A 144,179-nucleotide genomic window follows, 5' to 3' on the forward strand; every position below is an offset into this window, starting at 1 on the left:
GGACACAATCATGAAGTGGAACGACATTTATTGGATATTTCAAACTTTTTTAACAAATCAAAAACTGAAAAATTGGGCGTGCAAAATTATTCAGCCCCCTTAAGTTAATACTTTGTAGCGCCACCTTTTGCTGCGATTACAGCTGTAAGTCGCTTGGGGTATGTCTCTATCAGTTTTGCACATCGAGAGACTGACATTTTTTCCCATTCCTCCTTGCAAAACAGCTCGAGCTCAGTGAGGTTGGATGGAGAGCATTTGTGAACAGCAGTTTTCAGTTCTTTCCACAGATTCTCGATTGGATTCAGGTCTGGACTTTGACTTGGCCATTCTAACACCTGGATATGTTTATTTTTGAACCATTCCATTGTAGATTTTGCTTTATGTTTTGGATCATTGTCTTGTTGGAAGACAAATCTCCGTCCCAGTCTCAGGTCTTTTGCAGACTCCATCAGGTTTTCTTCCAGAATGGTCCTGTATTTGGCTCCATCCATCTTCCCATCAATTTTAACCATCTTCCCTGTCCCTGCTGAAGAAAAGCAGGCCCAAACCATGATGCTGCCACCACCATGTTTGACAGTGGGGAGGGTGTGTTCAGCTGTGTTGCTTTTACGCCAAACATAACGTTTTGCATTGTTGCCAAAAAGTTCAATTTTGGTTTCATCTGACCAGAGCACCTTCTTCCACATGTTTGGTGTGTCTCCCAGGTGGCTTGTGGCAAACTTTAAACGACACTTTTTATGGATATCTTTAAGAAATGGCTTTCTTCTTGCCACTCTTCCATAAAGGCCAGATTTGTGCAATATATGACTGATTGTTGTCCTATGGACAGAGTCTCCCACCTCAGCTGTAGATCTCTGCAGTTCATCCAGAGTGATCATGTGCCTCTTGGCTGCATCTCTGATCAGTCTTCTCCTTGTATGAGCTGGAAGTTTAGAGGGACGGCCAGGTCTTGGTAGATTTGCAGTGGTCTGATACTCCTTCCATTTCAATATTATTGCTTGCACAGTGATCCTTGGGATGTTTAAAGCTTGGGAAATCTTTTTGTATCCAAATTCGGCTTTAAACTTCTTCACAACAGTATCTCGGACCTGCCTGGTGTGTTCCTTGTTCTTCATTATGCTCTCTGCGCTTTTAACGGACCTCTAAGACTATCACAGTGCAGGTGCATTTATACGGAGACTTGATTACACACAGGTGGATTGTATTTATCATCATTAGTCATTTAGGTCAACATTGGATCATTCAGAGATCCTCACTGAACTTCTGGAGAGTTTGCTGCACTGAAAGTAAAGGGGCTGAATAATTTTGCACGCCCAATTTTTCAGTTTTTGATTTGTTAAAAAAGTTTGAAATATCCAATAAATGTCGTTCCACTTCATGATTGTGTCCCACTTGTTGTTGATTCTTCACAAAAAAATACAGTTTTATATCTTTATGTTTGAAGCCTGAAATGTGGCAAAAGGTCGCAAAGTTCAAGGGGGCCGAATACTTTCGCAAGGCACTGTAATTCCACAAATACAGAACCAGTCCATTCTAAGGCTGCACACACTTCATCAGTCTCTCGTTCACAATTTTACAATCACTTCCTAATATTTTCACCCATCAGACTATTCTCAATTTAATCTGGTCTTTACATATAACCTACTAATATACAGTACCGTTCAAAAGTTTGGACACACCTACTCATTCAAGTATGTGTCTTCATTTTTTGTTATTTCCTACATGGTAGAATAATAGTGTAGACATCACAACTATGAAATAATAAACACATCTAAATATATTTTATATTTGTGATTCTTGAAAGTAGCCACCCTTTGTCTTGATGACAGCTTTGTACACTCTTGGCATTCTCTCAAACAGCTTCATGAGGTAGTCACCTGGATTTGCATTTCAATTAACAGGTGTGCCTTGTTAAAAGTACATTTGTGGAAATTCTTTCCTTCTTAATGCGTTTGAGGCCAATCAGTTGTGTTGTGACAAGGTAGGGGTGGTATACAGAATATAGCCCTATTTGGTAAAAAAACAAGTACATATTATGGCAAGAACAGCTCAAATAAGCAAAGATAAACGACGATATTATAATGGATTTATTGTGATGTTATAGGCTATATTAAAATGGATTTATTGTGATGTTATAGGCTATATTAAAATGGATTTATTGTGATGTTATAGGCTATATTAAATGGATTTATTGTGATGTTATAGGCTATATTAAAATGGATTTATTGTGATGTTATAGGCTATATTAAATGGATTTATTGTGATGTTATAGGCTATATTAAAATGGATTTATTGTGATGTTATAGGCTATATTAAAATGGATTTATTGTGATGTTATAGGCTATATTAAAATTGATTTATTGTGATGTTATAGGCTATATTAAATGGATTTATTGTGATGTTATAGGCTATATTAAAATGGATTTATTGTGATGTTATAGGCTATATTAAAATGGATTTATATTGATGTTATAGGCTATATTAAAATGGATTTATTGTGATGTTATAGGCTATATTAAAATGGATTTATTGTGATGTTATAGGCTATATTAAAATGGATATATTGTGATCTTATAGGCTATATTAAAATGGATTTATTGTGATGTTATAGGCTATATTAAATGGATGTATTGTGATGTTATAGGCTATATTAAATGGATTTATTGTGATGTTATAGGCTATATTAAATTGATTTATTGTGATGTTATAGGCTATATTAAAGGGATGTATTGTGATGTTATAGGCTATATTAAAATGGATTTATTGTGATGTTATAGGCTATATTAAAAGGATTTATTGTGATGTTATAGGCTATATTAAAATGGATTTATTGTGATGTTATAGGCTATATTAAAATTGATTTATTGTGATGTTATAGGCTATATTATAATGGATTTATTGTGATGTTATAGGCTATATTAAAATGGATTTATTGTGATGTTATAGGCTATATTAAATAATGGTTTTATTGTGATGTTATAGGCTATATTAAAATGGATTTACTGTGATGTTATAGGCTATATTAAAATGGATTTACTGTGATGTTATAGGCTATATTAAATGGATTTACTGTGATGTTATAGGCTATATTAAAATGGATTTATTGTGATGTTATAGGCTATATTAAAATGGATTTATTGTGATGTTATAGGCTATATTAAAATTGATTTATTGTGATGTTATAGGCTATATTTAATGGATTTATTGTGATGTTATAGGCTATATTAAAATGGATTTATTGTGATGTTATAGGCTATATTAAAATGGATTTATATTGATGTTATAGGCTATATTAAAATGGATTTATTGTGATCTTATAGGCTATATTAAAATGGATTTATTGTGATGTTATAGGCTATATTAAATGGATTTATTGTGATGTTATAGGCTATATTAAAATGGATTTATTGTGATGTTATAGGCTATATTAAATGGATTTATTGTTATGTTATAGGCTATATTAAATAATGTATTTATTGTGATGTTATAGGCTATATTAAAATATATTTATTGTGATGTTATAGGCTATATTAAAATGGATTTATTGTGATGTTATAGGCTATATTAAAATATATTTATTGTGATGTTATAGGCTATATTAAAATATATTTATTGTGATGTTATAGGCTATATTAAAATGGATTTATTGTGATGTTATAGGCTATATTAAATAATGGTTTTATTGTGATGTTATAGGCTATATTAAAATGGATTTACTGTGATGTTATAGGCTATATTAAAATGGATTTATTGTGATGTTATAGGCTATATTAAAATGGATTTATTGTGATGTTATAGGCTATATTAAAATGGATATATTGTGATGTTATAGGCTATATTAAATGGATTTATTGTGATGTTATAGGCTATATTAAATAATGGTTTTATTGTGATGTTATAGGCTATATTAAAATGGATTTACTGTGATGTTATAGGCTATATTAAAATGGATTTACTGTGATGTTATAGGCTATATTAAATGGATTTACTGTGATGTTATAGGCTATATTAAAATGGATTTATTGTGATGTTATAGGCTATATTAAAATGGATTTATTGTGATGTTATAGGCTATATTAAAATGGATTTATTGTGATGTTATAGGCTATATTAAAATGGATTTATTCAACTTTTTTTTTTAAATGTAGATGTTCCAAGGCTCCGTTGTAGGTGAAAACCTGAGCTGCTAAACATGTTTATGTTAATTAACAATCGAATACCGTGGGACCGGCGGGTATTTACATGACATTCAAAAGGTTGACGACATTTCACTCATGCAGGCACACTGTCTCTCACACTACCTCTCTAACCTACAGTAACCTCTCATACTTAGGTATTACTCATCTCTGTGAACACATCCCACTTAACACAGGTTAGAACACCTCACCTCCGACACACCCCTTAATCTCTGACACACCCCTTAAATGACTCAACGGGAAAAAGGACAGGACATGGTGACAGGACTAGAAATGTCCTTGTTTTTTTGAAAGAAAAGCACATTTTTTTTTGTACATCAAATAACAAGGACATTTCTAAGTGACCCCAAACTTTTGAAAGACAGTGTATATAAAATACACAGAAAGGATATAGACCTAGTCCAACAGGGCAGATAGGATGTAGGCCTAGTCCAACAGGGCAGATAGGATGTAGACCTAGTCCAACAGGGCAGATAGGATGTAGGCCTAGTCCATATAGCAGATCATACAACAAGGCAGATAGGATGTGGGCCTAGTCCATATAGCAGATCATACAACAAGGCAGATAGGATGTAGGCCTAGTCCATATAGCAGATCATACAAGGCAGATAGGATGTAGGCCTAGTCCATATAGCAGATCATACAACAAGGCAGATAGGATGTAGGCCTAGTCCATATAGCAGATCATACAACAAGGCAGATAGGATGTGGGCCTAGTCCATATAGCAGATCATACAAGGCAGATAGGATGTAGGCCTAGTCCATATAGCAGATCATACAACAAGGCAGATAGGATGTGGGCCTAGTCCATATAGCAGATCATACAAGGCAGATAGGATGTAGGCCTAGTCCATATAGCAGATCATACAACAAGGCAGATAGGATGTAGGCCTAGTCCATATAGCAGATCATACAACAAGGCAGATAGGATGTAGGCCTAGTCCATATAGCAGATCATACAACAAGGCAGATAGGATGTGGGCCTAGTCCATATAGCAGATCATACAACAAGGCAGATAGGATGTGGGCCTAGTCCATATAGCAGATCATACAAGGCAGATAGGATGTAGGCCTAGTCCATATAGCAGATCATACAACAAGGCAGATAGGATGTAGGCCTAGTCCATATAGCAGATCATACAAGGCAGATAGGATGTAGGCCTAGTCCATATAGCAGATCATACAACAAGGCAGATAGGATGTGGGCCTAGTCCATATAGCAGATCATACAAGGCAGATAGGATGTAGGCCTAGTCCATATAGCAGATCATACAACAAGGCAGATAGGATGTAGGCCTAGTCCATATAGCAGATCATACAAGGCAGATAGGATGTAGGCCTAGTCCATATAGCAGATCATACAACAAGGCAGATAGGATGTGTGGCCTAGTCCATATAGCAGATCATACAAGGCAGATAGGATGTGGGCCTAGTCCATATAGCAGATCATACAACAAGGCAGATAGGATGTGGGCCTAGTCCATATAGCAGATCATACAACAAGGCAGATAGGATGTGGGCCTAGTCCATATAGCAGATCATACAAGGCAGATAGGATGTGGGCCTAGTCCATATAGCAGATCATACAACAAGGCAGATAGGATGTGGGCCTAGTCCATATTGCAGATCATACAACAAGGCAGATAGGATGTGGGCCTAGTCCATATTGCAGATCATACAACAAGGCAGATAGGATGTGGGCCTAGTCCATATAGCAGATCATACAAGGCAGATAGGATGTGGGCCTAGTCCATATAGCAGATCATACAACAAGGCAGATAGGATGTGGGCCTAGTCCATATAGCAGATCATACAACAAGGCAGATAGGATGTGGGCCTAGTCCATATAGCAGATCATACAACAAGGCAGATAGGATGTAGGCCTAGTCCATATAGCAGATCATACAACAAGGCAGATAGGATGTGGGCCTAGTCCATATAGCAGATCATACAACAAGGCAGATAGGATGTGGGCCTAGTCCATATAGCAGATCATACAACAAGGCAGATAGGATGTGGGCCTAGTCCATATAGCAGATCATACAACAAGGCAGATAGGATGTGGGCCTAGTCCATATAGCAGATCATACAACAAGGCAGATAGGATGTGGGCCTAGTCCATATAGCAGATCATACAACAAGGCAGATAGGATGTGGGCCTAGTCCATATAGCAGATCATACAACAAGGCAGATAGGATGTGGGCCTAGTCCATATAGCAGATCATACAACAAGGCAGATAGGATGTGGGCCTAGTCCATATAGCAGATCATACAACAAGGCAGATAGGATGTGGGCCTAGTCCATATAGCAGATCATACAACAAGGCAGATAGGATGTAGGCCTAGTCCATATAGCAGATCATACAACAAGGCAGATAGGATGTGGGCCTAGTCCATATAGCAGATCATACAACAAGGCAGATAGGATGTGGGCCTAGTCCATATAGCAGATCATACAACAAGGCAGATAGGATGTGGGCCTAGTCCATATAGCAGATCATACAAGTCAGATAGGATGTGGTCCTAGTCCATATAGCAGATCATACAACAAGGCAGATAGGATGTGGGTCTAGTCCATATAGCAGATCATACAACAAGGCAGATAGGATGTAGGCCTAGTCCATATAGCAGATCATACAACAAGGCAGATAGGATGTGGGCCTAGTCCATATAGCAGATCATACAACAAGGCAGATAGGATGTGGGCCTAGTCCATATAGCAGATCATACAACAAGGCAGATAGGATGTAGGCCTAGTCCATATAGCAGATCATACAACAAGGCAGATAGGATGTGGGCCTAGTCCATATAGCAGATCATACAACAAGGCAGATAGGAGGTTATACAATAGGACAGGACAGATAGGAGGTTACACAACAGGACAGATAGGAGTTTATACAATAGGACAGGACAGATAGGAGGTTATAATAGGACAGGACAGATAGGAGGTTACACAACAGGACAGATAGGAGTTTATACAATAGGACAGGACAGATAGGAGGTTATAATAGGACAGGACAGATAGGAGGTTATAATAGGACAGGACAGATAGGAGGTTATAATAGGACAGGACAGATAGGAGGTTATAATAGGACAGGACAGATAGGAGGTTATAATAGGACAGGACAGATAGGAGGTTATACAATAGGACAGGACAGATAGGAGGTTATAATAGGACAGGACAGATAGGAGGTTACACAACAGGACAGATAGGAGTTTATACAATAGGACAGAGAAGGGAAATCCAAGTGAAAGTTATGATCCCTTATTGATGTCACCTGTTAAATCCACTTCAGTCAGTGTAGATGAAGGGGAGGAGACGGGGTTAAATAAGGATTTTTAAGCCTTGAGACAACTGAGGCATGGAATGTGTATGTGAGCCATTCAGAGGGTCAACGGGCAAGACAAAATATTGAAGTGCCTTTGAACGGGGTATGGTAGTAGGTGCCAGGCCGCACCGGTTTGTGTCAAGAACTGCAACGCTGCTGGGTTTGTCACACTCAACAGTTTCCTGTGTGTATCAAGAATGATCCACCACCCAAAGGACATCCAGTCAACTGGACACAACTGTGGGAAGCATTGGCGTCAACATGGGGCCAGCATCCCTGTGGCCCCGACGAATTGAGGCTGTTCTGGGGGGCACGAAGGGGGTGCAACTCGATGTTAGGAAGGTGTTCTTAATGTTTTGTAAATTCGGTGTATTTAGCTGGCTAGTTAGCCTTGAAGGCTTCGTTTGAATACTAGCAAGCTAGCTTGGTAACTTCAGGCTAAGCTGTTGGCTAGCTATACGGTTACTCAATATTAGGAAGGTTTTCCTAATGGTTTTGCGCACACAGTGTACAACTTCAACTATTCAATCCATTTGATCCCTACTTTAAAAGTCTAGATTTTCATTAGAAAAATTCTGCGTTCTTTAAAGTAAAAAAAAACAAAAACGTTTAAATTAGTCATGTATGGGTTGACTCATAACCAGCAGTCCAGGTGGTTAGGTCTATATCCAGGGTGGAGGGCGGGCGAGTTTAAGGTCATGAAATGTGGATGAAGGGAGGTCCAGAAAAGTGATTTTTGGGAAAGAGGTGATTGTGAAGAGTTATAATAATTCGACAGTCACTAGATGGGGAGGGTTAAATACGTCAAGGGAACTGTAGCCTACTGTTCAGATGGGTTAAATGGACACTGACTGTAGGTCTATAACCTCTCACATAATCTAAATATTAACTTCTTCAGAATTAAGCATTTCTTGAAGTACAGTGATAAACCAAATGTAGGAACAGGAGCTGCGAAATACGATTAATTTATTTCAGCAACTTGAGAGAAAGCGAATCCACAGTTAGGGGCCGTCTGTAAAGGTGGCTTCTTTATCAGCGTCTTAAAAGCTGATAGTACACATACAATATGCATACAAACCTAACTGAAATCTTATCAGAAACATGTTGGGTCGTTTTCACAGGTTTCTGTTTCCTTACAACCGGTCAAAACGATGTCATTTGGACATTTTGCAGAGAAAAATCACCCTTTTTTTTGTTATTACATTTCCTCCCCGGTCCCTAAACGTCTTTGCTCCACGAAATAAGCAGAGATGACAGAGAAAGCTTTACCAACGTCTACTAGATTGAAGCGTTCATTGTATCGATTTATGACATTATTCTGGTGAGCAAGGGTTGATTTCGTCTTCTAGGACAACAAGTAATGACAGAAGAGAAGATGCATGTATCTATTTGTAGCCAAGTTGACAAACAAATAGCCTATCGAATTATCAGAAATTAAGTTTCAAGCAGGATTTCACGATCACATTTAGGTCCGGCAGTTGCGGATGGGTTACGAGCATCCAGGCTGGATGCGGTTGAACAAACAGTCACTAATATCAATGACGCTCCCGATATGCATTCCATCATAACCTTTTAAGCAGTATCATGGTATTATTACAGACTTTATATGGGTGGGAAAAAGACCACGCATCAGTACGCAGAAAATCCTTTCCCCTAAAGAAAGAGAGTTAAGACGGACACTAGTGGTGGTCCTGTATAACAAGACTTTATTTAACTAGGCAAGACAGTTAAGAACAAATTCTCATTTACAATGAAGGCCTGGGAACAGTGGGGTTAACTGCCTTGTTCAGGGGTATAACGACAGATTTTTACCTTGTCAGCTCGGGGGATTTGAACTTGCAACCTTTCAGTTACTAGTCCAACACTCGAACCACTAGGCTACCCTGCTGTGACTTTCCAGCTGCCAAGAATGACTCAGAACTGGAAAAGAGGATGTTGAGGTGAGGCGGGTTGGAAAGTGGTTTGAAAAGTGGTTTGAAAAGTGGTTTGACAATTACTTTAGGACGTTAAATATTCTATCCCAAAAAAGAGCCAATGATACAGAAATGAGGGACGTCAATCCAATTCTAGGCCATTCTAGGGCAGTGTGATTGTCAATTACATACAAGGATCAAAGAGTCTCTACATAGACCAAGATATGCTTCTGAATGGTAGAATCCTGCTATTGGAATGGGGAAGCAGTCAATCATTTGGGGGAAATGGATAAGAGAAGGAGTTCATACTCTGGGTGACCTGCACAAGAATTTGGTATTTTTGTCATTTGAAGAAATGGGGAATAAGTATAAACTGTGTAGTAATGAGGTATAGAGATATACTAATTAAAAGCTGTGTGATAATGAGGTATGGAGATATGCTAATTAAAGCTGTGTAATATTGAGGTATATGCTAATTAAAGCTGTGTAATATTGAGGTATATGCTAATTAAAGCTGTGTAATATTGAGGTATGTGTGTCAACACTAGGTGGTACCTTTATTTCAAAAGGCAACAATGTTGTAAAATATGTTTTTTCCCCGATCAATGTTTGGTATACATTGCCATCAGTATATACATATACATTCCTGCTACCAGTCCTGTTTACATGTATATCCCTAATAACCAGTCAGTTTTCAGCCATGTTTACACTACCAGTCACGTTTTATATATTAAACCCACTTCTGTAATGAACACAAGGGGAGACAGAGAGCTGGTTTCAAGCGCAGGGCACAGCAGGTGTTTATTGCAAAGGACCAGAGGAGGAGGCAGGTAGCTGGGTCCAGGGGCAGGTAGCTGGGTCCAGGGGCAGGCAGAAGGTCATACACAGGAGGAGGCAGATAGTTGGGTCCAGGGGCAGGCAGAAGGTCATACACAGGAGGAGGCAGGTAGCTGGTCATACACAGGAGGAGGCAGATAGTTGGGTCCAGGGGCAGGCAGAAGGTCATACGCAGGAGGAGGCAGGTAGCTGGGTCCAGGGGCAGGCAGAAGGTCATACACAGGAGGAGGCAGGTAGCTATATTCTTATTCTATATTCTTATTATTCTATATTCTATTTTTTGTTATTATTCTATATTATTATTCTATATTCTATATTATTATTCTATATTCTATATTATTATTCTATATTCTATATCATTCTATATTATTATTCTATATTCTATATCATTCTATATTATTATTCTATATTATTATTCTATATTATTATTCTATATTCTATATTATTATTCTATATTCTATATCATTCTATATTATTATTCTATATTCTATATCATTCTATATTATTATTCTATATTATTATTCTATATTCTATATCATTCTATATTATTATTCTATATTCTATATCATTCTATATTATTATTCTATATTATTATTCTATATTCTATATCATTCTATATTATTATTCTATATTCTATATTATTATTCTATATTATTATTCTATATTATTATTCTATATTCTATATTATTATTCTATATTCTATATCATTCTATATTATTATTCTATATTCTATATCATTCTATATTATTATTCTATATTATTATTCTATATTCTATATTCTATATTATTATTCTATATTATTATTCTATATTCTATATTATTATTCTATATTATTATTCTATATTATTATTCTATATTCTATATTCTATATTATTATTCTATATTATTATTCTATATTCTATATTCTATATTATTATTCTATATAATAATTCTACATTATTATTCTATATTCTATATTATTATTCTATATTCTATATTATTATTCTATATTCTATATTCTATATTATTATTCTATATCATTCTATATTATTATTCTATATTATTATTCTATATTCTATATTATTATTCTATATTATTATTCTATATTCTATATTATTATTCTATATTATTATTCTATATTATTATTCTATATTCTATATTCTATATTATTATTCTATATTCTATATTATTATTCTATATTATTATTCTATATTCTATATTATTATTCTATATTCTATATTATTATTCTATATTCTATATTATTATTCTATATTATTATTCTATATTCTATATTATTATTCTATATTATTATTCTATATTCTATATTCTATATTATTATTCTATATTCTATATTATTATTCTATATTATTATTCTATATTATTATTCTATATTATTATTCTATATTATTATTCTATATTCTATATTCTATATTATTATTCTATATTATTATTCTATATTATTATTCTATATTATTATTCTATATTATTATTCTATATTATTATTCTATATTATTATTCTATATTCTATATTATTATTCTATATTCTATATTCTATATTATTATTCTATATTCTATATTATTATTCTATATTATTATTCTATATTCTATATTATTATTCTATATTATTATTCTATATTCTATATTCTATATTATTATTCTATATTCTATATTATTATTCTATATTCTATATTATTATTCTATATTCTATATTATTATTCTATATTATTATTCTATATTATTATTCTATATTATTATTCTATATTCTATATTCTATATTCTATATTATTATTCTATATTCTATATTATTATTCTATATTATTATTCTATATTATTATTCTATATTATTATTCTATATTCTATATTCTATATTATTATTCTATATTCTATATTATTATTCTATATTATTATTCTATATTCTATATTATTATTCTATATTCTATATTCTATATTATTATTCTATATTCTATATTATTATTCTATATTATTATTCTATATTCTATATTATTATTCTATATTATTATTCTATATTCTATATTCTATATTATTATTCTATATTCTATATTATTATTCTATATTATTATTCTATATTATTATTCTATATTATTATTCTATATTCTATATTCTATATTCTATATTATTATTCTATATTCTATATTATTATTCTATATTATTATTCTATATTATTATTCTATATTATTATTCTATATTCTATATTATTATTCTATATTATTATTCTATATTATTATTCTATATTATTATTCTATATTATTATTCTATATTATTATTCTATATTCTATATTATTATTCTATATTCTATATTATTATTCTATATTATTATTCTATATTCTATATTATTATTCTATATTCTATATTATTATTCTATATTCTATATTATTATTCTATATTATTATTCTATATTCTATATTATTATTCTATATTATTATTCTATATTCTATATTATTATTCTATATTCTATATTATTATTCTATATTATTATTCTATATTCTATATTATTATTCTATATTCTATATTATTATTCTATATTCTATATTATTATTCTATATTATTATTCTATATTCTATATTATTATTCTATATTATTATTCTATATTCTATATTCTATATTATTATTCTATATTCTATATTATTATTCTATATTATTATTCTATATTATTATTCTATATTATTATTCTATATTATTATTCTATATTCTATATTCTATATTATTATTCTATATTATTATTCTATATTATTATTCTATATTATTATTCTATATTATTATTCTATATTATTATTCTATATTATTATTCTATATTCTATATTATTATTCTATATTCTATATTCTATATTATTATTCTATATTCTATATTATTATTCTATATTATTATTCTATATTCTATATTATTATTCTATATTATTATTCTATATTCTATATTCTATATTATTATTCTATATTCTATATTATTATTCTATATTCTATATTATTATTCTATATTCTATATTATTATTCTATATTATTATTCTATATTATTATTCTATATTATTATTCTATATTCTATATTCTATATTCTATATTATTATTCTATATTCTATATTATTATTCTATATTATTATTCTATATTATTATTCTATATTATTATTCTATATTCTATATTCTATATTATTATTCTATATTCTATATTATTATTCTATATTATTATTCTATATTCTATATTATTATTCTATATTCTATATTCTATATTATTATTCTATATTCTATATTATTATTCTATATTATTATTCTATATTCTATATTATTATTCTATATTATTATTCTATATTCTATATTCTATATTATTATTCTATATTCTATATTATTATTCTATATTATTATTCTATATTATTATTCTATATTATTATTCTATATTCTATATTCTATATTCTATATTATTATTCTATATTCTATATTATTATTCTATATTATTATTCTATATTATTATTCTATATTATTATTCTATATTCTATATTATTATTCTATATTATTATTCTATATTATTATTCTATATTCTATATTCTATATTCTATATTATTATTCTATATTATTATTCTATATTATTATTCTATATTATTATTCTATATTATTATTCTATATTCTATATTATTATTCTATATTCTATATTCTATATTATTATTCTATATTCTATATTATTATTCTATATTATTATTCTATATTCTATATTATTATTCTATATTATTATTCTATATTCTATATTCTATATTATTATTCTATATTCTATATTATTATTCTATATTATTATTCTATATTATTATTCTATATTATTATTCTATATTCTATATTCTATATTCTATATTATTATTCTATATTCTATATTATTATTCTATATTATTATTCTATATTATTATTCTATATTATTATTCTATATTCTATATTATTATTCTATATTCTATATTATTATTCTAAATTCTATATTATTATTCTATATTATTATTCTATATTCTATATTATTATTCTATATTATTATTCTATATTCTATATTCTATATTATTATTCTATATTCTATATTATTATTCTATATTCTATATTATTATTCTATATTCTATATTATTATTCTATATTCTATATTATTATTCTAAATTCTATATTATTATTCTATATTCTATATTATTATTCTATATTCTATATTATTATTCTATATTCTATATTATTATTCTAAATTCTATATTATTATTCTATATTATTATTCTATATTCTATATTATTATTCTATATTATTATTCTATATTCTATATTATTATTCTATATTCTATATTATTATTCTATATTATTATTGCTGCACTGTGGGAGAGAGGTCTCCAGGGAAGAATTTAACATGTTCTGTTTTACACCTGTTGCACGTGGCAAATAGACGTTGAATCTTGAAACACCTGTGCGCCACGCGCCACTTTATATTTAGCAAATAAAGTCATACTTGACGTAGCACATTCATTATTTACAGCGCCTTCGGAAAAGTATTCAATACCCCCGTGACTTTTTCCACATTTTGTTATGTTACAGCCTTATTCTAAAATGGATTAAAATAAAAATCCTCAGTTTTTTATTTATTTATACTTCTTCTATTATTTGATTTATTTGACTCTTCTTATCGATATGGATTATTGTACTGTAATGTTGAGGGAGTTGAGCGCACACACACACACACACACACACACACACACACACATGGATTTCATTGCATATTCTGCTGCTGCTGGAAACTGTATGTGACTAATAAAATGTGATTTGATTTGAAAATGGACAGATGTACTGAAACCTCTAGCTGAAGATGGGGAAACCCAGTGAAAAACGTCTGACAGCGTGCACTTGTTCCCTCAAAGGGCCTGGGCACGACTTTTCTGCTGCGGCTTCTGAGAAACCACATGGGATTTCCCCACAACCCAAGAGATGGGCGAGCAACCAAAACTCTCTCCCGCCCAGGGATGGAACAGCGCTCCGAGGGGCCAACCATAACATTAACTCCAGGATCCATGTCAGACCCAGCCATGGGGCCAACCATAACACTAACCCTGGGTTGGGTTGGGTTCAGAGTCAGACTCAGCCATGGGGCCAACCATATCACTAACCCTGGGTTGGGTTCAGAGTCAGACCCAGCCATGGGGCCAACCATAACACTAACCCTGGGTTGGGTTGGGTTCAGAGTCAGACCCAGCCATGGGGCCAACCATAACACTAACCCTGGGTTGGGTTGGGTTCAGAGTCAGACTCAGCCATGGGGCCAACCATATCACTAACCCTGGATTGGGTTCAGAGTCAGACCCAGCCATGGGGCCAACCATAACACTAACCCTGGGTTGGGTTCAGAGTCAGACCCAGCCATGGGGCCAACCATAACACTAACCCTGGGTTGGATTGGGTTCAGAGTCAGACCCAGCCAAGGGGCCAACCATAACACTAACCCTGGGTTGGGTTGGGTTCAGAGTCAGACCCAGCCAAGGGGCCAACCATAACACTAACCCTGGGTTGGGTTGGGTTCAGAGTCAGACCCAGCCAAGGGGCCAACCATAACACTAACCCTGGGTTGGGTTGGGTTCAGAGTCAGACCCAGCCATGGGGCCAACCATAACACTAACCCTGGGTTGACAGTAAGACACAGACAGATGCTCCAGCTTTACACATCCTGTCCATCGACTCAGGACCCCTTTTTACCTCCCAGTCCAGGTTTCCAGGGTTTGTTCCTCGAGGGTAGTGCACGACCAGAGGAATCTCTCCTTTAACAGGGAGTTCCCATGAAGCCACGCAGCCCTTTGCTCTGCCAGGAGCTAAAAGGAACAGGTCACCATGATTTTACACATTGACTGAATATCGGGTACCTTGTGCTTTAATCTGAGGTTAATACAACTCCTACAAGCTGCTATGGACCCCTGACAACGTGTTACAGTAAATGAACAGTGGCCGTCCAGTTAAAGTAAGTGGCAATAAATCAGACTGGAGAATCAGACTGGATCAGAGTCAGAGACCAAACAGGGAGATACATAGTACATTCTTCACTCGAAGCATTTGCACCTGAGCAGAGGTTCCAGACTACTTTTTTATTTATTTTTAATGTCAATAAGAGACTTTACCTTAAAATGTTACTTAGCTATTTATCTCCCTGTTTGGTCTCAGTGTATCCAGTCATTCTGCCATATCGATCACAGATCCAGGGACCTGCCAGGACAACAGCAGTTATAACATTACTCTAACTCCCTCTGCCGGCCAAATTCAGCGCGCAAACACAGATGACGACAAACACACACACACCGACACACCGACACACACACACACACACACACACACACACACCGACACACACATGCACACCGACACACACACGCACACACACACACACACACACACACACACCGACACACACATGCACACCGACACACACACACACACACACAGACACACACACACACACACCGACACACACATGCACACCGACACACACACGCACACCGACACACACCCAACAGCCTATTTTGTTGGTATGTAGGGTGACCAGTCCTCTTCTGGCTGTGCCGGGTGGAGATTATAACAGAACATGGCCAAGATGTTCAAATGTTCATAGATGACCAGCAGGGTCAAATAATAAGAATCACAGTGGATCAGAAGTGGATGTCGAGGGTGCAACATGTCAGCACCTCAGGAGTAAATGTCAGTTGGCTTTTCATAGCCGATCATTCAGAGTATCTCTACCGCTCCTGCTGTCTCTAGAGAGTTGAAAACAGCAGGTCTGGGACAGGTAGCACGTCTGGTGAACAGGTCAGGGTTCCATAGCCATAGGCAGAACAGTTGAAACTGGAGCAGCAGCACGGCCAGGTGGACTGGGGACAGCAAGGAGACATCAGGCCAGGTTGTCATAAAGCATGGTCCTAGGGCTCAGGTCCTCCGAGAGAGAAAGAAATAAATAAAAGAGAGAGAATTAGAGAGAGCATACTTAAATTCACACAAGACACTCGATAAAACAGGAGAAATACTCCAGATATAACAGAGCTCCCCGAAACATAAACTATTGCAGCACATTGCCCATATACTACTCTCCAATGTCCAGTCTCTTGACAACAAGGTAGACGAAATTCGAACAAGGGTTGCCTTCCAGAGAGACATCAGAGATTGTAACAGTCTCTGTTTCACAGAAGCATGGCTCTCTCGGGATATGTTGTCGTAATTGGTTCAGCCATCGGGCTTCTCCATGCATCGCGCCGACAGAGACAAACACCACTCTGGGAAGAGGAAGGGCAGAGGTGTATGCTTCATGATTAACAACTCATGGTGTAATCATAACATACAGGAACTCAAGTCCTTCTGCTCACCAGACCTAGAATTTCTTACAATAAAATGCCGGGCCATTTAACCTCCTAAGAGAATTCTCATCAGTTATAGTCACAGCTGTGTACATTCCCAATCAAGCAGACACCAAGACATCCCTCAAGTTACTTCATTGGACTCTATGTAAACTAGAGACCATATAATCCTGAGGCTGCATTTATTGTAGCTGGGGATTCTAACAAAGACAATTTGAGAACAAGGCTTCCTAAATTCTATCAGCATATTGATTGCACTATGTGCATGGGTAATAACTTGTGGGTGAAGGTAGGAAACAACATCTCCACTTCGGTGACCCTCAACACTGGGGCCCCACAAGGGTGCGTGCTCAGCCCCATTCTGTACTCGCTTTTCACCCACGACTGCGTGGCCACGCCTCCAACTCAATCATCAAGTTTGCAGACGACAAAACAGTAGTGGGCTTGACTACCAACAATGACGAGACAGTCTACAGGGAGGAGGTGGGGGAACTCGGAGTGTGGTGTCAGGAAAACAACCTCTCACTCAACGTCAACAAAACAAAGGATATGATCCTGGACTTCAGGAAACAGCAGAGGGAGCACCCCTCCTATCCACATCAATGGGACAGCAGTGGAGAAGGTGGAAAGTTCTTTGGCGTACACATCACGGACAAACTAAAATGGTCCACCCACACAGACAGCGTGGTGAAGAAGGCGCAACAGTGCCTCTTAATCCGCAGGAGGCTGAAGAAATGTGGCTTGTCACCCAAAACCCTGACAAACTTTTACAGATGCACAATCGAGTGTCAGGACCCGGTTACGAACTCGGGTCTCCGGTGTGAGAAACAGTCACTTAACAAACTGAGCCACTAATAGAAGATGAGGCAGACACAGCAGTACTTGAGACAGTGTTTTAATAAAAGTAAAAAGGAAAGTTCTTCAGGCAAAAATATAAATCCACAACGTCAAAAGTAATTCCAAGAGAACAAAGGTAATCCTCCAAGTCAAAAAGGTAAATCCACAAGGTGGTAGGTACAGCAGGAAAAAAGCCTCAAAAAGATCATCAAAAATAAATAAACGAGAACAAAAACAGAATACCACAAGAACGTCCAACTGGCGTAACAAATGCTCACAGCAACATTCAAACACAGAGCAAAGAACTGAGGAACACTAAGGGTTTAAATACATCCAAGGGAAATGAGGCACAGGTGCAAATAATAACTGGAAACAAGGGAAAACAAAAGGGTCAAAAAAGCACAATGGAGGCATCTAGTGGCCAAAACCGGAACAATCCTGGCCAAATCCTGACATGGAGAGCATCCTGTCAGGCTGTGTCACATTTGCCTGGTATGGCAAATGCACCGCCCTCAACCACAAGCCTCTCCAGAATGTGGTGCGGTCAGCACAACGCATCACCGGGGGCAAACTACCTGCCCTCCATGACACCTACACCACCCGAGCCACTGTCTGTTCACACCGCTATCAACCAGAAGGCGAGGTCAGTGCATCAAAGCTGGGACCAAGAGACTGGAAAAACAGCTTCTTTCTCAAGGTCATCAGACTGTTAAACAGCCATTACTAACTCAGAGAGGCTGCTGCCTACATGGAGACCAAATCACTGGCCACTTTAATAAATGGATCATTTTAAACAATGCCACTTTAAATAATGGCACTTTAATAATGTTTACATATCTTACATTACTCATATCACATGTATATACTGTATTTTATACCATCTACTGCATCTTGCCTATGCCGCTCAGCCATCACTCATCCATATATTTATATGTACATTCACCCCTTTACATATGTGTGTGTATTAGGTAGTTGTTGGGGAATTGTTAGATATTACTTGTTAGGTATTACTGCACTGTCGGAACTAGAAGCACAAGCATTTCGCTACACTCGCATTAACGTCTGCTAACCATGTGTATGTGACCAATAAAGTTTGATTTGAGTCGACTTTGCCTTGGGACCAAAACGGGCACCTGGCTCACGCCCGAGAGGCAGCCCGGTTCCAACGCCGACCCAGTTGACCCAGGGGGCGGGCCCATGGGGCATTAATCTAATACCTTCGATCAGGTCATATGTGTGTGGAGAAGTGGAAGGAAAATGTTCCCTCAATCTTTGCAGCTTTTTTTTTGACTGTTGATCATTTTTTGAAAATGTGTAAAAAAGAGACGGAACGAACGATAACAATGAGTTTATTTATTGACTAAAGTAGTATTTGAGCAGTACAAATGAACCTCAGTCAATTCCAGAACACAAAAAGTTACTTTACTGTTAAATTTCTAATATAGAAGTACCCTGTTACAATGTTAGGCTGTTAAGCCACTCATACGTTTTGTTAAAGAAGACAAAATGCCAACAATAAAGTCAATTGTTCAAAAAGTGTCTACAAAAGCTAAATAACGTGTAGAAAAAAACTCAATAATTCAGACAAAAAGCTAAATCATTCAGACAAAAAGCTAAATCATTTTAACAAAAAGCTAAATCATTTGAACAAAAAGCTAAATCTTTCAGACAAAAAGCTAAATCATTTGAACAAAAAGCTAAATCATTCAGACAAAAAGCTAAATCATTTTAACAAAAAGCTAAATCATTTGAACAAAAAGCTAAATCATTCAGACAAAAAGCTAAATCATTCAGACAAAAAGCTAAATCATTCAGACAAAAAGCTAAATCATTCAAACAAAAAGCTAAATCATTTGAACAAAAAGCTAAATCATTCAGACAAAAAGCTACATCATTTGAACAAAAAGCTAAATAATTTGAACAAGAAGCTAAATCATTCAGACAAAAAGCTAAATCATTCAGACAAAAAGCTAAATCATTCAGACAAAAAGCTAAATCATTCAGACAAAAAGCTAAATCATTTTAACAAAAAGCTAAATCATTCAGACAAAAAGCTAAATCATTCATACAACAGTCATTTTCATGGGGTTTTCACCTTTCACTTGTTATTTCCCTTTGTCTGCATCTCAAATTTCACCCTTTTTGCTACGTAGTGCACTATGTAGGGAATAGGGTGCCATTGGGATCTGGTCTAAAGTAGTGCACTATGTAGGGAATAGGGTGCCATAGGGATCTGGTCTAAAGTAGTGCACTATGTAGGGAATAGGGTGTCATTTGTGAACTAAGGCTATATATCTTACATACTTTATGACATACAACTAATGTACATTTCTCCTCTCTATATGCAGGAGGAGGCAACATGTTTCCATAACCGGCATGAAAATCACGACGACTGACAATGTATGAATGGTAAAACATAAAATAAATAAATAAAATCATTTTCTAAACGTCGTACTGAGGTCAAAATAGCTATTTTTCTAACCTGTTTATTAAAGAGGCAGCTTAACTCATTCTCAATGCTTATTAAGTCCTTGTCGATAATAACAAATCTACTTTGCACTATGTAGTGCACTATGTAGGGAATAGGGTGCCATAGGGATCTGGTCTAAAGTAGTGCACTATGTAGGGAATAGGGTGTCATTTGTGAACTAAGGCAAATCTACTTTGCACTTAAGTGCGTATCAGTACTTTCCTAAAAACGTATAGTTAAACAGGTATATCTTGTTAAGATAAAACTATTTTGTTTATAAGTATGTATCAAGACTAATAACGCATACTGTCTGTAGCTTGTATCGATATTCTCCCTTAACTCTTTACACTATCAAGAAAAGCTGGTAGATTTGGCAGGTAGATCTGATCTACAACCAGTTGTAATCAGGTGGCAGCTCAAACAATGCATTCTCCAGGAGTGGGCACCACTGATCTAGAACCAGTTCTAGTCAGACAATGCATTATTCTTCAGGTGGCAGCTCAACAATGCATTCTTCATTAGGGAATTCAACTGATGTAGGACCAGTTTTAATCATGTCTAAAATGTATTCTTCTTCAGTGGGGAGTTCTACTGATTCCAGATCAAGTTCAGGAGCCTGGACAGCATCTAGAGACAAGGACATGGAGATTAAGCATGGCCTGAAACCTCACTAATCAAATTGTTGTATTCTAACTTTTGATTGATTGATTGGTCAATCGGCCAGCTGGCCGGTTCGATCGATCGATATATTGATTTGATAGAGTGATTGATCCATGGTCCAACTCACTTCTCTTCAGGATGAGGTAAAGTAAACAGAGTAAGACAGCCAGATAGATGAACTTGACCACACTCAGTACCATGGCAACCACCTGCTGCCCACCACCGCCCCCTAGTGGAGAGAAGAGATCTGTAACACACATTCATATGACACACAAACAATACTCACAACTAGTATACTTGTGTGTGTGTGTGTGTGTGTGTGTGTGTGTGTGTGTGTCACACTCACCTATTGTTGTGACGGTCACCGTGACTGGGTCACTGTCGGTGGTGACGTTGTCACCGGTGACAGGATCTGGGCGCGTGATCACTATGGCAACGCTGATGGTGTACTGGGTTCCCGGGGTTAGGCCAGAGATCCGGGTGGAGTGGGAGGTGGAGCTGTTGGAGTAGGGGAGGTGGAGGACGCAACATGGGGTGGTGGGATGAGGGGGGTGGGGGAAAGGACAGAGGAAAAGAGGAGGGGTGTGGCAAGGAGGGAGAGAAGGGTGGAGGAGAGAAAGATGAGGGTGAGGCTGGGAGCTACATGTGGTAATTCTGTAGCTATGATCAGCTGTCTGCATCAGAGGGGGCGTGTCCCAATGCACAGTCACATGATCAGTCCCTTCAGACTCCGCCTTTAGCCGCTCAGGGGGTACAGCGCCTGTCAATTCAATAGATATAAATGTCAATTAAATAGATATACACTAGCGTTCAAAAGTTTGTGATCACTTAGAAATGTCCTTGTTTTTGAAAGAAAAGCAAATTTTTTTGTCCATTAAAATAACATAACATTTATCAGAAATACAGTGTAGACATTGTTAATGTTGTAAATTACTATTGTAGCTGGAAACGGCATTTCTACATGGGATTTTGTGGATTATCTACATAGGCGTACAGAGGCCCATTATCAGCAACCATCACTCCTGTGTTCCAATGGCACGTTGTGTTAGATAATCCAAATGTATAATTTTAAAAGGCTAATTGATCATTAGAAAACCATTTTGTAATTATGTAGGCACAGCTGAAAACTGTGGTTCTGATTAAAGAAGCAATAAAACTGGCCTTCTTTAGACTAGTTGAGTATCTGGAGCATCAGCATTTGTGGTTTCGATTACAGGGTCAAAATGGCAAAAAACAAAGACCTTTCTTCTGAAACTCGTCAGTCTATTCTTATTCTGATAAATGAAGGCTATTCCATGCGAGAAATTGCCAAGAAACTGAAGATCTCGTACAACGCTGTGTACTACTCCCTTCACAGAACAGCGCAAACTGGCTCTAACCAGAATAGCAAGAGGAGTGGGAGGCCCCGGTGCACAACTGAGCAAGAGGACAAGTACATTAGAGTGTCTGTCTAGTTTGAGAAACAATCCTCAACTGGCAGCTTCTTTTAATAGTACCCGCAAAACACCAGTCTCAACGTCAACAGGCGACTCCGGGATGCTGGCTTTCTAGGGCCAATGGAAACAGTCATTCAGCCACTAATTTCTCTAGACCCGTTCTCTCTCTACTTCTTGGAGGAGCTTCCAACATATTTCACCTCATTGCATTGTACAGTAATAAGGTACAGGTTACAGTTGGACTTCTATGTACTCTCTTTAGGCCGAAGGCGAAGGAGTAGGGAGTGAATGGTGGACTGATTAAACTGTCAGTCGTCCTCACTCACCTTGGCAGATGAAACCATGTCGTTCCACGGTCTCGCCACAGGATCTGGACAGTAGTTTATTCTCCCCTTTGAGGCTGGTCTCCAGACAACCACAGAGTCCAGGTCCAGGACTCTTTATATACCAGCGATCATAGCTCAGCCCCTGGCCATCCACCCACTTCCACCCCCAGCCACCAGGGGCAGTGTGGGGCTGCAGACCCAGCCAGAAGGTGTCCCTCTCACCAGCAGCCATGGTCTGCAGAAGGAACTGGTACTGGTCCTGGGTGCTTAGGACAGCCAGGTCAACGTAGTGCCTGTGTTACAACAAGTAGAAATCCACAACAAATAATACATAATAATACAAAATAAATACATCCTTTGTTGAGACAAAATTGAGACACTAGAGCCTTTTCTCATATGGGCAAAGGGTCCTTCCTTCTGCTTTCTCTCTCTTCCGTGACCTGGAAACCGATAAGTGGCCGAGGAGAGTGTTGTTAGTAGGCAAACAGAAGACGGTGCTCCCCTCCGCGATAGTCTCCATTAGATAGGTAGATAGATGACTCATCTTTGTATCTCTTGCATTATAGCGTCCGTGACAGTGTATGGACAGCACCGTTGAGGCTATCTCCATTTTTTTAAGTAGTAGTCCATTTTTCTTCTTCACCATTGACTCCAACAGGGTCACCAGGAGGAATCAGGAAATTAAGTTGGTTGTCCCACCCAGTTGACTACATTTAAAATGGTGGAAGCCCTCAATGGCGGTTCCCATGCCAATACAGCCTTTTAGAGACCTCTATCATTCTTGATAATCCAACCTGAGTCCTTCCCACAACCCCACCTTTGAATCAGCTATTGTTTTCTTAAAGTAGAAAAGTATGCAAACATTTAAATGATATGCTACTTTTTAAATCTATAAAATGTTTTGCACAGCTAGCTGAATTAGTTTGTTTTTTGGGGGGTGGGGGGGGGGGATTCCACCCTGCGAACGTCATTTGCCTGATGACACACAATTGGAGAAGGAAAGTCTAATTTCATACAAGCTCATTTTCTATCTACCTTTCCCTTTCCTCGAATACCTTTTTGACTTTTAAAAACCCCCAACAAGGATGCCAGAGAGGACGGAGGAGAGAGAGGATGCCAGAGAGGACAGAGGAGAGAGAGGATGCCAGAGAGGACAGAGGAGAGAGAGGATGCCAGAGAGGACAGAGGAGAGAGAGGATGCCAGAGAGGACAGAGGAGAGAGAGGATGCCAGAGAGGACGGAGGAGAGAGAGGATGCCAGAGAGGACAGAGGAGAGAGAGGATGCCAGAGAGGACAGAGGAGAGAGAGGATGCCAGAGAGGACAGAGGAGAGAGAGGATGCCAGAGAGGACGGAGGAGAGAGAGGATGCCAGAGAGGACGGAGGAGAGAGAGGATGCCAGAGAGGACAGAGGAGAGAGAGGATGCCAGAGAGGACAGAGGAGAGAGAGGATGCAGGTGTTGAGGGAATACAATTGAGAAAAGGCCCTGGTTATGTTTATTTTGGTCCTCTCCTATTGGCTAAATCTGGCATCTGCGTCTGTGGTTTAATTTTACGGTGCAACTTACTGTGTAAAAAAAAAAAAAAAACACTTTCTTTGTCCTTCTACCTGACACTGATTGTGTCTCTGGATAAGAGGATCTGCTAAATAACTTAAATGTAAATGTACCTCTGACAGAACCGCCTGGCCTGGATCCAGGTCTCAGCCTTGTCTCTGTCTCTCCTCTCCACTTGGTACCACAAGGCAGAGCTGGCCAGGCCCTGCCACAACACTATGACACACAGATCAACAGAAAATACAAATAAATAAATAAACAGGATCATCAGAGTAGGAGTTAGATCTGATCAGTTCAACCACTAGGTGGCGATAGTGTTACCTGTGTTACTTCAGGTCTGTCATCCGCTGTGTCTACTTAACCATGGTTGCTCTACTGTCTCTACTTAACCATGGTTACCCTACTGTCTGTCTACTTAGATATGGCAGCAGTGTTGACCATTGTTCCTCCAGGGGTGAGGGTCTGCAGGTTGCCTTGCTACCCCAAATGGAGGCACTTTTTAGTTTTTGTCCGTGATGAGTTGATTAGTGGAATCCGCTTTGTTGTGCCTGAGCAACAAAAAAACGTTTTTTTTTTTTTTTTTGTGAGTATGAGTTAGTTGGAAAAGTTAAAGTGTGTTCTTTACCCAGGAGAGCCAATCGCTGCAGGGGTGAGGGGTCAAAAAGGTCCATGGGTCCGTTGGGTAGGTGGGGTAGATCTATTCATCTCCTCCTGACCCCTCGTGTGATGCACTCTCGGTCCATTTCTCTCTCTCTCTCTCTCTCTGTCTTCTTTTCTCTCTGTCTTTCTTTCTCTGTCTCTCTCTCTCTCTCTCCTTCTCTTTCTCTCTGAGCCTGTTCCTGTCTTCCCAGTATTGATATACTCCCACAGCGGGCGTAATGGAAGTCCGTGGGTGGGGCTGTCAGGCATGGCTTACATCCAGCACGGCGGAAGTAGGAGGGGCCCAGCGAGCAACCGGTTTCCCACGTTGCAGAACGTTTTCTTCCTCCTGTAAATGATCGTTACCTGGGGCCCAGATCTCTCGTGCAGCAGCCATGTGTGTCATCGTAGCTATGTCACAGGTGGTAATCTCACGGTTGACCTTTGAGTCAACCTTTTGGCAGCAGCTACTTATTTGACAAGTCTCTACCAACTTTGCATAAGGTCTGTTAAGAGACCTTCATTTTTACTTCTGGTGTCTTTTTTTTGCACATTTTGTTACGTTAAAGCCTTAATCTGAAATGGATTCAGTAACCTTATTTCCTCGTCGATATACACACAATACCACATAATGACAATGCAAAAACAGGTTTTTAGAAATGAGACCATGAGAAACAAGATTGAACTCTTTGGCTTGAATGCCAAGCGTGACGTCTGGAGGAAACCTGACACCATCCCTACGGTGAAGAATGGCGGTGGCAGCATCATGATGTGGCTACCATGCACAGAGAACAGTGCAGGATTCTACCGTGCACAGAGAACAGTGCAGGGTTCTACCGTGCACAGAGAACAATGTTATACATCCACAGGGTTCCACCATGCACAGAGAACAGTGCAGGGTTCTACCATGCACAGAGAACAGTGTTATACATCCACAGGGTTCTACCGTGCACAGAGAACAGTGTTATACATCCACAGGGTTCTACCGTGCACAGAGAACAATGTTATACATCCACAGGGTTCCACCGTGCACAGAGAACAATTTTATACATCCACAGGGTTCTACCGTGCACAGAGAACAGTGTTATGCATCCACAGGGTTCTACCGTGCACAGAGAACAATGTTATACATCCACAGGGTTCTACCGTGCACAGAGAACAGTGTTATGCATCCACAGGGTTCCACCGTGCACAATCTGCTCTTTTAATTAAGTGCTACCTGTATTTTTGAACAATAGTAATAAAATAATTTAAAAGAGAAAGAAATTTAATGTTCTCCCGCCTCCACCAACAAAATATGAATTCTACTAAATGTCAATAAGCATTTATTTTAGAATGAACAGAAGAAGTTTGGCTATGTAAAAATCAGCCAGAGGTTTGGATGGTTTTAGTGATCCAGTCAGTGTATTTAGATATGAATGTGTAGACGGTAGGTTTGTTGACGCGACCACATCCTCCAGCAAACGACACAACTCCCCTTAGCGCATCTCTACACACCAACGGGCCACCGGAGTCTCCCTGAAAACACACAGACAATGCATGTTGATTACTCACACACACACACACACACACACGCGCGCACACACGCGCACACATACGCACGCACGCACACATATACACACACACACACGCACATACACACACATATACACACACACACATATACACACACACACACACGTGCGCACACACGCGCACACATACGCACGCACGCACACACACACACACACACACACACACACACACACACACACACACACACACTAAGACACACACACACACGCACGCACGCACGCACGCACATGCACACACACACATACACACACACACACCCACACACTAAGACACTCACACGCGCGCACGCATGCACGCACACACACACACACACACACACACACACACACACACACACACACACACACACACACACGCACACACACACGCACACACGCACACACACACACACACACCTGACAAGTGCCAGCTCTATCTTGTCCGTAACCAGCACACAGCATTCCTCCGGTGATGACAGGGGAGAAGTTGTAGTAATCAGGAGAGTTACACTTCACCCTGTCGATCACGGTGACATTGACAGACAGCAGGACATCAGACTGGTCACCATTCTCCTTTGTGTCTCCCCATCCGGCCGCAAAGCACCGTGTCCCAGCCGGGACATCAGATGCAGGCTTGGGTAGATCCATGACTTTCACGGTGTCGGTCAGCTTCACTGGTTTCTTCAGCTGGAGGAAACCGGGGGACATAAACCGGGGGACATAAACCGGGGGACATAAACCGGGGGACATAAACCGGGGGACATAAGCAGGGGGACATAAGCAGGGGGACATAAACCGGGGGACATAAGCAGGGGGACATAAACCGGGGGACATAAGCAGGGGGACATAAACCGGGGGACATAAACCGGGGGACATAAACCGGGGGACATAAGCAGGGGGACATAAACCGGGGGACATAAGCAGGGGGACATAAGCAGGGGGACATAAACCGGGGGACATAAACTGGGGGACATAAGCAGGGGGACATAAACCGGGGGACATAAGCAGGGGGACATAAACCGGGGTACATAAGCAGGGGGACATAATCCGGGGGACATAAGCAGGGGGACAAGGGGATGGATGGTGCAAAATCCTTACCTTCCTGGAATTGTGTTGGAAATACAGTAATTACCCAATAATTACTGTAATACGTTGTATTGTAACACAATAATTACTGCAACAAGTTGCATTGTAACATAATAATTACTGTAACAAGTTGTATTGTAACATAATAATTACTGTAACAAGTTGTATTGTAACATAATAATTACTGTAATACGTTGTATTGTAACATAATAATTACTGTAACAAGTTGTATTGTAACATAATAATTACTGTAATACGTTGTATTGTAACATAATAATTACTGCAGCCTGACCTTCATCAGCATGATGTCATGGCGTAACTCTGCAACATTGTAGTCGGGATGAGGAACAAGCTTCTTCACGGCTACCAGCTGTCTGGAAGACTTCGCTTCGTTCTTCACCGAGTGGACACCCAGATTGACATTCTTGATTCTAAAAGACAAACGTCCAGAATCAGATTATTTGAAACGAATAAGAGATGTGTTGGATGTTTTTTTATTTTACGAGGCAAGTCAGTTAAGAACAAATTCTTATTTTCAATGACGGCCTAGGAACAGTGGCCTTGTTCAGAACAACCTTGTCAGCTCGGGGGTTTGAACTTGCAACCTTCCGGTTACTAGTCCAACGCTCTAACCACTAGGCTACCCTGTCGCCCCTACACTGGCACAGTCAGGTACAATGCAATACAACAACAGTACAAAATAAAACATGACTTATTCAGCACAATGCAATTGACTTGATTGATTTCAGCTGTCATATTTTATTTTTTTAATTAAGTTAAGTTATTTACACAAATATACACAACAACAAAAACATTTGGTATTGTGACAACCTACCTGTGTGAAAACCATCCCGTCCGTACTTTACAGTGGGCTGCAGTCAGGACCCATGACTCGTTGATGAGGATCCCTCCACAGACTAGACTACCTTTACCGTCCTCCAGTCGAGCCATGAAGGGTAAAGAGTGAGGCACCACTTCCTTTCCATGAATGACCTCTGCGCAATCACCTTGGAGGAGATAAATGAAGGGGGACATTGAAGTGGATCAGTGAAGACAGGAGGCATGTTGATGAGGTACATACATACATACATACTGACAGATATAGAACAGTGTTTCCCAAACCCTGGTCTTCCAGTACCCCCAACCCTGGTCATCCAGTACCCCAACCCTCGTCCTCCAGTACCCCCAACCCTGGTCCTCCAGTACCCCCAACCCTGGTCCTCCAGTACCCCCAACCCTGGTCCTCCAGTACACCCAACCCTGGTCCTCCAGTACCCCCAACCCTGGTCCTCCAGTACCCCCAACCCTGGTCCTCCAGTACCCCCAACCCTGGTCCTCCAGTACCCCCAACCCTGGCCCTCCAGTACCTGTGTGGGTTGGGAAACATTGTTCTAAAGCACATACAGACACTGAGTACCAAGAGAATGGAGAACATCCGACATTATCACACACACACACACACACAAACACACACACACACACACACACACACACACACACACACACACACACACACACACACACACACACACACACACACACACACACACACACACACACACACACTCTTACCTGTGTGCAGATACAAATGGAGAACGGTTCCCGACCCAGAGACTGAGGACTCTTAAGTGTGTCATGATCCCGTTGTTCAGAGGGATCTGTTGTAGAGATGCTGTCTAATGTAGATCTGGTGTAGGTATTGGTCTGTAGAAAGCTCTGAGGTGTTCTGGTCTCTCTCTGACCTTGAACCTCAATTCATACTCACCTCAAAGGATGTGGTTGTTGTCTGAGCTCACAACGAACATGCAGACTACCGTAGACACACAAAGACACAAAGACACACACACACAAAGACAGACAGACAGACAGACAGACAGACAGACAGACAGACAGACAGACAGACAGACAGACAAACAGACACACACAGACCAGGCACAACAAGATGGTGGGTCCCCACCTCCCACCATCTTGTTGTGGCCCCCACCTCCCCATCATCTTGTTGTGGCCCCCACCTTCCACCATCTTGTTGTGGCCCCCACCTCCCACCATCTTGTTGTGGTCCCCACCTCCCACCATCCTGTTGTGGCCCCCACCATCTTGTTGTGGCCCCCACCTCCCACCATCTGGTTGTGGCCCCCACCTCCCACCATCTTGTTGTGGTCCCCACCTCCCACCATCTTGTTGTGGCCCCCACCTCCCACCATCTTGTTGTGGCCCCCACCTCCCACCATCTGGTTGTGGTCCCCACCTCCCACCATCTTGTTGTGGCCCCCATCATCTTGTTGTGGTCCCCACCTCCCACCATCTTGTTGTGGCCCCCACCATCTTGTTGTGGCCCCCACCATCTTGTTGTGGCCCCCATCATCTTGTTGTGGTCCCCACCTCCCACCATCTTGTTGTGGCCCCCACCATCTTGTTGTGGTACCCACCTCCCACCATCTTGTTGTGGCCCCTACCCCCCACCATCTTGTTGTGGCCCCCACCTCCCACCATCTTGTTGTGGCCCCCACCATCTTGTTGTGGTCCCCACCTCCCATCATCTTGTTGTGGTCCCGACCTCACATCATCTTGTTGTGGCCCCCACCTCCCATCATCTTGTTGTGGCCCCCACCTCCCATCATCTTGTTGTGGCCCCTACCTCCCATCATCTTATTGTGTCCCCCACCATCTTGTTGTGGTCCCCACCTCCCACCATCTTGTTGTTGTCCCCACCTCCCACCATCTTGTTTAGTCCCCACCTCCCACCATCTTGTTGTGGCCCCCACCTCCCACCATCTTGTTGTGGCCCTCACCTCCCACCATCTTGTTGTGGCCCCCACCTCCCACCATCTTGTTGTGGCCCCCACCTCCCACCATCTTGTTGTGGCTCCCAGCTCCCATCATCTTGTTGTGGCCCCCACCATCTTGTTGTGACCTCCACCCTCCCATCATTTTGTTGTGGCCCCCACCTCCCACCATCTTGTTGTGGCCCCCATCATCTTGTTTTGGCCCCCACCTCCCACCATCTTGTTTTGGCCCCCACCTCCCACCATCTTGTTGTGGCCCCCACCTCCCACCATCTTGTTGTGGCCCCCACCTCCCACCATCTTGTTGTGGCTCCCACCTCCCATCATCTTGTTGTGGCCCCCACCATCTTGTTGTGGCCTCTACCCTCCCATCATTTTGTTGTGGCCCCCATCATCTTGTTGTGGCCCCCACCTCCCACCATCTTGTTGTGGCCCCCACCTCCCACCATCTTGTTGTGGCTCCCACCTCCCACCATCCTGTTGTGGCCCCCACCATCTTGTTGTGGCCCCCACCTCCCACCATCTGGTTGTGGCCCCCACCTCCCACCATCTTGTTGTGGTCCCCACCTCCCACCATCTTGTTGTGGCCCCCACCTCCCACCATCTTGTTGTGGCCCCCACCTCCCACCATCTGGTTGTGGTCCCCACCTCCCACCATCTTGTTGTGGCCCCCATCATCTTGTTGTGGTCCCCACCTCCCACCATCTTGTTGTGGCCCCCACCATCTTGTTGTGGCCCCCACCATCTTGTTGTGGCCCCCATCATCTTGTTGTGGTCCCCACCTCCCACCATCTTGTTGTGGCCCCCACCATCTTGTTGTGGTACCCACCTCCCACCATCTTGTTGTGGCCCCTACCCCCCACCATCTTGTTGTGGCCCCCACCTCCCACCATCTTGTTGTGGCCCCCACCATCTTGTTGTGGTCCCCACCTCCCATCATCTTGTTGTGGTCCCGACCTCACATCATCTTGTTGTGGCCCCCACCTCCCATCATCTTGTTGTGGCCCCCACCTCCCATCATCTTGTTGTGGCCCCTACCTCCCATCATCTTATTGTGTCCCCCACCATCTTGTTGTGGTCCCCACCTCCCACCATCTTGTTGTTGTCCCCACCTCCCACCATCTTGTTTAGTCCCCACCTCCCACCATCTTGTTGTGGCCCCCACCTCCCACCATCTTGTTGTGGCCCTCACCTCCCACCATCTTGTTGTGGCCCCCACCTCCCACCATCTTGTTGTGGCCCCCACCTCCCACCATCTTGTTGTGGCTCCCAGCTCCCATCATCTTGTTGTGGCCCCCACCATCTTGTTGTGACCTCCACCCTCCCATCATTTTGTTGTGGCCCCCACCTCCCACCATCTTGTTGTGGCCCCCATCATCTTGTTTTGGCCCCCACCTCCCACCATCTTGTTTTGGCCCCCACCTCCCACCATCTTGTTGTGGCCCCCACCTCCCACCATCTTGTTGTGGCCCCCACCTCCCACCATCTTGTTGTGGCTCCCACCTCCCATCATCTTGTTGTGGCCCCCACCATCTTGTTGTGGCCTCTACCCTCCCATCATTTTGTTGTGGCCCCCATCATCTTGTTGTGGCCCCCACCTCCCACCATCTTGTTGTGGCCCCCACCTCCCACCATCTTGTTGTGGCTCCCACCTCCCATCATCTTGTTGTGGCCCCCACCATCTTGTTGTGGCCTCTACCTTCCCATCATTTTGTTGTGGCCCCCAACTCCCCACGATCTTATTGTGGTCTGGAGCAATCGACTGAGGACACCATGACATTTCAATGTGTAAATGTGGGTCATATTTGGTTGAGACATTGATCAATGACATTTCAACATTTATTCACACACTGCAAAATACAGCCAAGCAGTGGAGGCTGGTGGTAGGAGCTATAGGAGGACAGGCTCATTGTAATGGCTGGAATGAATGGAATGGAGTCAAATGTGTGGTTTCCATTTGTTTGATGTGTTCGGTGCCGTTCCATTTATTCCATTTCAGCCATTACAATGAGCCCTTCCTCCTATAGCTCCTCCAACCAGCCCCCTCTGCAGCCAACATTATATATACCAACAACAAAAAAAGGTTTTATACTATCGAGTTTGAAAACGATACTCAACAAATAATCAACTACATTTAAATATTGGAGTGAGGACGCTTCACTGTCCCCCTACATCCATCTCCAAGGGATTATCACCCGTCCATAAACTCAACAGGGATTATCACCAGTCCATAAACTCAACAGGGATTATCACCAGTCCATAAACTCAACAGGGATTATCTCCAGTCCATAAACTCAACAGGGATTATCACCAGTCCATAAACTCAACAGGGATTATCACAAATTCATAAACTCAACAGGGATTATCTCCAGTCCATAAACTCAACAGGGATTATCACAAGTTCATAAACTCAACAGGGATTATCTCCAGTCCATAAACTCAACAGGGATTATCACCAGTCCATAAACTCAACAGGGATTATCACCCGTCCATAAACTCAACAGGGATTATCTCCAGTCCATAAACTCAACAGGGTTTATCACCAGTCCATAAACTCAACAGGGATTATCACCCGTCCATAAACTCAACAGGGTTTATCTCCAGTCCATAAACTCAACAGGGATTATCACCAGTCCATAAACTCAACAGGGATTATCACCAGTCCATAAACTCAACAGGGATTATCACCCGTCCATTACTCAACAGGGATTATCACCAGTCCATAAACTCAACAGGGTTTATCTCCAGTCCATAAACTCAACAGGGATTATCACCAGTCCATAAACTCAACAGGGATTATCACCAGTCCATAAACTCAACAGGGTTTATCTCCAGTCCATAAACTCAACAGGGATTATCTCCAGTCCATAAACTCAACAGGGATTATCACCAGTCCATAAACTCAACAGGGATTATCTCCAGTCCATAAACTCAACAGGGATTATCACAAGTTCATAAACTCAACAGGGATTATCTCCAGTCCTTAAACTCAACAGGGATTATCACAAGTTCATAAACTCAACAGGGATTATCTCCAGTCCATAAACTCAACAGGGATTATCACAAGTTCATAAACTCAACAGGGATTATCTCCAGTCCATAAACTCAACAGGGATTATCACCAGTCCATAAACTCAACAGGGATTATCACCAGTCCATAAACTCAACAGGGATTATCTCCAGTTCATAAACTCAACAGGGATTATCTCCAGTCCATAAACTCAACAGGGATTATCACAAGTTCATAAACTCAACAGGGATTATCTCCAGTCCATAAACTCAACAGGGATTATCACCCGTCCATAAACTCAACAGGGATTATCTCCAGTCCATAAACTCAACAGGGATTATCTCCAGTCCATAAATTCAACAGGGATTATCTCCAGTCCATAAACTCAACAGGGATTATCACCAGTCCATAAACTCAACAGGGATTATCTCCAGTCCATAAACTCAACAGGGATTATCACCAGTCCATAAACTCAACAGGGATTATCACCAGTCCATAAACTCAACAGGGATTATCACCAGTCCATAAACTCAACAGGGATTATCACCAGTCCATAAACTCAACAGGGATTATCACCAGTCCATAAACTCAACAAGGATTATCACCAGTCCATAAACTCAACAGGGATTATCACCAGTCCTTAAACTCAACAGGGATTATCACAAGTTCATAAACTCAACAGGGATTATCTCCAGTCCATAAACTCAACAGGGATTATCACCAGTCCATAAACTCAACAGGGATTATCACCAGTCCATAAACTCAACAGGGATTATCACCAGTCCATAAACTCAACAGGGATTATCACCAGTCCATAAACTCAACAGGGATTATCACCAGTCCATAAACTCAACAGGGATTATCACAAATTCATAAACTCAACAGGGATTATCTCCAGTCCATAAACTCAACAGTGATTATCTCCAGTCCATAAACTCAACAGGGATTATCACCAGTCCATAAACTCAACAGGGATTATCACCGATCCATAAACTCAACACGGATTATCTCCAGTCCATAAACTCAACAGGGATTATCACCAGTCCATAAACTCAACAGGGATTATCTCCAGTCCATAAACTCAACAGGGATTATCTCCAGTCCATAAACTCAACAGGGATTATCACCAGTCCATAAACTCAACAGGGATTATCACCAGTCCATAAACTCAACAGGGATTATCACCAGTCCATAAACTCAACAGGGATTATCACCAGTCCATAAACTCAACAGGGATTATCTCCAGTCCATAAACTCAACAGGGATTATCACAAATTCATAAACTCAACAGGGATTATCTCCAGTCCATAAACTCAACAGTGATTATCTCCAGTCCATAAACTCAACAGGGATTATCACCAGTCCATAAACTCAACAGGGATTATCACCGATCCATAAACTCAACACGGATTATCTCCAGTCCATAAACTCAACAGGGATTATCACCAGTCCATAAACCCAACAGGGATTATCTCCTGTCCATAAACTCAACAGGGATTATCACCGATCCATAAACTCAACAGGGATTATCACCAGTCCATAAACTCAACAGGGATTATCACCAGTCCATAAACTCAACAGGGATTATCTCCAGTCCATAAACTCAACAGGGATTATCACCAGTCCATAAACTCAACAGGGATTATCTCCAGTCCATAAACTCAACAGGGATTATCACCAGTCCATAAACTCAACAGGGATTATCACCAGTCCATAAACTCAACAGGGATTATCTCCAGTCCATAAACTCAACAGGGATTATCGCCAGTCCATGAAGTGTGTTGATTAGATGTTTAGAAGTAGTTGCCATTTTGTGATGTAAGCTTCTTTACATTAAATAAGGGTCCAAGCCTGACCTAAGAATAGTAAAACAACCTGAACTCACCACAAACACGTTGACAAACACATACACACACAGACCCCCAGAAGCTAGTTAGTCGTCACACCTCTTGTAGCTAGATAGTCGTCACACCTATTGTAGCTAGATAGTCGTCACACCTCTTGTAGCTAGTTAGTCTACACACCCCCAGTAGCTAGTTAGTCTACACACCTCTTGTAGCTAGTTAGTCTACACACTCCCAATAGCTAGTTAGTGTACACAACCCCAGTAGCTAGTTAGTCTACACACTCCCAATAGCTAGTTAGTGTACACAACCCCAGTAGCTAGTTAGTCTACACACTCCCAATAGCTAGTTAGTGTACACAACCCCAGTAGCTAGTTAGTCTACACACTCCCAATAGCTAGTTAGTGTACACAACCCCAGTAGCTAGTTAGTTTACACACTTCCATTAGCTAGTTAGTCTACACACCCCCAGTAGCTAGTTAGTCTACACACCCCCAGTAGCTAGTTAGTCTACACACTCCCAGTAGCTAGTTAGTCTACACACCCCCAGTAGCTAGTTAGTCTACACACTCCCAGTAGCTAGTTAGTCTACACACTCCCAGTAGCTAGTTAGTCTACACACTCCCAATAGCTAGTTAGTGTACACAACCCCAGTAGCTAGTTAGTCTACACACTCCCAATAGCTAGTTAGTGTACACAACCCCAGTAGCTAGTTAGTTTACACACTTCCATTAGCTAGTTAGTCTACACACCCCAAGTAGCTAGTTAGTCTACACACCCCCAGTAGCTAGTTAGTCTACACACTCCCAGTAGCTAGTTAGTCTACACACCCCCAGTAGCTAGTTAGTCTACACACTCCCAGTAGCTAGTTAGTCTACACACCCCCAGTAGCTAGTTAGTCTACACACTTCCATTAGCTAGTTAGTCTACACACCTCTTGTAGCTAGTTAGTCTACACACTCCCAGTAGCTAGTTAGTCTACACCCCCCCAGTAGCTAGTTAGTCTACACACCTCTTGTAGCTAGTTAGTCTACACACTCCCAGTAGCTAGTTAGTCTACACACCCCCAGTAGCTAGTTAGTCAACACACTCCCAATAGCTAGTTAGTCTACACACTCTCAGTAGCTAGTTAGTCTACACACTCCCAGTAGCTAGTTAGTCTACACACCCCCAGTAGCTAGTTAGTCTACACACCTCTAGTAGCTAGTTAGTCTACACACTCCCAGTAGCTAGTTAGTCTACACACCCCCAGTAGCTAGTTAGTCTACACACCTCTTGTAGCTAGTTAGTTTACACACTCCCAGTAGCTAGTTAGTCTACACACCTCTTGTAGCTAGTTAGTCTACACACCCCCAGTAGCTAGTTAGTCTACACACCTCTTGTAGCTAGTTAGTCTACACACTCCCAGTAGCTAGTTAGTCTACACACTCCCAGTAGCTAGTTAGTCTACACACTCCCAATAGCTAGTTAGTGTACACAACCCCAGTAGCTAGTTAGTCTACACAACCCCAGTAGCTAGTTAGTCTACACACCCCCAGTAGCTAGTTAGTCTACACACCCCAATAGCTAGTTAGTCTACACACTCCCAGTAGCTAGTTAGTCTACACACCCCAATAGCTAGTTAGTCTACACACTCCCAGTAGCTAGTTAGTTTACACACTTCCATTAGCTAGTTAGTCTACACACCCCCAGTAGCTAGTTAGTCTACACACCCCCAGTAGCTAGTTAGTCTACACACTTCCATTAGCTAGTTAGTCTACACACTCCCAGAAGCTAGTTAGTCTACACACTCCCAGTAGCTAGTTAGTCTACACACTCCCAATAGCTAGTTAGTGTACACAACCCCAGTAGCTAGTTAGTCTACACACCCCAATAGCTAGTTAGTCTACACACCCCCAGTAGCTAGTTAGTCTACACACCCCAATAGCTAGTTAGTCTACACACTCCCAGTAGCTAGTTAGTCTACACACCCCCAGTAGCTAGTTAGTCTACACACCCCAATAGCTAGTTAGTCTACACACCCCCAGTAGCTAGTTAGTCTACACACCCCAATAGCTAGTTAGTCTACACACCCCAATAGCTAGTCAGTCTACACACTCCCAGCAGCTAGTTAGTCTACACACCCCAATAGCTAGTTAGTCTACACACTCCCAGCAGCTAGTTAGTCTACACACCCCAATAGCTAGTTAGTCTACACACTCCCAGCAGCTAGTTAGTCTACACACCTCAATAGCTAGTTAGTCTACACACCCCCAGTAGCTAGTTAGTCTACACACCCCAATAGCTAGTTAGTCTACACACTCCCAGCAGCTAGTTAGTCTACACACCCCAATAGCTAGTTAGTCTACACACTCCCAGTAGCTAGTTAGTCTACACACCCCAATAGCTAGTTAGTCTACACACTCCCAGCAGCTAGTTAGTCTACACACCCCCAGTAGCTAGTTAATCTACACAACCCCAGTAGCTAGTTAGTCTACACACTCCCAGTAGCTAGTTAGTCTACACACTCCCAGTAGCTAGTTAGTCTACACACCCTCAGTAGCAAGTTAGTCTACACACTCCCAGTAGCTAGTTAGTCTACACACCCCTTGCACAGCTAACCACACACAACCTACTCCACGTTTTTAAAGTTAAAGAATTTACTTTAGCTTGAGCAATTTTGACAAAAACAATGCATATACAGTATGTTGCCATATTTTATTTATTTATTTAACCTTTATTTAACTAGGCAAGTCAGTATAGTATGTGGCCGTAAGAGTTGATAGAATTTTATTCAAAATTATTTACAGCTGTGATGGCTGCCAAAGGCGCTTCCACCAAGAATTAACTCTGACGAAATACTCAAGACATATCCGGGTTTTATTTTTGAATAATTCAAGCAGTTTTCTATACTTTTTCCTTTATACTTTGGAAATGTGTAATAAGATGTGTACATGGGTAGATTTTTTTTAAATTATTTTATAAAAAAAAATGTAAATGTAATTTTAAGGTAGCAAAATGTGACCACTGTGCAAGGAGTTGGGTGTAGAGTTTCCATAGGCCCTGTATGTACATGTAAGCCCCCTCTCTCCCGCCTACTGTTATCCAGTCACCATTAGAGATCAGAAACCCTCATCACTCATAACTAGAACACGGGGGACATTCTGGCACAAGGCCAGATAAAACTCTTTCTATTTATAGAATCTTTCCGAGTCGGAGTTATTCTGTTTTGGAAGGCAGAGTTTTCAAATGTATTTTTAGTTCCTGGTATTAAAGAATCCTGGTCAGGTTGCAGAGTTCACATTAACACAGGTGGAGCCTGGCATTCCATTGGTGGATGAGGGCTTTCCACCAATTATAATTCCTTTTAAAAAAATATTTATTTAACTAGGCAAGTCAGTTAAGAGCAAATTCTTATTTACAATGACGGCCAAACCCTGGCCAAACCACGGGACGACGCTGGGCCAATTGTGCGCCGCCTTACGGGACTCCTAATCGCAGCCGGATGTGACGCAGCCTGGATTCAAACCGAGGGACTGTAGTGACACCTCTTGTACTGAGATACAGTGTCTTAGACCGCTGCGCCACTCGGGGGCCGTGATGGCTCATCAGCAGACATTGAATATGATCTACATGACCAAAAGTATGTGGACACCTTGCTCGTGGAACATCTCATTCCAAAATCCTGGGCATTAATATGGACTCCAAACTCATTTAAATGTCTGCTGAAGGGCCACGCTCGGTGGATGGGCTTTCCATTGATGGGTAGGTTTCAAAATCGCCTCCAGCTACACTACATGATCAAAAGTATGTGGACACCTTGCTCGTGGAACATCTCATTCAGAAATGATGGGCATTAATGTGGAGTTTGTCAACCCCTTTGCTGCAATAACAGCCTCCACTCTTCTGGGAAGGCTTTTTCCAATAGATGTTGGAACATTGCTGCAGGGGGACTTGATTCCATTCGGCCACAAGAGCATTAGGGAGGTCGGGCACTGATGTTGAGCGATTAGTCCTGGCTCGCAGTTGGCGTTCCAATTCATCCCAAAGGTGTTCAATGGGGTTGAGGTCATGGCTCTGTGCAAGCCAGATCTCGACAAAAAAACATTTCTGTATGGACCTTGTTTTGTGCACGGGGGCATTGTCAGAAACAGGAAAGGGCCTCCCCCAAACGATTGCACAAAGTTGGAAGCACAGAATCATCTAGAATGTCATTGTATGCTGTAGCGTTAAGATTTCCCTTCAATGGAACTAAGGGGCCCGAACCATGAAAAACAGTCCCAGACCATTATTCCTCCTCCACCAAACTTTACAGTTGGCACTGCATTGGGGCAGGTAGCGTTCTCCTGGCATCCACCAAACCCAGATTCGTCCATCGGACTGCCAGATGGTGAAGCATGATTAATCACTCCAGAAAAAGCGTTTCCACTGCTCCAGAGTGCAATGGTGGCGAGCTTTACACCACTCCAGCCGATGCTGGAGCATTGCACAAGGTGATCTTAGGCCTGTGTGTAGCTGCTCAGCCTTGGAAACTAATTTCATGAAGCTCTCAACGAACAGTTCTTGTGCTGACGTTGCTTCCAGAGGCAGTTTGGAACTCGGTAGTGAGCGTTGAAACCGAGGACAAACGATTCTTATGCGCTACGCGCTTCAGCACTCGGAGCTCCTGTTCTGTGAGCTTGTGTGGCCTACCACTTCGCGGCTGAGCCGTTGTTGCTCCTAGTGCTCCTCCACTTCACAATAACAGCACTTACAGTTGCAGCTCTAGCAGGGCAGAAATTTGACGAACTGACTTGTTGGAAAGGTGGCATCCTATGACGGTGCTCTTATCCTATGACTGAGCTCTTCAGTCAGGCCATTATACTGCCAATGTTTGTCTGTGGAGATTGCATGGCTGTGTGCTCGAATTTTATACACCTGTCAGCAACGGGTGTGGCTGAAATAGCCAAATCCACAAATGTATATATATAGTGAATCTACTTTGGTTTAGATACAAGCATCACGAAACCTCTAGCACAATACACTCATGTGACTTGGTGAAAATCTGTTTTGTGGACCGAACTTGCTTATCACTTTTTCCATGTCATTTCTTCCTTCACAACTTAGCTTACTGAATTTGCGCGTGTGTGTGTGTGCGTGTGTGTGCGTGCGTGTGCGCGTGAGTGTGTGCGTGTGCGTGTGTGTGTGTGTGTGTGTGTTAGTGATTCACGGGTCAGCTCTTTGTTCCCCCGCACTCTCCCCCAATTGCTAATAACCCATCTGCAACCGCCCGACTATGTGTAATAAAATTCAAATCTGAGGACCACAAACAACCCTAACTTGCAAATATTATAGAAAATGTGCTGCAGGCCTCGGTGGAGGCTGATGGGAGGAGCTACATGAGGACGGGCTCATTGTAATGGCTGGAATGGACTTCATACCGATCCATAAATTCCATTCCAGCCATTACAATGAGCCCGTCCTCCCATAGCTCCTCCCACCAGCCTTCTCTTGTAGACCAACGGTCAGAGATGGCAGAATGTTTTTGAGACAGGGGGGCGGGGGATTTTTGTTCTTGCTTGTAATTTCCGACATTTTGGTAGGCTATTAGTAAACGTGTCTATAGTTAGATACATGCATCTTCTCTTCTGTCATTGCCGGTTTCCCTAGAAGTAAACCCTTGCTCACCGTAATAATAAATTGATAAAATGAATGCTTTAATCTAGTTGACATCAGTAATGGTGTCTCTTTCATCCCTGCTTCTCTTGCTTCTCTTGCTTCTCTTGCGTACCAAAGATTTTTAGGGACCTGGATCCCAGGATCACTACAAATGGCTGCCTCAGAATGAGAGACCATGTCAGGCCATGGACCACATTAAGTATGATCCCCAATTAGAGGCAACGATCATCATCTGCCTCCAATTGGGAACCATACTCACACACGCTCTTCAGGGCGAGTGCGTGGAGCCGGCACAGGTTTCATCGGACTGATGACACGCTCTTCAGGGCGAGTGCGTGGAGCCGGCACAGGTTTCATCGGACTGATGACACGCTCTTCAGGGCGAGTGCGGGGAGCCGGCACAGGTTTCATCGGACTGATGACACGCTCTTCAGGGCGAGTGCGTGGAGCCGGCACAGGTTTCATCGGACTGATGACACGCTCTTCAGGGCGAGTGCGGGGAGCCGGCACAGGTTTCATCGGACTGATGACACGCTCTTCAGGGCGAGTGCGTGGAGCCGGCACAGGTTTCATCGGACTGATGACACGCTCTTCAGGGCGAGTGCGTGGAGCCGGCACAGGTTTCATCGGACTGATGACACGCTCTTCAGGGCGAGTGCCGTGCAGAATACACATAACCAACATCTCCCTCCTCCAACAGCTCCATCGAATCCCCGATGGTCTCTGGCTCTCTCCTCGGCTCGACCGACAGCCCGTTGTGCTCCCCCCCCAAAAAAAATCTTGGGGTTTCTGTGGCCGTGGACCCCGGCGTCGTCGCTGTCCTCCTATACTCCTTGGTGACTCCCGCCAAGGAAGAGTCTCGCATCCACCCATTATTTCCTCCCATGTCCAGCTCTCCTTTACCTCCTGGGCACGCTGCTTGGTCCTGTAGTGGTGGGATATTCTGTCACATTCGTTATAATGAGTGGACCAAAGCGCAGCGTGAGTAGAGTTCCACATATTTATTGAAGTGAAACTTAAACAACAAATAAATAAACCAACGTTCAGTTCGTAGCGCACATAGGCACTAAACAAAAATAATATCCCACAACGCAGGTGGGAAAAGGACCACATTAAATATGATCCCCAATTAGAGGCAACGATTATCAGCTGCCTCCAATTGGGAACCATACTCACACCAACATAGAAATTCATGAATAGAACACCCCCTAGTCACGCTCAGACCTATTGCACCAGAGATAACCCCAAGGGCTCTCTATGGTCAGGGCGTGACAGAACATTCCCCTTCCCTACCTGATCCAGTCACAAACTGAACCTTCCCATCACTTGCACCGTGTACTCCATCACTTGCACCGTGTACTTCATCACTTGCACCGTGTACTCCATCACTTGCACCGTGTACTCCATCACTTGCACCGTGTACTCCATCACTTGCACCGTGTACTTCATCACTTGCACCGTGTACTCCATCACTTGCACCGTATACTTCATCACTTGCACCGTGTACTCCATCACTTGCACCGTGTACTTCATCACTTGCACCGTGTACTTCATCACTTGCACCGTGTACTCCATTACTTGCACCGTGTACTCCATCACTTGCACTGTGTACTTCATCACGTGCACTGTGTACTTCATCACTTGCACCGTGTACTCCATCACTTGCACCGTGTACTTCATCACTTGCACCGTGTACTCCATCACTTGCACCGTGTACTTCATCACTTGCACTGTGTACTTTTAATGTAATCTCAACTACAATCTACAGTCATTAGGTTCTGCTCTGAGATGAAGACCAGCGATAACACATTAAGTTGTTGTATAAATACTGGAAATAATGGAAAAACTATTTCTGATTTTTGGGTTTAGTTTAGTCACCCAAAATGTCTATCACTGTGCTTTCAACCACTTAAAAGGACAGCAAAGTTCAAATGGGAAGAGGCCTTTCAAGAACATCACTAAGCAAACGAGGAATCGGTCAGGAAACACACCTCCAAGAATGAAATCTAATTTTGTCTAATGAGCAACAGCAAAGCACAGGTGCCAGTCGACATTTGGAGACGGCAACTGCTGTCCCTGACTCTGTATCGGTATGGTATTTTTTTGCCAAGGCAACTAAATGTCCCCTCAGGCCCCGACTCCACCACATATCTACAGCACAAAATGCATGTGTGTATAGTCCGTATGTTATCGTGTGTGGTTACACATGTGTCTACGGACTATGTTTCTGTTGCTTCACAGTCCCTGCTGTTCCATAAGGTGTATTTTTATCTGTTTTTTAAAATCTGATTCTACTGCTTGCATCAGTTACCTGATGTGGAATAGAGTTCCATGTAGTCACGGCTCTATGTAGTACTGTGCACCTCCCGTAGTCTGTTCTGGAGTTGGTGACTGTGAAAAGAGACCTCTTGTGGCATGTCTTGTGGGGTATGCATGGGTGTCCGAGCTATGCGCCAGTAGTTTAGACAGACCTCTTGTGGCATGTCTTGTGGGGTATGCATGGGTGTCCGAGCTATGTGCCAGTAGTTTAGACAGACCTCTTGTGGCATGTCTTGTGGGGTATGCATGGGTGTCCGAGCTATGCGCCAGTAGTTTAGACAGACCTCTTGTGGCATGTCTTGTGGGGTATGCATGGGTGTCCGAGCTATGCGCCAGTAGTTTAGACAGACCTCTTGTGGCATGTCTTGTGGGGGTATGCATGGGTGTCCGAGCTATGCGCCAGTAGTTTAGACAGACCTCTTGTGGCATGTCTTGTGGGGGTATGGATGGGTGTCCGAGCTGTGCGCCAGTAGTTTAGACAGACCTCTTGTGGCATGTCTTGTGGGGGTATGGATGGGTGTCCGAGCTGTGCGCCAGTAGTTTAGACAGACCTCTTGTGGCATGTCTTGTGGGGGTATGGATGGGTGTCCGAGCTGTGCGCCAGTAGTTTAGACAGACCTCTTGTGGCATGTCTTGTGGGGGTATGGATGGGTGTCCGAGCTGTGCGCCAGTAGTTTAGACAGACCTCTTGTGGCATGTCTTGTGGGGGTATGGATGGGTGTCCGAGCTGTGCGCCAGTAATTCAAACAGACAGCTCGGTGCATCCAACATGTCAATACCTCTCACAAATACTAGTGATGAAGTCACTGTCTCGAGATTGACATGCATATTGTTTATATTCGCTCTCTGTGTACATCCAAGGGCCAGACGTGCTTCCCTGTTCTGAGCCAATTTACATTTTCCTACGTCCCTTTTTGTGGCACTTGACGACACAACCTAACAGTAGTCCAGGTGCGACAAAACTATGGCCTGTAGGACCTGCCTTGTTGATAGTGTTGTTAGGAAGGCAGAGCAGCTCTTTATTATGGACAGACTTCTCCCCATCTTAGCTACTGTTGTATCAATATGTTATGTCCATTACAGTGTACTTTCCAGGGTCACTCCGAGCAGTTTAGTCACCTCAACTTGCTCAATTTCCACATTATTCAGTACAATATTTAGTTGAGGTTTAGGTTTTAGTGAATGATTTGTCACAAATACAATGCTTTTAGTTTTAGAAATATTTAGGACTAACTTATTTCTTGCCACCCGCTCTGAAACTAACTGCAGCTCTTTGTTAAGTGTTGCAGTCATTTCAGTCGCTGAAGTAGCTAACTTGAGTCATCCGCATACATAGACACCGCGGCTTTACTCAAAAAGTGAGGGTCCTAGACAGCTGCCCTGGGGAATTCCTGATTCCACCTGGATTATGTTGGAGAGGCTTCCATTAAAGAACACCCTCTGTGTTCTGTTAGACAGGTAATTCTTTATCCACAATATAGCAGGGGATGTAAAGACATAACACATATGTATTTCATTCAGCAGTCTATGATCGATTAAAGTCAAAAGTTGCACTGAAGTCGAACAAAATAACAGTTTTATAATTTTTACTGTAGCCCTGGACAAACATACCTGATTCAACTTGTCAACTAGGGTTGGGGGAATTGGAGGACCAGCGTTGGGGGTACTGGAGGACCAGGGTTGGGGGTACTGGAGGGCCAGGGTTGGGGATACTGGAGGACCAGGGTTGGCGGTACTGGAGGACCAGGGTTGGGGGTACTGGAGGACCAGGGTTGGGGGTACTGGAGGACCAGGGTTGGGGGTACTGGAGGACCAGGGTTGGGGGTACTGGAGGACCAGGGTTGGGAGTACTGGAGGACCAGGGTTGGGGGTACTGGAGAACCAGGGTTGGGGGTACTGGAGGACCAGGGTTGGGGATACTGGAGGACCAGGCTTGGGGATACTGGAGGACCAGGGTTGGGGGTACTGGAGGACCAGGGTTGGGGGTAACCTGAGGACCAGGGTTGGGGGTATTGGAGGGCCAGGGTTGCGGGTACTGGAGGACCAGGGTTGGGGGTACTGGAGGACCAGGGTTGGGGGTACTGGAGGACCAGGGTTGGGGGAACTGGAGGACCAGGGTTGGGGATACTGGAGGATCAGGGTTGGGGATACTGGAGGACCAAGGTTGGGGGTACTGGAGGACCAGGGTTGGGGGCACTGGAGGACCAGAGTTGGGGGTACAGGAGGACCAGGGTTGGGGGTACTGGAGGACCAGGGTTGGGGGTACTGGAGGACCAGGGTTGGGGGTAACCTGAGGACCAGGGTTGGGGGTACTAGAGGACCAGGGTTGGGGGTACTGGAGGACCAGGGTTGGGGGGACTGGAGGACCAGGGTTGGGGGTACTGGAGGACCAGGGTTGGGAGTACTGGAGGACCAGGGTTGGGAGTACTGGAGGACCAGGGTTGGGGGTACTGGAGGACCAGGGTTGTGGGTACTGGAGGACCAGGGTTGGGGGTACTGGAGGACCAGGGTTGGGGGTACTGGAGGACCAGGGTTGGGGGTACTGGAGGACCAGGGTTGGGAGTACTGGAGGACCAGGGTTGAGAGTACTGGAGGACCAGGGTTGGGGGTACAGGAGGACCAGGGTTGTGGGTCCTGGAGGACCAGGGTTGGGGGTACTGGAGGATCAGGGTTGGGGGTACTGGAGGACCAGGGTTGGGGGTACTGGAGGACCAGGGTTGGGAGTACTGGAGGACCAGGGTTGGGAGTACTGGAGGACCAGGGTTGGGGGTACTGGAGGACCAGGGTTGTGGGTCCTGGAGGACCAGGGTTGGGGGTACTGGAGGACCAGGGTTGGGGGTACTGGAGGACCAGGGTTGGGGGTACTGGAGGACCAGGGTTGGGGGTACTGGAGGACCAGGGTTGGGGATACTGGAGGACCAGGTTTGGGGGTAACCTGAGGACCAGGGTTGGGGGTATTGGAGGGCCAGGGTTGGGGGTACTGGAGGACCAGGGTTGGGGGTACTGGAGGACCAGGGTTGGGGGTACTGGAGGACCAGGGTTGGGGGTACTGGAGGACCAGGGTTGGGGATACTGGAGGACCAGGGTTGGGGATACTGGAGGACCAGGGTTGGGGGTACTGGAGGACCAGGGTTGGGGGTAACCTGAGGACCAGGGTTGGGGGTATTGGAGGGCCAGGGTTGGGGGTACTGGAGGACCAGGGTTGGGGGTACTGGAGGACCAGGGTTGGGGGAACTGGAGGACTGAAGGACCAGGGTTGTAGATACCGGAGGACCAAGGTTGGGGGTATTGGAGTGCAAGGGTTGATGGTATTGGAGTGCAAGGGGAGGGGTTATTGGAGGACCAGGGTTGGGGTTATTGGAGGACCAGGGTTGGGGGTATTGGAGGACCAGGGTTGTGGGTATTGGAAGACAAGGGATGGGGTACTGGAGGACCAGGGATGGGGGTACTGGAGGACCAGGGTTGAGTGTATTGGAGGACCAGGGCTGGGAAACGCTGTTCTATATCTGTCAGTATGTATGTACCATGACCTCATCAACATGCCTCCTGTCTTCACTGATCCACTTCAATGTCCCCCTTCATTTATCTCCTCCAAGGTGATTGTGCAGAGTTCCCACATAGACACATTTTAAAAAATCTACTGCAGACACGTTCTTCAGAAAGTGATACTTTTCTAGTAAGGGTTGGATTGGATGGATTGTAGTGTTGCATGTAAGGCGTTGAACTGATTTTCAGAATGAAGGAGCCTCTATGGTGATATATTGATATGGAGGTAGTCTGAACAGCAGAACAGGTCTATTGTATGCTTTAATTGGATCAAAGACCTAAAATGCTTACTCTTGTTTCATCAAAGAAACATATTTATACAGTTATTTTTAATTTATGAAAAAAAAATACACCACAAAACATCAAATGAACATGTTATCACAAACATATCCAATCATTTGACTGATCATACAACTGAACGATGCATTTAGACAAATAACTGGGAAAGTTCAGCTAGAACCAGTCGTTACCAGGTCTGACAATACAAGCATTTTCGCTACACACGCAATAACATCTGCTAAACACGTGTATGTGACCAATACAATTACATTTTATTTGATTCACATACATCTCTCAGAAAAGCTCAGTTGCCATTTCATCTGGCTCGGAGAGGATTTGTTGTGTTGAAAGTCAAACCTCAAAACACCTGAATCATTTCTCATGAGAACAGTCCATGCATACCTTATTGAATGTGTGTGTGTGTGTGTGTGTGTGTGTGTGTGTGTGTGTGTGTGTGTGTGTGTGGGTGGGTGTGTGTGTGTGTGTGTGTGTGTGTGTGCGTGTGTGCGTGTACATGCGTCTGCATGTCTGTGTTGATTCTAGGAGTTCCAGACATGGCTCAGAGAGTCTGCCCCAGCTGAGAGGAAGGGAAAGGAGCTTACTTCTAGGTGTCCTAGGTGTCCTAGGTGTTTTAGATGTCCTAGGTGTCCTAGGTGTTCTAGGTGTTCTAGGTGTTCCAGACATGGCCCAGACAGTCTGCTCCAGCTGAGAGGAGCTTGGTTCCATTGGGACTGAGGGCCAGGTGCAAAACACGACCAATGTGACCTGAAAAAAAAAATCACAATAACAGCATTGTAACAATGAGAAAAATACGTATCTGGTCTTATCAGGCTCCCCTATCTGTGGGTTGAGCAGCTCTTATACAGTACCAGTCCAAAGCTTGGACACACCGACTCATTCAAGCGTTTTTGTTTTTACTATTTTCTACATTATAGAATAGTGAAGACATCAAAACTATGAAATACAGTGCCTTGCGAAAGTATTTGGCCCCCTTGAACTTTGCGACCTTTTGCCACATTTCAGGCTTCAAACATAAAGATATAAAACTGTATTTTTTTGTGAAGAATCAACAACAAGTGGGACACAATCATGAAGTGGAACGACATTTATTGGATATTTCAAACTTTTTTAACAATTCAAAAACTGAAAAATTGGGCGTGCAAAATTAGTAGTAACAGAACATTTATGTTTAGTAGTAGTAGCAGTAGAAGTAGTAGCAGTAGAAGTAGTAACAGAACATTTATGTTTAGTAGTAGTAGTAGTAGTAGTAGTAGTATCAGTAGTAGTAGTAGCAGTAGCAGTAGTAGTAGTAGTAGTAGTATCAGTAGTAGTAGTAGCAGTAGTAGTAGTAGTAATAGCAGTAGTAGTAGTAGTAGTAGTAGTAGTAGTAGTAGCAGTAGTAGTAGTAGCAGTAGTAGTAGTATCAGTAGTATCAGTAGTAGTAGTAGCAGTAGTAATAGTAGCAGTAGCAGATGTCTCACCATGTAGCTGGTAGGTCTCTTCCAGTGAGGGGGAGGGGCTCCAGCAGGTTATGTGGTGATGAGGAAGACCATGGCCAGTGAACAGAGCCTTCCTCTCCTCTGACCAGACCACGGAACACACCTACAATATAATAGAATAGATAGAACAACTTTCAATGATACATTTGATAACAATAACCTAGTAAATTACATTAGATGTCAACAACTTATAAAGCCCAATATTGTGACATTTTCCAAGCATTTGAATTCATATCACAATCACTAATACTATACAGTGTCTTGGGAAAGGAGTCTGACCCCTTCACATTTTGTTACGTTACAGTCTTATTTTAAAATGTATTCAAAATTATTATTTTTCCTCATCAATCTACACACATTACCCCATTATGACAAAGCAAAAAAAATGTTTAGACATTTTTGCAAATGTATTTAAAATTAAAAAAACTGAAAGATCACATGAGAGATCACATTTAAGTATTCAGAGCCTTTACTCAGTACTTTGTTGAAGCATCTTTGGCAGCGATTACAGCCTCGAGTCTTCTTGGGTATGACGCTACAAGCACATCCAACATCTGGGAACTTGTATTTGGGAAGTTTCTCCCATTCTTCTCTGCAGATCCTCTCAAGCTCTGTCAGGTTGGATGGGGAGCATCGCTGCACAGCTATTTTCCGGTCTCTCCAGAGATGTTCGATTGGGTTCAAGTCCAGGTACAAGGCCACTCAAGGACATTCAGAGACTTGTCCCCGGTGTTGTGCCTGGTTTCCTCCAATCTTGGTTTCACCAGACCAGAGAACCTTGTTTTTCATGGTCTGAGAGTCCTTTAGGTGCCTTTTGGCAAACTCCAAGTGGGCTGTCATATGCCTTTTACGGAGTAGTGGCTTCCGTCTGGCCACTCTACCATTAAGGCCTGATTGGTGGAGGGCTGCAGAGATGGTTGTCCTTCTGGAAGGTTCTCCCATCTTCATAGAGGAACTCTGGAGCTCTGTCAGAGTGACCATCAGGTTCTTGTTCACCTCCCTGACCAAGGCTCTAGGAAGAGTCTTGGTGGTTCCAAACTTCTTCCATTTAAGAATGATGGAGGCCACCATGTTCTTGGGGACCTTCAATTCTGCAGACATTTTTTGGTACCCTTCCCCAGATCTGTAACTAGACACAATCCTGTGTGTGTGTGTGTGTGTGTGTGTGTGTGTGTGTGTGTGTCTGTTGAGATCAAATATATGAAATGACTGCGTTGTGTAACACCCACCTGTGAGTTGGTCTGGGCGGAGTCAACGCAGGTACCTGATTGGTTATTCCAGATCCTCAGAACACCGTCGCTCTGCCCCCCTCCCGTGGCGATCAACTCCTTCTGCCAAGGACACCATGCCATAGCCTATACAGACACACACACACACACCTCGGTTAACTAAAGAACTAAAGTCTCGGGTAAATTGGTCAAATGATTGATTAAGTTCTAGTGCTATACATGTTCAGAGAAGAGATAGAACGAGGATCGGAAACCAGAACGAGGATCGGAACCAGAACGAGGATCGGAACCAGAACGAGGATCGGAACCTGAACGAGGATCGAAAACCAGAACGAGGATCGGAACACGAACGAGGATCAGAAACCAGAACGAGGATCGGAACCCGAACGAGGATCGGAAACCAGAACGAGGATCGGAACCAGAACGAGGATCGGAACCAGAATGAGGATCGGAACCTGAACGAGGATCGAAAACCAGAACGAGGATCGGAACACGAACGAGGATCAGAAACCAGAACGAGGATCGGAACCCGAACGAGGATCGGAAACCAGAACAAGGATCGGAACCCGAACGAGGATCGGAACCCGAACGAGGATCGAAACCAGAACGAGGATCGGAAACAGAACGAGGATCGGAACCCAAACGAGGATCGGAACCCGAACGAGGATCGGAACCAGAACGAGGATCGGAAACAGAACGAGGATCGGAACCCGAACGAGGATCGGAACCAGAACCGGAACCAGAACGAGGATCGGAAACAGAACGAGGATCGGAACCAGAATGAGGATCGGAACCAGAACGAGGATCGGAAACCGAACGAGGATCGGAACCGGAACGAGGATCGGAACCCGAACGAGGATCGGAAACCGAACGAGGATCGTAACCAGAACGAGGATCGGAACCAGAACGAGGATAGGAACCCGAACGAGGATCGGAACCAGAACGAGGATCGGAACCAGAACGAGGATCGGAACCCGAACGAGGATCGGAACTAGAACGAGGATCGGAACCAGAACGAGGATCGGAAATAGAACGAGGATCGGAACCCGAACGAGGATCGGAACCAGAACGAGGATCGGAACCAGAACGAGGATCGGAAATAGAACGAGGATCGGAACCAGAATGAGGATCGGAACCAGAACGAGGATCGGAACCAGAACGAGGATCGGAACCCGAACGAGGATCGGAACCAGAACGAGGATCGGAACCAGAACGAGGATCGGAACCCGAACGAGGATCGGAAACAGAACGAGGATCGGAACCAGAACGAGGATCGGAACCAGAACGAGGAGCTCCACCCTCTCTTTTTGTAAGTTATGGGCAAGTATATGGGCCAAATTTCTCCTCCCCTTCCGAACACCCTAGAAATCATGATTTGTCCAAAAGCCACAGAACATGTAGTAGTAGCAGTAGAAGTAGTAACAGAACATTTATGTTTAGTAGTAGTAGTAGTAGAAGTAGTAGTAACAGAACATTTATGTTTAGTAGTAGTAGTAGTAGAAGTAGTAGTAACAGAACATTTATGTTTAGTAGTAGTAGTAGTAGTAACAGAACATTTATGTTTAGTAGTAGTAGTAGTAGAAGTAGTAACAGAACATTTATGTTTAGTAGTAGTAGCAGTAGAAGTAGTAACAGAACATTTATGTTTAGTAGTAGTAGTAGTAGAAGTAGTAACAGAACATTTATGTTTAGTAGTAGTAGTAGTAGAAGTAGTAACAGAACATTTATGTTTAGTAGTAGTAGTAGTAGTAACAGAACATTTATGTTTAGTAGTAGTAGCAGTAGAAGTAGTAACAGAACATTTATGTTTAGTAGTAGTAGCAGTAGAAGTAGTAACAGAACATTTATGTTTAGTAGTAGTAGTAGTAGAAGTAGTAACAGAACATTTATGTTTAGTAGTAGTAGCAGTAGAAGTAGTAACAGAACATTTATGTTTAGTAGTAGTAGTAGTAGAAGTAGTAACAGAACATTTATGTTTAGTAGTAGTAGCAGTAGAAGTAGTAACAGAACATTTATGTTTAGTAGTAGTAGTAGTAGTAGTAGCAGTAGCAGTAGCAGTAGTAGTAGTAGTAGTAGTAGCAGTAGCAGTAGCAGTAGTAGTAGTAGTAGTAGTAGTAGTAGTAGTAGTAGTAGTAGTAGTAACAGAACATTTATGTTTAGTAGCAGTAGTAGCGAACACACACACTGAGGCCACACACCTTGACCGCACTGGGTTGTGTCATTGTCCTAGCAGGTGGGTGTGTCTTCGTCTTAGACCCCAGGTCATTGGTCCAGATGTTGAGGAGGCCGTCTATTGAGCCACTGGCCAGCCAATCTCCTTGCGGCGCCCACTCCAGCCCGCACACGGCCCCTTGTTGTTGGAACACACCCACTGTCGGGGTGTCAAGTCGGTAGTCATGGTGATGGATTAGCCCGAGAACAGAACCGCTGTCAGGGACAAGAACATGGTTGTGTTTCTCAACTCCTCAAGAGCCTTAACAGTACACACACACACACACACACACACACACACACACACACACACACACACACACACACACACACACACACACACCTGCTGAGTACGTGTTGGTTCCAGCTAAGCGCCCCCACTCCAGAGAGGTGTGACGTTATAGTTCTCAGTCTGGTCCTCTTCTCCACATCCCACAGCTGGGGGGGAGACGGAGAAGGAGGGGGAGAAGGAGAGGGAGAAGGAGGGGGAGAAGGAGAAGGAGGGGGAGAAGGAGAAGAAGAGGGAGAGGGAGGGGGAGAAGGAGAAGGAGGGGGAGAAGGAGAAGGAGAGGGAGAGATAGGGGGAGGGGGAGAAGGAGAGAGAGGGGAGGGGGAGAAGGAGAGGGAGGGGGAGAAGGAGAAGGAGAGAGAGGGGGAGGAGGAGAAGGAGAGGGAGGGGGAGAAGGAGAAGGAGAGGGAGGGGGAGAAGGAGAAGGAGGGGGAGAAGGAGAAGGAGGGGGAGGGGGAGAAGGAGAAGGAGGGGGAGAAGGAGAAGGAGGGGGAGAAGGAGAAGGAGGGGGAGAGGCAGATGCGGAGGGAGGGGGAGAGGCAGATGCAGAGGGAGAAGGAGAGGGAAGGGGAGAGGCAGAGGGAGAGGCAGATGCAGAGGGAGAAGGAGATGGAGGGGGGAAGGGAGAAGGAGAGGGAGAGGCAGAGGGGGAGGCAGAGGGGGAGGCAGCGGGGGAGGGGGAGAGGTGTCTTACAAACATCACTAACGTAGAACATGACATGCACATGGCCGTGCTAAGCTAAACCTAACCTCACTGTAAGCAGGAAATCACTCCACTGTGTTTGAAGATGTGATATTGTTCTGTCAACATACTTTCAACATGAAGACCTGCCAACAAAACAATCCAACACCCTCAAAAGGAAACAACACAAATATATCATTATATTAAAGCAGCCAGGTCACGCGTGATACAAGTCAGTATTTGACGTCCGTCCGTGTCTGTAGACGTCGGGAGAGGACGTGGAAACCGTCCACTAGGGGGGCAACAGTGAGCGCGTAGGTTTCAGTTGTGGACAGGGGGTTGGTGGATGGACCTAAGCATTTGCCTCTGATTACAGAGGTCGCAATTTCAAATCCAGCGATAGAAGGTTGTTTTTGAGATTTTTGTTTTTTAAGCCTATCCCAAATCTTTAACCCTTACCTTAAATCATTCGGAGTTAACGCCTAACCTTACGATTTCAACTTTTAAATAACTTTAAAATGTGACGTTTGAGAAACACGGAGCAACGTCTAATTCTGACATGAGACGGTGAGAGCTAGTCGATTGAAGACACACTCTAGAACACGTGTAAATCATTTCAGCCAGTAGTTTTGAAAGTGGTGTTCACGAGTTAAAAGTGGTCCCTGTTTGTTGCGTACAACGTCATCCATTTTGTGTGATATGTTACCAATGAAATTAGTGCAAAATATTACTTTTTTCTTAAACATTTATTTTACAGATAGATTGTAGGTTCTATCAATTTAATTTATTTTGATTTTTTGTGCAATAAGTTTTAGGAATTTGTTGTGCTAAAGGTTCGAGCATGTTTGTCTCCCACCTGCACGTCGCCCTCCTTGGTCCCGATGCCCAGTGTACATCCATCTCTGCTCCAGGACACAGAAGACACAGAGTGAGACAGGCTCAGTGGGAGAGAAGGTGCTGCTCTGGGATGGATGCAGCCCTGCAGAGTGGGTGTGTCTGCCTTCCACAGGAAAACGTCACACCCCAGGGCCATGGCCACGATTCCACTGTTACTCCAGTCCAATGGGTGGCTGTCTGAGGAGAGGAGAAAGATTTTTAAATTAACAAACGTACTATTGACACATAGTATTTGCAGTTACAGTATTCTACTAAATAGACAGCTCTGTTTGTGTGTTTTATCACAACAAGTTCAAGTTTGACCTACGAATTTTGTGAATTTGTGTTCAATGCTCTACAACAAAGCTTTCTTAGTGTCCAATAAACTTTCTCTGCCCTTAACCTTGTTCTGAACACCTCCAAAACAAAGGTCATGTGGTTTGATAAGAAGAACGCCCCTCTTCCCACAGGTGTGATTACTACCTCTGAGGGTTTAGAGCTTGAGGTAGTCACCTCATACAAGTACTTGGGAGTATGGCTAGACGGTACACTGTCCTTCTCTCAGCACATACCAAAGCTGCAGGCTAAAGTTAAATCTAGACTTGGTTTCCTCTATCGTAATCGCTCCTCTTTCACCCCAGCTGCCAAATTAACCCTGATTCAGATGACCATCCTACCCATGCTAGATTACGGAGACATAATTTATAGATCGTCAGGTAAGGGTGCTCTCGAGAGGCTAGATGTTCTTTACCATTCGGCCATCTGATTTGCCACCAATGCTCCTTATAGGACACATCACTGCACTCTATACTCCTCTGTAAACTGGTCATCTCTGTAAACCTGTCGCAAGACTCACTGGTTAATGATTATTTATAAAAACCCTCTTAAGCCTCACCCCCCCCAGCCCCCCCCATCTGAGATATCTACTGCAGCCCTCATCCTCCACATACAACACCCGTTCTGCCAGTCACATTCTGCTAAAGGTCCCCAAAGCACAGTAAGTAAAATATCGTTGTCTCAGCCTTCTTTCCCTTTCCCTTTGTGCTGCTACCATGTTGTGCTGCTACCATGTTGTGATGCTACCATGCTGTGATGCTACCCTGTTTTGTGATGCTACCCTGTTTTGTGCTGCCATGTTGTGCTGCTACCATGTTGTGCTGCTACCATGTTGTACTGCTACCATGTTGTACTGCTACCATGTTGTGATGCTACCATGCTGTGATGCTACCCTGTTTTGTGATGCTACCCTGTTTTGCGATGCTACCATGCTGTGATGCTACCCTGTTTTGTGATGCTACCCTGTTTTGTGCTGCCATGTTGTGCTGCTGCCATGTTGTGCTGCTACCTGTTTTGTGCTGCTGCCATGTTGTGCTGCTACCATGTTGTGCTGCTGCCATGTTGTGCTGCTGCCATGTTGTGCTGCTACCATGTTGTGCTGCTGCCATGTTGTGCTGCTGCCATGTTGTGCTGCTACCATGTTGTACTGCTACCATGTTGTACTGCTACCATGTTGTGATGCTACCATGCTGTGATGCTACCCTGTTTTGTGATGCTACCCTGTTTTGCGATGCTACCATGCTGTGATGCTACCCTGTTTTGTGATGCTACCCTGTTTTGTGCTGCCATGTTGTGCTGCTGCCATGTTGTGCTGCTACCTGTTTTGTGCTGCTGCCATGTTGTGCTGCTACCATGTTGTGCTGCTGCCATGTTGTGCTGCTACCATGTTGTGCTGCTACCATGTTGTGCTGCTGCCATGTTGTGCTGCTGCCATGTTTTGTGCTGCTACCATGCATGTTGTGCTGCTACCATGTTGTGCTGCTACCATGCTGTCATGCTACCATGTTGTGTTGCTACCATGCTGCGTTGTTGTCGTAGGTCTCTCTCTATGTAGTGTTGTCTCTCTTGTCGTGATGTGCGTTTTGTCCTATATTTTTATTTAATTTATTTTTAATCCCAGCCCCCGGTCCTCACAGGAGGCCTTTTGGTAGGCCGTCATTGTAAATAAGAATTTGTTCTTAAAACTGACTTGCCTAGTTAAATAAAAGTTAAATAAAAAAATACATACATACAATCTGATTGTGAAGACAAACACTAACAACTTCATATGATCTTCCAGTGAACTTAACATATCGTCTGATTTTGGAATTTATATTTCACTTCCTGGAGAATCTGTTAAAGAGAGGTTGCGTCAGTCTATATGTTCCATTAACTAGAAGATAAACACACGCATTACCAACACACACACACACACACTCCCAGAAATGCATAATCTGACAAAGATCTGGGTAAAGAATTAAGCTTGAACCCTATCCAAAAGACAAACGTCCATTCTTTCCACAGCTATAGCAAGATCACACCAGATAGACTACAGTATTCAACGTTTGTCCAGGTCCTCAAGACGTCAATACCACTAGTGGCAACATTTTTTTTATTTTTTTTTATTCCACCTTTATTTAACCAGGTAGGCTAACAAGTTCTCAACTGCGACCTGGCCAAGATAAAGCATAGCAGTGTGAACAGACAACAACTCAGAGTTACACATGGAGTAAACAATAAACAAGTCAATAACACAGTAGAAAAATCATATTTACAGTGTGTGCAAATGAGGTAGGATAACGGAGTTAAGGCAATAAATTGTCAATAGTGGCAAAATAATTACAATATAGAAATGTAGAAACACTGGAGTGATAGATGTGCAGAAGATGAGTGTACAAGTAGAGATACTGGGGTGCAAAGGAGCAACATTTACAGATAGGCTATGTACAGGCGCAGTGATCTGTGAGCTGCTTTCACAGCTGGTGCTTAAAGCCAGTGAGGGACATATGAGTCTTCAGCTTCAGTGAGTTTTTTGCAGTTCCCAGATTGTTGCAGCATTACCCCAGTTAACCAGGGGTAATGAACGCCTACATTTCATTTGGTCCATTTTTCTTATGATTAACCATCTGGTGTTTTCTGTTTAAACAATTTGGTAGCTATAACACAACAGATACGCCTGTTAGCTATAACACAACAGATACGCCTGTTAGCTATAACACAATAGATACGCCTGTTAGCTATAACACAACGTAGCCTGTTAGCTATAACACAACAGATACGCCTGTTAGCTATAACACAATAGATACGCCTGTTAGCTATAACACAATAGATACGCCTGTTAGCTATAACACAATAGATACGCCTGTTAGCTATAACACAATAGATACGCCTGTTAGCTATAACACAATGGATACGCCTGTTAGCTATAACACAATAGATACGCCTGTTAGCTATAACACAATAGATACGCCTGTTAGCTATAACACAACATAGCCTGTTAGCTATAACACAACGTAGCCTGTTAGCTATAACACAATAGATACGCCTGTTAGCTATAACACAATAGATACGCCTGTTAGCTATAACACAATAGATGCGCCTGTTAGCTATAACACAACATAGCCTGTTAGCTATAACATAACGTAGCCTGTTAGCTATAACACAACAGATACGCCTGTTAGCTATAACACAATAGATACGCCTGTTAGCTATAACACAATAGATACGCCTGTTAGCTATAACACAATAGATACGCCTGTTAGCTATAACACAATAGATACGCCTGTTAGCTATAACACAATAGATACGCCTGTTAGCTATGACACAATGGATACGCCTGTTAGCTATAAGACAATGGATACGCCTGTTAGCTATAACACAACGTAGCCTGTTAGCTATAACACAACAGATACGCCTGTTAGCTATAACACAATAGATACGCCTGTTAGCTATAACACAATAGATACGCCTGTTAGCTATAACACAATGGATACGCCTGTTAGCTATAACACAACGTAGCCTGTTAGCTATAACACAACAGATACGCCTGTTAGCTATAACACAATAGATACGCCTGTTAGCTATAACACAATAGATACGCCTGTTAGCTATAACACAATGGATACGCCTGTTAGCTATAACACAATGGATACGCCTGCTAGCTATAACACAATAGATACGCCTGTTAGCTATAACACACGTAGCCTGTTAGCTATAACACAATAGATACGCCTGTTAGCTATAACACAATAGATACGCCTGTTAGCTATAACACAATGGATACACCTGTTAGCTATAACACAACGTAGCCTGTTAGCTATAACACAACTGATACGCCTGTTAGCTATAACACAATAGATACGCCTGTTAGCTATAACACAATGGATACGCCTGTTAGCTATAACACAACGTAGCCTGTTAGCTATAACACAATGGATACGCCTGTTAGCTATAACACAATAGATACGCCTGTTAGCCATAACACAACGTAGCCTGTTAGCTATAACACAATAGATACGCCTGTTAGCTATAACACAATAGATACGCCTGTTAGCTATAACACAATAGATACGCCTGTTAGCCATAACACAACGTAGCCTGTTAGCTATAACACAATAGATACGCCTGTTAGCTATAACACAATGGATACGCCTGTTAGCTATAACACAATGGATACGCCTGTTAGCTATAACACAATAGATACGCCTGTTAGCTATAACACAATGGATAGCTGTTAGCTATAACACAATAGATACGCCTGTTAGCTATAACACAACGTAGCCTGTTAGCTATAACACAATAGATACGCCTGTTAGCTATAACACAACAGATACGCCTGTTAGCTATAACACAATGGATACGCCTGTTAGCTATAACACAACGTAGCCTGTTAGCTATAACACAATAGATACACCTGTTAGCTATAACACAATAGATACACCTGTTAGCTATAACACAATAGATACGCCTGTTAGCTATAACACAATAGATACGCCTGTTAGCTATAACACAATAGATACGCCTGTTAGCTATAACACAATAGATACGCCTGTTAGCTATAACACAATAGATACGCCTGTTAGCTATAACACAACGTAGCCTGTTAGCTATAACACAACAGATACGCCTGTTAGCTATAACACAATAGATACGCCTGTTAGCTATAACACAATAGATACGCCTGTTAGCTATAACACAATGGATACGCCTGTTAGCTATAACACAATGGATACGCCTGTTAGCTATAACACAATAGATACGCCTGTTAGCTATAACACAACGTAGCCTGTTAGCTATAACACAACAGATACGCCTGTTAGCTATAACACAATGGATACGCCTGTTAGCTATAACACAATGGATACGCCTGTTAGCTATAACACAATAGATACGCCTGTTAGCTATAACACAATGGATAGCTGTTAGCTATAACACAATAGATACGCCTGTTAGCTATAACACAACGTAGCCTGTTAGCTATAACACAATAGATACGCCTGTTAGCTATAACACAACAGATACGCCTGTTAGCTATAACACAATGGATACGCCTGTTAGCTATAACACAACGTAGCCTGTTAGCTATAACACAATAGATACACCTGTTAGCTATAACACAATAGATACACCTGTTAGCTATAACACAATAGATACGCCTGTTAGCTATAACACAATAGATACGCCTGTTAGCTATAACACAATAGATACGCCTGTTAGCTATAACACAATAGATACGCCTGTTAGCTATAACACAACGTAGCCTGTTAGCTATAACACAACAGATACGCCTGTTAGCTATAACACAATAGATACGCCTGTTAGCTATAACACAATAGATACGCCTGTTAGCTATAACACAATGGATACGCCTGTTAGCTATAACACAATGGATACGCCTGTTAGCTATAACACAATAGATACGCCTGTTAGCTATAACACAACGTAGCCTGTTAGCTATAACACAACAGATACGCCTGTTAGCTATAACACAATAGATACGCCTGTTAGCTATAACACAATAGATATGCCTGTTAGCTATAACACAATGGATACGCCTGTTAGCTATAACACAATGGATACGCCTGTTAGCTATAACACAATAGATACGCCTGTTAGCTATAACACAACGTAGCCTGTTAGCTATAACACAACAGATACGCCTGTTAGCTATAACACAATAGATACGCCTGTTAGCTATAACACAACGTAGCCTGTTAGCTATAACACAATAGATACGCCTGTTAGCTATAACACAATAGATACGCCTGTTAGCTATAACACAATAGATACGCCTGTTAGCTATAACACAATAGATACGCCTGTTAGCTATAACACAACGTAGCCTGTTAGCTATAACACAATAGATACGCCTGTTAGCTATAACACAATAGATACGCCTGTTAGCTATGACACAATGGATACGCCTGTTAGCTATAAGACAATGGATACGCCTGTTAGCTATAACACAACGTAGCCTGTTAGCTATAACACAACAGATACGCCTGTTAGCTATAACACAATAGATACGCCTGTTAGCTATAACACAATAGATACGCCTGTTAGCTATAACACAATGGATACGCCTGTTAGCTATAACACAACGTAGCCTGTTAGCTATAACACAACAGATACGCCTGTTAGCTATAACACAATAGATACGCCTGTTAGCTATAACACAATAGATACGCCTGTTAGCTATAACACAATGGATACGCCTGTTAGCTATAACACAATGGATACGCCTGTTAGCTATAACACAATAGATACGCCTGTTAGCTATAACACACGTAGCCTGTTAGCTATAACACATCATAGCCTGTTAGCTATAACACAATAGATACGCCTGTTAGCTATAACACAATAGATACGCCTGTTAGCTATAACACAATGGATACACCTGTTAGCTATAACACAACGTAGCCTGTTAGCTATAACACAACTGATACGCCTGTTAGCTATAACACAATAGATACGCCTGTTAGCTATAACACAATGGATACGCCTGTTAGCTATAACACAACGTAGCCTGTTAGCTATAACACAATGGATACGCCTGTTAGCTATAACACAATAGATACGCCTGTTAGCCATAACACAACGTAGCCTGTTAGCTATAACACAACGTAGCCTGTTAGCTATAACACAATAGATACGCCTGTTAGCTATAACACAATAGATACGCCTGTTAGCTATAACACAATAGATACGCCTGTTAGCCATAACACAACGTAGCCTGTTAGCTATAACACAATAGATACCGCCTGTTAGCTATAACACAATGGATACGCCTGTTAGCTATAACACAACATAGCCTGTTAGCTATAACACAACAGATACGCCTGTTAGCTATAACACAATGGATACGCCTGTTAGCTATAACACAATAGATACGCTTGTTAGCCATAACACAATGGATACGCCTGTTAGCTATAACACAATAGATACACCTGTTAGCTATAACACAATGGATACGCCTGTTAGCTATAACACAACGTAGCCTGTTAGCTATAACACAACAGATACGCCTGTTAGCTATAACACAACAGATACGCCTGTTAGCTATAACACAATGGATACGCCTGTTAGCTATAACACAATAGATACGCTTGTTAGCTATAACACAATAGATACGCCTGTTAGCTATAACACATTAGATACGCCTGTTAGCTATAACACAACGTAGCCTGTTAGCTATAACACAATAGATACGCCTGTTAGCTATAACACAATAGATACGCCTGTTAGCTATAACACAATAGATACGCCTGTTAGCTATATTTTATTTCCATTCAAAATCGTATTTTACCTACTAACCCCTAACTCCTAACCCCTAACCCCTAACTCCTAACTCCTAACTCCTAACCCCTAACTCCTAACCCCTAACTGCTAACCCCTAACTCCTAACCCCTAACCCCTAACTCTCTGTGTGTGTGTGTGTGTGTGTGTGTGTGTGTGTGTGTGTGTGTGTGTGTGTGTGTGTGTGTGTGTGTGTGTGTGTGTGTGTGTGTGTGTGTGAGAGAGAGAGAGAGTGCCATGCACTCACAGTAGTCATCCTGCAGAGAGGGCAGTGCCAGAGTCAGCTGTGGTTTAGACTGGTCTGGAGTAGAGGGAGCCATATACATGACAGAGAATGGCTGCAGGACAGATTAACACACAGAGACACACACAGTCAGGACACAGAGTGAAATTATACTGTAGCACAGGAGGCCGGAGGCTTGAAAGGAATTCATGGAATGCTATCAAATTTCATTCACTCCATTCCAAACATGATTATGAGTCTGTCCTCCCGTCACCAGCCTCTCGTGTACTGCTGACAGAGCAGTATTAAATATAAATATAGCAGTCCTACTAAATATAGCAGTCCTACTACATATAGCTGTCCTACTAAATATAGCAGTCCTACTACATATAGCAGTCCTACTAAATATAGCAGTCCTACTACATATAGCTGTCCTACTAAATATAGCAGTCCTACTAAATATAGCAGTCCTACTAAATATAGCAGTCCTACTACATATAGCAGTCCTACTACATATAGCAGTCCTACTAAATATAGCAGTCCTACTAAATATAGCAGTCCTACTAAATATAGCAGTCCTACTAAATATAGCAGTCCTACTACATATAGCAGTCCTACTAAATATAGCAGTCCTACTACATATAGCAGTCCTACTACATATAGCAGTCCTACTACATATAGCAGTCCTACTAAATATAGCAGTCCTACTAAATATAGCAGTCCTACTAAATATAGCAGTCCTACTAAATATAGCAGTCATTCTGTACCTGCCTTCTCTGAACATCTGTCCTGTTCTCCAGAAGCAGACCACACCCAATCCTACAACAACAACAACAACAACAACATAGATATTTACAGTACAAACAAGGACAATTCTCCTTCATGGGTACATTTCCCATATCCCCATGTGGACAATGGCTATTTAAGTTACAGTTAGGTTTAGGAGTTAGGAGTTAGGGGTTAGGAATTAGGAGTTAGGAGTTAGGAGTTAGGGGTTAGGAGTTAGGAGTTAAGGAAAATAACATTTTAAAGGGAAATCAAATGAAGGTCCCACAACAATAGTAAAACAAAACGTGTGTGTGTGTGTGTGTGTGTGTGTGTGTGTGTGTGTGTGTGTGTGTGTGTGTGTGTGTGTGTGTGTGTGTGTTTGAATAGACCTGTTTAGGCACATTCCTCCTGTAAGTGGTCGATGCGGTGACAGGTCTGACGACATGCTGTGGTAGGTCTGACACTACAGCCTCCGTCACTGTGTCTGAAAGAGAAAGTTCACACCGTCGGTGACAGACTAGTGGAATCTGTGTGGGTAGCTGGACCGGCAGGATGACGGACAGTGAAGGTGAACAGGGTGGTCACGGGGTCAGCTGACAGAGGAATGGATGAGACTGAGGCAGGAATTCCTTTAACCATAAAGTGGTGTATTTACTGGGTAGTCTGTGTTGCATCACAAAGGAAACAGAATAACAGGTATCCAATCAAATACATAATCACAAAGATCAAATCATAACAGGTATCCAATCAAATCATACCAATCCTTCTAATTATTAACATAATTAGGGAATGAAACAATCCAGTTCATTTAAGAGATCAATAGGAATCATCCTTGAGTCATTTAGGCTCGTAATCATTTAATCATAATCACGAGAAGAATAATACAATCAGTGATCGGTTAATTCAATCTATAATCCCCATTAGTTTGATATCAGAATCGATCAGTTCAGCAAACAATGACGTTTCATATTTCACCCTTTCAAGTTTGTCTTCATAGGTACATGTAATTTCATTACATATTTTTTTTTGCATTTTATTTCACCTTTATTTAACCAGGTAGGCTAGTTGAAAACAAGGTCTCATTTGCAACTGCGACCCTGGCCAAGATAAAACAAAGCAGTTCGACACAAACAACAACACAGAGTTACACATGGAATAAACAAACATACAGTCAATAATACAGTAGGAAAATCTATATACAGCATGTGGAAATGAGGTAGGATAAGAGAGGTCAGGCAATTAATAGGCCATGGTGGCGAAGTAATTACAATATAGCAAATAAACACTGGAATGGTAGGATGTGCAGAGGATGAATGTGCAAGTTGAGATACTGGGGTGCAAAGGAGCAAGATAAATAAATAAATACAGTATGGGGATGCGGTTGATTGGATGGGCTATTTACAGATGAACTATGTACAGGTGCAGTGATCAGTGAGCTGCTCTTAAAGCTAGTGCTGCTATGGTGACCAGTGTACTGAGATAAGGCGGGGCTTTACCTAGCACTTGTAGATGACCTGGAGCCAGTGGGTTTGGCGACGAGTATGAAGCGAGGTCCAGCCAACGAGAGCATACAGGTCGCAGTGGTGGGTAGTATATGGGGCTTTGGTGACAAAACAGATGGCACTGTGATAGACTGCATCCAATTTGTTGAGTAGAGTGTTGGAGGCTATTTTGTAAATTACATCGCCGAAGTCGAGGATCGGCAGGATGGTCAGTTTTACGAGGGTATGTTTGGCAGCATGAGTGAAGGATGCTTTGTTGCGAAATAGGAAGCCGATTCTAGACTTAATTTTGGAATGGAGATGTTTAATGTGAGTCTGGAAGGAGAGTTTAGTCTAACCAGACACCTAGGTATTTGTAGTTGTCCACGTATTCTAAGTCAAAGCCGTCCAGAGTAGTGATGCTGGACGGGCGGGCAGGTGCGGGCAGCGATCGATTGAAAAGCATGCATTTAGCTTTACTTGCATTTAAGAGCAGTTAGATGCCACGGAAGGAGAGATGTATGGCATTGAAGCTCGTCTAGAGGTTAGTTAAACACAGTGTCCAACGAAGGGCCAGAAGTATACAGAATGGTGTCGTCTGCGTAGAGGTGGATCAAAGAATCACCAGCAGCAAGAGTGACATCAATGATGTATACAGAGAAGAGAGTCGGCCTGAGAATTGAACCCTGTGGCACCCCCATAGAGACTGCCAGAGGCCTGGACAACAGGCCCTCCGATTTGACATACTTAACTCTATCGGAGAAGTAGTTGGTGAACCACGCGAGGCAATCATTTGAGAAACCAAGGCTGTTGAGTCTGCCAATAAGAATGTTGTGATTGACAGAGTCGAAAGCCTTAGCCAGGTCGATGAATACGGCTGCACAGCAATGTCTCTTATCGATGGCGGTTATGATATCGTTTAGGACCTTGAGCGTGGCTGAGGTGCACCCATGACCAGCTCTGAAACCAGATTGCATAGTGGAGAAGGTACGATGAGATTCGAAATGGTCAGTAATCTGTTTGTTAACTTGGCTTTCGAAGACCTTAGAAAGGCAGGGTAGGATAGATATAGGTCTGTAGCAGTTTGGGTCTAGAGTGTCTCCCGCTTTGATGACCGCGGCAGCGGCAGCCTTCCAATCTAATCTCAGACGATACGAAAGAGAGGTTGGACAGGCTAGTAATAGGGGTTGCTATAATTTTAGAAAAGAGAGGGTCCAGATTGTCTAGCCCGGCTGATTTGTAAGTGTCCAGATTTTGCAGCTCTTTCAGAACATCAGCTATCTGGATTTGTGTGAAGGAGAAGTGGGGTACGTTTGGGCGAGTTGCTGTGTGGAGCGCAATTCTGTTGACCGGGGTAGGAGTAGCCAGGTGGAAAGCATGGCCAGCCGTAGAAAAATGCTTCTTGAAATTCTCAATTATTGTGGATTTATCAGTAGTGACCGTGTTTCCTAGCCTCAGTGCAGTGGGCAGAGGTGCTCTTATTCTCCATGGACTTTACAGTGTCCCAGAACTTTGAGTTTGTGCTACAGGATGCACATTTCTGTTTGAAAAAGCTAGCCTTAGCTTTCCTAACTGCCTGTGTATATTGGTTCCTAACTTCCCTGAAAAGTTGCATATCACGGGGGCGATTCGATGCTAATACAGAACACCACAGGATGTTTATGTGCTGGTCAAGGGCAGACAGGTCTGGAGTGAACCATGGGCTATATCTGTTCCTGGTTCAAAAATGTTTGAATGGAGCATTCGTATTTAAGATGGTGAGGAAGGCACTTAACACTTATCTTTTATAGAATAACCAGGCATCCTCTACTGACGGGATGAGGTCAATATCTTTCCAGGATATCCCGACCAGGTCGATTAGAAAGGCCTGTTCGCAGAAGTGTTTTAGGGAGCGTTTGACAGTGATGAGTGGAGGTCGTTCGACCGCTGACCCATTACGGATGCAGGCAATGAGGCAGTGATTGCTGAGATCTTGGTTGGAAACAGCAGAGGTGTATTTGGAGAGCGAGTTAGTTAGGATGATATCTATGAGGGTGCGGATTTACGGATTTGGGGTTGTACCTGGTAGGTTCATAGATCATTTGTGTGAGATTGAGGGCATCAAACTAAGATTGTAGGATGGCCGGGGTGTTAAGCATATCCCAGTTTAGGTCACCTAGCACCACGGGCTCAGAAGATAGATGGGGCAATCAATTCACATATGGTGTCCAGGGCAATGCTGGGGGCAGAGGGTGGTGTATAGCAAGTGGCAACGGTGAGAAACTTGTTTCTGGAAAGGTGCATTTTTAGAAGTAGAAGCTCAAATTGTTTTTGGTACAGACCTGGATAGTAAGATAGAACTCTACAGGCTATCTCTGCAGTAGATTGCAACACCGCCCCCTTTGGCAGTTCTATCTTGGCGGGAAATGTTGTAGTTAGGAATGGACATTTCAGGGTTTTTGGTGGTATTCCTAAGCCAGGATTCAGACTCGGCTAACACATCCGGGTTGGCAGAATGTGCTGAAGCAGTGAGTAAAACAAACTTAGGGAGGAGGCTTCTAATGTTAACATGCATGAAACCAAGGCTTTTACGGTTACAGAAGTCAACAAATGAGAGCACCTGGGGAATAGGAGTGGAGTTAGGCACTGCAGGGCCTGGATTAACCTCCACGTCACCAGAGGAACAGAGGAGAAGTAGGATAAGGGTGCGGCTAAAAGCCTATAAGAACTGGCCGTCTAGCACGTTCAGAACAGACCTAATTAAAGCGCCCCTGGCCCAGCTGAGTAAATGGCAATGAATGAAAGGATTATTCCACCAACTCCATGGGCCTTTTCTACAGTCAGCTTGCATCATGTATAAACGCAACGAATTGCAAAAAATCGCTGAAGTTGGAGACTTTTATCTCCCTCACCAACTTCAAACATCAGCTATCTGAGCAGCTAACCGATCGCTGCAGCTGTACATAGTCTTATCGGTAAATAGCCCACCCATTTTTACCTACCTCATCCCCATACTGTTTTTATTTATTTACTTTTCTGCTCTTTTGCACACCAATATCTCTACCTGTACATGACCATCTGATCATTTATCACTCCAGTGTTAATCTGCAAAATTGTAATTATTCTCCTACCTTCTCATGCCTTTTGCACACAATGTATATAGACTCTCTTTTTTTCTACTGTGTTATTGACTTGTTAATTGTTTACTCCATGTGTAACTCTGTGTTGTCTGTGTCACACTGCTATGCTTCATCTTGGCCAGGTCGCAGTTGCAAATGAGAACTTGTTCTCAACTAGACGACCTGGTTAAATAAAGGTGAAATAAAACATTAAAAAACATGAAACAACTTCAAAGATTTTACTAAGTTACAGTTCATAAGGAAATCAGTTAATTTAAATAAATAAATTAGGCCATAATCTATGGGATGCAGCCATGGGTGGTCCCTGGGAGTGCATAGGCCCACCCACTGGGGAGCCAGGCCCAGCCAATCAGAATTAGTTTTTCCCCACAAAAAGGCTTTACAGACAGAAATACTCCTCAGCACCCCCCCAGCACAAGGTGCACCTGTGTAATGATCATGCTGTTTAATCAGTTTCTTTGTATGCCACACCTGTCAGGTGGATGGATTATCTTGGTAAAGGAGAAATGCTCACTAACAGGGGGATAAACACATTTTGTGCACAAAAATTAAGATATATATTTTTTGTGCGTATGGAACATTTCTCATGAAACATAGGACCAACACTTTACATGTTACATGTATATTTTTGTTCAGTGTATGTCTGTGTACCTTTACAGTCATTGGTGCTTACAATAACAGGAAATAAGAGGGGGCCCTTTTCACATAAACAACATTGTGTATATTTGTGGCTGTTTGAAAATATAGAAGTAGACCTCGTAGAGTTAACTGTTAAACCTTACCTGTAGTAGGCTACTTATATTATAAAAAGAAAAAAAACATTAATTCCTTCATGCATTCATTCATTAATTCAAACCTTGAAGGCTTGTCTCTGTGCTCTGCTCTTGTGTCAGTTTTGTTCTCGCTGCGCCCCCTGACGGTGAATCCAGAGACAGTCTCTGACAGACCGTGTCGACCTCTCGGCAGGGAGAATGGCGCCCCCTGGCGACCATGGGGCTACTGGCTAAAGGCTGCTCTGCGCTCAGCCGCCTGGTCACCATCCGACTCTTGAAGCGTTTGTACGATGATGAGAGATGAGGCGCCTCGGTGCTTGTCTAAAAAAAATAGGAAAATAGACCTGACATTAGAATAATGGCTGATAAAAAATGTGTTATTATCTGCAACAAATAGGATCAAGTGTATCCCTATATTCACATCTTACGCTATTTTTTAAAAAGTAGACCCACAGTAAAACATTCCAGATTTAAAGATTTTGCCCGAGATGTAGGCCTAGACATATAATAAATCAGAGTGTTGATAAATCGACATAAAAACGAAATGCCTATAGTGAAATGTGATGCCTAACACAGAACAGACCTCCTCCAAAGCCGTTGGCTCCTCACTTCGCTATGCGCCCGTCCAGCCAGACTCAACCCAGCAGCGGTTCACTAACTCCTTCCCCCGCCCCAAGCTCTCATTGTTCCCCCTCCAAGATGGAGGCGCTGGAGGTTTTGGGGGGCTACCCGACCAAGCCCTCGAACCCTCGATCACGAATGGTCAGGGTTCTACTGAGTATGACTGTTGTTATGGGATGTTTATTAACGCTACATAGTTTTCTCAAAATCACTAAGTCGCGGAAGCCGCAAGATTTCTACTCTTTTGAGGTGAAGGACGCCAAAGGGAGAAGCGTTTCTCTGGAGAGATACAGAGGCAAAGTAAGTTCACATCAGCAAAACTCCGCTAGTAAACTAACTGAACTCAGTGTAGGCGTACTGCTGAAGTCACTTCGTTTTTCTAAAATGTTGATAACTGGTTTCTGCGATTTAGCACGTTTCCCCCCCAAAAAAGTATAGTATTTAGGCCTAATGTTTACAATCCTCTGATTTTCTTCATGCGCGCAGGCGTCTCTGGTTGTCAACGTGGCGAGCCACAGCGAACACACAGAGAATAACTATCGCTCTCTGCAAGAGCTGCACCGGGAACTGGGGACGTCCCATTTCAACGTGCTGGCTTTTCCCTGCGGCCAGTTCGGGGAGACCGAGATGGGGACCAGCCGGGACATCGAGGCCAACGCCAAGAACACCCATGGCGTCACCTTCCCTATTTTCAGTAAGATCAAAATCATGGGATCGGAGGCGGAGCCAGCTTTCAAATTCATAACAGGTAAGACACAGTAGACTTTATCATTAAAACAGAGATCTAATCAATATAGTTTAGTCTTTTTCTAAGGACAAGAAGAACAAGGTGAAGGTTATCAACAAGTAAACAAAGCTTAGCCTATAGGCCTTTACAGCCTTATATTTTGTGTATATAAAATGTGTATTTTCTATTCTATTCAAGATCATGTTTTTCATGGACACTGTGGGTGTAAGAGGAATTGTAGTTATTGCGGTACATTGGCAACACAACACCAACACAGAACATTAGGCCTGATAAATGTTTGTTTCCATTTCACCATACAGATTCTGTAAAAAAGATTCCGAAGTGGAACTTCTGGAAGTTCCTGGTGAACCCTGAGGGCCAGGTGGTGAGGTACTGGAAGGCAGAGGAGCCCGTCGACAGCGTTCGTCAGGAGGCCACGGCCATGGTGCGCGAGATCATTCTGAAGAAAAGGGCAGAGCTCTAACAGCGTGGAACTCGTCAAGACAGGAGTGACTACACCTCTTGAGTTCGATTGAACATTCCTGGGGTACTGTGTGACGGACGAACATTTCAACACACTTTATTATGATTTGACCACTTTGACAAACTTTGCAGAAGATCATGTTCATTGCACTGTAGGTGGGTTTAGTATTTTACTGGATGGCAACAGGACTACAATAAGAGTGTGTGTGTGTGTGTGTGTGTGTGTGTGTGTGTGTGTCTCTGTGTGTGTGTGTCTCTGTGTGTGTGTGTGTGTGTCTCTGTGTCTCTGTGTCTCTCTGTGTGTGTGTGTGTGTGTGTGTGTCTCTGTGTGTGTGTGTGTGTGTGTGTGTGTGTGTGTGTGTGTGTGTCTCTGTGTGTGTAATATAGATGTTCTTTGTGTCAGTACTCTCTGGTAGCTGCATGTACACATGGCCATCTTGTTCAGTTTGTCTTGTCCTGAGATAAATTAAAGACTGTTATGTTTATAAACGTTTAAATCAAAGTTTATTTGTCACGTGCGCCGAATACAACAGTGAAATGCTTACTTTCAGCCTCTAACCAATAGTGCAGAAAAGGTATTAGGTGAACAATAGGTAAGTAAAGATATAAAACAACTGTAAAAAGACAGGCTATATACAGTAGAGAGGCTAAATACAGTAGAGAGGCTATATACAGTAGAGAGGTTATATACAGTAGAGAGGCTATAAAAGTAGCGAGGCTATATACAGTAGAGAGGTTATATACAGTAGAGAGGCTATAAAAGTAGCGAGGCTATATACAGTAGAGAGGCTATATACAGTAGAGAGGCTATATACAGTAGAGGCTATATACAGTAGAGAGGCTATAAAGGTAGCGAGGCTATATACAGTAGAGAGGCTATATACAGTAGAGAGGCTATATACAGTAGAGAGGCTATATACATTAGAGAGGTTATATACAGTAGAGAGGTTATATACAGTAGAGAGGCTATATACAGTAGAGAGGCTATATACAGTAGAGAGGCTATATACAGTAGCAAGGCTATTAAAGTAGGGAGGCTATATACAGTAGAGAGGCTATATACAGTAGAGAGGCCATAACAGTAGAGAGGCTATATACAGTAGAGAGGCTAAATACAGTAGAGAGGTTATATACAGTAGAGAGGCTATATACAGTAGAGAGGTTATATACAGTAGAGAGGTTATATACAGTAGAGAGGCTATATAACAGTAGAGAGGTTATATACAGTAGAGAGGTTATATACAGTAGAGAGGCTATATACAGTAGAGAGGTTATATACAGTAGAGAGGCTATATAACAGTAGAGAGGTTATATACAGTAGAGAGGTTATATACAGACACCGGTTAGTCAGGCTGATTGAGGTAGTATGTACATATATACAGTAGAGAGGTTATATACAGTAGAAAGACTATACAGACACCGGTTAGTCAGGCTGATTGAGGTAGTATGTACATATATACAGTAGAGAGGTTATATACAGTAGAGAGACTATACAGACACCGGTTAGTCAGGCTGATTGAGGTAGTATGTACATATATACAGTAGAGAGGTTATATACAGTAGAGAGGTTATATACAGACACTGGTTAGTCAGGCTGATTGAGGTAGTATGTACATATATACAGTAGAGAGGTTATATACAGTAGAGAGACTATACAGACACCGGTTAGTCAGGCTGATTGAGGTAGTATGTACATATATACAGTAGAGAGGCTATATACAGTAGTGAGGCTATATACAGTAGAGAGGCTATATACAGTAGAGAGGCTATATACAGTAGAGAGGCTATATACAGTAGAGAGGTTATATACAGTAGAGGCTATATACAGTAGTGAGGCTATATACAGTAGAGAGGCTATATACAGTAGTGAGGCTATATACAGTAGAGAGGCTATATACAGTAGAGAGGCTATATACAGTAGAGAGGCTATATACAGTAGAGAGGCTATAAAAGTAGCAAGGCTACATACAGACACCGGTTAGTCAGGCTGATTGAGGTAGTTTGTACATATATACAGTAGAGAGGCTATATACAGTAGAGAGGTTATATACAGTAGAGAGACTATACAGACACCGGTTAGTCAGGCTGATTGAGGTAGTATGTACATATATACAGTAGAGAGGTTATATACAGTAGAGAGACTATACAGACACCGGTTAGTCAGGCTGATTGAGGTAGTTTGTACATATATACAGTAGAGAGGTTATATACAGTAGAGAGACTATACAGGCACCGGTTAGTCAGGCTGATTGAGGTAGTATGTACATGTTTAATGTAGTACAATCATAAAATAAACTGTTAATGTAGAATTTCAAGTAATCAACTTAAAGGGACCTTGTTTCATTGATTCATGAGTATTTTACACGTTTGATACAATGTTTCCAATGTTGACCTTAAAGTATCCTATTCGTGATATGGAAAACTGTGTAACTGCTGAACTCAACACATCGTGACACGGATTCTATCTCCTCCTTTAAAAAAAATATATTAAAAAAAATATATATATATATATTTAACTAGCGCAAGTCAGTTAATAAGAACACATTCTTATTTACTATGACGGTCTACCCTAACCAAAGCCAGATGACACTGGGCCCATAGTGCACTGCACTATAGGACTCACAGCCAGATGTGATGTAGCCTGGATTTGAACCAGGGACTACAGTCTTGAACAGAGATGCAGTGCCTTAGACCGCTGCGCCACTCAGGAGCCTCCTATCTCCTCACCTTCACAACCTAAGCACGTATAAAAGAGAGATGTATGTGATCGTATACAAATGTAAGCAAGGTTTGAAATTATTATGTTTTATTCAAATATTATCTCTGTTTGAGGTTCTTGTGGTCAATTTACCATCTACAAATGATTTGTAATTATGTTCAGGCCCCCCGACCATCGTCCCATGGCTGAATCTGGTTGATGATCTCTGCTGTGATGTACGGCCATTAGAGATGGTGATATCCAATGATCAGTGACGGTTTACATGGACAGCTAGAGGGCAGCAGCAGGTAAGCTGGTAAAACAAACCAATCAGCTAACAAGACACTGCCTCCCAGCCGCCCAATCGGAACAGAAGAGAACGCAAGGGCGGCCAACCCTCTTCCTGGAGAGCCACTAGGGCTCCAGCCCTGCTCTAACACACCTTATGCAGTGAATCAAAGTAACAGGGATAAGCAGATTAGTAGAATTGTAGAATTAGGTGTGTTAGTGCAGGGTTGGAACAAAAAGAAACGTCTGTATGCAGCATGCCTGCCCAGGTGGGTTAAATCCTTGGCGGGTGGAGGCGGAGTTTCGGGTGAGAGGTTAGGGAGCAACTGTAGAGTGAGCTGACAAATGAGAAAACAGTCAGCTAACGTTACACTGCCTACTAACCAATCACGTTACATTACACTGCCTACTGACCAATCACGTTACATTACACTGCCTACTAACCAATCACGTTACATTACACTGCCTACTGACCAATCACGTTACATTACACTGCCTACTAACCAATCACATTACATTACACTGCCTACTGACCAATCACGTTACATTACACTGCCTACTGACCAATCACGTTACATTACACTGCCTACTGACCAATCACGTTACATTACACTGCCTACTAACCAATCACGTTACATTACACTGCCTACTAACCAATCACGTTACATTACACTGCCTACTGACCAATCACGTTACATTACACTGCCTACTGACCAATCACGTTACATTACACTGCCTACTGACCAATCACGTTACATTACACTGCCTACTAACCAATGTTCCCCTTTGAAGAACCCTTATTGATTCCAGGTAAAGAAGGCCCTTTTGGGTTCCATGTACATGTAGAACCCTTTTCACAGAGGGTTATGGAACCCAAAGGGGTTCTACCTGGAACCAATAAGGGTTCTCCTTTCGGGACAGCCAAAGAACCCTTTTGGAACCCTTTTTTTCCAAAGAGTAAAAACCACGCACATTTCACCACTATCTCATAACCGATTACATCATACGTTCTGCCCATTCATTGATGAATTCAGCCCAGCACCTTGTAATAAAGGAAGAGTGTTTGACTTTCTAGGCTACTTGTGTTTCTGTCTCTGCCAGCTGCTTCTTTGACATCTGCTGCCCACTCAAATCAGCTTTCACCACCAGATCCCGCCCAGCCCACAGGAGGACTTCAATCTGTGTTACCAGACCCCGCCCACAGGAGGACTTCAATCTGTGTTACCAGACCCCGCACAGCCCACAGGAGGACTTCAATCTGTGTTACCAGACCCCGCCCACAGAAGGACTTCAATCTGTGTTAACCAGACCCAGCCCACAGGAGGACTTCAATCTGTGTTAACCAGACCCAGCCCACAGGAGGACTTCAATCTGTTTTACCACCTAAACTGGCATTTGTGTTAGTCTGAGAAACCAATTTTTATTTTTATTTTATTAAATCAAATAGGTGCAATAGCTGTTTTAAGGTGCATGCCTGCCTGTCTGTCTGTCTCTGTGTCTGCCTGTCGGTCTGCCTGTCTCTGTGTCTGTCTGTCTGTTAAAGGTGTGGGGGGGGGGGGGGGGGGCACTGCTTCAGACAGCAGCAGTGAGGAGTGTAGCTGACAGCGGTCAATCACATTAGCACAGCTAGCAGCGGTACACTGCCACACTGTCACCATCCTCTCCTCCCCTCTTCTCTGCTTTTCTGTTCTCTCCTCCCCTCCTCTCCCCCTTTCATGTCTTCTCCTCCTCTCCTTTCCTGTCCACTGATATGTTTAAAAAACTGGTTTAACTATTATTTACTCCGGGTCTTCTTCATTGTATTGTGGCACAATCAACGTATATGTGTGTTATTACTAGCCTACGTTATAAAATGATTGACATCACCACCTTACCTTTTGTGATGTAGGAACGGAGCAATGTCTCCTCTTCGTCCTGAAATCCACCAGCAGCCTCCTCGTGATGTTCTCCTGACCGGTAGAATAAAAAAAAAAAACAGTTTACACTCGGCGTTCACCCCACAATTACGCACTACACAACACTAGGTGGACCTAAACCTACCCAAAGCACCGTGTCCTCGGTTTTCACTTTAAAACGCGAATATCTATTCAACTTCCAGTCCATGTTAGCTTAACAAAATAAAAACTCTTGCGAACTTTACTGGCTGACAGTAGTAGCCTAACTTGTTACCCTTTCGATCCACTGTGGCTGAATGTGCACCTGTTTTTTTCCTGCGCTTCGTAGTTCCTAAATACGCGCAGGGGCGGATGCCGGAGCGGGAAGTCTGTTCCTCGTCTCGCCATTGGTGGATAGGGAGGTGAACCCCGTCACTGGCAGGGTTTCCCCTCTGTAGAGGCGTCCTAGTTTCCCTGGAAACCGTGCCACAGTGCCACAGTGAAACAATATCTAATCTAAAGAGTCAACAGAGCGCAACGCGGCAAAGTTTTAAAGGTCTTGGCGCGGTTATAAGAGAATAGCGTGTAATTTATTTTTAAACTGTCAGCATTATCAATGGTTAATTAAAAAACAATCGAACATTGTCTTGCAATTCTGTAGGGTCCTAATTTATTTTTGGACATTCCTTCATGCTTTATTGTAGACTAGCTCACACACACACACACATACGTTTCGATCCCAAAATATGTTTTTCTAGAAAGTGATAAAGCAGTCTATAGAAGGCCTACATTAAATAGTGTAACCCATGAGATAGAAGACATAGACTTAAAATAGACAATAGCCTGTTATTGTTATTACACTCAACAAGGGTTCTTCTTAGATCCTCAAAGTTCTCTGAAGAACCGTAGGGTTCTTGGCACTGAAAATGGCCCCCAAAAGGTTCTTCCAAGAACCCCGTTGGAGGTTGGGGTTCATCGAGGAACCTCCTTAATTGGTGGGGGGTCCTTTGCAGGAACCTAACTGCCCAACTGAAACACTTGGATTTGAATTGGAAAAGAGAGCAGGCAGGTGTAGCCACTTAACTGAAAAATGTAAAGATCTCAATTTAAGTTTAAGGTTTGTCCCTTGTGTGATATACATTTATAATGTTTTCTGATGACACTATGTATCTTTTCATATTTTGTGCAAATCTTTCTAAAAAACACAGAAAATTGACACAATTCAATGGATATCAGTCAACAAAGAGGTAAGAATATATAGGCTATTAGAATATATAGGCTATTAGAATATATAGGCTATTAGAATATATAGGCTATTAGAATATATAGGCTATTAGAATATATAGGCTATTAGAATATATAGGCTATTAGAATATATAGGCTATTAGAATATATAGGCTATTAGAATATATAGGCTATTAGAATATATAGGCTATTAGAATATATAGGCTATTAGAATATATAGGCTATTAGAATATATAGGCTATAAGAATATATAGGCTATAAGAATATATAGGCTATAAGAATATATAGGCTATTAGAATATATAGGCTATTAGAATATATAGGCTATTAGAATATATAGGCTATTAGAATATATAGGCTATTAGAATATATAGGCTATTAGAATATATAGGCTATTAGAATATATAGGCTATTAGAATATATAGGCTATTAGAATATATAGGCTATTAGAATATATAGGCTATTAGAATATATAGGCTATAAGAATATATAGGCTATTAGAATATATAGGCTATAAGAATATATAGGCTATTAGAATATATAGGCTATTAGAATATATAGGCTATTAGAATATATAGGCTATTAGAATATATAGGCTATTAGAATATATAGGCTATTAGAATATATAGGCTATTAGAATATATAGGCTATTAGAATATATAGGCTATATATAGGCTATTAGAATATATAGGCTATTAGAATATATAGGCTATTAGAATATATAGGCTATAAGAATATATAGGCTATTCGAATATATAGGCTATTAGAATATATAGGCTATTAGAATATATAGGCTATTAGAATATATAGGCTATATATAGGCTATTAGAATATATAGGCTATTAGAATATATAGGCTATTAGAATATATAGGCTATTAGAATATATAGGCTATTAGAATATATAGGCTATTAGAATATATAGGCTATTAGAATATATAGGCTATAAGAATATATAGGCTATTAGAATATATAGGCTATTAGAATATATAGGCTATAAGAATATATAGGCTATTAGAATATATAGGCTATTAGAATATATAGGCTATTAGAATATATAGGCTATTAGAATATATAGGCTATTAGAATATATATAGGCTATTAGAATATATAGGCTATTAGAATATATAGGCTATTAGAATATATAGGCTATTAGAATATATAGGCTATTAGAATATATAGGCTATTAGAATATATAGGCTATTAGAATATATAGGCTATTAGAATATATAGGCTATAAGAATATATAGGCTATTAGAATATATAGGCTATTAGAATATATAGGCTTAGAATATATAGGCTATTAGAATATATAGGCTATTAGAATATGTTGAAGGCTAGCTGTATTGGGTGCAGATGACTAATCTGCTCACTTTTGTGTCTGTGTTTGCAGTCAAACAGACGAGGAGGCATACAAAGGTATGTTAATTGGTATTGGTATGTAATGTAGATCACATTTACCATCCTGACCTCTTCAATGAATATCCCATAGGCCTCTCTGCATTATGGACAAGGTATGTGAATGAAAACCAATTATTTAAAACCGTAGTTTTTTTTCTCATTCACATTTACCACAAAACCAAGGTATGAATACTGTCGCGTGTGTATGTTTTGTTAATCATCTGTATAATCGCTATGTTTTGGGATTGACAGACTTCCCCCTCACTACACCTCTGATGAATAATAACAGGACACCTGTTCGATCACCAAGCACTGCTAAATCATTCCGTCTATGGATACGGAAAACATCAACACGCCAGGGGATAAACCCATTAGACTTGAGGCTCCGCTGGGAGTTTACCCCATGTTAGGATTTTCTAAATTCTGCTTTGCCACGAGAATCCTAATAAACACTGAGAACTAAAAATATTGTGTTCTTGTTGTTATTGTTATGCATATTATTATTAATAATTATAATAGGAGGGGGGGGGGGGGGGGGGGGGTAATTAAAAAAATGTACCCCAAAATGTTCTTCAAAAGGTTATTCGAGGATCCAGTAAAAGGGGTTCTTTGAAGAATTTGTAGGGGTTCCCCCACAGTTTCAATTTGAAGAACCGCTAAAGGATACCCCAGGAACCTTTTCTTTTTAGAGAGGTATTACGAATCAATTAGGCATATTAGACTATTATTATTATCGTTATCACTAAGCTATTCATTATTATATGCTATAAACTAGGCTACCGCGTTCATGTCTTCTTTTTTATTTTAATTTTTTGCTGTAAAATTACACAGAAATAAAGTGGGAGTATTTGGATATCAATATAATTGGCTGCTAGCCCTCTGTTGCCCGCGGGTCCCTTTGACTGCCTTATGAATCAACCGGACTGGAGCTCCCGCTCAGAGTGCTGAAGAGCGGGAACAGCGGGAGAGACGGGTTCATTTTTTAAAACTGCCACCTGCCACTTCCATATGTTTCCCCTCACAGCCTGAGATCAGCCCGGCCTGGGTGTAACAGGTGCAATCAACGACAGGAGAGACAACAGATGCTTTCCTATAATGTCATTTACAGTGATGGCATGGGACATGATTATCTTTATCATCGCCACCACTATCATCATCATTATCTTTATTCTTCTCATCACCAACAGCGACATCAGTTACTGATTAAATCTATAGACTAATATAGTCTGACATTTATTGTCCCCGCTGGCTACTTTCTAAAGTGTTCTCTTATTTAGAAGAGGACTGCCCCCCCCCCTCATAGCCTGGTTCCTCTCTAGGTTTCCTCTAGGTTCTGGCCTTTCTAGGGAGTTTTTCCTAGCCACCGTGCTTCTTCACCTGCATTGCTTGCCGTTTGGGGTTTTAGGCTGGGTTTCTGTACAGCACTTTGAGATATCAGCTGATGTAAGAAGGGCTATATGAATACATTTGATTTGATTTGATTTATTAAGTTGCATTGGAAACGTTTTGTCAGGAAACATTATTTCCCGCATTCTGTCCCGCAGTTTGGCGGTAACCGTAGAACTTGTCACCAACAAGCGGTGTCAAACTGCTGCGCCGTGCTTTATTCCGGGGGCTTATCAACGAGAAACGGATTTGTTTGCTAGAACAATGGCTCAAGGCAAGTCACGCTTTGGCGTTCATATGTTTTCTTTGGGAGGGGGGGGGGGTCTGACCCTAAAGTAGTTTTTTAACGGATAAAGTCCTTTCTTTCTGACAGCAAGTGTCCTGTTTTATTTACATCGGCATCAATGATACTAACGGCGAGCATTTCGATAGCCTCATCTTGAAAATGTGATAGACCGCTTTCCATAAAACCCCCCCCAAAAAAACATAATCACACATATAATCATTAAACTATTTTAAACTATTCAGAGCGAATGTGAAAGTGGAGTCAGAAACTATTTTTTTTAAAGGGTGAAATACACAGGCACAAACATGTTTTAGTTTGGATTTGTATTCCTCATTTCTTGACAGGAGATACAAAAGGATTGTATTTTATACCCAGAAAATAAACGTATTTTTAGGCAAGTCATGGGAAAGTAAAACAAATATATATAAATACAATTATTCTATTCTATTCTATTCTATTTTATAACAACGTCATTATTTGAACATATCCTACATCCAGGTGTTGTATGTACACTATCACAGAAATATTGTCTCTGTACATACCATGTTACAATGGGTGGACAAAATATTAGGAACACCTGCTCTTTCCAGGACATAGACTGACCAGGTGAATCCAGGTGAAAGATATGATCCCTTATTGATGTCACTTGTTAAATCAATTTCAGTCAGTGTGGAAGAAAGTGGAGGAGTCAGGTTAAAGAAGGATTTTTTAAAAATCCTTAAAACAGTTGAGACGTGGATTGTGTATGTGTGCCATGCAGAGGGTGAATGGGCAAGACAACACAATCTAAGTAAGTGCCTTTGAACAGGGTGCGGTAGTAGGTGCCAGGCGGACCAGTTTGTGTCAAGAACTGCAACGCTGCCAGGGTTTTTCACCCTCAACAGTTTCCTGTGCGTATCAGGAACGGTCCACCACCCAAAGGACATCCATCCAACTGTGGGAAGCGTTGGAGTCAACATGGGCCAGAGTCCCTATGGAACGTCTTCAACACCTTATAGAGTCCATGCCCCGACGAATTGAGGCTATTCTGAGGGGAAAAGTTGGGGGTTGCAACTCAATATTAGGAAGGTATTCCTAATGTTTGGTCATACTCCGTGTATATCCCTGTCACATCTCTCAGAACAGTACCACGGCTGGGTCATTTTAGGGTCAGTCCTGTGTTTTGGTCAGTTGGAGTCAGCAGAGAGCCAACTCTAGCTCGTATTGTGTGTGTGTGTGTGTGTGTGTGTGTGTGTGTGTGTGTGTGTGTGTGTGTGACATACATTTTTTTTTGCCACTGGCTGCTGGTAAGCTTTCTTCACTTGGACATTCCTTTTTTTTTCTCTCTCTAACAAATGGCTAACCTTTGTTGAACCAGATAAACAGCTCCTCTTAGCAATAATGTTTTTCGAGGAACCTTTCCTGTAAATACGCTATTTTTAGCGCTCTCACTTCCTCTTCCTGTTATAATGTGGGGAGGGTCAAAAGTTAATGAGGAAGTATTAGTTTTATTTAAATATTGCTTACTTCTCTTTTTCTTTATCCTTCACTTGATGATAAGACGAGACATCGTATTGTTTTGCTAACACATATGACGGGGAGGTCCCTGGGTCAATGGTTTGCCTGGGAGAGGGTTCCTGGGACCCCTGGAGAGGGTTCCTGGGACCCCTGGAGAGGGTTCCTGGGACCCCTGGAGAGGGTTCCTGGGACCCCTGGAGAGGGTTCCTGGGACCCCTGGAGAGGGTTCCTGGGACCCCTGGTAAGGGTTCCTGGGACCCCTGGAGAGGGTTCCTGGGACCCCTGGAGAGGGTTCCTGGGACCCCTGGAGAGGGTTCCTGGGACCCCTGGAGAGGGTTCCTGGGACCCCTGGTCTAAGGGCTTACACCTACAGGCGTTAAGCAATAAGACCCGAGGAGATGTGGAATATGGTCGACAAACCACGACTAAGGGCTGTTCTTAATAAATGTTTTGTCATACTTGCGGTATACGGTCCGACATACCACGGCTGTCAGCCAATCAGAATCCAGGACCCTAACCACTGTGTTAATAATTGCTTTATAGCATAAATATCTCATAGTGTTCTTTCCTTTTACGTACCTCTGATACATACCATGTTCTCTATTGACTGGTCAGCTCTGATACCATGTTCTCTATTGACTGGTCAGCTCTGATACCATGTTCTCTATTGACTGATCAGCTCTGATACCATGTTCTCTATTGACTGATCAGCTCTGATACCATGTTCTCTATTGACTGGTGAGCTCTGATACCATGTTCTCTATTGACTGATCAGCTCTGATACCATGTTCTCTATAGACTAGTCAGCTCTGATACCATGTTCTCTATTGACTGGTCAGCTCTGATACCATGTTCTCCCTTGACTGGTCAGCTCTGAATCCATGTTCTCTATTGACTGGTCAGCTCTGATACCATGTTCTCTATTGACTGTTCAGCTCTGATGCCATGTTCTCTATTGACTGGTCAGCTCTGATACCATGTTCTCTATTGACTGGTCAGCTCTAATACCATGTTCACTATTGACTGGTGAGCTCTGATACCATGTTCGCTATTGACTGGTCAGCTCTGATACCATGTTCTCTATTGACTGGTCAGCTCTGATACCATGTTCTCTATTGACTGATCAGCTCTGATACCATGTTCTCTATTGACCTGTCAGCTCTGATACCATGTTCCCTATTGACTGGTCAGCTCTGATACCATGTTCCCTATTGACTGGTCAGCTCTGATACCATGTTCTCTATTGACTGGTCAGCTCTGATACCATGTTCTCTATTGACTGGTCAGCTCTGATACCATGTTCTCTATTGACTGATCAGCTCTGATACCATGTTCTCTATTGACTGGTCAGCACTGATACTATGATCTGTATTGACTGGTCAGCTCTGATACCATGTTCTCTATTGACTGGTCAGCTCTGATACCATGTTCTCTATTGACTGATCAGCCCTGATACCATGTTCTCTATTGACTGGTCAGCTCTGATACCATGTTCTCTATTGACTGATCAGCTCTGATACTATGATCTGTATTGACTGGTCAGCTCTGATACCATGTTCTCTATTGACTGGTCAGCTCTGATACCATGTTCTCTATTGACTGATCAGCTCTGATACCATGTTCTCTATTGACTGGTCAGCTCTGATACCATGTTCTCTATTGACTGGTCAACTCTGATACATACCATGTTCTCTATTGACTGGTCAGCTCTGATACTATGATCTGTATTGACTGGTCAGCTCTGATACCATGTTCTCTATTGACTGGTCAGCTCTGATACATATTGTCAACAACATATAACATGAGATCCAAACCCCATGTTCTTGTGGGTTTAATGTTTATCTAGCTCAGAAATACCTGCAAATTGCCTATTCAAACAGTGGCCCAATGCTGGGTTGTCTAAACTGATAACTCAATCAAAAGGGTGTGTGTGTGTGTGTGTGTGTGTGTGTGTGTGTGTGTGTGTGTGTGTGTGTGTGTGTGTGTGTGTGTGTGTGTGTGTGTGTGTGTGTGTGTGTGTGTGTGTCTGATAACTCCTAGGATGCCAACAGGGATAAGACAGCAGTAAAACTTCAAGGTGACCATGTGGATCACGGCCCCCCCCAGTTGAGCAGAGAATCAGATGAGCAAACAGTATTGTGAAAGTGTTGTAAATGTTGTGGTCAGTGTTTTGATTTGCTGAACAAATGTTACCATGAAATACGATAAGAACTTTGAGGTGGGTACACGCGTGTGTCCATCGGCGCGCTACTTACCACTGATGCATGTTGTAATGTCTGATGAATCAGGAAGCAGACACACTTAAAGACACTATAGGGCCAGTTGTTAGGCCCGAGATTAATGTTATCAAGGTTAGCTGTGAGATGCTCTAAAAAATAATAAAAAATAAAAGTTGATCAAATATTGTCAGAATTGGCATGTTTGATGACCTGAAATGGAACTGAGGAACTGGAAATATCAACTCATTCGGAGTCCTATGGGACTCTTAAGTGTTTCTTTGTTCAGTGATTGGTTGATACACAGCCTATGCATTGCAGTGATTGGTTGATACAGGGCCTATGCAGTGCAGTGATTGGTTGATACACAGCCTATGCATTGCAGTGATTGGTTGATACAGGGCCTATGCAGTGCAGTGATTGGTTGATACAGGGCCTATGCAGTGCAGTGATTGGTTGATACACAGCCTATGCATTGCAGTGATTGGTTGATACACGGCCTATGCAGTGCAGTGATTGGTTGATACAGGGCCTATGCAGTGCAGCGATTGGTTGATACACGGCCTATGCAGTGCAGCGATTGGTTGATACACGGCCTATGCAGTGCAGTGATTGGTTGATACACGGCCTATGCAGTGCAGTGATTGGTTGATACACGGCCCATGCAGTGCAGTGATTGGTTGATACACGGCCTATGCAGTGCAGTGATTGGTTGATACACGGCCTATGCAGTGCAGTGATTGGTTGATACACGGCCTATGCAGTGCAGTGATTGGTTGATACACGGCCCATGCAGTGCAGTGATTGGTTGATACACGGCCTATGCAGTGCAGTGATTGGTTGATACACGGCCCATGCAGTGCAGTGATTGGTTGATGCAGGACCTATGCAGTGCAGTGATTGTCAGGTCTCAGACTAAGTATGTCTCTTCTTATCTCCTCCGTCATCCAAGTAGCTCTGTACTCTCTCAGCCCACTTCAAGCACCCTGTACAACAACACATCCATCCCAGTGGGATTGAAACATTGTCTGTTGTGTGTCTTGGTAAACCAGGATAATTTTTGGAGGGGGGGGTCCTGTCCAAGCACCTGATTGTTTTCATGTTTCAACACCACTGGATAAATCCAGATAACAGAGAATGTGGTTTTCAGGTCTCAGTCTCAATATCTTATCTCCTCCTTTCATCACTCCTTCCCTCAGGCTGTTAAATTCTCCTCAAACAATGCTTCCTTCAGCTGCTGTACTGTAAATCATGCTCTGCTCATGTCTTGTTTCCAGAGGCCTTAGGCAAACACACCTTAGGGCTTAGGAGTTTGAACAGGTGTCCTAGTGTGGTCTGATGTTCACCTCTGGACAGCATCACCCTCCCTTCCCCTTACCTTAACCTCCCTCACCCTCCCTTCACCCTGACTTCACCCACCCACGCACAACCTCCCTCAACCTCAACCTCAACCTCCCTCCCTCACCCTCTCTTCCCCTTCAGTTAACTTCCCTCCCTCACCCTCCCTTCCCCTTCCCCTTCCCTTAACCTCCCTCAACCTCAACCTCCCTCTCTCCCTTCCCCTCCCTTCCCCTTCGCTTAACCTCCCTCAACCTCCCTCCCTCCCTCCCTCACCCTCTCTTCCCCTTCACTTAACCTCCCTCAACCTCCCTCCCTCACCCTCCCTTCCCCTTCCCCTTCCCTTAACCTCCCTCAACCTCAACCTCCCTCCCTCCCTTCCCCTCTCTTCCCCTTCACTTAACCTCCCTCAACCTCCCTCCCTCACCCTCCCTTCCCCTTCCCCTTCCCTTAACCTCCCTCAACCTCAACCTCCCTCCCTCCCTTCCCCTCCCTTCCCCTTCGCTTAACCTCCCTCAACCTCAACCTCCCTCCCTCCCTTCCCCTCCCTTCCCCTTCACTTAACCTCCCTCAACCTCCCTCCCTCACCCTCACCCTCCTTTCCCCTTCACTTAATCTCCCTCAACCTCAACCTCCCTCTCTCCCTTCCCCTACCTTCCCCTTCGCTTAACCTCCCTCAACCTCCCTCCCTCCCTCCCTCCCTCCCTCCCTCCCTCCCTCCCTCCCTCCCTCCCTCCCTCCCTCCCTCCCTCCCTCCCTCCCTCCCTCCCTCCCTCCCTCACCCTCCTTTCCCCTTCCCTTAATCTCCCTCAACCTCAAACTCAACCTCCCTCCCTCTCTCACCCTCCCTTCCCCTTCACTTAACCTCCCTCAACCTCAATCTTGCTCCCTCACCCTCCCTTCCCCTTCCCTTAAACTCCCTCAACCTCAACCTCCCTCCCTCACCCTCCCTTCCCCTTCGCTTAACCTACCTCAGCCTCCCTCCCTCCCTCATCCCCCGCTTCCCCTTCCCTTAACCTCCCTCAACCTCAACCTCCCTCACCCTCCCTTCCCCTTCCCCTTCCCTCAACCTCCCTCCCTCACCCTCCCTCCCTCACCCTCCCTTCCCCTTCGCTTAACCTCCCTCAACCTCAATCTTGCTCCCTCACCCTCCCTTCCCCTTCCCTTAAACTCCCTCAACCTCAACCTCCCTCCCTCACCCTCCCTTCCCCTTCGCTTAACCTACCTCAGCCTCCCTCCCTCCCTCATCCCCCGCTTCCCCTTCCCTTAACCTCCCTCAACCTCAACCTCCCTCCCTTATCCTCCCTTCCCCTTCCCTCAACCTCCCTCCCTCCCTCCCTCACCCTCCCTTCCCCTTCCCTTAACCTCCCTCAACCTCAACCTCCCTCCCTCACCCTCCCTTCCCCTTCCCTCAACCTCTCTCCCTCACCCTCCCTTCCCCTTCCCTTTACCTCCCTCAACCTCAACATCCCTCACCATCCCTGCCCCTTCCCTCAACCTCCCTCAACCTCAACCTCCCTCACCATCCCTGCCTCTTCCCTCAACCTCCCTCAACCTCAACATACCTCACCATCCCTGCCCCTTCCCTCAACCTCCCTCAACCTCAACCTCCTTCATCCTCCCTTCCCCTTCCCTTAACCTCCCTCACACCCATGGAAGTCTTCCCTTGACCTCAATTCCTTTATTTCTTGCCACCTATCTCCTCGCTTCCTTCTGAAAACGTCACAGGGAAACCAGGACAAAAGGACCACAACACACAGACAGACAGACAGACGGACAGACAGACAGTCAGACAGTCAGACGGAGGGACAGACACACAGACAGACAGACAGAGGGACGGACGGACGGACACACAGACAGACAGACAGACAGACACACACAGACAGACACAGACAGTCAGACAGACAGACAGACAGACAGACAGACAGACAGACAGACAGACAGACAGACAGACAGACAGACAGACAGACAGACAGACAGACGGACAGACATACAGACGGACAGACAGAGGGACGGACAGACAGACAGACAGACAGACAGACAGACAGACAGACAGACAGACAGACAGAACAAATGAAGATGAAGGACCTACAGGTCAAGTGTCACTATCCCTTTAATTCCATTCAGTTACTTATATCCCTTTAATTCCAGTCAGTTACTTATATCCCTTTAATTCCAGTCAGTTACTTATATCCCTTTAATTCCATTAATTCACTTATATCCCTTTAATTCCATTAATTCACTTATATCCCTTTAATTCCATTAATTCACTTATATCCCTTTAATTCCATTAATTCACTTATATCCCTTTAATTCCATTAATTCACTTATATCCCTTTAATTCCATTAATTAACTCATACCCCTTTAATTCCATTAATTCACTTATATCCCTTTAATTCCATTAATTCACTGATATCCCTTTAATTCCATTAATTCACTTATATCCCTTTAATTCCATTAATTCACTCATACCCCTTTAATTCCATTAATTCACTCATACCCCTTTAATTCCATTCATTCACTCATACCCCTTTAATTCCATTAATTCACTCATACCCCTTTAATTCCATTCATTTACACTTGCTATCCCTTAAAAATCCTCCTTAAAACGGCAATAAGCAGTTGAAACAATAACAAAACGTCTTTCCAACCCCTGTTTCGGTACGGAGGCAAAGACTGACCATCCATGATATCAAAATTGTAGTTTTATCCATGTTGTAAGGCTACGCAGTGTTTGTTTACATTTACTTTCCTTGTAAACATTGGAGTCAAACAAGCGTATATTTTAGGTTCCGGTGGGGTATGATAGATGAACTGAGAAAGGTATAAGTTATATTTTTCAAGAATCAAAATGGGTACATTTTATTAATGGATGAAGCAAATTCAGAGTGCCCCTTTAATCTATACAGAAATCATTATGTATATGACGATATTTATTCAAAACATCATCTTTATTTACATAGAACAAAATGACAACATCAGTATCTTTAGACTTTGAAACAAGTTTGAAACATTGGTTTAAATTGCGAGGGGTGAGGTGTTCCATTGTCCAACAGGATTATTAGGCTGGGCCCTGAGGAATTTCAACACACGCATGAGCAAACGTAAACACGAAGATAGAATTAACAAAAAACACAATTTTAATTCAGTTGCTAGGATACCTGAGGAGACAGCACCATTAGGCCTATAGACACCCATTCTACTTGGTTTGTTGGTTGACCATTTATCAATTTTATTTAACTAGGCAAGTCAGTTATGAACAAATTCTTATTTACAATGACGGCCTAAAAATGGTGGGTTAACTTCCTTGTTCAGGGGGCAGAACGACAGATTTTTACCCTGTTTAGCTCAGCGATTCAATCTAGCAACCTTTCGGTTACTGGCCCAACACTCTAACCACTAGGCTACCCTGCCTCTAACCACTAGGCTACCTGCCTCTAACCACTAGGTTACCTGCCGTCCCTGGTAGTAGGAAAAGGCTAGTTGGAAAAATGAATTGACCATACCTTGGTCAAAGCACTGAGTAAAGACTATACTTCCACTGGCTTTCCACTAGATGTTGGAACATTGCTTTGGGGACTTGCTTCCATTCATCCACAAGAGCATTAGTGAGGTCGGGCACTGATGTTGGACGATTAGGCCTGGCTCGCAGTCAGCGTTCCAATTCATCCCAAAGGTGTTCGATGGGGTTGAGGCCAGGGCTCTGTGCAGGCCAATCAAGTTCTTCCACACCGACAAACCATTTCTGTATGGACTCCGCTTTGTGCACGAGGGTCATTGTCATGCTGAAACAAGAAAGGTCCTTCCCCAAACAGTTGTCACAAATTTGGAAACAAAGAAATCGTCTAGAATGTAATTGTATGCTGTAGCATTAAGATCTCCCTTCACTGGAACTAAGGGGCCTGAACCAAGAAAAACAGACCCAGACCATTATTCCCCCTCCACCAAACTTTACAGTTGGCACTATGCATTTGGGCAGGTAGCGTTCTCCTGGCATCCGCCAAACCCAGATTCATCCATCGGACTAGCACATGTTGAAGCTTGATTTATCACTTCAGAGAATGCGTTTCCACTGCTCCAATGGCAGAGAGATTTACACCACTCTAACCGACGCTTGACAATGTGCGTGGTGATCTTAGGCTTGTGTGCGGTTGCTTGCCCATGAAAATCCATTTCATGAAGCCACATACTTTTATGAATATAGTGTAGCTAGTATTTAGCCAAAGCTAGCAGTCTAATAACAGCAGTACCTACTACATGTTCAAGGTGGCTCTAGCTCAGTGCTAATGCTAAGGGCTAGCTCTGGCTGGGAACCCAGTACCGCTAAGGGCTAGCTCTGGCTGGGAACCCAGTACCGCTAATGGCTAGCTCTGGCTGGGAACCCAGTACCGCTAAGGGCTAGCTCTGGCTGGGAACCCAGTACCGCTAAGGGCTAGCTCTGGCTGGGAACCCAGTACCGCTAATGGCTAGCTCTGGCTGGGAACCCAGCACCGCTAATGGCTAGCTCTTGCTGGGAACCCAGTACCGCTAACGGTTAGCTCTGGCTGGGAACCCAGTACCGCTAATGGCTAATTCTGGCTGGGAACCCAGTACCGCTAAGGGCTAGCTCTGGCTGGGAACCCAGCACCGCTAAGGGCTAGCTCTGGCTGGGAACCCAGCGGAAGCGGTACCCACCCTGGGTCGTCCTGGAGGTGAAGGCGTGTCCGTGAGGGAAGGTCTGAGTCCTGATCGTACAGTGTTCCCTAATTGAAGTCCTGAATGACGAGTCACTACTGCTCTCTCCTGCCTCGGTGTCCTCCATGCTCACCACAGCGCCACCTGTGTTCCTGGATGTCTGCAGTCCAGAGAACGCTCCGAACATCAGTATTCTCTCTGGGTCATTATCCTGGATAAGAGGTGGTTGAACGGTGCTGTGGTGCAGGACGGTGTTGCAGCGCTCGCTGACATCCCGTAGGATGTCTTCCACACACCCAGGGGGCGATGTGTCGTCACAAGTGTCTTCCAGACGCTGCCTCTTACACGGGAGTGTTGACATGGGGGGTTCGTCACAGGGGGATGTTGAGGGTTGTCGAATACATGATGGTTCCCTCACCATCATCAGCTTCTGAGAGAGAGAGAGAGAGAGAGAGAGAGAGAGAGAGAGAGAGAGAGAGAGAGAGAGAGAGATTTGGTTGCAACCAGGTACTATAGTTTTATGTAGTTGAGTGATTATCTGATGTGTTTATTTACGTGAATGTGTGTGCGCGCGCATGTGTGTGTGTTTCCAGTCTCCTGACTTACATCCAGGACAGAGGCTAGGTGTTTAGCTCTGGTGGCTAGTTCTCTGAGGTGGACATTGCGTTGCAGCAGAGCGTTAATCTCCTCCTGCCTCCTGCTCACCGTCAGGTGAAGCTGGGGAAAGACAAGAGGACAGAATCTGTAACTGAAGCGATGAAAGAGTTTTCCGTACATTAAATTTGGCAACAGGGAGTTTGACAGCAAAGAAGAACTTTGCAGAAATTAAAAGGTAATGTCTACTCGCTGTTGACTGCTAAGAGCAGCAAAGGGGAAACTGTTTTTCAGTTGAACATCTGTTGTGTATACATGACAGCACACCCAGTGAGTCTACATCGCGACACATGACAATCAACCGCAGATTCAGATAAACTTCTTCCTGCACGCCTTGTCACACAAGGGCTGCCTGCCTGCCTGCCTGCCTGCCTGTCTGTCTGTCTGTCTGTCTGTCTGTCTGTCTGTCTGTCTGTCTGTCTGTCTGTCTGTCTGTCTGTCTGTCTGTCTGTCTGTCTGTCTGCCTGCCTGCCTGCCTGCCTGCCTGTCTGTCTGTCTGTCTGTCTGTCTGTCTGTCTGTCTGTCTGTCTGTCTGTCTGCCTGCCTGCCTGCCTGCCTGCCTGCCTGTCTGTCTGTCTGTCTGTCTCTATGTCTGTCTCTATGTCTGTCTCTATGTCTGTACCTGGCTGTTGGTCTCCAGTGTGTGTCCCAGGACCCTGGTGTGGTGTTGAGCAATGCCCCTCCAGAGTATCCCATCCTGGGCCTGATGCTGGCCGAGGCCTGGGTCTGAGGAAGGGTAGCCCTGCTGGTCCTTGTCCTCTGGACAGGGCTCCCGCTGGGGGGTGAGAGGAGGGATGATACACCCTTGGAAGGCCACCAGATCGGCTGGAGACAGACTGCGCTCCAATGTGGCTGGAGAGTCTACATGGGCGAATGGGAGAGGGGATTAATCTAATACATGGGAGAGGGGATTCATCTAATACATGGAAGAGGGGATTAATCTAATACATGGGAGAATGGGAGATGTGATTAATCTAATACATGGGAGAATGGGAGATGTGATTAATCTAATACATGGGAGAATGGGAGAGGGGATTAATCTAATACATGGGAGAATGGGAGAGGGGATTAATCTAATACATGGGAGAATGGGAGAGGGGATTAATCTAATACATGGGAGAATGGGAGAGGGGATTAATCTAATACATGGGAGAATGGGAGAGGGGATTAATCTAATACATGGGAGAATGGGAGAGGGGAATAATCTAATACATGGGAGAATGGGAGAGGTGATTAATCTAATACATGGGAGAATGGGAGAGGTGATTAATCTAATACATGGGAGAATGGGAGAGGGGATTAATCTAACACATGGGAGAATGGGAGAGGTGATTCATCTAATACATGGGAGAATGGGAGAGGTGATTAATCTAACACATGGGAGAATGGGAGAGGGGAATAATCTAATACATGGGAGAGGTGATTAATCTAATACATGGGAGAATGGGAGAGGGGATTAATCTAACACATGGGAGAATGGGAGAGGTGATTAATCTAATACATGGGAGAATGGGAGAGGGGATTAATATAATACATGGGAGAGGGGATTAATCTAACACATGGGAGAATGGGAGAGGTGATTAATCTAACACATGGGAGAATGGGAGAGGTGATTAATCTAATACATGGGAGAATGGGAGAGGGGATTAATCTAACACATGGGAGAATGGGAGAGGGGAATAATCTAATACATGGGAGAGGGGATTAATCTAACACATGGGAGAATGGGAGAGGGGAATAATCTAATACATGGGAGAATGGGAGAGGGGAATAATCTAATACATGGGAGAATGGGAGAGGGGATTAATCTAACACATGGGAGAATGGGAGAGGGGAATAATCTAACACATGGGAGAATGGGAGAGGGGATTAATCTAATACATGGGAGAATGGGAGAGGTGATTAATCTAATACATGGGAGAATGGGAGAGGGGATTAATCTAATACATGGGAGAGGGGATTAATCTAATACATGGGAGAATGGGAGAGGGGAATAATCTAATACATGGGAGAATGGGAGAGGGGATTAATCTAATACATGGGAGAGGGGATTAATCTAATACATGGGAGAATGGGAGAGGGGATTAATCTAACACATGGGAGAGGTGATTAATCTAATACATGGGAGAATGGGAGAGGGGATTAATCTAACACATGGGAGAGGTGATTAATCTAACACATGGGAGAATGGGAGAGGGGATTAATCTAACACATGGGAGAGGTGATTAATCTAATACATGGGAGAATGGGAGAGGAGATTAATCTAATACATGGGAGAATGGGAGATGTGATTAATCTAATACATGGGAGAATGGGAGAGGGGATTAATCTAATACATGGGAGAGGGGATTAATCTAATACATGGGAGAATGGGAGAGGGGAATAATCTAATACATGGGAGAATGGGAGAGGGGATTAATCTAATACATGGGAGAGGGGATTAATCTAATACATGGGAGAATGGGAGAGGGGATTAATCTAATACATGGGAGAGGGGATTAATCTAATACATGGGAGAATGGGAGAGGGGATTAATCTAATACATGGGAGAGGGGATTAATCTAACACATGGGAGAATGGGAGAGGGGATTAATCTAATACATGGGAGAATGGGAGAGGTGATTAATATAATACATGGGAGAATGGGAGAGGAGATTAATCTAATACATGGGAGAATGGGAGAGGGGATTAATCTAATACATGGGAGAGGGGATTAATCTAATACATGGGAGAATGGGAGAGGAGATTAATCTAATACATGGGAGAATGGGAGAGGAGATTAATCTAATACATGGGAGAATGGGAGAGGGGATTAATCTAATACATGGGAGAGGGGATTAATCTAATACATGGGAGAATGGGAGAGGGGATTAATCTAATACATGGGAGAATGGGAGAGGGGATTAATCTAATACATGGGAGAGGGGATTAATCTAATACATGGGAGAATGGGAGAATGGGAAGGATAATATAGATACAGATGTGAAAATGAACTGTTATTTCTGTCTTTATATGCCTTTTTTACAGTACATTTATAGGCATTTACATTACAGTTTAACATTCTCTCACTATCATAACAAAATAAGCAAGTACATCATTTTTCTTCAGGAACTGTACTTAATAAATAAATGTATTTATTTATCGAAATAAATCAAAACAACATAGAAGATGACTCTACATTTACCTAAAACAACTTTTGCAATCTATATCCTAACGTCCTCATGAATCGTCAGTACAGATCAATAACGATTAGGCTACTTTGTTGTTCCCTCTGAATGATTTGAATCTCGATGTTCTTACCAGCTATAAAGTCCAGGGCATATTCCCCGAAGTCCTGGTCGTCTCCGTTGGAATCGTTCACCTGTTGGAATCACAAACACACACACACACAAAAAGCGTAAAGCCTCATTCACACCGAACAGACTGTCATTGCACAGGCTAGATTATAGAGATTGTACAGCATACTCAATATCCACAATCAGGAGCGCGGTTACCTGGAAATCCCAGCGCGGTAAATATACTGCGGTGCATGTCTGTGCGCTCATGTTGCTGTGTGTGGTTCTTTCAAATCAATGTGAGTGTAGGTGTTTAAAAAAAAAAATGTTGTTTGGAGTGTCAGGTAAATGAGATTAGGACTAGTTTCGGTAGGTTGGCAACTTTGGAGTGTTTTTTCTTCTATACGGCGGGTGGCAAGAGCATAAATACACGGTATTTTGGCGCTCCGCTGGTAACCTGTCTGTCAAATATTAACCGGCCCGAGCCGTCATATCACCATGGAAACTGTTAATCCTCTAACGTGAAACTTATCGGTGTGTATGTGCATCTTTCTCTCTGTGTGTGCGTGCGTGCGTGTGCATGTGTGTGTGTGTGTGTGTGTGTGTGTGTGTGTGTGTGTGTGTGTGTGTGTGTGTGTGTGTGTGTGTGTGTGTGTGTGTGTGTGCGTGCGTGTGTGTGTGTGTGTGTTATTTTACCTGGGAACCCAGGGAGTCGCTCTCTCGCCTCATCACGGACGCGCATTCCTCCAAGTCATCCCATGCTATCGTTGCGAATGCTACAAAAAAAAACATAAATAAATAGTGAAGACAAAAAAAAAAAAATGAATTTATTTAACATTATACTCTGAATTTGTATATTAAGACAAAACAATGAAATCCACATGCGTGTAGTCTGAGCAATATGCCCATGGTTCACCTACCCTCTTCAACGATGCAGGGATTCCGGTCCACATACACTGCGACCGGGCTGCTGCTCCTGGGGAGCCTCGGTCTGCCCTGTGGATAAGAGTTTCGCCATGACGTTAGATAAGCTTACATACTGGCAATGGATAAATGTCCATCAAAATGCAGTGGTGTAAAGTACTTGAGTAAAAAAAATATGTTTTGCATCTGTACGTTCCTTTAATATCTATAACTTTTACAACTGTTACATTTACTTCACTACATTGCTAAAGAAAATATAAAAAACATTTGTTTTACTCTGTACACGTTCCCTGACACCCAAAAGTACTAGTTACACTTTTGAATGCTCAGCAGGACAGGAAAATGGAACAATCCTGGTCATCTCTTACTGCCTCTGATCTGGCGGACTCAGTAAACAGAGAACATCCCTGGTCATCTCTTACTGTCTCTGATCTGGCGGACTCAGTAAACAGAGAACATCCCTGGTCATCTCTTACTGTCTCTGATCTGGAGGACTCAGTAAACAGAGAACATCCCTGGTCATCTCTTACTGTCTCTGATCTGGAGGACTCAGTAAACAGAGAACATCCCTGGTCATCTCTTACTGCCTCTGATCTGGAGGACTCAGTAAACAGAGAACATCCCTGGTCATCTCTTACTGCCTCTGATCTGGCGGACTCAGTAAACAGAGAACATCCCTGGTCATCTCTTACTGCCTCTGATCTGGCGGACTCACTAAACAGAGAACATCCCTGGTCATCTCTTACTGCCTCTGATCTGGCGGACTCAGTAAACAGCGAACATCCCTGGTCATCCCTACTGCCTCTGATCTGGCGGACTCACTAAACAGAGAATATCCCTGGTCATCTCTTACTGCCTCTGATCTGGCGGACTCAGTAAACAGAGAACATCCCTGGTCATCTCTTACTGTCTCTGATCTGGCGGACTCAGTAAACAGGGAACATCCCTGGTCATCTCTTACTGTCTCTGATCTGGCAGACTCAGTAAACAGCGAACATCCCTGGTCATCTCTTACTGCCTCTGATCTGGAGGACTCAGTAAACAGAGAACATCCCTGGTCATCTCTTACTGCCTCTGATCTGGCGGACTCAGTAAACAGAGAACATCCCTGGTCATCTCTTACTGCCTCTGATCTGGCGGACTCACTAAACAGAGAACATCCCTGGTCATCTCTTACTGCCTCTGATCTGGCGGACTCAGTAAACAGCGAACATCCCTGGTCATCCCTACTGCCTCTGATCTGGCGGACTCACTAAACAGAGAATATCCCTGGTCATCTCTTACTGCCTCTGATCTGGCGGACTCAGTAAACAGAGAACATCCCTGGTCATCCCTACTGCCTCTGATCTGGCGGACTCACTAAACAGAGAACATCCCTGGTCATCTCTTACTGCCTCTGATCTGGAGGACTCACTAAACAGAGAATATCCCTGGTCATCTCTTACTGCCTCTGATCTGGCGGACTCAGTAAACAGAGAACATCCCTGGTCATCTCTTACTGCCTCTGATCTGGCGGACTCACTAAACAGAGAACATCCCTGGTCATCTCTTACTGCCTCTGATCTGGCGGACTCAGTAAACAGAGAACATCCCTGGTCATCTCTTACTGCCTCTGATCTGGCGGACTCACTAAACAGAGAACATCCCTGGTCATCTCTTACTGCCTCTGATCTGGCGGACTCACTAAACAGAGAACATCCCTGGTCATCTCTTACTGCCTCTGATCTGGAGGACTCACTAAACAGAGAACATCCCTGGTCATCTCTTACTGCCTCTGATCTGGAGGACTCACTAAACAGAGAACATCCCTGGTCATCCCTACTGCCTCTGATCTGGAGGACTCACTAAACAGAGAACATCCCTGGTCATCCCTACTGCCTCTGATCTGGAGGACTCACTAAACAGAGAACATCCCTGGTCATCTCTACTGCCTCTGATCTGGAGGACTCACTAAACAGAGAACATCCCTGGTCATCTCTACTGCCTCTGATCTGGAGGACTCACTAAACAGAGAACATCCCTGGTCATCTCTACTGCCTCTGATCTGGAGGACTCACTAAACAGAGAACATCCCTGGTCATCTCTTACTGCCTCTGATCTGGAGGACTCACTAAACAGAGAACATCCCTGGTCATCTCTTACTGCCTCTGATCTGGAGGACTCACTAAACACAAATGCTTTGTTTGTAAAATGATGTCTGAATGTTGTCTGAATGTTGTCTGAATGTTGTCTGAATGTTGTCTGAATGTTGTCTGAATGTTGTCTGACTGTTGTCTGAATGTTGTCTGAATGTTGAAGTGTAGCGCTGGCTATCCGTCAATTTAAAGAAAAACAAGAACATTATGCCATCTGGTTCATAAGGAATTTGAAATTATTTATACTTTTACTTTTGATACTTAAATAGGATTATATTCTAGTAATTACATTGAGGCTACAGTTGATACTTAAGTATATGTCAAATCAAATACTTTTAGACTTTTACTCAAGTAGTATTTTACTGGGTCACTTTTACTTGAGTCATGTTCTATTAAGGGTATCTTTACTTTTACTCAAGTATGACTATTGAATACTTTTTCCACCACTGGTGAAATGAGTATAAACTAGCATGTAGCCGTGCAGGGTTAATCATCTCTGTACCTTTCTAGCTGCTGTCTGTCTTCTGTCTTGATTCTGGTGAGGAGCCACTGTGTTTGGACAGATAGTCCCGAACACTTTTCTTTCTCCATACATTCTCCTTGTGATTCAGTTTCAGATGGACACAGACTTATCTCTGTAGTAGCCCAGAATTAGTCCGTGACTCACCAGACCAAGATTATACACTGAACCAAACTGCAGTTGTTGTCACTCACGTAAAAATAAAAAAAAGAATCAGTCCAAGACCCAGTGAGATTCTAGCTGAGGCAGATCTTTATAGGCCGTATTCTCCCGGTTTATACCATTGCATGCCGCCGTTTAAAATCTGTGGTCCAATCAAACCAGTTCATGGTCTCTAAGGGACACGCGGCTTCCCCCGGAGATTTAACAGGTGTAGACCTAACGGTTTTTTAAGGCTCAGAAGGAAAACGTTTCCGCTAGAGGCGGCGCCGCTTTTACCGCGGGCTCCGAGTGCATCCGACAGCGCAGAGCATGACGCGCGTAGAGCTAAATATCCTGCTTGGAGACCACCGACCAGTGGCCAACAGAGATGCCTTCAACAAGATACTCACTTCTTAGAGTCTTTCCATCTCCAGATTCACACATGTTTAGCTGATGGTTCGCCATGATCCAAGCATTATGTACAACAAATCAGAGACGTGAGTTTATTTTGGTAGGCCTATATAAAAATGTGATTTAGACTAACCGGCTTTTCCCGAGCAAAAATCATTCCTGATCTTGAAAGATGTACACGATGTAGGCTAGTAGGAAAACTATAGGCATAGTCTGTAGGTAGAAATGCTTATTATCTTCAGATATGCCGTAGCCTAGTAAACATCAACGTGACAGGCGGAAATAAAATACGAAAAGGAATAATTAATTATGTCAGTGTAACTCAACAAACAATACGAACAATCTTATTTATAAGTCAACACTCTTTTGATAAGCCAACAAGAGAACCTAACTGTAACCTGCATGACCCGTGAAATTGAAGGTCCCTGTGTTTGGTGTCGACTTTCCCTGGCGTACCGGACAAGCCCGAAACGAGCTCTGGGGGGGATCATGGGCCTGTCATCGATGTCTATTTTTTTTATTTTTTTTATGTAATAAATCATTTTGACAGTGACGGTCATAAAAAGTCATTCATAAACCTTTTTAAGATTAATTTACTTATTTTACTTTACTTAATTGACTTATTTACTAGAAAGCTAAGTGTTTGTTTCTTGGGCTTCAGGAATGTGACTGGAAAAAGCGCCTCTGGCCTTTCAATACTGATTGAAAGTGAAGGGGATATCGGTTAATAAATGTAGTGGTCAAGGCTCTGACGGCGCCGGTGGAATGGGTAGAGTTTACCCTGGTGTTCAAACGCGGAATTCACATCGAGAGCCTAATGATTCTATAGTATGAGTTTTAGTTTAGAAAAACAATCTCTCCGCAAAAGAGACAGTTACAGGGACGGTAAACAGAGCTTGATTGACGTAGCAACAACAGAAAAACTGTCCAGAAGAGAGCGGTGCTTCAAATACTGCAATTCTGTAGCCTAACATCTTTAATTCAACCTCAATTTATCCTCAAGACGACTTTATATTTTTCCTAATTGTTAGGCTATCTGATGTGTAATGTTTATACAAAGTTTATAAATACCACCGAAAGAGCAGCTAAATACGGTTTATAGCTGTAGATAGTAGGCTACACTGTATACTCAAACAATCTCCAGTAAACTGGTGTTTTGAGGGTGAACTGACTGAATTATTTGACATTAATAGACTGGTTTTACGCACAATTTTCCATCCAAGCTGGGAGAGATTGCGGGAGGAGGGCTCATTGTCCGTCCTGCAGTATCAGCTAGGCTGTACAGGCTAGTTGTATATGTAAAAACAATGAATTGGTAGCTGATTATGCGGTTGCATCGAATATAAATGTTACAATCTGCAATGTTTGACATTTCCAACTTTAATTACTGAACAAGTAACCAGCCCGCTAGCCAGCTGCAGACACCGTGTGTAACTTGGTGAAATGTTTGACTTGACATGAGAAAATGACGACCACATAGGCCTACCAATAAACATTTATTCATTAGCTAAAGCTAAGCTATAGGCTACATGCCTTGGTATCATCTATTCGATTTGCAGACAATTATATTGAAATGACGTGGAATACCATGTTGATTCAACCAATGTGTGCCCAGTGGGTCATATTTCTGGTTAAAAAAAAATGTGGCTTGCTCATGATAGACTTTATTAAATCTCACTTGTGGTAGCAGCAGATTTTCCCGACTGAGCTGATATGACCGTTGTTCAAACAATCTTCTCGGGATAGATTCCCCTCACACCACTCTCTCAACAGATATAAAAGCTAAATAACACCTCTCTTGGTTTTTATACAGTTTATTTTCAAAAACGGAGTGAACAAATCAGAAAACATATCCAGTACATTTATCAAGTAATAATTTAATACGTTTTTTAATTTTTTATTTTAAATCACATTTGTTGAAATGCGATGTCACATCATTGTTCATTGCATACCAACAATGTAACATTGGCCAACAGAACAGCCAGGATCAGTACAATCTCAGGACAGTTGAAGAAACAGCTACAGTGGGTTTCTCACTCAATGCAATCTTACAGTACAATGACTTCAATTAAGTTACAGAACATGGTACACGTATAAATAAATACCAAAACATCCTCTACATACAGTACAGTATAGTAAACAGTACTCTGATGACAATACAATTCTGTCCACTGGTATTGTTCACAGTTTATAGGCACAATCTGATAACTGTCATTTCCAGAAATTAAATAATTGAGAGAAAAAAAAAACTCAGTGACAGTTAGATTGTCAACCACCAACCCCACAAGTGCAGGGGCTAGCAGCACTTGGGACTGGGAATTAAAGGTTTGGTCTTTCATTTCTTGAGGTACACACAGGTTGTTTTCAGTCACATACATCAACAACAACAGTGCATTCAACTAACATAGGTTGAAACATGCCAACAGTCATCGTGTTGTCACAGAGTGATCATGGCCTGATGCAGTGCATCCTTGTTGAGTGACACCAACAATCTTAGGTTGTCTAAACACTCTTGGGAGAGAGCATGAGTCTGGTCTCCCTCTCTACACTCATGGGTCAGAGGAGCATGAGTCTGGTCTCCCTCTCTACACTCCTGGGTTAGAGGAGCATGAGTCTGGTCTCCCTCAACCAGGGTAGACGTGTTCCCAGATGGAGAAGGGTCATCCATTGACTGGGTGGAGTCATTCACAGATAGGAGGTGACCAACAACTGAAAGAGAGGAGTCATTGTCAATACAGGCGTGATTAATAGTCTCAGATAAGGTTGGGTGGGAATGGTCATTCTCTGAGTGGGCAGGATCACTCAGAGAATGGTCCTCTTGCGAGAAGGCGTGGCCATTTGTGAGCTCGGCTGTCAGGGATTGGTCCATTGGCTCTTCCTCGGGGCCCTCAGGGTTGATCCTCAGCAGCTGATTGGCTGGCTCCTCTAGGCCTTGGCTGGTTCTCAGCAGTTGATTGGCCAGAGCCAGAGCACAGCGGGCGGTCAGGGAAGGTGTGTACTTATTGAAGGCGTAGTCGGCCAGAGTGAGCTCACACACCCTAAGAGCCAATCTGCTGACCCTCTTTCTCCTCTTCTCTTCCTCATCCTTATCCTCAGGCAGCCTATGGCTAACGTTGCTGACTCCGTCCCCGCACGTATGCCGGCCAGCCAGGCTGTGATTGGTGTAGAAGTCCAGGAAGAAGGCCATGGTTGGTGCAGCCAGGCGGAAGTTGAGGCGGAGCAGGATGAGACATTCCAGGTTACACAGCTGTTCTCTGGAGAACGCATCACAACACAGAGACAGGAGCTGGCTGATCCGAGGAGAAAACACCTCCACCTGAATAAAACAGAACATATTGAAAAGGAGGAGAGAGAGGGAGAGAGAGAGAGAGAGAGAGAGAGAGAGAGAGGGAGAGAGAGAGAGGGAGAGAGGGAGAGATAGAGAGAGAATGAGAGAGAGAGAGAGAGAGAGGGAGAGATAGAGAGAGAGAGAGAGAGAGAGAGAGAGGGAGAGAGAGAGAGGGAGAGAGGGAGAGATAGAGAGAGAATGAGAGAGAGAGAGAGAGAGAGGGAGAGATAGAGAGAGAGAGAGAGAGAGAGAGAGAGGGAGAGAGAGAGAGAGAGAGAGAGAGAGAGAGAGAGAGAACAAGTTACACACACCATGACAGGAAGGGTTTATTTCCAAAACACTATATCTATCAAATCTTCACATGTGTGTTGGTTCACCAGAAAATATTGTTTATTGTTGTTTCGTGTGTGTAAAATATTACTGTTATCAGATTTTTTCGTAATAGATTTTAGGTGTGTATTTTCTATTTATTTTTTGCAAAACGCTATATATCCATTGTTTAGCTGGAATGGCATGTCCGTATTCTGTATATTTGACTGTGATATGTGGATGTCTCTGGCCAAGATCATGTGCTAAATGAGTAAAAATGGCAAATATAAATATTTTACAAACAGTTTGTAGCAGGGTGCGTAATTGGCAGCAGAGAAGTCAGGCGCAGGAGAGCAGAACTGAGTGATAACCGGGGATTTATTAAGCAAAACCAACGGCATCCAGAACAACAAGATAAATGGGCACAAAAATAACCCGTTGTGCGCTCACGGGGAACGTGCACAAAGCACTACAATAAACAATCCCACACAAAGACATGGGGGGGAACAGAGGGTTAAATACACAACAAGTAATTGAAGGAGTTGAAACCAGGTGTGAGGAAAAACAAGACAAAACACATGGAAAATGAAAAGTGGATCGATGATGGCTAGAAGACCGGCGATGCAGACCACCGAGTGCCGACCGAACAAGGTAGGGGACCTGACTTCGGCGGAAGTCATGACAACAGAGCTCATATTATTGTATTGACTCGTTAAAAAAAATTAAAAAGTATAAATATTGATGTCACAAATGTATAATAAAGTTTTGCAAAAAATAACAAACATGATCACCATCAAGTGATTTCAAACAAATACCTGGACAATCCTGTCATTGAACAACCCCCATGTCATGATTAGATAGTAAAAAAAAAAACACACCATTCTCTCTGATGAGATTTTTTTTTAAACAATAAAAGCTAATTTACCCTAATTTCTGAAAACGGGCTACATACCACTTTTGGAAATAAACTTTCCATTACCATAAACAGAATATTCCCTAAAACATTCATTCATCTTACTCTCAGTGCGTCAAAATTAAATTGACCGACTCCCTCCCTGAATAGTCAACATATCTATCACCTGTTTACAGGCGAGCAGCAGGGCGGTGACCCCCAGTAGCTGGAAGCAGTCAGCAGCCACGGGGGTGGAAACCAGGAAGCGATCCATGATGTTGACCGCCAGGCTGTAACACTCAAAGGACAGACGCAGGTATCTGTGTACGGGGATGAGCCAGCTGACGAGCTTACACCGTGACTCGGCTGTCACCTGGAAAACACACGCATACACACAACTCTGTTAGACAATCACTAATTGGCAGATGATAAAACACACCTACGTTGTACTTGGTGGCAAGTACAATGCTGTATTTAAATATTACAGTACATCTACTGTAATATTAAATACGGTATCAAATAAAGAACTGTGCAATGACACACAGTACGTTACCGTAAAATTGACTGTATTATACTGTAAAATAGTAAATGCTACAGTAATCGGAATGAATGGATGAAAGAATAAAGGAAATTCATTGAGGGGAGCGGTTAGTATTTTACAGTATTTTACTGTAATTACAAGAGATTGGTGCAAGCAGGTTGGCTTCTAGGTGTTTACACATTACAGCATAAACACAGAGACTTCCAGACTGACAGCGACTACGGGGCAAAACAGACCAAAAGCACAAAGCAAAATGCTCAACAATTTAATGTTTAAAAACTAGCTGACACTCCATTCTGTCCCCTATACAAATTGATGGGGCACTATAACCACATATGAGAGAAATTGGTACAGCATTTTCACTCACTGGTGCGCAACAAATATAGCCTCTTGCAAGGCGGGCCTCAAAATATGTTAGCGAGCCAGAAACAACAATACCATGCGCCCGCTAGTGGTCAAAAGGGTTTTGGCTCTCCAAAAATATGGTACTGTACCGTATTCTGTGGGGTGAAATTACAGTACCATTCGAAATACATACATTTTCCCACAATGCACCATCATTTACAGTATGCGGCATTAATAAAATGTTCCTTTTTTAATTTATTTTACTGTTGACAATACCTCAGATGACCATACAAATGACAGTTTTCCGTTAAAGTGTAGAACTAAACTACTGTAATACATGTCACATATTGAGGTTATAGGGTTAAATGAGAACTGATTAAATATTGGCGGGTCTATTCTCAAACCTGGGTTGAGATAAGCCGAAGACAAATGTCCATTTCTCACAAAATGAACAATAAACTGCAGTATGAACCTGTTGCTTCCATACCTGCGGTTGTCGAGACAAACAGTTGACTGGATGAAACTGCGGCTCTTTGAGTTTCTGTATGTGATAACCAATCTCGCCGTAGTGTTGATACCAATTAAACAACAGTCTGTTGTTGGAATTCCCTGGTGTCAGCGCGTCTTCAACTGTTACCGGACACCGATTTCTCCGAACCGGCGATGGGGTCCGGGTCGGAGATAGAAAGTCCTCTTCGAAACCAGAGTCGGACAGTTTAGAAATGATGTTTTGCTTTCTGACCCTCTCCGCCCGCGGTCTCCGCTCAGGGGTGCACGAAGTCTCCTCGCTTTGGTCTCCGTGTGCGGATACATTCTCCCTTGATGGAGATTGAGAACCGTTGTTCATTTTCCTCCGTTTGCACATTCTGTTCGAGGTTTCGCCAGTTTGCGTAAATGACACCATTTTATCCATCTGTGTCAAGCTCTGTAACTAGGCTAAAATGTCACCTATTTCGGAAATGTATCCGATACCTCTCTCCGGTGACTGCATTGATATCGCAGTGTTCACTTGTCATTGGTGGGCTGAGGAGTTCCCTGTAATGACGTGTTTTCGCGGTGTGTCCACGCGCTCAAACACCTCTCCAACTGCGAGCTTTTGTGCGCCTTGTGGGGGGTTGCCATAGGAACGGATGCTGAGTGTGTTTGTTGCCCCCCACGAGGGCTGAGCGGCTGTGCGAGTGGCGCGCGAGGCCCGGGTAAATGGCCCTCCTAAGGGGTCGTCAGGCTCAGACATAGTTGATGCTACGGATTTACTCGGGGTTCTTCAAGGCACCTACTTCAATTTACACATTAATTACTATATGGGCCTAAACTGTATGACATTTTCTTCTCACGTCTTGTCATTTCATGTCCGGCAGGTTTGTCTTAGAAGAACCGTTACAGTTTAAGCAAACCAAGCTCTTCAGGGGGAGGGAAATATGCCTTTCTTTAGCATCTAGCTCAGAGATGGGTAATTCTGATGGGGTGGGGACCACAAAAAAATATAAACTCATCAGGAGGGGCCACAGTGGCTGATGGTGTGTTTACCCACATCCTTACCCACATATACAAATTAGAGCCCCCCCCCCCCCCCCCCCCCCCCCACCCCCCCACATTGAAAGGAAAACATTTTAGCAGCCCCTCCCCCCTCTTGACAGTGGAGATAAAACACTTTTTGAGTTAATTTAATGCAATTTTCTAAAAAAAAATCTCCATGGGGCATAGTGCAGTGGGCGGCAGGGTAGCCTAGTGGTTAGAGCGTTGGACTAGTAACCGAAAGGTTGCTAGATCAAACCCCTGAGCTAACAAGGTAAAAATCTGTTGTTCTGCCCCCTGAACAGGCAGTTAACCCACTGTTCCTAGACCGTCATTGAAAATAAGACTTTGTTCTTAAGGTCAAGGTACATTTTATAAAAAAGAGAAGATTTTACAATTTTAAAGCAATTTTTGCTACAATTCTACACGTTTTGCTTTGGGCAGAGAGAACATTTATAACACATTTCCTGCTATTCTACACGTTTTGGCAAAAGGTTGGAGAGAAAGGTTTGCATATTATATCTGATCCATTCTATCATTGGTGCTTAAACATATTGTTCATCAGTGGTGATTAGAGCATATACATCTTGGTGTGGCAAAATTAAAGCACGTGGGACGCATGCCAACAAAGCCACTACACAACACAACACTAAACAATACATTCACTTGCACTATAATGGTGATGAACGGTGCCCACAAACTGTTAGGGTCTACATAAAGCTGTTCCAACAGCAGTCCAAACACCTTACCAGTGCTACTGTACACCTGGCTTTCAGTGAAATGTACAACGACAGAATTCAGAACATGGGCCGTTCTTACAATGTTCTCCCTGTACACCAAGACAGAACCGTAGGATAAATAAAGGGGGCATTTAAGCAGACTCTTACGATATTCGATGATAACATTTCTCTAAAACAGGTTATAGGCTACATGTGCACCACCAAGTCAGAACAGTAGGGGAAATTATTAGGGTGAGGCACATGGGCTACTAACAGCTTACTACACAACATACACTTAGTATTACTTTCTTAGCTACAGTATACAAATCTCCCTGGCATATTACATCATTTATAGAGCAGCATTCAATACATTTTTGGACACCTTGTTGTGCTGTGCTCACTTGAACAGGAAGGTGTAGCGGCGGTTTGGCATCAAAGTCTGTCATTCTCTGGATTTATGCTGCTTTCAAGACAACTGGGAACCCGAAAAAAAAGACTGAATCATGATATTGTCAGTGATCTTCAGATCGTAGCTCTAGAAAGAGGCCCAAGTTCCCAATTTACAATTCTGAGTTGGGATAAAAGTTCAAAACGTATTTTCCCAGTCGTAGCTCATTTTTCCGCAAGTTCCCAGTTGTCTTGAACTCACAGTTAGCCACTGATTCCTCCCAAACCACTCATTGTTGAATTTGCGATTTCTAACTTGTTGTGTAATGTTTATGTCTAATGGCCGATGAGCACCGATACGTTTTATCTATAATTTCTCTTCATTATTTATTTTCATATGACAAGGATTGAAAAGGATTTGCCAGTAGATTGTTGACTTGATTCATGATGATGATGATGATGATGATGACTGCTAGCTAAGATTTTGAAAGTATGATGTTGTCCAATCAAAGCTACTGTAGATATCACGTGATTTGACGTCATTTTATCTGTGGCCAATGACCTTGAGCCTTCTTGGATGGGCACTTCTAATGTAACTCTATGGCAGCACCCAAGGGGCTAGAATTTACCCTTAGACTTGGTGGTGACGCAATGTCCCCATGAGTGACAGGACTGGCTTGCCCCACCACCACCACAGAAAGCACTGAGCTAGGTTGAAACACCTGCATTTTGGAGCTGCCTTACTCAAGAAAACAAAAAAAGAGACCATGTTTTATTGCGGCATTATCAACTCAAGGATATGTATATATATTTTTTTACATTGTTTGCAAACTGATATGTGACACGTATTAATACCAAAATAACATGCAAAACAGGCAAGCCCTGAATGACAGGTCGCCACTGTTTAAAATGTTGCTTTTATTTAACTAGTCAGTTAAGAACAAATTCTTATTTACAATGATGGCCTACACCGCACCAATTGTGTGCCCCCCTATGAGACTCCCAATCACAGCTTGGATTCGACCCAGGGTGTCTGTAGTGATGCCTCAAGCACTGAGATGCAGTGCCTTAGCCCGCTGTGATACAGCCAGGATTCGACCCAGGGTGTCTGTAGTGACGCCTCAAGCACTGAGATGCAGTGCCTTAGACCTTTGCGCCACTCAGGAGCCATGTTGTTCATTTATGTAATACTTCATATATATTGCTTTGGCAACAGTGGCAACCACCTATTCATGCCAAAAAACACTTATTAAGCTGAATTTAATTGAAAGAGTGTGAGAGAAGAGAGAGGGAGCGATAGAGAGAGAGAGGGAGAGAGAGGAGAGAGAGGAGAGAGAGGAGAGAGAGAGAGAGAGAGGGAGAGAGAGAGAGAGAGGAGGTATAGATAGATAGAAGAGAGAGATAGAGAGAGAGAGGGAGATAGAAAGAGAGGAGAGAGAGAGAGAGAGAGAGAGAAAGAGAGGGAGAGAGAGAGAGAGAGAGAGAGAGAGAGAGAGAGAGGGAGAGAGAGAGAGAGAGGAGGTATAGATAGATAGAGAGAGAGCGAGGGAGATAGAAAGAGAGGGGAGAGAGAGAGAAAGAGAGGGAGAGAGGAGATATAGGAGGTATAGATAGATAGAAGAGAGAGAGAGAGATAGAGAGAGGAGGTATAGATAGATAGAAGAGTGAGATAGAGAGAGAGAGAGAGAGAGAGAGAGAGAGGGGAGCGAGAGAGGAGGTATAGATAGATAGGAGAGAGAGAGAGAGAGAAAGAGAGGGAGAAAGAGAGAGAGAAAGAGGAAGAGAGAGAGAGAGAGAGAGAGAGGAGAGGAGGTATAGATAGATAGAAGAGAGAGATAGAGAGAGAGGGAGAGAGAGAGAGAGAGGGAGGTTACCTCATCCTTTCCAATGGACCATAGTGCCCAGATACCCACTGCTTTGGACCAAACATTGTCGGTGAGCAAGATTTGACAATAATATGGTGCAGTCAATGTTCTATGGGGAAAGGACCCTCTGCTGCTGCTAGCAATAATGCTAAGTTCATATAGAACGACTGAGCCAATCATATTCCAACTGTCAGATGTCTAAGCAACAGTCTTCCAACATTCTCATACGGTCACACATTCTACGCCCTCTCTCAATTTCTACTGTACTGTGTTGTTGTCAAACTCCAATCATTAAAACAACTCCTTTAGACGTGGATCAAATGAGAGAGCTAGTGATGAGCAGAGTAGACACACACACACACACAAGTCAGTACTTATTGAGGTGGAGGAGGGCCTGAAGGCAGGGAGACAGTTCCTCATTAGAGCCATGTAATCACCCAGCATCCTTTACTCCTCTCCACTGTGTGTGTGTGTTGGCTCAGTAGTCTCTACATGGCAGAATAAAGTAGAGAGAAGACCTGCCAATCTACATCTCAATCACTCCCTCCCTCCCTCCCTGTTGCACCAGAGTGTTTGTGAAAGGGGGGGATACCTTGTCAGTTGTACAACTGAATGTATTCAACTGAAATGTGTCTTCCGCATTTAACCCAACCCCTCTGAATCAGAGAGGTGCGTGGGAGGGGGGACGCGGGCTTCCTTGCTCAGGGGCAGAACGACAGATTTTTATCTTGTCTGCTCGAGGATTTGATCCAGCAACCTTTCGGTTACTGGCCAAACGCTCTAACCGTGTGGGTGTGAGTGTGTGTTTTGTGTGAGTGTGTTTGTGTATTCCCGTGAGCAAGGGTACCTTATGTGGATTGTTATTGTGTCCATTCTCTCTGGATAAGACAGTGGTTTAGTAGGACCTTCATGAAACACAGTACATAGGCAGATTTATGATCTTCCTATATCACAGTAGTAACATAATGTGCCAACAGGTGGCAGTACATCATTCCACAACGCAGAACAACAACTGTCAATAACTGTCAGAGTACCACAGACCCTCTACTAAGCCCTGTGTGGATGCTGGGACTACAGTGGAATGGGTTCACTGACCAGCCATGGCAGAGTCGCCTAGTCACGTGATCTTCACTGACCAGTCATGGCAGAGTAGCCCAGTCACGTGATTTTCACTGACCAGTCATGGCAGAGTAGCCCAGTCACGTGATTTTCACTGACCAGTCATGGCAGAGTAGCCCGGTCACGTGATCTTCACTGACCAGTCATGGCAGAGTAGCCCAGTCACGTGATCTTCACTGACCAGCCATGGCAGAGTAGCCCGGTGACGTGATCTTCACTGATCAGTCATGGCAGAGTAGCCCGGTCACGTGATCTTCACTGACCAGTCATGGCAGAGTAGCCCAGTCACGTGATCTTCACTGACCAGTCATGGCAGAGTATCCCAGTCACGTGATCTTCACTGACCAGTCATGGCAGAGTAGCCCGGTCACGTGATCTTCACTGACCAGTCATGGCAGAGTAGCCTAGTTACGTGATCTTCACTGACCAGTCATGGCAGAGTAGCCCAGTCACGTGATTTTCACTGACCAGTCATGGCAGAGTAGCCCGGTCATGTGATCTTCACTGACCAGTCATGGCAGAGTAGCCCGGTCACGTGATCTTCACTGACCAGTCATGGCAGAGTAGCCCAGTCACATGATCTTCACTGACCAGTCATGGCAGAGTAGCCCGGTCACGTGAACTTCACTGACCAGTCATGGCAGAGTAGCCTAGTCACGTGATCTTCACTGACCAGTAATGGCAGAGTAGCCTAGTCACGTGATCTTCACTGACCAGTCATGGCAGAGTAGCCCGGTCACGTGATCTTCACTGACCAGTCATCGCAGAGTAGCCCGGTCACATGATCTTCACTGACCAGTCATGGCAGAGTAGCCCGGTCACGTGATCTTCACTGACCAGTCATGGCAGAGTAGCCCGGTCACGTGATCTTCACTGATCAGTCATGGCAGAGTAGCCCAGTCACGTGATCTTCACTGACCAGTCATGGCAGAGTAGCCCAGTAACGTGATCTTCACTGACCAGTCATGGCAGAGTAGCCCGGTCACGTGATCTTCACTGATCAGTCATGGCAGAGTAGCCCAGTCACGTGATCTTCACTGACCAGTCATGGCAGAGTAGCCCAGTCACGTGATCTTCACTGACCAGTCATGGCAGAGTAGCCCAGTCACATGACCTTCACTGACCAGTCATGGCAGAGTAGCCCGGTCACGTGATCTTCACTGACCAGTCATGGCAGAGTAGCCCAGTCATGTGATCTTGATAAGTGGTCTGTACGGTCGGTGTTGATAAGTTGTCTGTGTTGATGAGTGGTCTGTGTTGATAAGTGGTCTGTGTTGAAAAGTGGTCGGTGTTGATAAGTGGTCTGTACGGTCTGTGTTGATAAGTGGTCTGTGTTGATAAGTGGTCTGTACGGTCTGTGTTGATAAGTGGTCCTTATGGTCTGTGTTGATAAGTGGTCTGTGTTGATAAGTGGTCTGTATGGTCTGTGTTGATAAATGGTCCTTATGGTCTGTGTTGATAAGTGGTCTGTGTTGATAAGTGGTCTGTACAGTCTGTGTTGATAAGTGGTCTGTACGGTCTGTGTTGATAAGTGGTCTGTACGGTCTGTGTTGATAAGTGGTCTGTACGGTCTGTGTTGATAAGTGGTCTGTACGGTCGGTGTTGATAAGTGGTCTGTGTTGATGAGTGGTCTGTGTTGATAAGTGGTCTGTGTTGATAAGTGGTCCGTGTGGTCGGTGTTGATAAGAGTCTGTACGGTCTGTGTCGATATGTGATCTGTGTTTATAAGTGGTCTGTACGGTCTGGGTTGATAAGTGGTATGTGTTACAAAGTGGTCTGTATGGTCTGTGTTGATAAGTGGTCTGTGTTGATAAGTGGTCTGTACGGTCGGTGTTGATAAGTGGTCTGTACGGTCTGTGTTGATAAGTGGTCGGTGTTGATAAGTGGTCCTTATGGTCTGTGTTGATAAGTGGTCCTTATGGTCTGTGTTGATAAGTGGTCTGTACGGTCTGTATTGATAAGTGGTATGTGTTGATAAGTGGTCTGTATGGTCTGTGTTGATAAGTGGTCTGTGTTGATAAGTGGTCTGTACGGTCGGTGTTAATAAGTGGTCTGTACGGTCTGTGTTGATAAGTTGTCTGTACGGTCTGTGTTGATAAGTGGTCTGTGTTGATGAGTGGTCTTTACGGTCTGTGTTGATAAGTGGTCCTTATGGTCTGTGTTGATAAGTGGTCTGTGTTGATAAGTGGTCTGTACGGTCTGTGTTGATAAGTGGTCTGTACGGTCTGTGTTGATAAGTGGTCCTTATGGTCTGTGTTGATAAGTGGTCTGTACGTTGTGTGTTGATAAGTGGTCCTTATGGTCTCTGTTGATAAGTGGTCTCTGTTGATAAGTGGTCTGTGTTGATAAGTGGTCTGTGTTGATAAGTGGTCTTTATGGTCGGTGTTGATAAGTGGTCTGTGTTGATAAGTGGTCCTTATGGTCGGTGTTGTTAAGTTGTCTGTACGGTCTGTGTTGATAAGTGGTCTGTGTTGATGAGTGGTCTTTACGGTCTGTGTTGATAAGTGGTCCTTATGGTCTCTGTTGATAAGTGGTCTCTGTTGATAAGTGGTCTGTGTTGATAAGTGGTCTGTGTTGATAAGTGGTCCTTATGGTCGGTGTTGATAAGTGGTCTGTACGGTCTGTGTTGATAAGTTGTCTGTGTTGATAAGTGGTCTGTGTTGATAAGTGGACCTTATGGTCGGTGTTGATAAGTGGTCCTTATGGTCTGTGTTGATAAGTGGTCGGTGTTGATAAGTGGTCTGTGTTGATAAGTGGTCCTTATGGTCGGTGTTGATAAGTGGTCTGTACGGTCTGTGTTGATAAGTTGTCTGTGTTGATAAGTGGTCTGTGTTGATAAGTGGACCTTATGGTCGGTGTTGATAAGTGGTCCTTATGGTCTGTGTTGATAAGTGGTCTGTGTTGATAAGTGGTCTGTATGGTCTGTGTTGATAAGTGGTCTGTATGGTCTGTGTTGATAAGTGGTCTGTGTTGATAAGTGGTCTGTGTTGATAAGTGGTCTTTATGGTCGGTGTTGATAAGTGGTCTGTGTTGATAAGTGGTCCTTATGGTCGGTGTTGTTAAGTTGTCTGTACGGTCTGTGTTGATAAGTGGTCTGTGTTGATGAGTGGTCTTTACGGTCTGTGTTGATAAGTGGTCCTTATGGTCTCTGTTGATAAGTGGTCTCTGTTGATAAGTGGTCTGTGTTGATAAGTGGTCTGTGTTGATAAGTGGTCCTTATGGTCGGTGTTGATAAGTGGTCTGTACGGTCTGTGTTGATAAGTTGTCTGTGTTGATAAGTGGTCTGTGTTGATAAGTGGACCTTATGGTCGGTGTTGATAAGTGGTCCTTATGGTCTGTGTTGATAAGTGGTCGGTGTTGATAAGTGGTCTGTGTTGATAAGTGGTCCTTATGGTCGGTGTTGATAAGTGGTCTGTACTGTCTGTGTTGATAAGTTGTCTGTGTTGATAAGTGGTCTGTGTTGATAAGTGGACCTTATGGTCGGTGTTGATAAGTGGTCCTTATGGTCTGTGTTGATAAGTGGTCTGTGTTGATAAGTGGTCTGTATGGTCTGTGTTGATAAGTGGTCTGTACGGTCGGTGTTGATAAGTGGTCCGTACGGTCGGTGTCTGTATTTTTGGGTTAATTTTCCCTACTATGTAATGTATTTCTCTGCCATGTGCCTGCGTCTTCGTCACTACAGTTACTGTAGGGTGTAAACTACCCAGTGACGGGGAATATCAGCGGAGTTTGATCAATAAAACCATAAACCTTTCAAACAGGTCACCGTCTAAACCGTGCTGCAACTTCAGAACGGAATAGCATCAATAACTTGTTACGTGGGTCTGTAAGTAGGCCTAGTGTGAAGAAGAAGAAGTGGCTACTGTAGTTCTTCACAGCCACTGATGTTGTGTCATTCAGTCATTGTAAAAAAGACACTACAGTGAACATAAGTAACCCATTGTAGCCCAATGAGATGCCACGCCAGGTCACTTCCTGAGAACAAGTACTCCCGTTCTCATGTGACTTGGTCCGTCATCAGGAAACTAGGCCAATTTGAAAACCAGTTTGTTCTGTTGTCCGTGCAATTGTACTGAATACAAACAACACAATCGTATAAAATGACATTATAGGGGTGGTTTTTACAGACCGAGTATAATTTAAGTCAGGGCTAGGCGAATTCTACTTAAATTCATCCAGATTTTAAAGAAACAATAGTCTAACTCTGAGATGTTGCTTAACTTCAAGATGAATTTGTTCTAGACTAGGGAGTCCCAGACTAAGGTAAATAAGGACTAGCCAGTAAATCTTTGGAAGCCTGATTATATTATATAAATGATGTGCATTTGGTGTTGACCTGAGGATGCTTAAAAAACCAGGACCAATACATAAGGATTGTGTGGAATTGGAGAAAGTCACCTAAACCATTTTATTTTTATTTTACCTTTATTTAGGCAAGTCAGTTAAGAACAAATTCTTATTTTCAATGACGGCCTAGTGGGTTAACTGCCTGTTCAGGGGCAGAACGACAGATTTGAATACAAACAGATTTGTCAGCTCGGGGGTTTGAACTCGCAACCTTCTGGTTACTAGTCCAACGCTCTAACCACTAGGCTACCCTGCCGCCCCAAACAATGGACTGAGGTAAAAGGAAAAACTGAAAGTATTCCCCTTAAATTTTATTAAGGGGAAGAAAACAACTCTTGAAGCGAATTGTGTCAAACCAGACAATTATCTAGAATGAACAGTATTTTGCACCTTCAGACAACAAGAAAAATGTATTCCTGTACTGCCGTCTGGAATGAATTCAACCTCAAATGAAAAAGTCAACAAAAGGAAGCTACAACAACTTCAGGTGAGTTACTGGATTTATTGTTGGCCCACTTTTACAAATCAGAGTTACTTTAGAATGTTAGTGTTCTTGTGTAACACAACACAGTGAGGTCTAAATGTAACACAACACAGTGAGGTCTAAATGTAACACACAACACAGTGAGGCCTAAATGTAACACAACACAGTGAGGCCTAAATGTAACACAACACAGTGGGGCCTAAATGTAACACAACACAGTGAGGCCTAAATGTAACACAACACAGTGGGGCCTAAATGTAACACAACACAGTGGGGCCTAAATGTATCACAACACAGTGGGGCCTAAATGTAACACAACACAGTGGGGCCTAAATGTATCACAACACAGTGGGGCCTAAATGTAACACAACACAGTGGGGCCTAAATGTATCACAACACAGTGGGGCCTAAATGTAACACAACACAGTGGGGCCTAAATGTATCACAACACAGTGGGGCCTAAATGTAACACAACACAGTGGGGCCTAAATGTATCACAACACAGTGGGGCCTAAATGTAACACACAACACAACACAGTGGGGCCTAAATGTAACACAACACAGTGGGGCCTAAATGTAACACAACACAGTCGGGCCTAAATGTAACACAACACAGTGGGGCCTAAATGTAACACAACACAGTGGGGCCTAAATGTAACACACAACACAACACAGTGGGGCCTAAATGTAACACAACACAGTGGGGCCTAAATGTAACACAACACAGTGGGGCCTAAATGTAACACACAACACAACACAGTGGGGCCTAAATGTATCACAACACAGTGGGGCCTAAATGTAACACAACACAGTGGGGCCTAAATGTAACACAACACAGTGGGGCCTAAATGTAACACACAACACAACACAGTGGGGCCTAAATGTAACACAACACAGTGGGGCCTAAATGTAACACACAACACAACACAGTGGGGCCTAAATGTATCACAACACAGTGGGGCCTAAATGTAACACAACACAGTGGGGCCTAAATGTAACACAACACAGTGGGGCCTAAATGTAACACAACACAGTGGGGCCTAAATGTAACACAACACAGTGGTGCCTAAATGTATCACAACACAGTGGGGCCTAAATGTAACACAACACAGTGGGGCCTAAATGTAACACAACACAGTGGGGCCTAAATGCATTTATGTGACAGAAATATAACAGAAACGATATCATAATTACTCATTTAATTTCTATATTGGTCTTGTGTTTCTAAGGTCCTGTGGAAAAACATGTACATCTACGTAAAGAAGACAAATGCTGTTGCTCTTTAGGGAACGTTTCAAAACGGGTCAGACCAGAGACAGATGAGCTGGGGGACTTGTTGACCGAGATCCTTGATGGTCAGCGACTCCTGGAAGATACCCCCCCCCCCCTCCTATGATGACCATACGGACAGGTCAGATGGGGGACCTATCCAATCCTCATTTGGTAGGACAAATTCATTCAACATGTGTCATCCCTGGACTGCAAGGAATAAGTAATGTTGTCAGTCAATCTCTTGCACTCCCATAATAAACAAAATATTTTATGAACTCTCTACTGCTGCAGCAAGCCAACTACAATGTGGAGACTTCTATGATCAATGGGAACTTCTCTGCAGTCATTGGCTGTATAGATGAATGTCATATTCCCATTGTGTCCCTCTACAGCAGATGTTAAGGAGTACAGGAAACTTAACTTGTTTTTTTACTACATGTACAAAGTGTGTGTACTGACAATTTTGCAGTTCTCCAACATTGTTTTGCACGTTAGAAACTCCTCTTTGTATGCTCAGCCTGTAGGAGGACAACATAGTGGAACCTTGATGACTACTTGCTGTCCCCAGTCCACCTGGCCGTGCTGCTGCTCCAGTTTCAACTGTTCTGCCTTATTATTATTATTCGACCATGCTGGTCATTTATGAACATTTGAACATCTTGGCCATGTTCTGTTATAATCTCCACCCGGCACAGCCAGAAGAAGACTGGCCACCCCACATAGCCTGGTTCCTCTCTAGGTTTCTTCCTAGGTTTTGGCCTTTCTAGGGAGTTTTTCCTAGCCACCGTGCTTCTACACCTGCATTGCTTGCTGTTTGGGGTTTTAGGCTGGGTTTCTGTACAGCACTTTGAGATATCAGCTGATGTACAGTGCCTTGCGAAAGTATTCGGCCCCCTTGAACTTTGCGACCTTTTTCCACATTTCAGGCTTCAAACATAAAGATATAAAACTGTATTTTTTTGTGAAGAATCAACAACAAGTGGGACACAATCATGAAGTGGAACGACATTTATTGGATATTTCAAACTTTTTTAACAAATCAAAAACTGAAAAATTGGGCGTGCAAAATTATTCAGCCCCCTTAAGTTAATACTTTGTAGGGACACCTTTTGCTGCGAATACAGCTGTAAGTCGCTTGGGGTATGTCTCTATCAGTTTTGCACATCGAGAGACTGACATTTTTTCCCATTTCTCCTTGCAAAACAGCTCGAGCTCAGTGAGGTTGGATGGAGAGCATTTGTGAACAGCAGTTTTCAGTTCTTTCCACAGATTCTCGATTGGATTCAGGTCTGGACTTTGACTTGGCCATTCTAACACCTGGATATGTTTATTTTTGAACCATTCCATTGTATATTTTGCTTTATGTTTTGGATCATTGTCTTGTTGGAAGACAAATCTCCGTCCCAGTCTCAGGTCTTTTGCAGACTCCATCAGGTTTTCTTCCAGAATGGTCCTGTATTTGGCTCCATCCATCTTCCCATCAATTTTAACCATCTTCCCTGTCCCTGCTGAAGAAAAGCAGGCCCAAACCATGATGCTGCCACCACCATGTTTGACAGTGGGGATAGTGTGTTCAGCTGTGTTGCTTTTACGCCAAACATAACGTTTTGCATTGTTGCCAAAAAGTTCAATTTTGGTTTCATCTGACCAGAGCACCTTCTTCCACATGCTTGGTGTGTCTCCCAGGTGGCTTGTGGCAAACTTTAAACAACACTTTTTATGGATATCTTTAAGAAATGGCTTTCTTGCCACTCTTCCATAAAGGCCAGATTTGTGCAATATACGACTGATTGTTGTCCTATGGACAGAGTCTCCCACCTCAGCTGTAGATCTCTGCAGTTCATCCAGAGTGATCATGGGCCTCTTGGCTGCATCTCTGATCAGTCTTCTCCTTGTATGAGCTGAAAGTTTAGAGGGACGGCCAGGTCTTGGTAGATTTGCAGTGGTCTGATACTCCTTCCATTTCAATATTATCGCTTGCACAGTGCTCCTTGGGATGTTTAAAGCTTGGGAAATATTTTTGTATCCAAATCCGGCTTTAAACTTCTTCACAACAGTATCTCGGACCTGCCTGGTGTGTTCCTTGTTCTTCATGATGCTCTCTGCGCTTTTAACAGACCTCTGAGACTATCACAGTGCAGGTGCATTTATACGGAGACTTGATTACACACAGGTGGATTGTATTTATCATCATTAGTCATTTAGGTCAACATTGGATCATTCAGAGATCCTCACTGAACTTCTGGAGAGAGTTTGCTGCACTGAAAGTAAAGGGGCTGAATAATTTTGCACGCCCAATTTTTCAGTTTTTGATTTATTAAAAAAGTTTGAAATATCCAATAAATGTCGTTCCACTTCATGATTGTGTCCCACTTGTTGTTGATTCTTCACAAAAAAATACAGTTTTATATCTTTATGTTTGAAGCCTGAAATGTGGCAAAAGGTCGCAAAGTTCAAGGGGGCCGAATACTTTCGCAAGGCACTGTACGAAGGGCTATATAAGTAAATATGATTTGATTTGATCATCGTATATAAGAATTTGTTTTTAACTGACTTGCCTAGTTAAATAAAGGTTAAAAATATTTAAAAAATATAGCATTGTGGACTATTCTGCATACGAACACCACATACAGTGGGGCAAAAAAGTATTTAGTCAGCCACCAATTGTGCAAGTTCTCCCACTTAAAAAGATGAGAGAGGCCTGTAATTTTCATCATAGGTACACTTCAACTATGACAGACAAAATGAGAAAAAAAATCCAGAATATCACATTGTAGGATTTTTAATGAATTTATTTGCAAATTATAATGGAAAATAAGTATTTGGTCACCTACAAACAAGCAAGATTTCTACTTTTTTGCCCCACTGTGAATGACAATGGAATGTTCCAGATGCTTAAAACCTCAATGGGAACAGTACTGGGAGGGATGGGCCCTTTCCCCCCGAAGAGAGTCAGATGAAAGCCTTGGCTCAAGTAAACAAATAATATCAGATGCATTTTCTTTGTACATACGGAAACGGTCACAGAAATTGATTTGATCAAAATCATTCAGTGGGTTTGTCTCCTGTCTGGCCTTAGAGGTGTTTTTTGATCATCGTCGAAATAGTCCCGGTAATTAATTTCCCGGTAATTAATTTCCCTCCATAGCCGACATCCATTCATCTGAAGTTAACTCCTGCCTCTGACCAGGTTTATTTATGCCTTCAAGATCTAGATTAACTCTAATCATCGTTCTGGAAATCAGACTTTAAAAAAAAATCTAGACTTTTAAAATCTAGACTATTTTAAATCACGTCTGAGAAAATCAGTGTCCATGAAATTGCCCCTAAATGAAAGGAATCAATCTAAGACAACATTTTATTTTATTTTAAATAAGATGAAAAAGGTATGTTTCAAATGAATAGCCTACCAGAACATACTGAAAATATCTACATTTTCTCAATGAGGATCACTCTATCTACTTGATTAGAAATATTAACAATCACATATAAATCACTCTCGCTTCTGTTGAATCTGTTTGTTGTGGTTCTCACCACAACCTAACATAGGGAACAGTCAGACGGTGCAAAGGTCCTCACTAGTTACCACAAACACAAAGTCATAATTATGGCTAAACCTCGCCTATTTCTTCCATGTATCGTCTTAAAATCTGATTTTAAACTTAACCCTAACCTTAACCACACTGATAACTGGCCACACTGATGACCTTATACATTATCCTAACCTTACATTTAAACCAAAAGGCACATTATTGTTTTCATGATTTTTTGCAATATAGCCCATTCTTACTTTGTGACTGTGGTAACTAGCGACAACCGTTGTACAGACTGTCATTGACGCTCTCCCGTCAGAGAAGAGCACTGTCTACCAATCATAACAATAGGAGGGGACGGACAGAGCAGGGTTAGGTTGTCAACTGTCTGATTGGACCACAACAAACCAATCATAACAATAGGAGGGGACGGACAGAGCAGGGTTAGGTTGTCAACTGTCTGATTGGACCACAACAAACCAATCATAACAATAGGAGGGGACGGACAGAGCAGGGTTAGGTTGTCAACTGTCTGATTGGACCACAACAAACCAATCATAACAATAGGAGGGGACGGACAGAGCAGGGTTAGGTTGTCAACTGTCTGATTGGACCACAACAAACCAATCATAACAATAGGAGGGGACGGACAGAGCAGGGTTAGGTTGTCAACTGTCTGATTGGACCACAACAAACCAATCATAACAATAGGAGGGGACGGACAGAGCAGGGTTAGGTTGTCAACTGTCTGATTGGACCACAACAAACCAATCATAACAATAGGAGAGGACGGACAGAGCAGGGTTAGGTTGTCAACTGTCTGATTGGACCACAACAAACCAATCATAACAATAGGAAAGGACGGACAGAGCAGGGTTAGGTTGTCAACTGTCTGATTGGACCACAACAAACCAATCATAACAATAGGAGGGGACGGACAGAGCAGGGTTAGGTTGTCAACTGTCTGATTGGACCATAACAAACCAATCATAACAATAGGAGAGGACGGACAGAGCAGGGTTAGGTTGTCAACTGTCTGATTGGACCACAACAAACCAATCATAACAATAGGAGGGGACGGACAGAGCAGGGTTAGGTTGTCAACTGTCTGATTGGACCACAACAAACCAATCATAACAATAGGAGAGGACGGACAGAGCAGGGTTAGGTTGTCAACTGTCTGATTGGACCACAACAAACCAATCATAACAATAGGAGGGGACGGACAGAGCAGGGTTAGGTTGTCAACTGTCTGATTGGACCACAACAAACCAACCCACCCACTTATTTGTGCTTCTGAGAGTCAAGAAGGAGGTCGAAGTTTACCGAGTCTGCGCCTGGCTGGTATCAACAAGACACGAGGCCGAAGACATGTTAAAATAAATCGAACCACCGGAATTTGCACGCGATAGTTAATGAACGGTCCTTGCGGAGATTCGGTGCGATTGCACGGTGGTCACATGTGGTCGTAGCTAGTTTATCTTGATAGACGCAAGTGAAGACAGTTAGCCAACCATCAAAGCCTAGCGGGGAAGTACCCCTAGACAAGTAGCGGGCTGAAGGCAAGGGTTTCTTCGATAAACACAATCGTTTGACAAAGGAGCAGTAGGACATCTTGTAGCCAGTCGCCTACCGTGTTCACAACACCGATATCTTGCTATATGCTCCTTTGTGCTTTAACGTATCTTCTAGCGCTCGTTGTTGAAGCGTCTACCTAGCACAGACTGTTTTGGTGCAGCGACGCCTGTATGAGTGCCTGAATAGCCACACACTATAGCTGGCTGATGTTACATTGGATCTAGCTCACAGCCGTGCATCTACTGTCACATTATGTCGCTTTAACGTCAATAGGACTAAACTGCGGAGCTCATTTAGTTGTCAACTCGGAAGCAGAGGTTCTTAGCCAGATATCTAACTGAACAGCTGACCAGTCGGTCGAGTGGAGCAACATTTCCTCGCCTTGCTGTGTCATGACATTAAAGTGCAAGTCAAGTCATTTCAGAGAGTACGCAAGATAGGAGGAACATTTGGCATAAGTAGATAGGTGGGGACAGGAATCCTACATTAAAGTTGACTACTGTCGACCGTAAGTTGAACCAAAGGAGTGTATTTGTAGGTCGGTCTCGACAGCACAGAATGAAGAAGTTCTCCCGTATGTCGGAGAGCGGCGGTCCGGGAGGGGGGTCCGGGTCGGGCTCTGGAGTCGTTAGTAACTGCTTCGGGAAAGTGTTCGCCGTGGGCCGGTATCAAGTCACGGTGGAAGAACTCATCGCAGAAGGTGTGTATCTCTCCTTTTATATAACGTTAGGCTATTGCACGTAAAGTACAATGTATTTATGGCATACACATATTTAGCAGATGTTATTGCGGGTGTTTACGAAATGCTTGTGTTTCTAACTCCAATAGTGCAGTAATATCTAACAATACACGGATCTTAAGTCAAAGAATGGCATTTAGAAATATTAACACACACACACACACACACAAAGAATAGTGTATGTAGAGGAATAGTTGAATAGGATGGCCTTGACCCAAATACAGTGCATTTGGTAAGCATTCAGATCCCTTGACTTTTTCCACATTTTGTTACATTACAGCTTTATTCTATAATGGATTAAATAAAATGTTTTCCTTACCAATCTACACATAATGACAAAGCAAAAACTAATTCGCAAACAATTATAAACTTTTTTTTATTTTCATCAGTATTCAGACTCTAAGCTATGAGACTTGAAATTGAGCTCAGGTGCATCCTGTTTCCATTGGTCACCCTTGAGATGTTTCTTAAACTTGATTGAAGTACACCTGTGGTAAATGTAATTGATTGGACATGATTTGGAAAGGCACACACCTGTCTATATAAAGGTCCCATAGTTGACAGTGGATGTCAGAGCAGAAAAACAAGCCATGAGGTTGAAGGAATTGTCCGTAGAGCTCCGAGACAGGATTGTGTCGAGTGCACAGATCTGGGGAAGGGTACCAAAACATTTCTTTAGCATTCAAGGTCCCCAAGAACACAGTGGCCTCCATCATTCTTAAGTGGAAGAAGTTTAGAACCACCAAGACTCTTCCTAGAGCTGGCTGCCCGGCCAAACTGAGCAATCGGGGGAGAAGGGCCTTGGTCAGGGAGGTGGCGAAGAACCTGATGGTCACTCTGACAGAGCTCCAGAGTTCCTCTGTGGAGAAGGGAGAACCTTCCAGAAGGGTCAGGGAGGTGACGAAGAACCCGATGTTCAATCTGACAGAGCTCTAGAGTTCCTCTGGTGGCAGCATTTGTGGTTTATTTATTTAATGATGAGTCACCGCTGTTTTTGATATTTGTATTGAACTAGGCAAGTCAATTGAACAAATTCGTATTTACAATGACGACCAAAAAGGCAACCTGCGGGGACAGGGGATGAAAAATACAAATACATTTTTAAATTAAAAAAAATATATAGGACAAAAGACATCAAGACAACCCTACATAAATAGAGACCTACGACAACAGCATGGCAGCAACACAACCCTACATAAAGAGAGACCTAAGACAACAGCATGGCAGCAACACAACCCTACATATAGACCTAAGACAACAGCATGGCAGCAACACAACCCTACATAAAGAGAGACCTACGACAACAGCATGGCAGCAACACAACCCTACATAAAGAGAGACCTACGACAACAGCATGGCAGCAACACAACCCTACATATAGACCTAAGACAACAGCATGGCAGCAACACAACCCTACATAAAGAGAGACCTACGACAACAGCATGGCAGCAACACAACCCTACATAAAGAGAGACCTACGGCAACAGCATGGCAGCAACACAACCCTACATAAAGAGAGACCTACGACAACAGCATGGCAGCAACACAACCCTACATAAAGAGAGACCTACGACAACAGCATGGCAGCAACACAACCCTACATAAAGAGAGACCTAAGACAACAGCATGGCAGCAACACAACACTACATAGAGAGACCTACGACAACAGCATGGCAACAACACAACCCTACATAAAGAGAGACCTACGACAACAGCATGGCAGCAACACATGAGCATCATGCTGTGGAGCTGTTTTTCAGCTGCTGGGACTGGGAGACTAGTCGGGATCGAGGAAAAGATTAACGGAGCTAAGGACAGAGATCCTTAATGAAAACTTGCTCGGGACCTCAAGCTGGGGTGAGCCAGCCAAGACAATGCAGGAGTGGCTTTGGGACAGGTCTCTGAATGTCCTTGAATGGCCCAGCCAGGGCCTGGACTTGAAACCTTATCGAACATCTCTGGAGAGACCTGAAAATAGCTGTGCAGCGATGCTCCCCATCCAACCTGACAGAGCTTGAGAGGATCTGCAGAGTAGAATGGGAGAAACTCCCCAAATACAGGTGTGCCAAGCTTGTAGCGTCATACCCAAGAAGATTTGAGGCTGTAATCGATGCCAAAGAGGCTTCAAGTAACAGACACATCTCAACATCCACTGTTCAGAGGATACTGTGAATCAGGCCTTCATGGTCGAATTGCTGTAAAGAAACTACGAAAGGACACCGATAAGACGTTACTTTATTGGGCCAAAAAACACAAGCAGTGGACACTAGACCGGTTGTAATCTGTTCTCTTGGTGTGGAGTCCTAATTTGGCTATTTTTGGTTCCAACCTCCGTGTCTTTGAGACACAGAGTAGGTGAACGGATGATCTCCACATGTTTCCCATCGTGAAGCATGGAGGAGGAGGAGGTGTGGGGGTGCTTTGCTGGTGACACTGTGATTTATTTAGAATTCAAGGCACACTTAACCGGTATGGCTACCACAGCATTCTGCAGCGATCCCATCTGGTTTGGGCTTAATGGGACTATCACTTGTTTTTCAACAGGACAATGACCCAACACACCTCCAGGCTGTGTAAGGGCTATTTGACAAAGACGGAGAGTGATGGAGTGCTGCATCAGATGACCTGGGCTCCACAATCACCTGACATCAACCCAATTGAGATGGTTTGGGATGAGTTGGACTGCGGAGTGAAGGAAAAGCAGCCAACACGTGCTCCGCATATGTGGGAACTCCTTCAAGACTGTTGTCAAAGCATTCCAGGTGGAGCTGGTTGAGAGAGGGGCCAAGTGTGCAAAGCTGTCATCAAAGTAAAAGGATACTTTGAAGAATTTAAAATATAAAATATATTTTGATTTAACTTTTTTTTTTGAGCGTGGGCGTTATATGTTTCCATAGGTGTTATTTCATAGTTTCACTATTCTACAATGTAGAAAATTGGAAAACCCTTGAATGAGTAGGTGTCCAAACTTTGAACTGGTACTGTGTGTGTTCCTCTAGTCCAGCTGGGATAGGGCGGCGCGATGGCAGGAGGAGACTGGGATAGGGCGACTGGGATAGGGCGGCTCGATGGCAGGAGGAGACTGGGATAGGGAGACTGGGATAGGGAGACTGGGATAGGGTGGCGCGATGGCAGGAAGAGACTGGGATAGGGCGGCTCGATGGCAGGAGGAGACTGGGATAGGGCGACTGGGATATGGTGGCGCGATGGCAGGAAGAGACTGGGATAGGGCGGCTGGGATAGGGCAGCTCGATGGCAGGAGGAGACTGGGATAGGGCGGCTGGGATAGGGCAGCTCGATGGCAGGAGGAGACTGGGATAGGGCGGCTGGGATAGGGCGGCTCGATGGCAGGAGGAGACTAGGATAGGGAGACTGGGATAGGGAGACTGGGATAGGGTGGCGCGATGGCAGGAAGAGACTGGGATAGGGCGGCTGGGATAGGGCGGCTCGATGGCAGTAGGAGACTGGGATAGGGCGGCTGGGATAGGGCGGCTCGATGGCAGGAGGAGACTGGGATAGGGAGACTGGGATAGGGAGACTGGGACAGGGAGACTGGGACAGGGAGACTGGGACAGGGAGGCGCGATGGCAGGAGGAGACTGGGATAGGGAGACTGGGATAGAGCGGCTCGATGGCAGGAGGAGACTGGGACAGGGAGACTGGGACAGGGAGACTGGGACAGGGAGACTGGGATAGGGCGGCGCGATGGTAGGAGGAGACTGGGATAGGGAGACTGGGATAGGGCGGCGTGATGGCAGGAGGAGACTGGGATAGGGCGGCTGGGATAGAGCGGCTCGATGACAGGGAGACTGGGACAGGGAGACTGGGATAGGGTGGCGCGATGGCAGGAGGAGACTGGGATAGGGAGACTGGGATAGGGCGGCGTGATGGCAGGAGGAGACTGGGATAGGGCGACTGGGATAGGGCGGCGCGATGGCAGGAGGAGACTGGGATAGGGCGGCTGGGATAGGGCGGCTCGATGGCAGTAGGAGACTGGGATAGGGCGGCTGGGATAGGGCGGCTCGATGGCAGGAGGAGACTGGGACAGGGAGACTGGGACAGGGAGACTGGGACAGGGAGGCGCGATGGCAGGAGGAGACTGGGATAGGGAGACTGGGATAGGGTGGCGCGATGGCAGGAAGAGACTGGGATAGGGCGGCTGGGATAGAGCGGCTCGATGGCAGGAGGAGACTGGGACAGGGAGACTGGGACAGGGAGACTGGGATAGGGCGGCGCGATGGCAGGAGGAGACTGGGATAGAGAGACTGGGATAGGGCGGCGTGATGGCAGGAGGAGACTGGGATAGGGCGACTGGGATAGGGCGGCGCGATGGCAGGAGGAGACTGGGATAGGGCGACTGGGATAGGGCGGCGTGATGGCAGGAGGAGACTAGGATAGGGAGAGATTGAATATGTCCGTAAACACTCCGGCCAGCTGGTCTGTGTGTGCTCTGAAGAGGGCTAAAACGCTTAAATCTCTTACTCGCGTCGGCCACGGAAAACGAGAGCCCAGAGACCTTCGGAGTGACTTTTTAGTTGACTGTAAACATGGAAAGGGGCACAAGTCCTGCAAAAAAATAAATAAATTTACCAGTCAATAGCTCACTAATACTAACTAGGCCAAATGTGGTTGAGTCAACATCTAGCCAATAAGACTGCTTCCTGAGCCTTACAGGGTGTTCTGCTCTCACCTAGCAACAAGTCACTGACGAACCACCTAACCTGTTCTACCACTTATCATTTTAAAAACAAACAGCTGCCTGTCTACAGTGAGGTGTGTGTGTGTGTGTGTGTGTGTGTGTGTTCATTTGTCTGCTGCGGTGAGTTTTTCTTTTTTTCCACGGCTGTTCTGGGCACACCGTTTTCTCGAGGCAAGCTGATGTCTACACCCCTCTGCCGGTAATTGGTCAACATTAGGGGACTCTTGAATAAAGTCTTGGTTGTCGTTTAACGAGAGGCGACTCGTTTTCATGCACATTTGTTTTTTTCATTGCGAAATACTGGTTAGATAATCCTCACGTATCACTAACACACCAGTGTTTTTAAATTTGGTTTTATTTAGTTTGGTCATTTTAAACAAAAATATCATTAAGTCTTAGTGACATTTTTGTATTTTGAATAATTATTTAATCTAGTTGTTGGCAATTGGTGGTCCTATCCGGCTGCCCTCTCTCCTGGTTGTCCCCATACGGTCCCTCTCTCCTGTCCCTGGTTGTCCCCATACGGCTCCTCTCCCTGGTTGTCCCCATACGGCTCCTCTCCCTGGTTGTCCCCATACGGCCCCTCTTTCCTCTCCCTGGTTGTCCCCATACGGCCCCTCCTGGTTGTCCCCATACGGCCCCTCTCTCCTCTCCCTGGTTGTCCCCATACGGCCCCTCCTGGTTGTCCCCATACGGCCCCTCTCTCCTCTCCCTGGTTGTCCCCATACGGCCCCTCCTGGTTGTCCCCATACGGCCCCTCTCTCCGCTCCCTGGTTGTCCCCATACGGCCCCTCTCTCCTGGTTGTCCCTATACGGCCCCTCTCTCCTGGTTGTCCCCATACGGCCCCTCCTGGTTGTCCCCATACGGCCCCTCTCTCCTCTCCCTGGTTGTCCCCATACGGCCCCTCTCTCCTGGTTGTCCCCATACGGCCCCTCTTTCCTCTCCCTGGTTGTCCCCATACGGCCCCTCCTGGTTGTCCCAATACGGCCCCTCTCTCCTCTCTCTGGTTGTCCCCATACGGCCCCTCCTGGTTGTCCCCATACGGCCCCTCTCTCCTCTCCCTGGTTGTCCCCATACGGCCCCTCTCTCCCTGGTTGTCCCCATACGGCCCCTCCTGGTTGTCCCAATACGGCCCCTCTTTCCTCTCCCTGGTTGTCCTCATATGGCCTGGTGGCGTCTGTTAGCGGGCCGTTGCTGGTGTGACTTGGCTCTCTGTGCCTCTAACCCTGCCGTCCCTCTAGCAGCCTGGCGGCGTCTGTTAGCGGGTCGTTGCTGGTGTGACTTGGCTCTCTGTGTCCAGAACTAACTCAATGAATAATTCTCAGACCCCCTCTTTGTCCTCCCTCCCTCTCCAAACCCCCACTACTCTGTTTCCTCCTGCCATTAGTCAGCAGCAGCTGTTCCATGAAAAGCATGAGTTTCCCCTCGAAGCCTCAAACAGAATATTTTCTAGTCTATAGGTGGAAGTAGTGTGAGTTGCCTAACCTTAAACGTTTTCTCTATCCTCTTGCCAGTTTGCCAATATAGGGTCTGTGTTGATTTGCCTTGACATTTAACGTGTGCCGGAAAACATGCTGTTTTTAACACTAAGTCATTGTATGCCAGTGGTTGTGATCTACTGAAGGAGTGCGCAACACACAGCAGAGTGGTATCTAGCGATGAACAGGAACTCGTCTATGTCTCACCAGTGCCTCTGTTCTGAGACGGTGACCTCAGAGTTGATAAGCAGATTTTAGCGACAGGAAGTCATCTGTGAGCTAGTCACCATTGGCCTACTATCTCTCTTCCTCAACCGATCGCTCGGCTGGCACTTTTTTCTTGACTTTTGTACTTCCTCCTCTTGTCGTCTCGACACCGTTCGAGGAAATAGCCTGAAACTCCTCTTGTTGTTGCACGTTATATTGAGGAGCTGCAGCTCTAGTACTGTTTGACAGATTTTCTGTCCAATCTGTGTCTTAATTCTACACAATTATGCAATTTAACATTTTAAAACATAACATTAACAAGGCTATAGACCGATAAGCATGACTGATTTTAAAATGTATTTCAATCGACTGCTATTTCCAGTAACAACTAGGCTAAAACGTTATTTTCTGACTGTTTTTTTTTGGGGCACATTTTATCAGCTGAATTTTTTTTCGCCCGGCTAATGGCAACTCCTGGTGTGTGCTTGTCAAACAGCACCCCCCCCCCCCCCCCCCCCCCACCCCCCACCAGTCAACAACAAGACCCAGGCATTTCTTGTTGTCACTATCACCTATGTTAGTTCCACCTCACCTGCAGTGTTTAGTGTAATGAGGTCTGTTGTGCGTCCCAAATGCACCATACCCCCTATTTAGTGTACTACCGTTGACCGGGGCCCGTAGCGCTCTGTTCTAATGTAGGGCACTAACTAGTATGTACAGTGTCTTCAGGAAGGATTCACACACTTGACTTTTTCCACATTTTGTTACAAAGTGGGATTAAAATGATATTGTTTGAAAAAAAAATGACAATTTAATCTACACACAGTAATGGAAAGTAAAACATAATTAAGTATTATTAAATATTATTAAGTATTCAACCCCGTGAGTTAATAGATATTAGAATCACCTTTGGCAGTTATTTAAAGCTGTAAGTCTTTTTTTGTTAAGTCTCAAAAAGCGTTACACACCTGGATTGTACAATATTTGCACATTCAGTTTTAAATTCTTCAAGCCGTGTCAAGTTGGTTGTTGAACATTTTGCTAGACAGCCATTCTCAAATCTTGCCATTTAGATTTTTAAGCTGATTTAAGTCCACTGAACCAGGCCACTCAGGAATATTCAATGTCGTCTTGGTAAGCAACAGTGTATATTTTGCCTTGCGTTTTAGGTTATTGTCCTGCTGAAAGGTAGATTTGTGTCCTAGTATCTGGTGGAAAGCGGACTGTACCAAGTTTCTCTACGATTTTTGCCTGCGCTTAGCTCTTCCTTTTTCTTCTATCCTAAACTCCCTAGTCTTTGCCGACGACAAGTATACCCATAGCATGATGCAGCCACCACCACTAAGATTGAAAATATGAAGAGTGGTACTCAGTGATGTTGGATTTGCTCCAGACAAAAGGTTAATGTCTTCGCTACTTTGTTTTGCAATATTACTTTAGTGCCTTTTTTTTTATTGTGAACAGGATGCATCTTTTTTTGGAACAAATCTTTTCTGTACAGGTTCCCTTTTCACTCTGTCATTTAGGTTAGTACTGTGGAGTAACTACAATGTTGATCCATCCTCAGTTTTCACCTAATAACTTCACCATGCTCTAAGAGATATTCAGTCTGCTTTATTTTTTATTCCATCTACCAATCAGTGCCCTTTCTTGGGAAAACCTCCCTGGTCTTTTGTCGAGGCATTGGGGGGGGAAAACCTCCCTGGTCTTTTGTTGAGGCATTGGGGAGGAAACCTCCCTGGTCTTTTGTCGAGGCATTGGGGGGGGGGGGGGAACCTCCCTGGTCTTTTGTCGAGGCATTGGGAGGGGAAAACCTCCCTGGTCTTTTGTCGAGGCATTGGGGGGGAAAACCTCCCTGGTCTTTTGTCGAGGCATTGGGGGGGAAAACCTCCCTGGTCTTTTGTCGTTTGAATCTATGTTTTGAAATTCACTCCTCGACTGAGGGACCTTTACAGAGATGTAGTCATTTAAAAAATAACGGCACACAATCCATGCAACTTATTATGTGACATGTTCAGCACATTTTTACTCCTGAACCTATTCTGACTTGCCATAACAAAGAGGTTGAATACTTGAGTCAAGACATTCCAGCTTTTTACATTTTGTAAACATTTCTAAACAAATAATTGCACTTGACCTTGTGTGATATTGTCTTCAGGCTTGTAACATAACATTTTTTTGGGGGTGGGGGGTTGAGGTGTGAATACTTTCAGAAGACATTAGCGTTCTGTAAACGGTAATGAATGGGTGGATTGTGTCTCCTTGTCCTACTCTAGCACCCTGTAAAGAATGCTGCTGGTACGATGCATCTCTGTCTCTCATCGCTTCTTTGTTCCAAATTTATTTAGCTTCTAACTCAACTCATTGCTTGCGTCCCAAATGCCACTCTATTCCCTACATAGTGCCTTACTTTTGACCAGAGCCCTATTGGCCCCTATAGGGTGCCATTTATGAATCATCTCATTATCCATCCAGTGTTAGGGTGTTAGGGTTGGCATTGAGCCAAGTGGTGGGATGGTGCTTTGGAAGATGAAAAGGGAGCCGTTGTGGATTAATTGAAGCTGGTTAGAATGGCAGTAGTAACAAACTACACAGAATTAACGTTTTAATAACCTGAGTCGTTAGATCTCCACATCTCTCAAGACAACTGGAGCCCTGGGCCAGTCGCTCTTAAATAACACCGGGGCCAGTCGCTCTTAAATAACACACACTGACTAACGAGGTGACACTAATCGGTGTGCCTAATGTCAAACCTTGACATTTTAAATGGGAAAACCAAAGGCTGTAACTAGGGTTGCACATTTTGGGGAATATTCAGAAGTGGAGCATTTCTGTTTTGAATTAATGGAAAAATATGTAAATGAATATTAATAGCATTTAAATGTAGATTATTTTTTTGCATAGGATATATTTACCATATCATATGGAGACAAACAACTTTTACCTTTTATCAAAACTAGATTTAAATCCTTCCAAAAAAAAAAAGTTTAGTTACGAATTGAACTTAAATGAGTTGACTCTTCACATGGGATGATTTCACTGAACAACAAAAGGGAATATTGAATGATCCCCAATGATCCATCACATCTCCCAAAAACATTTTCAACATACATCTGTAAAAGGGTAGTCTAGAAACTAAAGCTTTGGTTGTCTTCCTCTCAGGCTTCCATGTCTTCTCCCTGGACCTCCTCAATGTCCATCTCTTGAACATCAGACTCTGAGGCCTCATCTTCACTGTCACTTTCCAACCTGGTTGAGGATGGCTCGTTGTCAGGCTCAAAAAGCCTCAAATTTGCCTGGATGGCCACCAATGTTTCAACCCCTGTATTGGTCAGCCTGTTGCGTGCTTTGGTGTGTGTGTGTTCCCAAACAAGGTGTGTGTGTGTGTTCCCGAAAGCACTTACTTGGAAGTGTACTTCGCCAGACTGCCAAGAACCTTGCCCTCATCCAGGACAAGGTGGCGAGATACGGTAGTGATGACACCATAGGCCTTGTTGATCTCTGCACCAGACAGGATGCTCTTGCCAGTATGCTTGGGGTCCAACATGTACGCTGCGGGGTGTATGGGCTTCAGGCAGAAGTCTTCATGCATTATGTATTTCAGAACTGCAGTTTCCTCTGCTTGGAGCAACAGTGAATTGGGCAGGGCAGTACGGATTTCTTCTCTTACATCTGCAAGCAGAGTCTGAACATCAGACAGGATGGCACTGTCTCCCTCAATCCGTGCAATGGCTACTGCTATAGGTTTCAGGCTGCTTTACCACTCTCTCCCAAAATACATCATCCAGGAGGATCCTCTTGATTTGGGCTGTCCATATCGGCAGACTGTGATATGGCCATTTCTTGGAGAGACTCCTTCCCCTCCAGGAGACTGTCAAACAAGATGACAACACCACCCCAACGGGTGTTGCTAGGCAGCTTCAATGTGGTGCTCTTATTCTTCTCACTTTCCTTGGTGAGGTAGATGGCTGCTATAATGTGATGACCATACACCTACCTAACCATTCCCTTGGCTCTCTTGTAGATTCTATCCATTGTTTTCAGTGCCATGATGTCCTTGAGGAGCAGATTCAATGCATGAGCAGCACAGCCAATGGGTGTGATGTGTGGTTAGGACTCCTCCACTTTAGACCAATCAGCCGTCATGTTCGCAGCATTGTCTGTCACCAGTGCAAATACCTTCTGTGGTCCAAGGTCATTGATGACTGCCTTCAGCTCATCTGCAGTGTAGAGACCGGTGTGTCTGTCTGTCCCTTGTCTGTGCTCTTGTAAAATACTGGTTGAGGGGTGGAGATGTAGTTAATTATTCCTTGCCCACGAACATTCGACCCCCCCCCATCAGAGATGATTGCAATACAGTCTGCTTTCTCTATGATTTGATTGACCTTCACTTGAACTCTGCATCCAGCAAATGAGTAGATAAAGCATGTCTGGTTGGAGGGGTGTATGCTGGGAGAAAAACATTCAGAACTCTTCCAATACACATTGCTGTGATCATCAGAGGTGTACCAATTGCGTACACGGCTCGAGCAAGACACTAATCAGCATTTCTCTGACTACATTCCCGAGTCAAAAGAAACTTCTGATTCCAGAAGGACCATGAGCTGTTGCTATCGATAAAGTGCCTGATTCATCATTTTCACCTCGACTAGAGGGACTTTTGTCAGGTTGCTTGTTGTGAGCGCTAAGGGAAGTTTATGCACTTGGCCAGATGATTCGGCTATTTTTTTGTTGTTGTTGCATTCTTCACACGTGATTTTGCACAGTATTTGCAAGTGTACACAGCTTTTTCCTTCTACATTAGCTGCAGTGAAATGTCTCCTCACATCAGATGGTGCCTGTGGCATTTACCTGTAAAGATTAGAACAAAATGAATGGGGGGGGAGAAAAATCCCAAGTGCATGTACAGATAAATAGTTAAGCAGTTAGATATCTTGCAAAAGGAGTTAAATGTTTTAAAATTAAACCTGTATGGAAACAGGTGAATTAATATTCAATAGCCAGGCTCAAGCCAGCTAAAACCCCCATGGTAGCAACGACTAACTAGCAGAAATGGTTAACAAGTTAGAATCGATTTAAACACACTTTGCTGTAGGCTACTATTGACTAGTTAACAAAAATGATGTATGTCGTATAAAATATATTCACCCCTACCCAGTATCAAAACTTACCAGAAAGCATGTAGTCCTTGGCTCAGACAGTGTAGTAGTGTGGGCTCAATAGCATCTCATTAGTGCTGCAAGATCTTGAGAATCAGCTGCACATGTGATGGAAGAATGCACTGTGGGTTGCAATGCGATTGAATTGGGGATAGATTAACCAAAAATATTTCCTACAAGATGTAGAATTGCCTTGTGTGTATCCCACAAAAAAAGGTTTACTGTTTATAAGCTAACATTTTTTTAATGAATTTAAGCCCTCTAATTTTGCTTAACTTCCCATTGGGAAATTATTTAAATTTACCTGAACTTTTCCAACCCTTTGCAGACCTATCTGCAGAGGTGGGACCAGGTCATGTGACTCGGGACCAGGTCATGTGACTCGGGACCAGGTCATGTGACTCGGGACCAGGTCACGTGACTCGGGACCAGGTCACGTGACTCGGGACCAGGTCACGTGACTCGGGACCAGGTCACGTGACTCGGGGCCAGGTCACGTGACTCGGGGCCAGGTCACGTGACTCGGGGCCAGGTCACGTGACTCGGGGCCAGGTCACGTGACTCGGGGCCAGGTCACGTGTCACAAGTTATCAACTGAAAATGAGAACAAGATGTATTTAGGTTATCCTTCAGCTACTCCCTTTAAATCTAAATTATTTTTTTGCAAAGTTTGTGTTCACTGACAGGGTTTAGGCGCCCCGCCTGAGAATTACAATGGCAGAAAAATCCCTGATTTACCTTGATTGACATGCAAAAATATATGAGTAGGCTACTCATGCAACATTCAATATATCTCGACACATGTTATTAAAGAAGGGGGGGGGGGGGGGTTCCGGGGTTCCGGGGTTCCGTGGTAACGGGTTCCGTTTCACTCAATACACATTAACTAATAGGCTGAGGTTTTATATTTGACTCGTTGAATACAGCAGGGTGAATGTGCCATGTGCACCTACGGTGGCCATAGCAACGGCCTCCTGCACCAGCTTCAGGGTAATACATGTTGCGCTCCGTTTGGCCGTAGTTGATTTTAAATGTTTGCGGAAGAGGGAAGTCATGCTGCGAACAGACATCATGAATCCAATTTGTTAATTTTTTTTATTTTTTTTATGGCCACATTGTTCCAATGACCTTGAATGTGAACAGATAGGGGACATCCCAAATAGCACCCTAATCCCTATATAGTGCACTACTTTAGACCAGAAGCACTAGGCTATATAGCAGTGTTACTCCATATGTTTTGTTGTTGTAAGGGGTCACTTTGGTTTGAGACGGTCTTTCAGAGGGCCTCAGATCTTTTCATTCGTTACTTTTCTTCCAATATTATCAACCGAGAGGAAATTCAGAGCAATAGAACGTATGCAATTGATTTGATGTACAGCACATTACAAATATGTGTGTGTGTGTGTGTGTGTGTGTGTGTTATTATATATAATATCACACACACAGGCTACATCACATGTATACGACCCATATTAAGGGTTAACTCAGTAGTAGGATGAGAGAATGTCCCCTCTGCTACTTGACTGAATTCATTCTCGACTTCTAGTCTGTTGATATCCTTGTGAGGCAATACAGGTCTTCATTGGTCAGTCTGTTGCTGTTCCTTGTGAGGCAATACAGGTCTTCATTGGTCAGTCTGTTGCTGTTCCTTGTGAGGCAATACAGGTCTTCATTGGTCAGTCTGTTGCTGTTCCTTGTGAGGCAATACAGGTCTTCATTGGTCAGTCTGTTGCTGTTCCTTGTGAGGCAATACAGGTCTTCATTGGTCAGTCTGTTGCTGTTCCTTGTGAGGCAATACAGGTCTTCATTGGTCAGTCTGTTGCTGTTCCTTGTGAGGCAATACAGGTCTTCATTGGTCAGTCTGTTGCTGTTCCTTGTGAGGCAATACAGGTCTTCATTGGTCAGTCTGTTGCTGTTCCTTGTGAGGCAATACAGGTCTTCATTGGTCAGTCTGTTGCTATCCTTGTGAGGCAATACAGGTCTTCATTGGTCAGTCTGTTGCTGTTCCTTGTGAGGCAATACAGGTCTTTATTGGTCAGTCTGTTGCTATCCTTGTGAGGCAATACAGGTCTTCATTGGTCAGTCTGTTGCTGTTCCTTATGAGGCAATACAGGTCTTCATTGGTCAGTCTGTTGCTATCCTTGTGAGGCAATACAGGTCTTCATTGGTCAGTCTGTTGCTGTTCCTTGTGAGGCAATACAGGTCTTCATTGGTCAGTCTGTTGCTATCCTTGTGAGGCAATACAGGTCTTCATTGGTCAGTCTGTTGCTATCCTTGTGAGGCAATACAGGTCTTCATTGGTCAGTCTGTTGCTATCCTTGTGAGGCAATACAGGTCTTCATTGGTCAGTCTGTTGCTATCCTTGTGAGGCAATACAGGTCTTCATTGGTCAGTCTGTTGCTGTTCCTTATGAGGCAATACAGGTCTTCATTGGTCAGTCTGTTGCTATCCTTGTGAGGCAATACAGGTCTTCATTGGTCAGTCTGTTGCTGTTCTTTTGTTTCACAATGTTCAATTGTCGAAAAATTTTGCTTCACAGGAATAAGTGATGACATATTTCACTTTTTTTGTACACACTGTTTCAGAAGTGGATACTGTCTGACACGAGGCAGAAATGGGTAACACCTGATCTTAGTTCACCTTGCAGTTTGCCTGTATCTCATCACTCTCTATTTCCAGCACGGTCAGGACAGAGGACTGTGATGACACTGGCACATGAAAAGAGGGGGGGTTCTCAATGAAGTTGAGTAATGATATCCTTTTAGTATGTCTGGGTTGGATGTGGTGACTGCTCTGAGTTTTTGGGGAAATGAACAACCTGTCAGGTATGCACAGTGTGGTGACTTTTTTATTTTGAAGTGCTGGGACCACACCTAGCAGGTTTGTCTGGAGTTTTATCTTTCCCTTGGAGCTGGAGATTCACCGTGTTCAGGTGGCAGGTGATGTCAGTTAAAGAGCCAGCTTTTAATATCCACTGTGGATCCTCCGGCTCTGGCTCTACTCTCTCCCCTGGCTGTGGCTCAGCCGGCTCTGGCTCTACTCTCTCCCCTGGCTGTGGCTCAGCCGGCTCTGGCTCTACTCTCTCCCCTGGCTGTGGCTCAGCCGGCTCTGGCTCTACTCTCTCCCCTGGCTGTGGCTCAGCCGGCTCTGGCTCTACTCTCTCCCCTGGCTGTGGATCCTCCGGCTCTGGCTCTACTCTCTCCCCTGGCTGTGGATCCTCCGGCTCTGGCTCTACTCTCTCCCCTGGCTGTGGCTCAGCCGGCTCTGGCTCTACTCTCTCCCCTGGCTGTGGCTCAGCCGGCTCTGGCTCTACTCTCTCCCCTGGCTGTGGCTCAGCCGGCTCTGGCTCTACTCTCTCCCCTGGCTGTGGCTCAGCCGGCTCTGGCTCTACTCTCTCCCCTGGCTGTGGCTCAGCCGGCTCTGGCTCTACTCTCTCCCCTGGCTGTGGCTCAGCCGGCTCTGGCTCTACTCTCTCCCCTGGCTGTGGCTCAGCCGGCTCTGGCTCTACTCTCTCCCCTGGCTGTGGCTCAGCCGGCTCTGGCTCTACTCTCTCCCCTGGCTGTGGCTCAGCCGGCTCTGGCTCTACTCTCTCCCCTGGCTGTAGCTCAGCCGGCTCTGGCTCTACTCTCTCCCCTGGCTGTGGCTCAGCCGGCTCTGGCTCTACTCTCTCCCTTGGCTGTGGCTCAGCCGGCTCTGGCTCTACTCTCTCCCCTGGCTGTGGCTCAGCCGGCTCTGGCTCTACTCTCTCCCCTGGCTGTGGCTCAGCCGGCTCTGGCTCTACTCTCTCCCCTGGCTTGCAACAAATTCACGGATTTGAGGGAGGAGCGAGAAATCTTTCCAAAACAGCCATCTCGCCTCATTTGTGAAATATCAAGTCGCCTTATTCTGTCTGGTATTCCTCAAGAAACTCGTGGAATTACCGGTGATTTAGTGCCCTCGCAATAATGTTAAGCATGATTTACTGCATCGCGTTCTTTAAGTCGTTTTTTTTAGTTTAGTCACAAGTGCTTCCTGACGAATGATGCAATGAAATGTAACACATTGGGGAATATCCTCTCTCTTTCTCATCAGGCCTATGAGTCCCGTCTCCTTCCCTTGCGTGTTTTTGGGGCACCGTCAGTGCACACAGATGCCAGATTTAACCTGCCAATTTATTATTATCAGCAAAAAAATGTATCGAGGGCTTTCATAACATCTGCTCGTGTTTTGTCCCTGAAGGAGCCGTATACATGAAAGTTCCTCTCTGAACGACTCGTTCTGAGGGAAGTGGACTTAAACACACAACTGGTCACGTACAGCAGTGCTTTATTTCCCCCAAAATATTTACATCAAAACCTTCTGCTGTCATTTGGAGGCTGTTCAAAAGAGACGAGGGCGTAATGAGACGACATCCCTCCTTCTCTCCTTCTCTCCCTTTGTCCTTCCCTCCTTCTCTCCTTCCCTCCCTTTCTCCTTCCCTCCCTTTCTCCTTCCCTCCCTTTCTCCTTCCCTCCCTTTCTCCTTCTCTCCTTCCCTCCCTTTGTCTTTCCCTCCCTTTGTCTTTCCCTCCCTTTCTCCTTCCCTCCCTTTCTCCTTCCCTCCCTTTCTCCTTCCCTCCTTCTCTCCTTCCCTCCCTTTCTCCTTCTCTCCTTCCCTCCCTTTGTCCTTCTCTCCTTCCCTCCCTTTGTCCTTCCCTCCCTTTGTCCTTCCCTCCCTTTGTCCTTCCCTCCCTTTCTCCTTCCCTCCCTTTCTCCTTCCCTCCCTTTCTCCTTCCCTCCCTTTCTCCTTCCCTCCCTTTCTCCTTCCCTCCCTTTCTCCTTCCCTCCCTTTCTCCTTCCCTCCCTTTCTCCTTCTCTCCTTCCCTCCCTTTGTCTTTCCCTCCCTTTCTCCTTCCCTCCTTCCCTCCTTCTCTCCTTCCCTCCCTTTCTCCTTCTCTCCTTCCCTCCCTTTCTCCTTCTCTCCTTCCCTCCCTTTGTCCTTCTCTCCTTCCCTCCCTTTGTCCTTCCCTCCTTCTCTCCTTCCCTCCCTTTCTCCTTCCCTCCCTTTCTCCTTCCCTCCCTTTCTCCTTCTCTCCTTCCCTCCCTTTGTCTTTCCCTCCCTTTGTCCTTCCCTCCCTTCTCTCCTTCCCTCCCTTCTCTCCTTCCCTCCCTTCTCTCCTTCCCTCCCTTTCTCCTTCCCTCCCTTTCTCCTTCCCTCCCTTTCTCCTTCCCTCCCTTTCTCCTTCCCTCCCTTTCTCCTTCTCTCCTTCCCTCCCTTTCTCCTTCTCTCCTTCCCTCCCTTTGTCTTTCCCTCCCTTTGTCTTTCCCTCCCTTTGTCCTTCCCTCCCTTTGTCCTTCCCTCCCTTCTCTCCTTCCCTCCCTTTCTCCTTCCCTCCCTTTCTCCTTCTCTCCTTCCCTCCCTTTGTCCTTCTCTCCTTCCCTCCCTTTCTCCTTCCCTCCTCTCCCTTTGTCCTTCTCTCCTTCCCTTCCTTTTGTCCTTATCTCCTTCTCTCCCTTTGTCCTTCTCTCCTTCTCTCCCTTTGTCCTTCTCTCCCTTTGTCCTTCTTTCCCTCTCTCCCTTTGTCCTTCTCTCCCTCCCTCCATTTGTCCTTCTCTCCCTCCCTCCCTCGCTACATCCCTCCCTCCCTCAGGATGGATGTTGTCACTCCGTTTTCTTCCCTTCTAAAAGCCTTGTCACCAGTAAATCATCTGTCAGGAGAAGTACGTCACCGTTTCCCTGCTTTTCTAACATCCTGTACTGGGCCCTGTGCCTTGGTATACTAAACACGCAAAGTCTAGTCTAGTAGGCGTTTAACCAAAAAGACGGTGTCTGTTAGGATCACAACTCTTCTCTCCCCATGTTCTACAGAAGATGGAAACGGGCTGATTTGGAGAAGACGCTGCTTAAAACGGCAGCGTGTGTGTACTATGAAATATACTGAGCGCATATATGAACGCAACATATATAGTGTTGGTCCCATGTTGTTTAATGAGCTGAAATAAAAGATCCCAGAAATGTTCCATATACACAGAAAGCTTGTTTCTCACAAATTTGTTTAAATCCCTGTTTGTGAGCAGTTCTCCTTTGCCAAGAATAAGCCATCCACCTGGCATGTGGCATATCAAGAAGCTGATTTTTAAACAGCATGATAATTACACAGGTGCACCTTGTGCTGGGGACAAGAGAACACTCAAATGTGCAGTTGTCGCACGCAACAAAATGGCACAGATGTCTCAAGTTTTGCGGGAGAGTGTAATTGTCATGCTGACTGCAGGAATGTTCACCAGAGCGGTTGAAAAATAATACACGATTTTAATATATTATATCAACTAAAACACAAGTCCAAATCCACACCGGAGTTGCTTACCAAGAAGACAGTGAATGGTCTTGAGTGGTCGAGTTACAGTTTTGACTTAAATCTACTTGAAAATCTATGGCAACGCCTAAATGGTTGTTTAGTAATGATCAACAACCAATTCAACAGAGCTTGAATAATTTTGAATATAATAATGGGTTAATGTTGTACATTCCTGTTATGGAAAGCTCAAGAGACTTACCCAGAAGGCTCAGCTGCCAGAGATGCATCGACAAGGTATTGACTCGTAATTCACACCCATGTAAATTAGTTTTCCGTATCTCATTTTCAATACATTTGCTAAAATGTCTAAACATGTTTTTTTTTTTGTCATTATGATATACAGTGTATTCAGACCCCTTGACTTTTCCCACATTTTGTTACGTTACAGCCTTATTCTAAAATGGATACAAATAATAATAAGTCATTTATCAATCTACACACTATAATGACAAAGCAAAAACAGATTTTTTTAAAATTATTTATTTTTATTTATTTTTTATTTTTTAGCTTTCTATAGGCTAGGCCTATTATATTTATTTCTCAACTTTCCTAATATTAAACACATTGCTTCCCTTTACAACAGGAGTGTAGCCTACCTGGCTGGCATGAAAATGAACCAGGAGAAAAGCGTCCTCCATTCACTATTTAAGGGCATAGATGACATGTATTTTTCCCCGCTGCCCCTGTTCTGAGACAGGTGCATGATAATGGGTCCATTCTAAACCAAAACAAATTTCACACAAATATTATTTAGCATATTATTTAGTATATGTGTATATATAAAGACAATATTAGATTAAGAAAAGAATAGCCTGTTTTCAGACTTTGCTATGAGAATTGAAATTTAGCTCCGGTGCATCCTGTTTCCATTGACAGAGCTCATAGCGACCATTGGAGAACCTTCCAGAAGGACAACCATCTCTGCAATACTCCACCAATCAGGCCTTTTGTGATAGTCTGGTCTGATGGAAGCCACTCCTCAGTAAAAGGCACACGACAGCCCACTTGGAGTTTGCCAAAAGGCACCTAAAGGACTCTCAGACCATGAGAAACAAGATTCTCTGGTCTGATGAAACCAAGCTTGAACTCTCTGGCCTGAATGCCAAGTGTCACGTCTGGAGGAAACCTGGCACCATCTCTATGGTGGAGTAAAGTACAGAGGTCCTTGATAAAAACCTGCTAAGGACCTCAAGACTGGGGGAAAGATTCAACTTCCAACAGAACAATGACCCTAAGCACACAGCCAAGACAACACAGGAGTGGCTTCGGGACAAGTCTCTGAATGTCCTCGAGTGACCTTACCAGAGCCCGAATTTGAACCCGATCGAACATTTCTGGAGAGACCGGAAAGTAGCTGTGCAGCGATGCTCCCCATCCAACCTCACAGAGCTTTAGAAGATCTGCAGAGAAGAATGGGAGAAACTTCGAAAAATACAGGTGTGCCAAGCTTGTAGCGTCATTACCCAAGAATACTTGAGGCTGTAATCGCTGCCAAAGTACTGAATAAATGGTCTGAATACTTATGTAAATGTGAGATTTTGTAATATATTTTCTAAAAATGTCTAAATCTGTTTTTGCTTTGTCATTATGGGGTATGGTGTGTAGATGGGGGGGGGGGAGACTATTTCATCCATTTTGTTACAGCCTTCTTCTAATGTGGAAAAAGTGAAGGGGTCTGAATACTTTCCGAATGCCACTGTATTGTGTGTGTAGATGGAAAGAATAATATATTGAATTCATTATTGATTTCCGGCTGTAACACAAGGTGGAATAAGTGAAGGTGTCAATACTTTCTGTCGGCTCTGTAACCTTCAGTATCAACGAGCACCAACTTCTACACATCTGTTTTTAGTAACGCAATGATGAGTTGGCAACTTAGTGTCCCCCCCTCCCCCGCCCCCCGCCCTCCCCCAGCATCGTGATTTTAGGAGTTCACCTTGTACCTCTCTGTTCTTGTAGGACTTGTTTGTTCTGTTTTAAAAGGACAGACGCTGTACAGATATGATAGTCGTAGTTTTGTAAACGTAGTTTTGTGAGATGGATGATAAGTTTTAGTCTACTTTCACTCTGGTGTTTTTTATTTTTTATTTTTTTTAAAGGGGATGACGACTACGGCCCCATTTTGAACGTTTTAGTTTACACCGGGACCTGGGGATTGAATTCTTTAGTTTAGCTGATTTATTCTCTCCCTTCTTTCCTCTCTCTGCATGGAACCTTCTATTTTAATCTCAGTGCCATTCCAGAGCCCCATACAGGGTCTTTAGGTAGAGAGGCACCGCCACCTCTCTTTAGGCTTATAAATATCTGACCTATAACCTCTCTCGCTGTCTCTCTGTCTCTCTCTCGCTGTCTCTCTGTCTCTCTCTCTCTCTCTGTCTCTCTCTACAGTCACGTAGGGAAGAGGGGGGTTAAAACCACAGTGGTCTCTCTCTGTGTCTCTGTCGCTCGGTCGCTCTCTCGCTCTGTCTCTCTCTCCCCTGTTTTTACAGTCACGTAGGGAAGAGGGGGGTTAAAACCACAGTGGTAGTTGTAGGCTAGTGTAATAGTACTGATTTATAACATTTTGGGGGGGGGGGGCTAAAGTGAGAATCAGTGAGGGTTTGTGTGTGTCCGGCCAGCTACATCAACTGATTTGATGTACTCTTAAGCCAGTGCTGCTGATTATTAACTACAGATGGGCTTGATGATTAATTGACAAATTGAATCACGTATGCTTGTATTGGAGTACACCACCAAATGAGTGGAGGTTGAGGAAAGGTTTTGGGGGGGGGGGGGGGGGGGGGAGAAACTCTGAAATAAATGCATGTCTAGACTAGTGTTTTGCTTTTTTATCACAGCCATTCAGAAAAATGGGTGAATCTGCTTTTACAGCACAGCTCTATTTTTAGTACCATGGGGTTTCCACCCACGCCTCTCAGCTATGGAAATAGTGAAAGTCATGTGACGTTGGTTCTAGAGATCTGTCAGGCTCCTATGGTCAAATAGAATTTTATTTAAAAAAAAGCATGGATGCCATTTTACTTGTTTTCAATCAAGGTTCACAGCTGAAGAGGAGCAGGCTGAGGTTATAATGGAGGCCAGTATATTTAGCCAAGGTTCACAGCTGAAGAGGAGCAGGCTGAGGTTATAATGGAGGCCAGTATATTTAGCCAAGGTTCACAGCTGAAGAGGAGCAGGCTGAGGTTATAATGGAGGCCAGTATATTTAGCCAAGGTTCACAGCTGAAGAGGAGCAGGCTGAGGTTATAATGGAGGCCAGTATATTTAGCCAAGGTTCACAGCTGAAGAGGAGCAGGCTGAGGTTATAATGGAGGCCAGTATATTTAGCCAAGGTTCACAGCTGAAGAGGAGCAGGCTGAGGTTATAATGGAGGCCAGTATATTTAGCCAAGGTTCACAGCTGAAGAGGAGCAGGCTGAGGTTATAATGGAGGCCAGTATATTTAGCCAAGGTTCACAGCTGAAGAGGAGCAGGCTGAGGTTATAATGGAGGCCAGTATATTTAGTCAAGGTTCACAGCTGAAGAGGAGCAGGCTGAGGTTATAATGGAGGCCAGTATATTTAGCCAAGGTTCACAGCTGAAGAGGAGCAGGCTGAGGTTATAATGGAGGCCAGTATATTTAGCCAAGGTTCACAGCTGAAGAGGAGCAGGCTGAGGTTATAATGGAGGCCAGTATATTTAGCCAAGGTTCACAGCTGAAGAGGAGCAGGCTGAGGTTATAATGGAGGCCAGTATATTTAGCCAAGGTTCACAGCTGAAGAGGAGCAGGCTGAGGTTATAATGGAGGCCAGTATATTTAGCCAAGGTTCACAGCTGAAGAGGAGCAGGCTGAGGTTATAATGGAGGCCAGTATATTTAGCCAAGGTTCACAGCTGAAGAGGAGCAGGCTGAGGTTATAATGGAGGCCAGTATATTTAGCTGTGTACCAAAAGAAGAGGGGGGCTTCCATTTTGTTTTGCTGATAAAAGCCAATCCTAGACGGTTGCTTTTAAAGCAAGAGGCTAGTGTCTCTTTTTTCCAAATCCACAAACTGAGGCCACATTGTGTTCAGCGATTTAGGCTCTGTATCACGTTTTTGACGTTCTTGTAACAAATGGGCAATCTAGCTAATTGGACAGATTGTATTATTTATAAAAAAAATGTAAAATGATTATTGACAATCATACACAGACGAGGTTTGCACCTTTGAGCAAAACTTAATGTAAAGTATATATTTTCTATGCAGCATTTCTATGATTATTAATCATTTGTTTACATAATTATTACATTCAGTGTATGGGTCATGCTAGTTATTTTGCAAGAAATAAAAATCTAATCTTACCCATAGTTATATATATATATATAAAGCTGTTATACAGTGGAGGCATCAGGATTACCCTACCTGTGTTGTCAGAGGTGATGATATTCCTCATCACAGTGCTTCCGTGGATTCCAGAACGCCTGGAAAGTTCCAGAGTGTGATTGTTAGTGTGCTCCGTGTTCCGTCAAGGGGTCCGATCTACTCTCCTGGTGCGGAATCTATCGACTACACGCCAAAAGCAAGCTGTGCTCTATTTCCCACAACCATCTATCTGCGCAGTAGTTCTCCAACATCATCATGTTGTAGCTCTGGGAGAATCTTTTTAAAACTAGCTATCGAAACTTTTATTTTTATTAAAAACACAATTTTGAATTGTTACATTGATTGGGCTGATAAAAGCACACGAGGAGCTGTAGCAGAGCTCCGTCTACATGGACTGGTATTTTAATCAACAAATAGGCTCAAATTATTTTCTCAATGGGATTTTTGTCTTCTTCTTCTCCCGGACAATTGGCCGGCGGCAATTTTATCTTTCGTCTGGGGTCGAAAAGCTGGCTACTACCGACTAACCAAAACCTTTTTGCTGGATTAATGTATCTAGAATTGAAGAAAATATGTTTCATTCAAGTGAACAAATTCTTATTTACAACGGCGGCCTAGGAACAGTGGGTTAACTGCTTTGTTCAGGGGGCAGAACGACACATTTTTAGTACCTTGTCAGCTCGGGGGATTCGATCTTGCAACCTTTCCGGTTACTAGTCCAATGCTCTAAGCGCTAGTCTACCCTGCCGCATCTACACTCTAACCACTAGGCTACCCTGCCGCCTCTACACTCTAACCACTAGGCTACCCTGCCTCCTCTACGCTCTAACCACTAGGCTACCATGCCACCTCTACACTCTAACCACTAGGCTACCTGCCGCCTCCACACTCTAATCACTAGGCTACCCTGCCGCCTCTACACTCTAATCACTAGGCTACCCTGCCGCCTCTACACTCTAACCACTAGGCTACCCTGCCTCCTCTACACTAACCACTAGGCTACCTGCCACCTCTACACTCTAACCACTAGGCTACCCTGCCTCCTCTACACTCTAACCACTAGGCTACCCTGCCACCTCTACACTCTAACCACTAGGCTACCCTGCCACCTCTACACTCTAACCACTAGGCTACCCTGCCACCTCTACACTCTAACCACTAGGCTACCCTGCCGCCTCTACACTCTAACCACTAGGCTACCCTGCCTCCTCTACACTCTAACCACTAGGCTACCCTGCCACCTCTACACTCTAACCACTAGGCTACCCTGCCGCCCCTACACTCTAACCACTAGGCTACCCTGCCGCCTCTACACTCTAACCACTAGGCTACCCTGCCTCCTCTACACTCTAACCACTAGGCTACCCTGCCTCCTCTACACTCTAACCACTAGGCTACCCTACACTCTAACCACTAGGCTACCCTGCCTCCTCTACACTCTAACCACTAGGCTACCCTGCCACCTCTACACTCTAACCACTAGGCTACCCTGCCGCCCCTACACTCTAACCACTAGGCTCCCCTGCCGCCTCTACACTCTAACCACTAGGCTACCCTGCCCCCTCTACACTCTAACCACTAGGCTACCCTGCCTCCTCTACACTCTAACCACTAGGCTACCCTACACTCTAACCACTAGGCTACCCTGCCTCCTCTACACTCTAACCACTAGGCTACCCTGCCTCCTCTACACTCTAACCACTAGGCTACCCTACACTCTAACCACTAGGCTACCCTGCCTCCTCTACACTCTAACCACTAGGCTACCCTGCCACCTCTACACTCTAACCACTAGGCTACCCTGCCGCCCCTACACTCTAACCACTAGGCTACCCTGCCGCCTCTACACTCTAACCACTAGGCTACCCTGCCTCC

At 43.5% G+C, this 144,179-nt stretch overlaps 7 protein-coding genes across 11 annotated transcripts in view; 2 read left to right on the top strand and 5 right to left on the bottom strand.

Moving 5' to 3' along the window:
• Positions 1 to 19,774: 19,774 nt before the first annotated feature.
• On the bottom strand, positions 19,775 to 25,240 carry LOC110525176 (uncharacterized). Its single transcript, XM_090236868.1, has 5 exons — positions 24,994 to 25,240; positions 23,327 to 23,619; positions 21,911 to 22,324; positions 21,692 to 21,793; positions 19,775 to 21,531 (listed from the first exon to the last, which is right to left on the bottom strand). The coding sequence occupies exons 1-5, from the start codon at positions 25,146 to 25,148 to the stop codon at positions 21,386 to 21,388; spliced, it is 1,110 nt and encodes a 369-aa protein (XP_090092994.1). The 5' UTR covers positions 25,149 to 25,240; the 3' UTR covers positions 19,775 to 21,385.
• A 1,587-nt stretch (positions 25,241 to 26,827) lies between these two features.
• LOC118965065 (granzyme A) lies at positions 26,828 to 28,589 on the bottom strand. Its single transcript, XM_036981817.2, has 2 exons — positions 27,490 to 28,589; positions 26,828 to 27,037 (listed from the first exon to the last, which is right to left on the bottom strand). The coding sequence occupies exons 1-2, from the start codon at positions 28,114 to 28,116 to the stop codon at positions 26,885 to 26,887; spliced, it is 780 nt and encodes a 259-aa protein (XP_036837712.2). The 5' UTR covers positions 28,117 to 28,589; the 3' UTR covers positions 26,828 to 26,884.
• A 19,239-nt stretch (positions 28,590 to 47,828) lies between these two features.
• On the bottom strand, positions 47,829 to 75,364 carry LOC110525175 (cell division cycle protein 20 homolog B). 3 transcript variants are annotated; one of them, XM_036979241.2, is made up of 12 exons: positions 75,198 to 75,364; positions 75,032 to 75,106; positions 68,424 to 68,661; positions 63,357 to 63,451; positions 62,971 to 63,018; positions 62,224 to 62,314; positions 54,346 to 54,563; positions 52,862 to 52,956; positions 52,506 to 52,734; positions 50,308 to 50,433; positions 49,061 to 49,181; positions 47,829 to 48,344 (listed from the first exon to the last, which is right to left on the bottom strand). In XM_036979241.2, exons 1-12 carry the CDS (start codon positions 75,258 to 75,260, stop codon positions 48,247 to 48,249), a joined length of 1,497 nt encoding a protein of 498 aa, XP_036835136.2. In that variant the 5' UTR covers positions 75,261 to 75,364; the 3' UTR covers positions 47,829 to 48,246. The 3 variants fall into 3 exon arrangements, with proteins under 3 accessions (XP_036835136.2, XP_090092996.1, XP_090092995.1); XM_090236870.1 differs by having other exon boundaries at positions 62,967 to 63,018; positions 75,198 to 75,358; XM_090236869.1 differs by lacking the exons at positions 75,032 to 75,106; positions 75,198 to 75,364 and adding an exon at positions 68,924 to 69,621 and having other exon boundaries at positions 62,967 to 63,018.
• LOC110525174 (putative glutathione peroxidase 8) lies at positions 68,599 to 70,660 on the top strand. The gene is made up of 3 exons (XM_021605124.3): positions 68,599 to 69,261; positions 69,448 to 69,709; positions 70,009 to 70,660. The coding sequence occupies exons 1-3, from the start codon at positions 68,956 to 68,958 to the stop codon at positions 70,170 to 70,172; spliced, it is 732 nt and encodes a 243-aa protein (XP_021460799.3). The 5' UTR covers positions 68,599 to 68,955; the 3' UTR covers positions 70,173 to 70,660.
• An 11,966-nt stretch (positions 75,365 to 87,330) lies between the features above and the next one.
• mcidas (multiciliate differentiation and DNA synthesis associated cell cycle protein) lies at positions 87,331 to 96,978 on the bottom strand. The gene is made up of 7 exons (XM_036981818.2): positions 96,563 to 96,978; positions 93,922 to 93,997; positions 93,698 to 93,777; positions 93,027 to 93,087; positions 90,349 to 90,587; positions 89,679 to 89,789; positions 87,331 to 89,502 (listed from the first exon to the last, which is right to left on the bottom strand). The coding sequence occupies exons 1-7, from the start codon at positions 96,653 to 96,655 to the stop codon at positions 89,035 to 89,037; spliced, it is 1,128 nt and encodes a 375-aa protein (XP_036837713.2). The 5' UTR covers positions 96,656 to 96,978; the 3' UTR covers positions 87,331 to 89,034.
• A 2,015-nt stretch (positions 96,979 to 98,993) lies between these two features.
• ccno (cyclin O) lies at positions 98,994 to 103,631 on the bottom strand. The gene is made up of 3 exons (XM_036979243.2): positions 103,035 to 103,631; positions 101,849 to 102,034; positions 98,994 to 100,448 (listed from the first exon to the last, which is right to left on the bottom strand). The coding sequence occupies exons 1-3, from the start codon at positions 103,458 to 103,460 to the stop codon at positions 99,570 to 99,572; spliced, it is 1,491 nt and encodes a 496-aa protein (XP_036835138.2). The 5' UTR covers positions 103,461 to 103,631; the 3' UTR covers positions 98,994 to 99,569.
• A 15,278-nt stretch (positions 103,632 to 118,909) lies between these two features.
• The window catches only part of bmp2k (BMP2 inducible kinase), a 99,542-nt gene continuing 74,272 nt past the window's right edge, over positions 118,910 to 144,179 (top strand). For 2 of the 3 annotated variants that reach the window (XM_036979244.2, XM_036979245.2), the window contains exon 1: positions 118,910 to 120,066. In XM_036979244.2, the coding sequence (XP_036835139.2) occupies positions 119,925 to 120,066 (142 nt within the window). In that variant the 5' untranslated portion in view covers positions 118,910 to 119,924. The remainder of the gene's footprint in view (positions 120,067 to 144,179) is intronic. The other variant, XM_090236873.1, reaches the window with a different exon arrangement.

The sequence above is a fragment of the Oncorhynchus mykiss genome, chromosome 6 (genome assembly GCF_057628025.1).
Source record: "Oncorhynchus mykiss isolate SJ-2025 chromosome 6, ASM5762802v1, whole genome shotgun sequence".
Taxonomy (NCBI): Eukaryota; Metazoa; Chordata; class Actinopteri; order Salmoniformes; family Salmonidae; genus Oncorhynchus; species Oncorhynchus mykiss.

Coding starts and splice junctions, on each gene's coding strand:
- LOC110525176 (XM_090236868.1), bottom strand. CDS start 25,148: ATGATCCTGTTTATTTATTTATTTGTATTTTCTGTTGATCTGTGTGTC. Junction 22,325..23,326: donor ACATGGTTTCATCTGCCAAG/GTGAGTGAGGAC, acceptor TTGAATTGACAG/GCGCTGTACCCCCTGAGCGG. Junction 21,794..21,910: donor GGTGACCGTCACAACAATAG/GTGAGTGTGACA, acceptor TCTCTCCACTAG/GGGGCGGTGGTGGGCAGCAG.
- LOC118965065 (XM_036981817.2), bottom strand. CDS start 28,116: ATGTCCCCCTGCTTATGTACCCCGGTTTATGTCCCCCTGCTTATGTCC. Junction 27,038..27,489: donor ATAGAGCTGGCACTTGTCAG/GTGTGTGTGTGT, acceptor GTGTGTTTTCAG/GGAGACTCCGGTGGCCCGTT.
- LOC110525174 (XM_021605124.3), top strand. CDS start 68,956: ATGCGCCCGTCCAGCCAGACTCAACCCAGCAGCGGTTCACTAACTCCT. Junction 69,262..69,447: donor TGGAGAGATACAGAGGCAAA/GTAAGTTCACAT, acceptor TCATGCGCGCAG/GCGTCTCTGGTTGTCAACGT. Junction 69,710..70,008: donor AGCTTTCAAATTCATAACAG/GTAAGACACAGT, acceptor TTCACCATACAG/ATTCTGTAAAAAAGATTCCG.
- LOC110525175 (XM_036979241.2), bottom strand. CDS start 75,260: ATGGACTGGAAGTTGAATAGATATTCGCGTTTTAAAGTGAAAACCGAG. Junction 62,315..62,970: donor AGGACAGATGTTCAGAGAAG/GCAGGTACAGAA, acceptor TCTGTCCTGCAG/CCATTCTCTGTCATGTATAT. Junction 48,345..49,060: donor AGAGACCTACCAGCTACATG/GTGAGACATCTG, acceptor TTTTTTTTTCAG/GTCACATTGGTCGTGTTTTG.
- mcidas (XM_036981818.2), bottom strand. CDS start 96,655: ATGTATGGAGAAAGAAAAGTGTTCGGGACTATCTGTCCAAACACAGTG. Junction 93,998..96,562: donor GACAGACAGCAGCTAGAAAG/GTACAGAGATGA, acceptor TCTTATCCACAG/GGCAGACCGAGGCTCCCCAG. Junction 93,778..93,921: donor TCCCTGCATCGTTGAAGAGG/GTAGGTGAACCA, acceptor TTTTTTTTGTAG/CATTCGCAACGATAGCATGG.
- ccno (XM_036979243.2), bottom strand. CDS start 103,460: ATGGATAAAATGGTGTCATTTACGCAAACTGGCGAAACCTCGAACAGA. Junction 102,035..103,034: donor GTTTGTCTCGACAACCGCAG/GTATGGAAGCAA, acceptor TGTGTTTTCCAG/GTGACAGCCGAGTCACGGTG. Junction 100,449..101,848: donor TGCTGCTCGCCTGTAAACAG/GTGATAGATATG, acceptor TGTTTTATTCAG/GTGGAGGTGTTTTCTCCTCG.